This window comes from Pinus tabuliformis, chromosome 9 (assembly GCF_031772625.1).
Source record: "Pinus tabuliformis cultivar Carrire ecotype Pingquan chromosome 9, CPIR1, whole genome shotgun sequence".
Taxonomy (NCBI): domain Eukaryota; kingdom Viridiplantae; phylum Streptophyta; class Pinopsida; order Pinales; family Pinaceae; genus Pinus; species Pinus tabuliformis.
Window position 1 is genome coordinate 673659326 of NC_142307.1, and position 144179 is coordinate 673803504.

Below are 144179 nucleotides of genomic sequence, written 5' to 3' on the forward strand. Positions count from 1 at the left end.
GAGATGGCGGATCAGATGCGGGCTATGTATTCTTCAGTTTTTGTTGGTTGAGGCAAAGTATTTTTGGTATATGTACATATTCATGCATGGTTGTTATTGTAAATACAACAATGAGATGTGTTATAAAGCTCCAATAAGCAGTATGGTTTTCATGTTATCATGTTTGTCACGATGGTTTTTCTTTTGAGTAGATTTCTCACTGTAAATACTACAACGAGTTGGGTTATAAAGCTCCATGGGCAGTATATTTTGCTTTTTAGTGGTTTTGTTAGTTATAATGTCATAGAACACTAAGGATGGTGTTCACCTAAAGGGGAGGGATCTGTAACAACACCGTGTTAAAAGTTCATGTAATAAAATTTAATAACGGAAAAATAAGACCAAGGTCAAGGGACACTTATTCTAAGCTGAATATTGGGAAAAATATCCTAGTGGGCATCACCTTTTGTGTTTATGGTTAAGGGGAAATTAGAAAAGGCAATGGCAAAGGATTTGAAAAGGAAAAGAGACATTAATTGGCATTTTATTTATGAAAATAAAGGAAAATAGGATAAAAGGGAGGTGAAAGGTCATAGGTTGCATGTGAGGAGGAAATTGAAGGAAATTAAGGGGGGAATGAAGAAATTAGAGGCATCAATAATAAAAATACATCAGAGCATTAGTTGGTAGCCTTTTGTCAGTTCATTTTCAAAATTGGTTTCAGAAGAGGAGAAGAGCACCAAGAAGAGAATGAAACCAAGCAAGCAAAGGAAGTACAAGGAAAGCAAGGATCAAGTAAGGAAAGGTTTGATCAGGAGGCTTCAGTAGGAATACTTATAAGTAACAAATTGCATGTATGATTTCCTAGTTGGTTTTGGCATGCATGGCATATGCATGTGTCTATTTTGGTTTCTTTGTTGTCGGTGGCATGGATTTTTCCAAGTTTTTTACAGTGGTTTCATCCTTGCCTTGCCATTTTCGGATAGCCATGGTGTGATGGGATTCTTTCTCGGTTGAGCTATGGATTTTCATAAGATTTTGGATCCAGGTGAGGTGGTCCCAGGAAAATCCCAACGGTTGGGGGTGGAGATGGTTTTCTCCAGGAAGCCCTCAACAAATGGGTGGAGACTAAAAAATTCCTCAAGGGATGGTACAGGAATTCTGAGGCATCCATGTTGGGTTTAGTTTTGTGATCTTGGGACCGGTTTAGGTGAGATCATGGTATGATGAGGGTGGAGGTGGTTTAACCTCTGGATTCCCTTAGTTGTTTATGGATGGTTTTATCCCGTGATATCACATGTTCATGCTTGGGATATGGCACGAGGGTGATTGGTTGAAAGAAATATCTGGTTCAGCCCAATCTATGGTCAGCTAGTACGTCGAAGTCTCTGACTTGGTTGGATTTTACATATGGTCAACAAGGTTTAAGTTCCTCATTCTTTTGATAAGTAAATGTACTTTTTATTATGTGGCTTTAATGGTTGTTCTCTCATTGTTATTTATCTAGTTATATGTTGGTTGTAAGCATAGTTAATTGACATATTTAAGTATTGATCTTAAAATATTTCTATTAATGAAAGTCTGGATAATGAATCCAAGACCTAATTGGTGTTATGACAGTTATTTTGAGAAGGAATTTTTCCTTCTTGTTTATCCTCAAATATGTTTTCAGCTCATTATGTCCATATTTACATTCATGAACTATAGGTTGCATGTTCACCATGTGTTTGACGGAATGTCAGTCCTGATTGAGAGAGGCTTAGTCAAGTCTTGGTTCAATATTTGGTTCATAATATTTGTTTATATTTCATTTATCATTTCTATAAGTTTCACTAAGTTCTGGGTAGAGACCTGAGTCCTAGCCCTGAAAAAGTGGCTCAGAATTCAGGGTCGCTGGCATAGAACTGACTGGAAAAGCCCACATTCGCATGGAGGCAGGCTTATCAGTGTGACTGGAGGGCTGCAGTGGCTTTCATGCCTTGGAAAGGGAGCTATTAGGGCCCTAGGTCAGTGAAAAAGAGAGTTATCTCAAGGGTTGGACACCTGGAGGGGTTGGGTTGCTCCTGGAGGTCTTGTAGCACCTGAGGGAAGCTAGTAAGGTCTTAAGTTATTGACTCCATTTCCTTAAGGTCATATATGAGGTTGAGTCTTATCATAGTGACCCTAAGCTCATGTTTAACCCGAGAAAATTGGTGAAAGTGGGTAAATGTGGGATGGATTGTTACAGATAATAAGACTATGCTTCAGATCTTGAGTACCTTTGATGAAGATCTTGTGCTCAAAGTATCCTTTCTAATATGTGCACAGGTGTGGAGAAAATTTCGATACTGTGCCTAGGGTTTTTTGAGTAACACTTATGCACAGAATTTTGGATCATAGACAAAGGATTTGGCTCCTTTCTAGAGCTATGGTAGATGCTAATAAATAGGCCTTGAATGCCTTACAAAATTAGAACAATCCTCCCACAAAATTCTTAATAAAAACGTTGATTAATAATGACTATAAAGTACATACCAGAGATATGTAAGTTGCTTCAAAAATGTGAAGAATAGATGGATATTGCAGGCATTGTGGTTTCCCCTTTCAACTTTCTCTCCACTGTCAATAAATTTTGCCTTCTTTGGGCTATTAGCTAATCCTTTCATCCTTCAAAAATAAGCTACTAGTGCCCTTGCTCTTGTTATAGTAGGTTTGCAGCCAGATATAGTGATTAAGGGATAATAGAGGCTCCAAGAATCTTTGATCTACTATCAAATGATTGTGAACTTCATAGGGCTACTCTCTCACCTTTTCGATCCCTTGAAACATATCTTAAAAGATCTCCAAATGCTCTTGCTAACCTAGAAAATTTCTGCGACTTAATGTTTGCAATTAGGGCTTGAGAAATTGCCCGAACCTTCTTCTACTTGACTCCAAAATTCGGTATAGGGAACTCGATATTCTTGAGGTAAAATTAATTCCAAACTGATCTTCTTTCTGCCCATTGTTCAAGGCCCTAGCTCTGATACCATGTTGAGAAATATAGGGCAAAGAGTTAGATTATTTATTAACTTGATTTCTCTTTAATTCTTGACATTTTCTTGTGATTTATATTAGGATTTTATCATCATTATTTACTTGTGTTCATCATCAAGACAAATTCCAATAAGAAGATCAAAATGAAAACACAAGAACACCATATGTAGGCTGCTAGCTAGGGCTAAAACCTCTCCTAGAGAGGAAAACCCACAAAAATCTCTTCTTATAGAATTTTAATGAAGACTTCCAAGACATTGACCTAATACCAAACCTTCCAAGAGATGAGCCAGCCAAACCTTAAACCATAACTTTGTAAAGTATGGACTGAGGAAACCCTAGGACCTCTAACAATCTCGCACATGTGGGTAGGCATAGGAAGAAATTCACTCCTTCTACTCCCTCACTAGCCTCGTCAAAACTTCACTCCTCTTCTTGCTAGATCATACCTATTGTATCTTCTTCACTTGGGTCATATATATATATGGATGGATGTGTATTTCAAATGAGAGGAGGATCCCCTTTATATAGGATTCCTTGAGGGCAGATTAGACCGACTTGAGGAAGGTTTTCTGACACATCTCTTGGAGGCTTCTAGACACAACGAATTACAATATTTATTTTTCTTTATTGATACATGATCCCTCCAAGGGCTAGTACATCGTGACCTTGACTCTTTGACCTTTTACCATGACCCCTAGAGCAATCAATGGGTACTTTGACCTAGGACAATAAATTTATGGGAAAGAAACTCATTTCACAATAAATAATTTTCTTTCACAAATAATATTTCTTTTATTTTTCCTTTTCACAAATACATCAATAATTACGTCAAGTCATGACTCAAGTACAATTATGAAGACTGACACTAGTTACATTTCAACATGGAAGGTAGTAGGGGTGTTGCACAAACCAAATGGAAGAACCTTGTAAGAAAAGGTTCCCCATGGACATGTGAAGGTGGTCTTATCTTGATCCACATGGCTAATCTAGATTTGATTGTACCCACTGAAGCCACCCAGAAAGGAGAAGAATCATTTCCCTACAAGAACATCAAGAGCTTGATCAATAAAAGGAAAGGGAAAATGATCATTTCTACTGTAATAACCCAAAATTCAATTATATAACTAATTACATCAAATTATGTGATTAATAATTAACATACAACTATTCAATTATTTAGCATAGAATTTTCGAAACCATTAGTAGAGAGGACTTACATGTGGCAACGATATACCTTACTGGTGATTTTGGAGTTGTAACACTACCTAGATCCTGTTGACCCCAACAAATTTTTGGAGACGACTCTCCACCTAACCGTAGGCTCACTTGCACATAATCCTTCTACAGTTGGCCACTCTTGAGCCCTCAATCAAATACTACTGTTAGGGAATCCTTTGTCTCACAGCATTCTCCTCTAGAAAATATCAATGAATGCTTCTAATCTCCTTTTTTGTCCATTAAATAGAACAAACAATTCCAAAAATGGAAAGGGATCCGCATGCACACAATCCATGTGTCAACATGCCAACTTTTATTTCTTTGTTTTAAGTTTTACTTAATTCAACATTTTTTATTAATTAACTTGTATTTATTTTATTCCTTTGCTTTTGTTAACTTTACTTATTTTTACTATTTTTATAGTTTATTTTTATATATATTTATTTAGAACTTCATTTTATTATTTATTATTATTAATAATTACTATTATTATTATTTACTATTATTATCATGTATTCTTTATTTATTATTTATTTGTTATTCTTATATTTTATATTGTTTATTGTTTATTGTTTTATTTATTTATATATTAATATTACTTCATCTATTATTACTATTATTATCATTATTATTATAGCACATTACATACTCCCCCTCTTTAAGGAACTTCGTCCTGAAGTTAAGTTGAATCTTTAACTTTTTGTTTTATTTTATTTATTTATTTATTACTTCACATTTTCCCTACACCCTTTGCTAAACTAGTATACTAGCAGACATTAAGAGTTATCCAACACCAGAGAAATCCCAAGGAACCTCAATTCTTTTTTCCCAACTTTCGGAACCAAGCATAAAGCCTCATCGATCTGTACCATAGCCCCAAATATCACCCCAAGGCTCAGACCTCATCTACCCCAAGGCAGGCACCCATCTCAGTACTCCAATCATCTCAAAGGTTGGCCCAACTCCCTCCACACTCACTAAGATGGACAGCCCTAGGCATCGAAATCCTCACGCCCCCTCTAGACTTCGACATCCTAATCCAATATCAAGCACTTGACCTCCTCAAGATGGTCCCATAGCCTCTCAAGAGCTATACAAGACATAGGAACCACTAGCATATGTACTGTTGATTGAGTTTGTCCCCAACCCATATGGCGTTACATATTCTCCCTCGCAGGTATGGGCTACCATGAGATCGTCAAATAAACTGACCCTCTCAACCCATTTGTGGATTTCCTGTCAATCACCACATCTCAATATTCAACCAATGCATTAGTTATAATCATAACATCATGGACAATAATACATGTGTCACACCATGCGGATTTCCTGTCAATCGCCACATCTCAATATTCAACCAATGCATTAGTTATAATCATAACATCATGGACAATAATACATATGTTACACCATGCATGCCATAATATCCATCACGAGTATATAATATCATTATCATAACAAAATAAATAAATAAGCACCGCATATGCATCACATAATGAAACATCATCATAATGTTATACTTCAATTTCCATGTTAACATAAAAATAATTGAAACCATAACCTCATACACAATACCATAGTGTATCAATAAACTTAAATCAATTAGACATTAGTTCAAGGGAAAAAATAAAAAATAAAAATTATCCAAGAAATTTTATCTTATAAATTTCAATCACTCAACATAGTGTGACAAAGTTTTGACCAAATTTCAAATATTCTAACTAGTAGCTTAGTCCAAAAATACTTTCTTCTTGTAATTAAACAATATAATTCCCACATATACTATTTTTTACTAAAGCTACAGAGAAACATGTCCTTCCTTTTTCGTTTAGTGGTTAAGTGCATGGATTTATTCCATAAGCACTTTTTGGGAGTTTAAATATCTTTTCTTAATTCTTTGTGGACTCATAAGTGCATGCCTACTAACATAATTCCACTATCTTCATACTTTATTTATGAAAATAAACATGTATATGGGGTGTATTGAAGGGTTCCATCATTCCACCTAGATAGAATATGAGTGGTTTATGCTTCTTTGATACTTGGACATTTTTTATTGATTAAATTATCCTATTTAAGAGGTGACATACTCAAAGAAAGGTTGACCAAATAACTACTCCATATGAATTAAGCTATTCCTAACTCACTAAATATCGTGAACCCATTTTATAAAGTTTCATTACTCACATCTTTGTAATTCATAAAGTCACTACAAGTTGCAATTTCATTAATTTTCTTCTTTTATGGTGGTGTAAGTATTAGATCATCATCTTACATCATTTTTTTAATTGAAAAGGAACTACTGTAAACAATCTTAATAGTTTAACATGCATTTTGCGAGTACCTCTTGGGCAAAACTCGAAAATGACCAAATACACCTAATGCAATAAATTCATTATGGTTTTTCTTCTTTTATTTTTTTATTCCAAATCAATCTGTCTCTTCATCGTTTTTCCATGACCAATGCCTTCACACATTTTTATTTAATATTTTATTTAGTTTATTAAATATATATACCATTTAATATTTTATTTATTTTATTTTTATTATTATTATTATTTTAATTAAGTATCCACATCATTATATTAATATTCATATAAATTGTCAAGCACTCAACTAAGGCATAGTTGTTGGATATCTTGCAAACTTGTTTATTATTTGCTCTTGACAAAAAGTTGTTCAAAGCTCTTTACAATTTTCTATCTCCTCTTTACCCATTCAAATAATATGTCATATTTAAACTAAACAATACTTCCAGATTTTAGAATATATGTAATATACAACTCCACTAGATGACATGGTTTTAATCAATTACATGCATAGGTTCAAGCAACAACAAATGCCACAGTTGTTCATATTAAAACCAAGTTTCTTGTTCGATTGTGTGGCCATCTCACCATCTATTAAATTTTTGACATGTTGTTCAAACCAATAATGGGTTTCACATGTTATATATTTATTTGAATAAATAACAAAGTCAAATCAATGCCGTTAAAGGAAGATCCTATTTACAGTGTTGAATTATTAATTTATTCTCTCCAAAGACTTGTAATCGTAACCTTGTTCATTATCGTTATTGCATAATGAAATTTTGAACGTGTAATGATATTCTAATTAGTTGGTTGAAACAAAAAGGGGTTACAATTCCTTTATTTATATGTTGTCAGTGTAACTATAAAGGTTATTTAACCTTTGCCCATGGATAGAATACAAATTATTATAATCTATAAAACATGAAAACCCACTATATCGAAATTCATTGCATGGTTGTAAACATGTAACGTTCTAATATATATTATAATCCAGAAAAATTCTTCAACGAATCAAACTCTTGGAAATATATCACTTAATACATCAAGGTTAAGCAGGTTTAAATCAGCACCAAAGTTAGCATTGATTTCTGATTAAAGACATTGTGATATGATGGATCGATGGTTTTATAACATGAAATTGTTTCAGATGTTTAATATGCAAATCATTGAAATGTATATATACAAGTGATTCACTTTTAGACTGAATAGGAAAATATGAAAAATTAAGGATCCTCGTGTTTGTGAGACAAGGGACCTACCTTCGCGCAGTAATTTGATTGTTAAGTCTACAAAAGCATACATATTCGACCTCGTGTTTGTGAGACAGGGGACCTACCACCGCGCAGTAATTTGATTGTTAAGTCTACAAAGGCATACATACTCTACCCCTCTAGTTTTGAACTTCTAACCTCTTGGGAGGAAACACATGCTCTTAACCATTAGGCCCAATCAAGTTGTATATATTTATGTGAAGAAAAAAAAAAAAATATATATATATATATATATATATAATAAGGAAAGTGAAATTAATTTTATTAAATATTTTCTTACTCAAGATAAAACAATATATTAGGCTATTTCTCTAACTAATTAATTAACATCATAGACATCTTTAACAAGACTAAGAATTCAATTTAAATATACATTTTTAACTAAAACCAAACATGTGTGCCACGACTAGGTCTCAAGGGTTGTAACCTTGCTCTAATATCATATGTAACAATCAAAAATTCAAATATACAACTAAATACATCAATTTATGTGATTAATAATTAACACGCAACTATTAAACTATTTAGCATAGAATTTTTCGAAACCATTAGCAGAAAAGACTTACTTGTGGCAACAATATATTTATTGGTGATTTTGGAGTTGTAATACTACCTGGATCTTGTTGAACGCAACGAAGTTTTCGGGACAACTCTCCACCCACCCATAGGCTCAACTGGACCTAATCTTTCTACAGTTGGCCACCCTCGATCCCTCAATCAACTACTACTAGCAAGGAATCTTTTGTCTCACAACATTCTCCTCTAAAAAAATCAATGAATATTTCTCATCTCCCTTTTCATCCATTAAATAGAAGAAATGGTTCCAAAAAAGGAAATAGATTGGAAAAGGGAATCCTTTGTCTCACAACATTCTTCTCTAAAAAAAATCAATGAATATTTCTCATCTCCCTTTTCATCCATTAAATAGAAGAAATGGTTCCAAAAAAGGAAATAGATTGGAAAAGGATCCGCGTTCACAAAATCAATGTGTCAACATGCCAACTTTTATTTCTTTGTTTTAAGTTATACTTAATTCAATGTTTTTTCTTAATTCAACTTTTACTTATTTTATTCCTTTTTACTTTTACAAACTTTACTTGTTCTTACTATTTTTATAGTTCATTTTTATATATATTTATTTAGAACTTTAATTTATTATTTATTAATATTATTATTATTTACTATTATTATCGTGTATTCTTTATTTATTTTTTATTTTTTATTCTTACATTTTTTTATTATTTATTATTTTATTTATTTATATATTAATATTATTTCATATTAGTATTATTACTACTATGGGGCATTACATCTAGTGGCTTTGATGAGTTCCGTTCTCCATTTGTCATTCTTTTTAGGGACAATGACTAAGAGAGACACTCACTCACTATCCAACATTGGATAAATGAATCTTGCATCCAAAAATTTCTGCAATTCATCTTTTACACTGTTTTTTAATGAAGGGTTCATTCACATTTGTGGTTGGCGAATAGGTTTATAATCTTTCTTGATGTATATATTATGAATGCATACGGAAGGATGAACTCCCTTCATTCCTTTATAATCCCATGAAAATGCATTACAATGTTGTTTCAAGACAGAGAGTAGTTGGTCCTCTTGATCATTGGAAATAAAGGGGTTGATTTTTAAGGTTTTGGAAGGGTTGATTTCTATGGTTTCACATTATTTTGCTCAGAACCATCAGTTATCATATATTCCCATGAATTGTCTTGAGAATAGCTAGAAATCCTATAGATTGATATTTTAAACCATTAACATTCATGACACTAGGGTATTTATTTTGTAGAGATTTTCCAATCAGAATATATTCATCCAATTGTTCGTTGCCAATGGTGATTTCTAATGTACATATAGGGTAGGGTGATGATAGAAAAAGGTCTTCTTCTTCTTCTTCTTCTTCTTCTTCTTCTAACCAAATAGTAAAATCATGCTCAGTGAGGGGTTGAGCAGGTGGATATAATACAAACTCTTTCTTAGATTGTCCATTAGTGATAGTCATATTTCCAACCCTACAGTTGATGGAGGCATCAACAATGACCAACCAAGGTATTTCTAAGATAATAGGTTATCCATGAAACTTGGTCTTGGGCTAAAGGACAAGGAAATATGTGGAATACTCCCAAGAATCAATGGAGACCATAAAATCTTCATTGATTCCTTCCAATGCTACTGTAAATCTATCAGCAAATTGTAGCATTGTGGTGGTCTTCCTTAGGGATCCCTGGAGGTTGAGTTTTAGTATAGTCTCCTTATTTGTGACATTTAATGTGGCTGTCAAGTTAATGAGAGTGTTGGGAACTACAATATCATTGATGTGGACATCTACTACCAGGCTCCTAGGATCTAAGTACTTTGGGATGATGACTCTCCCAAGCATAAGATTAGCTAGTTGCCCTATGACATTGATAGTAGGGGCATCTCTTTTTCTCCTCCCTAGCCTTATAAGACATTCTTATTTGATGAACTTATTATAGATAGGAACATCCTTGATGGCTTGAAGGAGAGGGATCTTGACACACATATTTTTCAATTCTCCCAAAAGTTCAACTTCTTCGGGGTGTGTGCTTTGTGAGTGGTCAACCTTTCAGGATAGGGAGGCTTAGTTTGGGTGACTTGAGGTGTGATATATTCCTTCTCTTCTTCTAGATTTTTTTTTGGAGAAGGTGGGTGAGCATCCGGAAGGACCTTCCCATACCTAAGGTTGATCTCTTGAATCTCTACATCATAAGTTGGATAGGTAATTTCTCCACTGTAGATTGGTTGAGCCTGCTTATTGTTAGGATTTGGGTTCAGTTGGGTAGGCATATGAGGTTGTTTTGGAGGATTATTTTGGGGTACTTGTGATTGAGGAGGAGGATGCATCAAGATAGGTGGTTGGTTTTCTTGAGGTATCCTTCCTAAAGATGAATTACCCCATTAAGGAGGTTGGTGTGGATATGGTTGAAAAGGAGGAACAGAATTTTGGGGAGGATAAGGTCATGGAGTGGGCATAGATCAAGGTGAAGTGTTAGGAGGACACCAAGGTTTAAAATGTGCATTGTAATTTGTATTGAAAGGAGAGGGGTAGTTCATACCTTGTTGAAATTTCCTAGGGGCTTCTAGCCCATACCCCCTTCTAATCCTTGGTATACATCTTTCAAACATGGAAAATATGGACATTTATCAATAGAGTGATTTTATTCACATACAAAACATATTTCTATGACATCTAAAGGACAATCATCCTTAGGATGTCCTTTAGTGCATCTAGGAAAAAATATAGCTAATTCCATTTCTACTTCTTGTTTCCTCTTGATCTGTAGTGTATCCATCTACATAGCAAAGGTGTGTAATATATCGACTTTTAGGTCCTCCAGCATACCTCCTATCTCATTCTTAGTAACTGTGGAGGAGGAAGAGGGATTTACCAAGCCTTTGTTTGCTCTAGCCCATTTTCTAACAGCTCTAGAATGATTTTTTAATACCATTTTGATTTCCTCATTATTGAGTTGATATATGTCTCCATTAGCCAGAAGGTTGAGTGTTTCCATCAGTTCTTCTTTGACTCCCGTAGTAGGAATAATTTCAAGGAATCTAGATCTAGAGTGCAGTTGTGCACTCTTTTGTAACTCAACTAAAACCTTTCCTCAAAATATTCCAGAGACTCATCTACTCCTTGAGTCATTTTGAATATCTCGTCTCTGGCGCCTCTTGCTCTGCAATAATCTTGGTACTTAGTGTTGAAAGCTTGTTGCATCTACTCCCATGAAGCGATTTTATCCCTTTCTAGTCTCATGAACCAATTAAGGGTTGCGTCCTTAATATTGGAAGGGAAAATTTTGAGCTTTTGCTCATTATCTGTGTAGTAATAATTTTTGCAAACTATAGAAAACCAACATAAAAGTGTCAAGATATTCAGTAGTCAACCCATAGAATTGTGGAAGGACAGATGGATTGATGTTTTTCATCTTGGCTTCTCCATATGTTTATCTAATGGGAAATATGAATGCTTCAAGCTGCCTACTTTCACCCATGATGTTAGTGGGTTGTAAATGTATTTCTCCTTCTACAAGCTCCTTAAAGATCCTCGCTTGCTTACCTAGAAAGGCCTTAGTATCCCTCGTGGATAGGCTAGGAGACTCACAATCAGCTAAAAGAGGTTGGTTGCTTGTGGAAATGGGTGTTTTTTATAAGAAATTTCCTGATTTATCCCTAAATCTTTGAGGCATAAAAGGAAACAATAAAAATTGTCTATAAAAAAAAAAAAATTGACGTGAAAATGCAATGCAATTTTTCTATTTTTGAAAATGAACAATTCCTAATGCAAATTTTGTTGTTTTTGTAAAAACTGAAATAAAAGAAAGAGTATATCAACTATGGAATAAGATAGTACCTACTTTGACACCTCCCTAGTAATGGTGGCAAAAAGTGATGGCCCTCAGTATTACATCAACAATGTTGAACTCCCAAGGGTTTCAACTTTAAACCCGAGGTTCGTACAAACTTAAGAGGGACTGGAACTATGTTTGTAATATGTACTTATGATTTTCTTTTATATGGTTGAAAACACTAAGATGGGATCTAGTTACTTAGAGACCATATTAATTGCTTTATGCTACTGGAAAAATTTAGAATTACAGGAAATGAAAGTAAATAATCAAACTTGGGATAATTACAAGAAAGGGAGGTAAACCATATTAACTATGATGAAATAGAAGCATGTTTACTCTACTGAGCAATGAAAACGAACTCACAATTGAAATAAAGCATTTAAATAGCAAACCTTAATTCTGCAACAACAACAAAAATATAAGCAAACTAGGCCAAGGAATTTACTTGGTCTCTTTGCTTCTAATTTCCATATTCATAGTTCCACGGATGTTGTAACATATTAAGGAAGGTAAAACATGATTTGGATGCAAGTTTAAATGAGTTTGAGAAGAAAAATGCAAACTACTACAGGAGTCCCTGTTTTGCTACATAAGACAGTCCAGCGAACAGCGAAATGTGCTAAGGACATGGTTTAAAAGAATAGGGAGCCTAATGAAGGCTAAGGAATGATAAAGTACTCATATATTTGTCATCATGTCAATGGTATAAGGATTTATTCAGCAAATGGGTGGTTGTAGGGTCTCTTGGAGCTTTGCAAAAACAGGGGATTGTATAGTTGCAGCAAGAAATAAGGATAGACAACAAATAAATATTAGTAACTAAAGTGATTTCAAACACATTAAAAGAGATGCTAATTGAACAAGATAATTATTTCTAAATTTATCATCTAGTGCTCAAAGTACTATGCAAGAAAAGATTGTAAACAAACTAGTTAACTCTGCTTAAAAAAATTTACTTCAAAAATAATTGCATGAATGAAAATGTGCATAAAAGATAATAATACATAAGGGGTCTCGAGCACTTGGGGTGGGACCTAACCCAAGGAAGCTTATATCTGTGAAGGAAAACATTCTAGGAACCAGAAATGTCTTTCATTAATTTGAAAATTGCTTGTACATCAAAAGTTGCAAAACTAAAACTCCTAAAGCTTTCTATTGCTAATGCTTCCACTAACTTTGACTATCTGCTAGTTGCCTAATGGGCTACTTGAGCCTTCTATTTATAAATATGAGTGAGGGGAAATCTCCTTGAAAGGAGGATTTATTTCCTTCCAAAACTCCCAAAACACAGGATCATGTTCCCTCAGTCACCTCGTAGCTACAAGGAGTATTTAATGCTCCAAGCTAGCCGAGTTTGATCTTCCTATAGCAGGGGATAGGTCCCATAAATTTCTCCAACTAGATATCCTTGTGATCTATGCCAAACATTCTCAATATCCTACATCATAACCAAATTAGGCACATAAAGCATGATAAATCTCGTTAACCTTCCTAAGAACTCATTTAAGCTAAGAAAATGTTATAAAGTGCAAAGGGAAAGTCTAATACAACTTTTATATGCGTAGGAAAGATTAGATGGACCTTATATTTTACCTAATTGGGAGGCCCATCAGCATGTAAAATGGTTGTCAACTCTAAATCATGAGTGGCTTAATTCCCTTCATACTCCTTTAGCTTCCTTGATACCTAAAATACCACGTGCCCATTTTGGATAAGGATTCGTCCAAGCCCCTTCTTACATGCGGCAATGCACATGATGAAATCCTCGTTTCAAACATTTATCATTAGTATTAATGAACATGTTAATAATATTTTTAATGTTGAATGACCTCTTCACATTTATGATACCACTTAAATTTCATACCCTTATTTTGCAAAGAAGTGATAGAATGTGTTATTTTTGAAAACCCCTAAATAAATATTCTATAGTATCCTATAAAGGTGATGATGGATCTAACCTCTGTCATATTTTTGGGTGTTGGCCACTATTTGATTGCTTTGATTTTGTCTAGGTCTACTTCCACCCCTTCATCTAAGATGATATGACCAAAATAATGAATCTAACTTTGATAAAATGAACATTTAATCAAATTGGCATAAATTTGAAGTTCTTTAAGTATCTACAACGCCATCCTCAAATTTTGTTGATGCTTTTCCTCATGCACTAATGAGTTTTGCTTCAAGTTTCACTTCCCATCAATGTCTTCTTCTTAATCTAATTTTTCTTTCTAATTGTATTCATTTTCTTTATCATAAGGATTTTTATCCATGGCTATCAAGAGGAATTCTTCTTTTTCAATATCAGGACATATCTATCACCTTTTTCAGATGAGTTATTGTCCTCTCTAGAGTAAAAACTCTTCTTAGTATGTTTCCCTCTTTTTTGTCTATAAGGTTTTTTTATTATTATGTTCTTCACTCTCATTGTATTCCTTTTTGCATATGGACATTTAATAGAAAAATGTCCTACTTTACCACAATTAAAACATTTGAAGTGTAGCTTACCTTTGTACTATGTGGATCCTCTTTTTATCTTTCTCACAAATTGTGCTTCTTCTGTACTTTATTCATCGCTATAAAAATCACAGAATTTGTGTCCTTTTGTCTTCTTTGATTCTTTGAAAGTTTCTTCCTTCTATGTTGGCTTTACTTTTTTTTTCCACATTTCATATGCAATGAAAATCCTATGCAGCTCATTCATCATCGGTTTCTCCATATCCTTCATATCTTCAATGGTAGATACCTTGCCATCAAATATTAAGGGGAGTGACCTTAACACATTTTGCACACTCATTAGCTCTTCCACCTTCTCACCAATTCCTCTAATGATGTTGACATTTTCATCCACACAGAGGAAATAGGCTATAATATTTTCTTTTTCTTGCATTTTCAAACTCTTAAACTATCTTCTATGAATTTGGGGCTTTGCCTTCACCTTGGCATCGCTTTTATATATGTTTTGAAGTTTGTCCAAAATTTATTTTGTTGATTCACAAGGCAACTGTTGGGTCCCTATAATACTAGTGATTACCCCATTACTATTGTAGTTATACCCCTTATTTATATTGTTGTGCCCCTATTACCCCCATATTGTTATTTTTGTGCCCCATAGAATCCCTCTATTGTTATTTTTGTGGCTTTATATTATTATTGTTAGGTCGGCTGGATTATATTATGACTCCTTAGACTCCTATATATAGAAAGGAGGTTTTGTCATTTGTATCATCCAAGAATTGTTCATTTATGTAATGTAAAGGAGGTTGCCCCCTCAAAGAGGCTGAATTCTAAGGCGTTGATCTTTCTTTTCTATCTTTTCTTGAGCTGGTTTCATAACATTTGGTATTAGAGCTTTGGATTCTAGGGTTTCGCTGCTCCAAACAGGTCATCGTGGCATTTTCGCTATAACTTTTTTTCTGTGACGTTTCAGAAGTCACAAAAAAAACCATTTGAGAAGAAATCGTGTTGAACCTTGGGTCTGAATTTCAGAGCTTTTCGCGCGATATTTGCGGAGATATGATCTGAGGAAGTTGGTCTTTTTGCAGACTCCTGAATTACATTCAAAATAGGTGACCTGGGGAAAATCGTCATAACTTTCTCTCTGGGGATCGGATTGAAGTTTCGTAAGAAGGTACAGAAAGAGGACGGAATGTAGTTTCTTGTGGGTGTTTTTCAGATCCAAAGGTCGAAACAGTGACTCGCGGCACGTCGTACAAGTTAGCTCTACTGAACTAGTCTATAATCAAGTCACTGTGGGAGATTTTGCATAACTCTTCCTTGGAGAATCCAATTTGGGTCAGACTTGTGGCATTGGAAAGAGGACACAGAGAGCTACTATAGGTCACAAGTTCAGAACTAGATGATTGGAAAGTACAGAGATACATCAGAGGCAATATCGAGCTCCTACAAAGTGAAAAAAGGTGTGTAGATTTTTTTTAAATTTTTGCTTAAGCTTGGTTTGAAAATTTATTTTGAAGGAATTCAAAGGGCATAGTAGAGCATTATTATCGGTAACTTATGCCCCGAGGAAAGAAAATGCAAACACCTAGTAAGGAACCTGAAAGCTCTAGCATGACTCATGAAGAAGAGGAAGAAATGCTACATGATATATCAAAATTACAAGAACAAGTGCAACAAATGTCACGCTCACAAAAGTTAACAGATGCTAAGATAAATGGCGTGGAAGCTAAGATAAATGGCGTGGAAGATGAATGGCATGGAAGCTAAGATGGACAATTTGAAGATAGATTTGAACACAAATTAGAAGACAGGCATGGTAGATTTGAAGACAGATTTGACTAATTTTCTACAAGAAATACTTACTAATGGTGAAAAGGTAGTAAAGGAAACTCATGATGAGAACAAAAGAAATGTTAATCATGATTCCATAGATGCTAATGTTGGATCGAAGAATCACCACATTCCAAAAATCGATATGAGGAAGTTTGATGGCAAGGATCCCGCCACATGGATATTACAGATGGAGCAATTCTTCGATCTCAATAATGTGCAAAACACACAAAAGGTACGTATGGCAACTTTATATTTGGAACCAAATCAGTTTGTATGGTATCAATGGCTTTGTTCTCGTAAACAATTTATCACTTGGGCAATTTTTACGGAAGAATTGATAGCACATTATGAGGATACAAAAAGCAACACTTTTTTTAGCCAATTGATAAGTCTCAAACAAAAGGGTTCAATAATGGAGCACATTGAGGAGTTCCAAAAATTGAACATAAGGGTAAAAGATATTCCAGAAGAGCATAGGATTGATGTGTTCATAGGGTCTTTAAAGGATAATATCCAACATGATGTGTGCCTTTGGGAACCTGATTCATTAGAGAAGGCATTCAGGTTAGCAAGAAAAATGGAAAGCAAAATTATGGCAACTAGGAAGCATACCATTCACAACTATAAAGACGGAAGTGTTGTTGCCCATAGTCTTCCACAACCTACAAGGTTGACACCACAACAATTGGAAGAAAAAAGAGCAAAAGGGCTTTGTTACAATTGTGATAGCAAATACACAAAAGGTCATAAGTGTGCTGAGAAGAAATTATTCTACATAGATTGTGAAGAGGAAGAAGAAAAGGAGCAAGAAAGGTCAAAAGAAGAGGATATATTCCAGGAACAAAGCCTAGATGAAGAACAAATAAATCCGACCATATCTTGTAATGCATTGGCGGGAATTACCACTCCTCAAACCATCAAGATAGAAGGACAAATCAAGAAGAAAAAGGTAATAGTGTTGATTGATTCAGGAAGCACCCACAATTTTATTCATTGTAGGGTAGCAAAAGAATTGAATTGCTTCCTATATCCAGCACCAGAGTGTCAAGTGATGATTGCAAATGGAGGAACAATAAATTGTTCTGGAAAGTGCCATAATATCAAGCTATCCATGGGAGAATATGTATTGACTAGCCCAATGCTTTCCATTCCAATGGGAGGTGTTGATGTTGTACTAGGAGTCCAATGGCTACAATCCTTGGGTACAATAGCTTTTAATTTTCAAGAACTTTTCATGAAATTTTCTGTGGAAGGAAAGGAAGTTGAATTAAGGGGTATTGCAGGGAAACCAGGAAAGATAATCAGCTCTAATGGCATGACAAAGCTTCTAAAAAAGAGCAAAGAGGTGTAATTGCACAATTATGTTCGCTAGATGTTTCCACATTGGAATCATCTATTTCTCCAGATCTCCAAAAAGTCCTGGACAATCATTCCAAGGTATTTGAGACTCCCAAAGGTCTCCCACCTATGCGTGATCATGATCATGCTATTCATCTGATTCCAGGAAGTGTTCCTCCAAACATCAGGCCGTACAGATATCCATATGTCCAAAAAAGTGAAATTGAACGTATGGTTGCAGAAATGCTAGAGGCTGGTATAATTCAACCGAGTCAAAGTTCTTTCTCAGCTCCAGTAGTATTGGTGCACAAGAAGGATGGATCATGGCGCATGTGTCCAGATTATAGGGAGCTCAACAAGCTCACTATTAAAGATAAGTTCCCCATTCCTGTCATTGATGAATTACTGGATGAATTGCATGGATCAATTTACTTCACCAAGTTGGATCTTCGTTCGGGATATCATCAAATCAGAATGAAGATTGAAGACATTCCGAAAACGGCATTTAGAACTCATGAGGGTCATTATGAATTTTTGGTCATGCCTTTTGGCCTTACCAATGCACCTTCAACATTTCAAGGTTTGATGAATTCAATTTTCAAACCATTCCTTAGAAAATTTGTGTTAGTATTTTTTGATGATATACTAATCTACAGCAAGTCTTGGAAGGATCATGTTGAACATGTTGACAAGGTGCTACAACTATTGGAGGAGAAACAATTATATGCAAAAAGATCCAAATGTTTCTTTGGAGTCCAGGAGGTGGAATATTTGGGTCATATTGTATCTCATGAAGGAGTTAAGGTAGACCCTAGCAAAATTAAAGCCATTAAGGAATGGAAAATCCCCACATCCATAAAGCATCTGCGAGGATTTCTTGGGTTGACAGGGTATTATCGCAAGTTTGTTAAGAATTATGGGAGAATAGCAGCACCTCTAACAACATTATTGAAGAAAGATTCATTTTCATGGACTTCGGAAGCAACAAAGGCCTTTAAACATCTTAAAGAGGCAATGTGCCAAGCACCGGTCTTAGCTACACCGGACTTCACAAAAACCTTTATTGTGGAATGTGATGCTTCAGGAAATGGAATTGGTGCTGTTCTAATGCAAGATGAAAGACCCATTGCTTTTGAAAGTCGTCCAATCAAGGGAAAGTTTTTAAGCAAAGCTATTTATGAGAAGGAAATGTTGGCAATACTCCATGCACTTAAGAAATGGCGACCCTACCTAATGGGAAGACACTTCAAGGTAAAAACGGATCATGATAGCCTTAAATACTTTTTAGAACAAAGATTATCCTCTGAAGAGCAACAAAAGTGGGTCACAAAGATGTTGGGTTATGACTTTGAAATCATCTACAAAAAAGGGAAGCAAAATGTGGTGGCAGATGCACTCTCAAGAAAGGATGAGGATGTGGAAGCATTGTTGTGTGCCATTTCTATTATCCAACCAGATTGGATAAACGAAGCAAAGGAGGAATGGACGAATGACGAAGAAGTGTGGGCACTTATTCGAAAGCTACAACAAGATTCCAGTACTTCTGATACATTTAGCTGGAAAAATGATTCGTTATGGTACAAAGATCGCTTATACCTCTGTAAGAATTCCCAGCTAAAACAAAAGATTCTTATGGAATTGCACACTTCTCCCTTAGGAGGGCACTCAGGATTTTTAAAAACTTACCACAGGGTTAAGAAGGAATTTTTTTGGGATGGCCTTAAATCAGATATTCAAAAGTTTGTGGCGGAATGTTTGGTTTGCCAAAAAATAAAGTTGAAACAATTAAGACACCGGGTCTATTACAACCTTTATCCATTCCAAGCCAACGTTGGGAGGAGGTTTCAATGGATTTTATCACAGGTTTACCCAAGTCTGAGGGAAAGAGTGTCATCATGGTGGTAGTTGACAGACTTACCAAGTATGCACACTTTTGTGCATTATCACATCCATTTAAAGCCAGTACAGTTTCTACTGCATTTATGGAAACAGTTCAAAAGCTACATGGAAACCCAAAGATTATTGTAAGTGACAGAGATCCCATTTTCACTGGAAATTTTTGGACAGAATTATTTTCTTGTCTTGGTACTCAGTTAGCTCATAGCTCATCTTATCATCCTCAATCTGATGGGCAAACTGAGATAGTAAACAAATGTTTGGAAGGATATCTTCGTTGCTTTGTATCTGATAAACAGACACAATGGGTCAAATGGTTGCCTCTGGCTGAATGGTGGTATAACACTTCCTTCCATACAGCAACAAAAATGACCCCATTTATGGCACTTTATGGGTACCAACCACCATCAATCACATCATATTTAAGAGAAAATTCTAAGGTTCAGGCAGTGGAACATCACATCGAACATCAACAACAAGTCCTCCAACTCTTAAAGGATAACCTCGTGTTGGCACAAAATAGAATGAAACAACAAGCAGATCAACATCGCAGTGAAAGAAGTTTTGATGTAGGTGATTGGGTATTCTTACGGCTACAACCATATAAGCAAATGTCCCTAAAGCAAGCTAAGAAGGATAATAAATTATCACCAAAGTATTATGGTCCGTACAAGGTGTTGGAAAAGATTAGTACTATGGCATACAAATTGGAGCTTCCTGCAGCTTCTCGATTGCACCCAGTTTTCCATGTTTCATGTTTAAAGAAGGTTATAGGTGACAAGCTCCCAGTTCAAACAATATTGCCAGAACTTGACGAGGAAGGAAAAATTATATTGGAACCGAAAGCAGTCACAGAAACAAGAACGCGACATTTACGAAATCGATCAATTTCAGAGTATCTTATCAAGTGGAAGAACTTATCCGCTAAAGATTCCACATGGGAGGATGAGAATTTTATGCATAAGTATCCAGAACTGCTCAAGCGTTGAGGACAACACTTTTTTGAAGGAGAGGGGCATGTTGGGTCCCTATAATACTAGTGATTACCCCATTACTATTGTAGTTATACCCCTTATCTATATTGTTGTGCCCCTATTACCCCCATATTGTTATTTCTATGCCCCATAGAATCCCTCTATTGTTATTTTTGTGGCTTTATATTATTATTGTTAGGTCGGCTGGATTATATTGTGACTCCTTAGACTCCTATATATAGAAAGGAGGTTTTGTCATTTGTATCATCCAAGAATTGTTCATTTATGTAATGTAAAGGAGGTTGCCCCCTCGAAGAGGTTGAATTCTAAGGCGTTGATATTTATTTTCTATATTTTCTTGAGCTGGTTTCATAACAGCAACACCTTAACAAATTATAGATCTGATAAACCATTCAAGATAGCATTCATGGATTTTGCATTATGTTCACTAACATCCTTCCCAATTGTATCTATCGGAGGATTTTTTGGGCTTGTATATCTAGTCACGATTGATTGTCAAATATCAAAAACCTAAGAGCCATTAAATAATTCCACGTCCTTATACTCTAGAATGCATAGTTTTATTTGTCAAACAATGGGTCTCTATTTGAAGGGGAACCTTCTTTACTAGCCATGCCTACTCCTGAAATCTACCTTCCAACAGTTAGACTATTTTCGAAGAGACGTTCTTCGGTTCCAATTGTTAAGCACACACTTATACTGAGAGGGGGGGGATGAACTAGTATAAGACAATTTTTACTTATTCAACATTAGTGAACCATAATAAAACAATCATATATGAGATCTTCAATTGCAAAACATGGAACACAAGATTGACGTGGAAAACCTTTGGTGAGAATAACACAAAACTTATTTTTGTAATTTCTTTGCAGGGAATAACCTATTATTACAAATATTTTTAGGCACCAACCTACTGGAGACATCAATCCCCACTATTGTAAATATTTAAGAACCAACATACTTCATTGAGCTTGCTTGCTACTTTATCCTTCACCTAGTATGTTTGTTTATTTTATCATCACCATGTATTTTTCTCTGAAAACTTCTTGTTTTTGGCCTGTTTCCAAGAATGAACTTATACATCAAGCCACATATCCAATCTTTTCAAATATATTTCTAAAAAATTTACCCGAGGCATTTCTACATGTCTCCTTGGATCTTCGAAAAATTCACGATCTGAAATGTCCCAGAAAAGAAGTTACATCGAAAATTCCAAGATGGCCTTCTTGAAATTCATTTCAAGATCATTAAAAAGCCCTAACTTACGTAAGTCTGAAAATTTTACCACGGGTATTTAGATATCTCCCCAACATTTCCTCAAGATTTCACAATCTAAAACATCTCAAAAAATAAGTTACAGCAAAAATGCCAAACTAACATGTTTGGCATTGATTTTAGGACTACTAAGAAACCCTAAATTATACAAGGTATATCTCTAAAATTATAGTGAACCAAAGTCTAAAATTTTTACCGCGAGTACCTAAAAATATTACCTTTGTTTTGTCAAGATTTTACAATGTGAAACATCTTAGAAAATAAGTTATAGCAAAAATGCCAAAATTACTTGTTTGACATAGATTTCAGAACCATTTAAATACCCTAATTTCCATAAGGCATATTTCTAAAATTATATCAAACCAACATCTGATATTTTTACCATAGGTACATGAATATCTCACCTCTATCTCCTCAATATTTAATGGTCTGAAACATCCCAAAAGATAAGTTACAACAAAAATGTCAAGATGGATTGTTCACTCCACAAATCACATTTTTGCCCCACCTTTAAAACCTCAAGAGTATTCCCCAACTTTTCTTGCACACCTAAAATATTTACTTGCTTGGATACACTTCAAATGCACTTGTCTATCCTTTATATATAATGTTTATTCATTCACTTATGGGGCCAACTTGTAAAACTAGTTGGGTCGACTTTTACTCCTCACTCCGGATTTAGAAGCAGTGCCATATATTGTTAGAAAGGTCTCAAAATAAGATTTTCAATCATATATCTTTTGCTCTCATTTGAGCTAAGTTGTTAGAGTAAAAAGGCCTTCAAGAATAGGGTATCCAAACAATATTTCCATTAATTTCCATCTTGCAATCTTTATCTTGGACATTTGTAATCCTCTCGTCTTTGATATCAATGACCACAAATTTCCAAGATGATTACCTAGTGGTATTTTGACCAAACTCTTTTTCAATAACTCGCAATATTGTAAAAAGATTTTATCCCACATGCATTATGGGAAAAGCTCTCCTTTCACTCATTCATATATAATTGAGTTGAAGGAGGATCTATTGAGTGTTCAAGAGTGCAAATGTAATAAGTTCTAATGCTTATGTGGGGGTGTAGCCTTAAATTGGGAGTTTGTCTAAGAACAAAGGTGTTGCTTATGTTGATGTTTCTCCACACTAAGGCTTTACTGCATAATCCATGTCTCTCCCTTCATTTGTCTTGCATTATTTATTTATTGTTTTCTCGATGCCTTGATACAAGATTAGATCGTGTAGATATTTATCATGAGTTAATGCATATTTTCAAAATATAACATGGTATCAGAGCAGGTTATTGAGCTCTATCTACTTAAACAAGTTCAATATTGAATTTTTTGCATCAAACTTCAATAGATATGTGCTTTTTGGCCCCCCTCTCTTATAGATCTACATTCATATATGGAAAATTACATATGCCTTCATTGGATCTCCATGGAAAAATTACAAAATGCTCTCCTCCCCCTTTCTTCCTAGCAACCCAATATTTAACATAGCCTAATATCATTCTAGGGGTAGGGTTAAAGTTTCTACATGTCTCAACCCTTAATTAATGTTAAGGTTTTGGACCCTCTTGGATCTTCTTAAAAGTCCACAAGTCACTAACTCCATATATGTGAGTAATAAGTTCTAACATGACATCCATTCAATACCATGGTGGTCAACAAGGTAGGTCAACTTACGAGAGGCATAACTTCTATATACGAACTACGATTGATGTGACTATTGCACCATTAGAAAACTTACAATGTGTAAAACAACATCAAGTGAATAGGAGCTAATCGTGTCACGATTTGATCCCCAAAAAGTATCATTTGATGCCTTGAACAAGCTCTAGAAGTTTTTGGATCCCAAATCACCAAATTGAGACATGCGCCTAAAATGGAATTTGCAAGCCAATTTTTCCTCCTTGAAAACACCAATATATATTACAAATTATATAATGATCCATTCTAGATCATCCCCCCATTGTTTTTGGAGGTTTTCAGTCCCTAAAATATTTTAATGAATGAGGTGACAAAATTTTTCTTCCTACCTTCTTCATAAAGTATCGATTAGCCTTACCTGGGAGCTATCCTTTCAATCTTATCTGCCAAAGCTCATATTATCCCTATATAATAGTTTTGGGATTTATCTGCAAAATTATATCTGCTAGCAACTCTACCTAAGCTTCTAGTGTTGAGTGCTCTATGGCAGGTAGGACCTACTCCTCAATTTCCTAATCTAATATGGAAAACTCATAGAGTTTCATATTTCACACATTCACTACTTAGTAAATGGGCACATACGCATACTAGATAAAGTTTGTACACATTATCACCCACCTTCTCCAATACTTCAAAAGGGTCATACCATAGAATCTTGATCTTCTTACCAAAATTGTCAAAAAAATTGGCCTTCAAGCTAGAACCATGTGGCCTTACTTTGTTCAAACACAAACTAATTATGTCTCTAACCTTTAATGTTTTCTCAATTATGTTTTGATCACGTAGAGCCTTGTACTTTCTCTATGACTTATTCAATGTCTCATGTATTTGGAAATGGAGTTTGTCTAATCTTCTCGACAAATTTATTTGTTTTGATACATCTCTTGTGATGTCTTCCATCACTCCTTATTGTTGTCCCTATACAACATCCATGTTGATGGTGGAAAATACCCAAATACAAGTTTCAAAAGGGAACTTACCAATAGAAGTGTTGACTACTCGTGTTAAATATTAATTAAATATTCATTCCAAGTTTTTAAATGCTTCTAATTGTAACCACTCAAAACTTGACCCATGTTAACTATTTATGTCTACCCAATTCTCTTTGTGGATCGAAAAATGTAGATCTCTTTAATTTGCTATCCATCTTCTCCTAAAGTGCAGTCTAAAAGGCACTAAGAAATCTAATATCCCTTCATGAGATGGCACTCCTTAGCATCTCGAGGTGTGCCTAACCTCTTTCGAAGGACATGTTTGTTATTTTTTGTTCTTTGATGATATTTTTACAAGGCATAAGAATGTGCATCTTGTTAACTTGTCAACTATTAGATGTAGATAGTCATGTCCCTTCCTAATTGTAAGAAAAACACCCACAAAAAATCCATGGAGACATAATCCTAGAGTCTAGTTGGTACATGTAAGGGATGCTATAAACCTTGTTTTCTATTATTGGGATTAAAAATATAACAAAGCATAGATTAAACTACATTTTCTTACATTTTGGGCTAATACACATAACTTTATAAGTTAACAATTGTATTCCCAACACTAAAACGTCTTGCAACCTTGGAGGTGTGAACCTCTTTGAGAAGTTGCAACATTTCATATTTATAAACACACTTGTCTAACTTGATGATAGTCAACCTTACATCCCCTTTTTCTACTCAAATTCGGCCCTATAGCTACAAAAACACCTCTTTAAATGCATTTTTTTCGTGTGTACCTCTCTTTGTATGCACCATCGATAAAAGGATCCATATACATACAGATTCCCAAAGTTATAATCTTTTAACTAGGGCATTGCTAGAATTATTTTTTTTAAATTGATAGTAGCTTCAAACAATCAGTGTTAGAATTCACATTATTCATCATTAGAACATTCATTCATAAGCATGAAAGAGCAGTAGTACATCACAGTAGAAACACCGAGAAACCATGAGGCGAGAGACACGCCAGGGCAAAACCCGCAAGGAGAAAACCCAAAAATTCTTCCTTATGAGAAAGAGAGAGTTCACAACGAAATAAAAACCAATACCCAAGAGAAAGAAGAAATCCCAAAACCACCCTCCTAAAATTTGTCCTTCTTTCCTTCCACAAAACTCACTGGAGCAGACAGAAAATGTGTGATGCAAATTGCCCAAGTGAGGAGCTGACTGTCACAAATATATAGCCTTCTTAAGGGGTCAAATGGGAGCCTCAAAGGGGCAAGCCAACCTAAAATTATTATGAGATCGACTTGTAAATTTTGGAGTGAAATTATAAATTTCAATTTGCAATTTAATTTTCTTTTCTTCCTTTTATTTTCATATAGGTGGAAATGTCGACCATGGCTACAAACTTCAACAATATTGGATGTGGTTGGCCTTAAAAGCATCTTTGCCACCTTATTAACTATGTCCTTCTTATATTTGATAACTAGATTAAACCGCTTCAAAAACCCCATCCACTTGTAGTATCTAGTTTGTCAAAGCTTATTATAGACCTGTAAATTCTACAATAGCTAGTGATCAATGTGGGTAATGGTTTTCTAGCCCATTAAATAGTGTGTCCACCTTAATAGCTTGAGACAACGCATAGAGTTTCTTATCATAAATAAGGTGGTTCAAGACACCACATGAAACATTTTAGAATGGTAACATATAGCAAATTTTGATCTTACATTGTTTAGTGACCTTGAGCTCCATATCCTTACTCCAATCCAAGCTCGTTAACCAAATTTTTACCTAAGGTTGACATGTGAATCGGAATCAAATTGAGCATCCACCTCTATCTTCTCAACCTAGATCTTAATATGGAAGAGTTTAATCATCTCCTCTTCCTAATGAAGACTATTCAGATCCATCTCCTTCTACACTATAGTTCAAGCAATCTTTTCATTTGCATACAAGTTACTCTTTACTAGATTGCATGAATCAATGTCCAACAAGTTCTTCCTCTTGGCATCCTTCTTATTGGTCTTTGGATTCAACTCTAAATGTATCTTTCAACAAAATCTTTAGTGTGATTATCGATATTACAATGGTCGCATTGGTTGTTTAGATCCTTGCACTGAGGTGTAATTTTTGCAATCCTCTTGTGCTTTCATTTCCACTTCTTCCCTTCCTTCGAAGCATCTTAATGGTCTTTCTATTTGGAACCACATGGATGCCTTTCTAATTGCCTATATTCTTTATATACTATGCATGCACGCAGGTCTCATCAAGGGTCCTAAATTTGAAGAGCATCAATTGCTTCCCTAATAATCATGTAGACTCCATGAATACTTGAGTACATTTGAGCTTGTACAATATATAATGAACATAATCGTCATTTTCCTAATCCCAGTGGTGTACTCTTACACTCTTTGCCATTGACTTTTCCTAGAGTGATGCCGACAAATCCACTAATCCTCTACATGCCCAATAGGGTAGAATTGGAACTTGATGAGTGCTTTAAACCCCTCACACTTAGTCATTAGTAGATCACCCTCCAGCATAAAGTTGTCTTTGTGTGACTTCCCCGCCAAATTAGAGCATGGCCCTATAATTTCAATTAGACAAATGAAATATTTTGCTCTTCTTCTAGGTTATGATCACTAAAATAAACTTCTAACTATTAGAATTAATGATTCAACTAATAACAACAATTGCAGCTTGGTAAGGTTTAATGTCCACTTTAACTTGCCTTCTAAACAAAGGTTATGAAGAAATGATGACATTGTACTTGGTTTTATTAGTTTCAAAATTATCTCATCTCATCCCAAGAGTTGTTACTATTGGTGTCATTAATCATTATGAGACTCCATTTTTAAGAGAATTCATGGATCTCGCAACTTACCACAAAACCCCAAAGAAAATTGTTTTGATACCAATATGATCTATAAATTATCACGAATATTTCACTAGAACAGTTTGTCACAATAAATCCTACAATATTTTGAAATCTTTTATCATATTGTTTGATACCTTAAATCTTAATTTTAATATTAATAGCATGGTGATCACATTTATGGAAATATTGAAACCAAAAAGAAAGAAAGAAACATGTACACCGTATACACAAATGAACACAAGATGTAACCTAGGAAATTGATTACAAGAGAAAACCCAACTTGAAGGTAAAGTCTATGTTCTATTTGCTTTTAATACAAAGAAAGGAGGACTCCCTATAGAGTTGTCATGGGCACCATGCCTTGAATGGCTACTACATAATTTTCTACCTCCTCTAATATGTTTCAATATCTGACTCCTAGTTGCTCTACTCAACTATGGAACAACAACAATTCCAAAAGAATTGAACCTCTTCTCTCCCTAATAGCCCAATGTTTATCATAACCTAATAAGCTTATAGAAATTAAAAGTTCACATGCCTCAACCCTCCATTAATGTTTAGAGTTTTGCACCCTCTAAAATCTTCTCAAGTGTTCACAAGTGACTAGCATCATGTTAGTATCACGGGCTAACATACCATCCACTCACCATGGTGGTCAATAAGTTGAGTCAACTTGCAAGAGTCAAAACTTTTGCAAACTCCAATTGAGGTGAGTTTTGCCAATTGGAAACCTTACTAGTGTGGAACAACACAGAGAAGATTGAAGCTATGCTTCAAATGGGCTCTGAAAGTTTTTGAACCCCAAACCACAAAATTGAGGCCTACCCACAAATAGACCTCAGAAGCTAATTCCTCCATGTTTCCTCCCACTGAAGCAAAGGTAGGTGGAACATTATATAATTGTTCATTCTTAAACACTTGGGTAATCTCCATATTTTTTATTTCCAAATCCTTAATCATTGTTAGGTAACCTCATATATAATGACAAATAAATAAATATTTTATTTGCCAGACACCTGAAAACAAGTTGGCTCGTTCTCGAAACTTTAATTTAACAAGATGAAAAATAGTCCCCACCATCCCATTAGTGATTATAGTCAATAAATAAAGCATATAAGCGATCATTTGAAGCACCCAATTATTAGCAAGCATTTGCCGAAGTGTTTGAGGTCACCAAGCATCTACCAATACCCAACAAACAAAAGAAATGGATATAAGACCTTTCATTTCCTTCTTTCAAATCTATTATAGAGGAAAGCTCTTGAATTTAGCATTCATATTTTTCTATCTTAACCCAAACTCAAATCAGATATTGATATCTCATAGGAAAGCAAACCTATTTGCTTGTAAAATCTTCCAACTCGTTTTGAAACACCAAGACACCAAATGATTCCATCCACTCAGCCAAAGAAACGCTTACTACTACAATAACTAGATTATCATGATAAAACCTCCAACTTCATGAACCTTTGATTCCATCCACTCAGCGAAAGAAACGCTTACTACTACAATAACTAGATTGTCATGATAAAACCTCCAACTTCATGAACCTTCAATCAATGATACAGTGCTATCATGTTTCTTAAATTAGAATTCATAACGATTATGTATCTTAAATTAAAATACATGATTCAAATTCATAATGATTATGTATCTTAAATTAAAATACATCATTCAAGTCAATGTTATTTTTTTTAAATCAAATATTCTTCCTACTAGTGTTATTTTAAATTTAAAAAATAAAATTAATGCAATCCCATAAACTACAATGATGGTAAAGTAAAAATCGTATTTACCATAATACCTATAAATAAATAAGGAAATCCACCTTTTTTTTCTTTATTTATTTATATATATAAGTCAATTGTCAATTGCTACTGAGAGTGCAAGACAGCTTCACAAGTCAAATAGCTTATTGCTCTCATTATTAATTTGATCAAAGTTTTAAAAAATATTTTTTTCCATGTAAATGATTGTCTACTAATTCTTAATTAGTTCTCTAACATCTTGTACCATGTATCAACTGTTAAAAATATATCGTAGGCTCATTATCTTCAATAATATACATAATTATAAGCGACCACAATACATATAATCATTAGAAATCTTGTTCATAATTAAAATGCATTTCAACTTTGTGACCTTTGAAAGAAAACATACCTATTAATGAAATGGATTCATTGGCGTACAAAAGATTTAGTTTCAACGTATTATTCGAAAAAAAAATTCTCTATAATCTATCATTCATTGGAGCACAAAGGATTTAGCTTCAATGTAGAATTTAAAAGACTTTACATCTAGAATTTATGATTATTACTATCCAACAAATCAGTATCCAACCCATTTTTATAATATATATCAAAAAATCGCTATTTATTATCATCCCCTTTTATTGGAAAACAAGGTCTTCCAATCTGCAAAATTACACAAATAGTGGTGGCAAAGCTCCTCATATACGAGTCATCTGAATACAGATTACCATCAAATTTAAACTACAGAGATTGCTAAATCAAAAATAAGGCACAAATAAAATTTCTCGTAGAATTGAAGCCAAATGGAAAGTGAAAAATAAAATTAAGGAACCAATATTGTTAAGTATTTGGCTACTTCCTTCCAACATGTGTCGAATTCAGATCTTCCTAAATCAAACATGCTATTTTACATTCATAAATGTACTAAAGGATAAACAAATCCTCTGAAATCCAACAAGCCAAAACCCTTTTTACACTTTGTACTCATGTAAACATCCCACAAAAACCTCTCACCAGAAATTAAAATTTATACAAATCAATGAAGCCATAACTAATTTCATTCACTTTCTGCATGTATATCAGAATCGTGTGAATACCATAAGGTAGCCTGGTTTAATCATTCACCAACAGGTTTTAAAATAACTAAAAGAAAAGGCCACTAAAGGTCGATAATGTATACAAGTTTCAAAGTCGCTCAACGCCAACATCAAATGAAACTCAGGAAGGGCTAAAAAATTCCAGATGTGTCATAGCACAAGCTATTGAAATTGCAGATTCCAGAAATTTAATGCACCAAACTATGCAAAGAATGATTATGAAGGTTAAACGAACTATAAAAATGCAAAATACACCTGACTTCCATTGCAGAGAATTCATATCACATGCAAATATACTGGGGCAGTTAAACTATTTCTTAAGTTACACAATATGGGGAGAGGGGGACAAGCTTTTGAAACAGAAACAAGTTAGAAATGTGAAAGATAGCATTATGAATAAATGAGAAAGAATATTTAAATGACAAGCAATGGTCCACCAATGCTTATATTGGGATCTTAATCACAAGTATCACCCTTTGCCTCTTGTCTAGCCTTTGCCTCTACCCTGATCTGCTAGGGACATCAGTTACCAATTTTGATGAAATTGCATAATCATAGACTAAAAATATGGTAGAAAAACCATCACTTGCCTGATCAATGATTTTGGTTTGAGTGAAGGGTACATTTTTACTAAGGTCGTGACAGAGGAGTTCATCAATCAACACCACCAACATCAAGCCACATAATGGTATCAGTGCTCTTGATTAAAAGCCAATCCCATACACTCATACATGATAGAATCCGATGAAAATGCTGCGATCTGTTGGAAATATGGTAGCCATGGTCAGTGTTTTCATCATCAAAAGAAGAAGGAAGATTTTGAATTTGAATTTATACCTCCAAATTACTTAAGTTGGCTTCCTATTGTTCAAGTCGGTTGGGCCTCTAAGAGAGACCCATTCGACCCCCTTTGAAGTCTATAAAGAGGAGACCTCTTATCATTTGCACATGGATCTATTTCACAATGAGCTCTATTCCAGCGAAGAAAGGAAGGAGGCCAAAAATCAGGAGGGCTTGGCACATGATCTTGTTCTTGGTCACTGGTTTGGTTATTATCTTGATATTGGTGTTTATGATGTATTGATGAATCTTGAACTCTCTCTCTCATAAGGAATGATTTCTGGGTTTTACCCTTGTGGGTTTTGCCCTAGCCTCGGGCCTAATTTTTGTCTCTTGTCTCATGGTTATTTTCTACTGCTCTTTCATGTTTATTGGTTGAAATTTTCTTTTGTATAACTGCTTAATTATATTGGATGAATGCTATGTGAATTAATGCTAACTAACCAATGGAAGTAGTTTTATGTGGAAGAAAATTATTTCTAGCTTGTTTGCCCTAGAAAAATCAACACGGTCCTACCAATCCTAATATCCTGAAAATTGTTAGATGTTGGGATTTGAATGGGATGTGAAATTGTACTTTCTCCATATGAAGTTTAATGAGGTTGGAACCACTCAAACATTTTTAAACAACTAATGATAATATTAAAAAGGTTGAATTCTAAACCCAGCACCTGGCAACTAATTCCTGGCAGATTATCATAGATCTATTGAATAAAAGCACAACTAGGTTCTTAACAAAGTTATTCAGCGAAAGCATTCTCAATCACATGTGACACATAAATTCTGCCCAATCAACAATTCTTCATTAAAATAATAATCTGAACCTACTTGGGCTCCTGTGCTAGAATAATAGCCCCACTAAAGAATTTACAAATACAACATATCCTAGATCTGAGTTGATCAAGCCCTAGATCTATCCATACTCTACATGGCCAATTTGGATCTCCTATGTTGCATCGCTTCACTTTTCTCGGACCCAACACACTTGAGTATCACACTCACTTGAAAAACTCACTCAATGTTTTGTGCCACTGTATGGTGCATATTTCTCCTCTCCTTATCTTAGTTTTTATTATTTCTCATTGTGCTAAATCTCTAACCCTATTCTCCAAAGTAATGGATCACTGAAATTAGATCTTGCCTCACTTGAGACCAACAATTAGCTCAATAGTCAACACACATAATTATGTGTTTTTCCCAAGTTAGACTTAGGCAAGGTTACAAAAGCAACTTACTCAATACTTGAGCAAGTATCCCAAGGAGACTTTGGGCAACTTTTACACACTTAGGCACTTAGGCATGCGCAGAAGTTCCTTGCCAATCTACATAAACAACAACACTCCATCTTAGCGAGGGAGGTACTTCTGCCACCTAGACTTGGCTCCAATCCTAGCACTACATCCACTACCATGGCTACTCCCTTCTAACTAGAAGCCATCCTTGCCACCTAGTTCAAAATCATCCTTGAAGACCTAGTCCCTTTGGACTTGTTCCTAGAAGCTTCCTACACCTGAACCTTCTTGACAGACTTGGAAGGATTTGTTGACTAGTCTTCCCTACCTAAACCTGAAGGCTAACTCCCACTGAATTGCTCAAACTTCAGAGCTTCCTACTCCTTGTTCTCTATCATTGTTCTTCTACTTGCCATGGCTCGAATAAGCTAGCCCTTTAGCCTATACAAGTTGCCCTCTCCAATTCCAATGACGTGGCCATCGTTTAAGATAGATCCCATGAGATTAATCAATACCTATTCATCCTGGAATGCTACAACAAACCCCTTCTTCTCTATAATAGACATTGAAAGGAAACTTCACCTGAGTTTTGGCACCCATAACAAGTCCTTCACTTTTAACATGCCTCCTAACTCAAGCCGGAATGGCATTGTCCCAACTCCCTTCACTGCACGTTTGGTATCAAGTTTCAACACCATATTCCACATGCATCTCTGAGTCCCAATCTGTCAAGATGTCAAATAACTCTCATGCCCCTATCATATGACATGTGGCTCTACTATCTAGTAGCCATGCACTAGCTGGTATCGTGTTTGACATGCCAAACACTTGACCTTGGCCAAGTCCTTGACCTTGGCCAAGTCCTTCTACAGTTGTGAAACTGATTCCTCACTCCCACTCAAACCCTTTCCTTTTCTCCTCACTGTCTTACCAACAAGAGTCGGGTCCTCATCACCTTCCTACATGCTAACCCTAACCATTCACTACTCCCTCATCTCCTCCGTGATGCAATCATCCCATAGTCTATCAAATGAGGGTTGGTTCTAACAAGCACGAGTTCCTTTGACAAACAGATCCGATGTCTTTGGGAAGCCATTCAATGCCATGGTTATGTTCTTAACGAAACATTTGCAACGGAAACACACAAAAATAATCATCACATGTTGAACACCAAATATATCCTGGAAACCCCACTTAGAGGAAAACCAACAAACTTTGTTCTATTAAGAACTTGGGCTCCCATACAAAGGATAATGACCCATCAAAGAAAAGATACAAATAGTTGAACAGCGTCACTGCTACTCCCTAATTGTCCCTTACTCCCTTTCCTCAGGCCCCTGCACAACTTGACACACTAGAGTATCACACTCTTCCTCCTGAGGCTAGTGTTGTTGAATGGTATCTTCACCTCTCCCTTAGATCTCCTTTTATAACTTATTAATGACTAAAACCCTAACCCTATATTTCAATGGCCAAGGTTAGATCTTTCCATCTCAAGATCAACGGGTGTGACTTAAGTTTTAACCTCTCATTGGTATCACTTAAGTCACTATTAATCATCATATACAAAAGATAATTTATAAAATCACTTTACAAAGTTTATCTAGAGAGGCAATCTTTCACATGCTAAGACACCAAGCCTATGTGGAAGTCCTTTCGAGCTACACAATCCAACATCACGTTCACTAACTATGTGTCGTCAACCGAAGCTAATCATGAATTTGTGTGATCTTCATCGAGGAATTCATCACCAAGTCAGATCTAGTCATTTGTGTAGATCAGAGCTTGTCCCTCAACACCATTTTCCTGTTAATAGTCTTGCTCTAATATAGACCCACCAAAGCATCAAACATCTCCTTGGCTGACTTCTTCTCGGACAAGTGAGGGATCAAATGGTCCTTCACCGCATCCAAGAGTACCCTTTGTGCCTTTATCTCCCTCTTTGTTAGGGCAGCCTTCTCCTTGGCATCTATTGTCTCTCAGATCACATTCATAACAATCTCCCAAAGATCATTTTCCTTGAGAACCAAGGTGACCCTAGCCTTCCAAGGCAGGAAATTTGAGGCTCCATCCACCCTGTCTTGGAACCAAAGACCCACTATAGTCATCTCAATCGGTCTTACAAAAGATATGTGTTAAGTCCATCAAGCCCAATTGATTGAAGAAAATCTAACTGGTCCTTTAAGCACCCACGAAATTTATTTTGTCACCAAAACACCCAATTGGTTTGGTCTCCCTCTGAGGGCTGACCTCTGCCAATCACGCTGGCAACACTACCAGTATCCTTCGTTCCTTCTACCTGCTGCAAGTGTTGGTTACCCTGGTACTATCCTTTGTACGAATACTTTACTTTCTTTAAGTTACTTTAACTCAATAGCCAACATAATTAATTGTGTTTTTCCTAAGTTAGACACATGCTAAGTTACAAAAGTAACTTACTCAATATTTGAGTAATTATCCTAAGGAAACATGCAACGACTTTTGCACGCCCAGGTACACTTGGGCGTGTGCAGAAATGTCTGTGCGAGCTACAAACATCAACAAAAAATTCAAGTACACTTGGGCCTCTGCAAAAATACCTGCCCAAGCTACAAACATCAACAAAAAAACTTTAGTAAAAGAGCCCGCATTTTTTTCAAACCTAGTCAAAATATAAGTCAAACCAAGTCAAAATAGGTTGATTGAGTGTTGGAAACATGTCATATGAACACTAGTATGGCTCGAAAAAGAATTTTCAGCCATACAGAACACATTTCGCACACAGAAGACACACTAATATATAGAGAAATGCATTTCAGGGCCATACCATATGCATTTCCACGTTTCCATATAGAAACGTGCCTAGTATGGCACCTGAACTGCATTTCCTGCAATAGACTCTTTCCTGTTTCCAATGAAACTGGTTGCTTGGAAGTATTATAAAATTTACCTTGAACATTAGGCCATTCATTAAATATTATGTATTAGTAAATTAATGATACAAACTTTTTTGCATGCGATGGCATGGAGAGAGGCTGAGGATTGCGCACAACCCTAGCTGCTGCTGCAGCTTACAGGGCGAAGCAGCATTCGCTGCACCTCAGTGGCCCTTGCTGCTAAGGTCAGAACGGCAGGAATAGGAAGGTGAGATCGCAGCTTCAGCATTCGGCAGGCAACTACTGCCCCAGATCGTATTGGCCCTCAGCGGCCATCTGCTGCTAAGGTTTGAGCATTATGGATCCAACGGAGGATGAAGATCATCATCACACAGATCTCCAACAAGAATCAGAAGTAACAGAAAAAGCTTTTGCTTCCCTCATCTCTACAATGGGTCCAGCAAAGAACAAACCGTCAGTTTCAAAGTTTGTTAAAAGAATGGAAGAAATACCAGAAATATCTCTCCCTCCAGCACTCCCAAGAAAAGCAGCACTCTCCCTGGCAGAACGAGGATTAGTAGGGCAGTTTACTGGGTTGTGGCCATCACCCAAGACTGTGCAAAAGTGGGTAGAAAGAAACTAGGTTGCATCAATATCTGGGAAGATCTCAATCAGATTTTGTGGTAGAGGTTACTATACCTTCCACTTTGAAACCAAAGAGGACCGCGATCTGATATTCAGGAATGGTCCATATTTTATGGATACAAGGGGACTGTATCTGAACAGATGGACACCGGACTTTGATCCAGAAATGGATGTCCCAAATGCTGTCCCAGTATGGGTAAGATTGCCGCATCTTCCCCTCCACTGCTGGGGAGATGATTTAGTTAGAGCTATAGGAAACGCAGTCGAGAAATACATAGACAAATGTGAGCCTAAAGAAAACATGCATGCATGCGCCCGAATCTGTGTGGAAGTGGATCTAGGGAAAGGTCTACCAGAAGCTATCAAAATAAAAGTGGATCAGTGGACGCACATACAACAGCTGGACTACGAGCAAATCCCCTTCAAATGCAAGGTATGTCATGAATACGGTCATTTTGCAAATAGATGTACAAAAAATAAAGAAAATGAAAGTGAAAAGATTGAGAATCCAAAAAATAAATGGGAACAGGTCAAACGAAAGAAGATAGCCAACAAACAACCAGTTCAGCACTCCTCTCAGCCCACACAATCTGCTGAAGCTCAACTAAAAGCAAACTTAGTTAGCCATAACCCCTTTGATCCACTGCTCCCATCAGATCCCCCATCCCCTGAGCCCAAATCTAGATCTAGATCTCGATCTAGAACCCCGCGTTCCCCAACCCCCCAGCGATCCCCCCTCTCTCCCAAAGATTCAACTCACCTCTCTCCCCCACCCTCAATAGACAAGATATTAACCAGAAAACAAGCTAAAGAAACATTTCCAAATGCAGAAAACCAAAAAAAAGTTGGAAGAAAGACAAATAAAGAAATACGGGATGAAGCAGCAGCAAAAGAAATGGCCCTAAGAACACAACAACCTATGGATACTTATCTAGGGAAAAGTACAGGAAATATGGAGAAAAGCGAGCATAAAGGGAAAGGAGCCATGCACCACCCAACAAGTAAATAATGATAATAGTCTCCTGAAACTACAGAGGAATGGGGACACCCTTTAAAGAAAATGCAACAAGAGACATTTTGACAAAAGAGAACCCAGATATCCTTATGATCCAGGAGACAAAAGTAAACAACCAAGAATCGGAAAAACTTAAAAAAAAGTTCAGGCAATATGAAGGGGAAGCAATCCAGGCAACAGGAGCATCAAGAGGCATATGCACAATCTGGAAAAAAGGAATATGGGAACTAATGGGAAAAAAATAGGCCAGTACTGGATTTTAACAGATCTTAGGAGGATCAACACAGAAAAGAAATACAGGGTGATAAATATATAAGCAGTGTTCCACGGGGACGCGTCCCCCAGGGTGGGGTGCGCGCACCCCTCGCACCCCACGCACCCGGGACGGGGAGACTCTCGGGGATGCGTTTCCCCACGTCCCCCTTTTGGGGAGACTCGGGGAGACGCAAGGGGGTGCGTTTCCCCAATGTGGGAGACTCGACTCCCCGAAAGGGGTACTTCTGGGCGTCCCCCAAAAATGGGGTTCTTCTGGGCGTCCCCCCGAAAATGGGGTTCTTCTGGGCGTCCCCCCTTCATTTTTGTCTAATTACCCTTTATAAACCAACAAAAAAAAATTAAAAAAAATGAAAATTAATTTATTAAGAAAACATAAAAAATAAAAATAAACTAAATTAACAATTACAAATAAAAAATTACATGAACAAGTTAGGGTTAACTCCACTTTTCAAGTTTTCATTCTGCCGCCATTCATTATGCTCTTACCTCAACGCATTTTTTTCTTCCATCTGCTCTCACTGCGCCCACGAGAGCTTCAGCGCATCCTCACTCTTCTCCACGCAGCGACTTGCTGTTAGCACTTAGCAGTCGTTCCAAACTTGCAGTGGCATCCTCCCTCTTGCTCCACGCAGGCGGCAGGCGGCAGCATATCAACGATTCAGCGTAATCTTGAATATATTGAAGCTGGGCCTCTTCATTTGACTACCGAATAAGTTAGCAGTCGTTGCAAACTTGCAGTGGCATCCTCCCTCTTGCTCCACGCAGGCGGCAGGCGGCAGCATATCAACGATTTAGCGTAATCTTGAATATATTGAAGCTGGGCCTCTTCATTTGACTACCGAATTCAAACAAGAAAAACTCGTTTCTGAGGTGATTTTGTGAAGTAATTTCGTGGATTTTTTGCTATCTCTGAGGTGGTTTCGTTGGGCTTCTCTGGTCACAAGTCTTGCGCTTTTCTGGTCATAATTTCTGGTTTGTTTTTTGGAGCAGTATTTTCACTTTGGAACTGTTGTCATACTCTTATCGGACCTCAGTCTCAGCGTTGGGAAAAGGTCTGCTACAGCCTACAGACCTCAGTTCATCCCTGAGGCAAGGAGCAGATCTCTGCAACTTCGGTCCTGAGGCAAGAAGTAGACCACTATTATCCTCAGCCATGTGAAGACTTAGTGTTCAATTTAGAATCTAGAAGACTAGAATGATGAATGATAAATTCAGAATTTTCAATTTACAATTTAATTTTTAAATCAATGATTCAATGTAAATTATAGAATGATGTAAATTATAGATTGATGATTGATGAATGATGAATGATATGGATCAATGTACATTGTATTTGAATATTTGAGTTTCATATTGAATTTTATTATTGAATCTTATGGTATTGAATCTTGATGAATTAGCATTATTGAACAATGAATATGAACATAAAAATTTCAAAATTATATACATATATATAAATTTATAATATATAATTAAAAATTATATTATATATACCTCGACGTCTCCCCGTCTCCCCTAAATTTCCCTAAAATTGCAGGGTTCTCCCACACGTCCCCTTTGTGCGTCTCCCCGCACCTGCGTCTCCCCGTCCCGGAGACTTTGTGGAACATTGTATATATGCCCCCAACCACTATAAGAAGAAAGAACAGTGATGGGCAACAATAAAGGAAGTATTACAAGAAACTCAAGCTGGAAAAATAACTTTAGGAGAAGATTTAAATCTGGTTAGAAGCATAGAGGAAGAGTTTGGAGGAAACTATCAATCAGATCCATCCAGGAACTAGAAGAAATAATGGAACAGTATAGCCTTCTGGACATTCCTCCAAATAATGGAAAATATACCTAGAATAACAAGAGAGTGGGTAAAAGTAACATAAAAAAACACTAGACAGAATCCTGATCCAAGAAAACATAGCAGCAATGTACAGCTCTATCAAATCCAGAATCATTCACACCACAACTTCTGATCATAAACCGGTTGCAATAGCAATGGGCAAAATGGAAAACCAAGGCCCACTCTCGTTCAGGTACAGCTCAATCTGGGACAGCAGCACAGAAATCAGTGAATTAGTTAAAGTAGCATGGGCACCAAGAATATCAGGCTCACCACAGTACATATGGGAGACAAAATTAAAAAATGTAAGAACCAAGCTAAAGGAATGGGCAAGGTTAAATGAAAAAAAAAAAAGAGCTACAACAGAAAATGGACAGCATGCAGGCTGAAAAAGAATGTAAAGAAGAAAGCAAGCAAGACTACCTAAAACAGAAAGAAATATTCTTGGAGATATATAGGGAAAACAGGAAAGAGGAGGAAGAGGCCAGACTGAAATCTAGAAGCCTCTGGCTCAAGGCAGGGGACAAGAATACGTCTTTTTTTCACAACAGTATGAAAATCAAAAGAGCTAGAAACCAGATAGAAAAAATACAAGTGGAAAATCAAGAAATCAAAGGAGCAGAAGAAATAAAAAAAAGCAGCCCACAAGCACTTCAAAAACTTACTGTCAGCAACGGAGGAAACGGCGGAATATGAAGAAATTTTGCAGCATACAAAGAAGAAAATCAAAAAAGAACAAAACAAAGACATGTGCAAGGATCTCACAGAAGAAGAAATTGTGGAGGCCATTTGGAGCCTGCATCCGGACAAAGCGCCTAGGCCAAACGAATTCACAATAGCTTTCTACAGAAATCATTGGCATACAATCAGAAAGGATTTCTTAAGAATGGCAAAGAATGTTTAAAAAAAAATGGGAAGCCACACAAGATCTTCCTATCTTGCTTTGGTTCCAAAGGAAGCAAACCCCTCCACCTTCAATAGGTTCCGGCCCATTTCTCTGTGCAATTCCTCCTACAAGATAATAACAAAAATAGTGGCGAATAGAATAAAGAAAGTGTTGCACCAAATTATCTCAGAAAACCGAGGGTTTGTCCCAAACAGACAAATCATTGACAATGTCATAATAGTTCAGGAAGATGTCCATTCCAGTATCTTAAAGCAAGAAAAAGGTATGATAATCAAACTAGATATGGCAAACGTTTTCAATAGAGTCAACCACCCATATCTAATGGTTGTACTTCAGAAACTGGGCTTCTCAAAATAAATAATAGAAGTGATACAAGAATGCATATCCACTCCTTGGATCGCCCCCCTCATCAATGGAAGACCTAATGAATTTTTTCAAAGCACAAGAGGCCTCAGGCAAGGCTGCCCTCTATCACCATTTCTCTATATAATAATGGCAGAAACTCTCAGTAGAGCATTGGAAACTCAGAGGAAAGAAAGAACCATTACAAGACTGAGAATAGCAAAAGGAATAAAAACCATAAATCATTCCTTGTTTGCAAATGATACATCGCTGATGGGAGGAGCATCAACAATTATAGCAAGAAGATTCAAAAAAAATAATGGATGCATTTCTACAGGTGTCAGGTGAACTTTTAAATAACACAAAATGCAGGATCTATGGGTGGAACATTCCACCAAAAACTAGGCAAAGAATTTACCAAATCATGGAAATCCCAGCACAGGAAAATTGGAATCACTTCCTCTATCTGGGATTACCAATATCAAAAGAGAGCATGAAGGTAGAAATATGGACAAAACAAATTGGGAAAATGCAAGACAGGATAAAGAATTGGGGAATGATGTGGTTAAATATGGCTAGAAGGGTGATATTAATTAAGGCTCTCCTTGCTACATTACCAATATATCAATATGCTCTAATCATAGCACCAGCAAGTGCCCATAAGCTGATGGAATTAATTCTAAGAAGTTTTCTCTGGCAAGGGGGAAAGCAGGAAAACAAAAAGTTAAGTTTGGTGAGGTGAGAACAAGTAGTGATACCATATGAACAAGGAGGCCTGTCCATTCGGTTGCCTAGGCTCATGAATGTAGCCCTGGGAATGAAAATTGTTTGGAGACTCATAACAAGTAAGGAGAGCTGTTGGAAAAAAGCCCTCATAAATAAATATCTGAATGGTTCAAAGGATAAACTGTTGAGTGGAAACATCCCAATAAGACAAAGCACCCAAGTATGGAAGCTAGTTAAAAGAGTCATTCCAATAATGAGAAGTCACATTTCCAAAACTCTAGGGAATGGACAAAAAATATTGATTTGGGAAGACAGAATCATGGGAAAAGACCCACTATAGGATCACCCGAAAATGGATGGCATTCAAGAGTGGATGAGAGGGAAAGGCTTTAATACCTTACATTCAATCTCCCTGTGGAATCAGAAGGAATGGAAGGAATGGAAAAGGCCAGCAATCCCAGCAAACATGGAAGGACAATGGAACAAAATCAAGCAGCATCTAAAGGGGGCAGCACCAATTCATCGTGATGAGGAAGATAATTACCTTTGGGACCCAAGTAATGGGCAATATACAGTCAAAACTGGATATAAAATTCTCCAAGATCAAACCAATCAGCAAGATTGGGAACCATGGAAAATAGCATGGAAATCTGAAAGTTTGCCTAAGATAAAAATCTTCATTTGGACGCTATTAAAAGGAAAGATCCTGACTGGCGAAAACCTTAAAAAAAGAGGACTCCAAGGGCCATCAAGATGCCCATTATGCCAGCAGGCAGAAGAAACCATTCAACACTTATTTCAGGACTGTAAATTCTCAAGAGAATGTTGGGAGCAGCTCTTGAGCCCACTGGAAGTAAATATAGACTATGGTAAACCATTGCTGGAATTTCTCAAAATTCTAGAGAAAGCCTACCCATATGCAACAAAGAAGAAAGTCACAATTATGAGAATCTGGAAATGCATTCCAACAGTCCTATGCTGGCAAATTTGGCTGACTCGGAACAAGTGCATCTTTAAAAACCAAAATCCTAGAATTGGAAAAACATTATCAAAAACATGGGGATTAACTTCAGAAATATTCAATGAAAAAGGAACTGCTCCAACGGATTATAGTATCCTTCAACAAGAAGAAAGAGAATGGCTCAGCAAAGCCATAATAGACAACAAAGGTAAAAAGGGACAAAGAAAAGAAAGCTCAGGGAAAAACTGGAAACTGAGAATGACTGAAGAAGAAATTGAAAGTTGGAAAAGACTACAAAATAGATATTGTTTGCAATTTGATGGAGCCTCCAAGAATAATCCTGGAAAGGCAAGAGTAGGCGGGATAATTTTTTATCCAAGTGGGAAAAAAATTGTCACATATGAATGGGGATTGGGACAAATTTCAAATAATAAGGCCGAAGCTTATAGCGTGCTCATGGGGACAAAAATAATTAGAAAAAAAGGAATCCAAAATCCAGTAATCCTGGGAGATTCAACCATCATAATTGAAGCAATGATCCGAACCAAAAGTCCAAGCAACGAGTTTATGAGTAGAATTATCAAAAGAATAAGAAGAAATTTAGAAGACTCTGGTAATGTCACTTTCAAACATATACTAAGGCTTCACAATCAGCAGGCGGATTTCCATGCAAATCAAGCAGTGGAGATGAACGAAGGAAGAGTCTGGGAGAACAATGAAGAATACCACCACTCCGTGCCATAGGATCAATATGAATTTGAAAAGATTAAAGTATGGGGAAAAAGGGACAAAGCAAGATAAATCATGGAAAAAATAAAACAAAAACAAAAAAAAAGCAAATCAAAAAACACACAACCCAAAGAAATCTCAGAAAATCATGGACAGGTAGAGGAAAAAGCAAGGAAAAAAGGAAATGCAAATTATCACTGTCAAAAATTGTAATCCAAGTCACAAGGCTTATGAGAAAGCAACGCACAGCTCAGAAGAAAATCGAGCTAGAGAAGGAAAAAGCGCGCAAGTGACAATTCTCAAGTACAATGCATGGAGGGGCCGTTTCAATTATAAGTATGGAGGCAAAGCGTATGAGCATCATAGTTATAATAGAGAGCGGATAGGAGAGCGATTTGCATTCTGGAACCCCGTGACTGGCCCTCAATTCCTCTTAGCTCTTCCAGCCCAGCTCTCTCGAAGCTCAGCCAATCTCTAGTCAGCAAGAGCAGCTGCTCTCTGCGCGTTCCATATTCCCTTCTTCTCGCAGGCATCCACACGGTCTACAAGGCGCACTCAACTACAATCTCTCCCTCTAACCTACTTAACAAGCTCTCCACCCTCTATACCTCGTCCACATGCATACGCACTTCATCTGGCAATCTATTTATCTCCCAGCCCTATGGTTTTGTTTGACCAGACTCGGCCTATAAATTCTTGGCTCATCCGCATCTTGCTCCTCTTTGATCAGCGTTTGCCATCCATCATTCAGCTCCCATTGCAGAGTGGTTTATCATCTGCTACATATTACCTTCCTCTTCAAAATCGCAGGCCCTCTATCATACTATCTCCCTCAGCGGCAATCTCCACAGCTACACAAAAAGTTCAGAACAGAGGCCATCAAATCAGAGCAACGAAGGATCAAGGGAGCGCAGGCAGCTACAGCAAAGCAAGGGGAAACAACGGTCAGATGGAGTTTAACCCCATTAAGAAGGCAGCCAGGAATGACTCATGCCTAGCATGCAAAGGAAACAAGGCCATGATTCATTGGCTGGCGCAGTCTCTCAAAGATCTAAGAAGTGAAATGAGAATGGAGTATAGCTTTCAAAAGCAAAATATGGCAGTGCAACAACATGAGATAAAGGATCTGAAAACCAAGTGCAAGCATCTAGAGGAAGCAATAGAATACTACAAGAGCAACACTATGAGCAGTAAAGGAGAAAACTCAGTGAATAACAACATGATAGAAGCAGCCCAAGAATACTCAGTCAACAAGCCATAAACCCAATGAGAATTTATGTTATGTAAATTTGTTTTCTTAGTAGGTCAATACGTCCGGCAGTATTCTAGAATAGTTAAAAGAATCTATGAAGTTTGGAAATTAAGCACAAGAGAAGGGACTGCGCTCTCGTCTCATTGCTTTGTCTACTATTGCAATATAGCTGAATGTAATAGGAGCTTGCTCCACACCCTTTTTTGGTAATATATCATCTAACCGATCTTGTTAACAAACAAACAAAATTAATGATACAACAAGAAGTCAATTTTATCTGATTAACTACACTTCAAACTACTTTACTAATTCTGATCGGAAAAGGCTATCACAGAGGGAAAGGAAAAAGAAAGAACAGACTGTTCAGATAATCTTAAATCTCTTCACTAGTACCAAACTTTAAGAGGACCTTAAAAGGTGAGATCGTACAATTTATGTTAAAAATTGAAGGATAAAAATCTTCAAGGCCTAACAGAAATTGGAAGCCAAAAAAAAACGTTATGTTAAACATATACTTCTACAGCAGAAACTCAACCAATATCTGATCCCCTTCTTAAGATGATCTGTCACACTATAAACGAAACAAGATTTTTGAGTTTCATTGCACCTTTTGAAGTAGGATGCATATTAGTGTGCATCATAAATGTGGGAGAATAGAATGCTAAATCCATCATCACAACAAAACCATATCACATGAAGGAACGGCAAACTGGCCCCTTTGACAGGCCTAGACGTACTTCCATACCATGATGCATATCTGCAGGCACGAAAGTTTCCGAGTCCCGAGGATCTACAGGCAACAAATATCAGTATTTAGATTGTGTTGACCACTTTAGGAAATAAAAATAAAATCAAACTCAAGGTTTTCTTACAATATAGAATTCCACCTGATAGACAAGAAACAATAATCTGCTTCGCGTGTATACTCATGACACCGAGGAACGTTAAATTTTATCCACAACTTTTGAAAACAAACTTACTCCATTGCAATCTCTCTTGTCAATCTGAACTTACAGCTAAAGCAAAAGCATTTACAGCATGCAATGGTAACCACAAGTTTTCTGAGATATTAAACACTAGAGTATTTCAAGTCACTCACCATTCAAATAATCTTCGAAGGAGAACTCGTCTAAGGAACCGGTCAATGACTCGAGACCTATCATTGATGATGGCAACTCACCAGGAGGCCTTTGAAATCTGCACAAGTAAAAGTGCACACATGAATCCATGCATTCTCTCCAGCCTGGTTAAGAGAAGTTTTCAATTTAGATGCATGTGAATATTTAAAAAGTTAAGGAAGGTATCAGAAATTGTGAAAGTGATTGGAATACTGACTGCATCAAAATGATAACAAACTACATCTGCAAACATAACCACATATGTTTTGTCAATTCATTTTACACAATAGTGCAAGGCATGATCATTTGCAAATGAACAATATTTGGTGTATTAAGCTTCTGTGTATCCCTCAGATGCATAATTAGTTATTAGCTAATCCTTATCAATGACCAATAACACACACCTTAGCTCCAGAAACAAACTATTAAGCAATTCACAAGAAAATCATGCATACACTGTCCTATCACAAATATTTTTCAAAAAATTCCAGGCACAGAAAACTCAATCATGAACGAAGGTTGGCAATTTAAGCATAACATCACAACAACCTCACTAATCAACTACCTGAGGGAAAAATAAATTTATTATATAATCTATTGACTCTAAATTTTGTTGCCTTAAATGTTCAATTGACGTAAAGACATCAAAACTGCCAGGGCAATAATTTGGCAAGGGTCCAAAAAATGAAATTTAGAAAAAACTACAGAAAAACATCCAAAATTCAGCACAGGTCACCAAGCAATAAACAAATCAGTAGTTCTAAGAGTTTTATAAAAAATTAACTGGATTAAAATTAAACTCAAAACAAACATCTGATAATCGTATTGTCAAATAAATATTTGAAGAAAATCCTCCATTATCATATACAGAATGGACACTCATGTACATCACATTAACAATCAGTAGCTTCCAGGGGTCTAAAATCAAAATTCTCAAGTCCAAAAAGTGGAACATTAAAGTTTAAAGTTTAAACCACATATATAGAGGTATCAATACCCTCTAGCACACCCCTTTTATGGGATCTAGAAGTGTTTGTGAGGGTCCTAGCATCACATGCCTAGCGGAGACTCAAACTGGTTGTTCCAGCACCCAACTCTTGTGGTACACCAATTGCTCCTGTTGTGATTGTTGCTGCACTGGTTGGTCTTCAACCCGGTCCTCTCACTCTCTAGACAACTAGATCAATCCACCATAATAGGTCTTTCAGTCTCCACCACCCAGTAAAAATTGGGGTAAATCTCATCAAAGCAAAGGGGCCTCTACATCAACTGGTTTCTCACACAACCCAAAATTATAGTAAACAAACACCATATCATTAAGGCGTTGATATTCCAACATGTTGTGTTTCTTTGAGTGTAATTTTCAAATATAATGTAATAGTACTTGCAATATGAGATGCTGCAAGTCTACCTTAACACTGGAATTGCAAATTTGCAAAGCAGTGTTTGTCCATGTGTAGAAAAATAGGAATACACCAAAGACTAGGAGCAATGGAATATACAATTTAGTATATTGGAGTCATTTGATCTTAGTATTGGAGTGTTAATACCCCAACACATTGTTTTATACAATAAGGAGTCATTTTATCCTAGTATTGTTGTTAGTACTCCAATGCCCTTCCTTAACACGAAAATAGTATTTTCAACTACATACCCCACCTTAATTTTACAAAGATATGGCTCTACCACCATCAACCCAGGCACCCGGGAAACCAATCACAATGCCCACTGGTTTTTATCCTCATCTTTATATACTGGGGCTACATTAGTGATGCTCCATCACATTATCATATCCTTCATTTTGAAGCCAAAATTCCACCTAAGCAATCTTCCAACTTAATTGATTTGCATCTCAAAAACATTTAAGGTGTGGGAATTTAGTTGGATTCCCCTCAGCAAGCAGATCATTCCAACTATTGTACACTTTTTCCTGGAGACTCAAGCTACTAACAAAAGGTAGTGTTTGTTTGTTTCAAGAAATCGCAAGGTTAAACATCAACATATTTGCTCATTGTTTTCTTAAACTATTTTTTGGGATATTGATATTCTAGAATAAATTTGCACAATTTATAAACAATTTCCAAGGTTTTGTGCTAGGAGAGCAACTTAACAACTTCATCCTTAACATATGTGATTTAAATTCCCTTTTACATGTTATGCCTCCTCTCTCCACAAAAATATAATTTTCTACACCTGACAACTAATTTTATTTCCAGCTTTGAACTTTGATTCACAACAAAATTTAAAATTTTCCAATACCTCTTTCTGTAAGCTTAGGGAATGACTATTTCAAATCTTCTAAGCAAGAATTTTTTGTTCTTTTAAGCAATAGAAATAGTTGTTGCTAGAACACACACTCGCTTTTGCAATTTCCTCGAATGAAAGTTACATATTTACCTATGAATGAGTATGCTATGTTAAGCATATTCTCTCTTGTGGAAAAGAAATAGTGATGCAGGAGCATTAGAAGGAGGGGTCTTGGCTTTTGAGAAGATTTTATATTATTCTATGTAAATAAATTGTATTTTCCAAGTTGATATATTTTAAGAGTTTTAGCACTAGACGAGTCATAGTTTTAGAAAAGCTATGGATAGGTAAGATTTTGTCCATAAAGCAAAATCAAATCTACCTTGAAAAGCATGAGATATTTAAAGAATAAATCATGAGAGATTTAGGGAATAAAGCATGGAGTAATCTTAGGATCTAGGAAAAACTACTTTTCTTCTAAACATGAAGATCAATAGTACACAAGGACACAAGATGTAGGCTGCTAGTCAGGGCCAAAGTCTCTCCTAGAGAAGAAAACCCACAAAAATCTCTTCTTCTTATAGATTTTTTCAAATGACAAATTCCAAGACCTCGAGAATAAGACCAAGACCCTTCCAAGACCAAGTCAGACCTTCTGGAGGATGAGCTTCTTCTTGCCAAGTCAAACCAAGTCAAATCTCTTCCAATTGCAGAACTTCGACCCCCAGCTTCAGATTTCGGCCCTCACTGCAGGTCTGAAATTTTTGCCCCCTGCAATTTCGCACGTGGGTGAATTAGGGCTTCTAAGGCTGCCCCCATCCTTCGCTTGGGCTGCTTCCTCTTCAAAGGCTTGTAGGTGACCAAATCAGCTTCTTCTCTTCCAATTTTGACCCTTCCTTGATGACTTGAAAATTTGGTCTTGATGTTGCAGAAACCCTAGCTTTTCTTTGCACGTGTGAGAGAGAGAGAGTGTAAAAATCAGAAATTTCAACTTCCTTCTTCCTTCTAGTCCTTCACTTGCCTTTTTCTTTCTTGTTCTTGCTTCCTTGATGAATGAATGAGTGATTCTCCAAATGAGGTCGAATGGTCTCTTATATATAGCCTTTTTAGAAGGACGAATTGCCCTAATTAGGCCGACTTCTCCACTGCTAGGCCAACAATGACTCTATTGACTTCTTGACTCTATGACAAACCTTAGAAGCACACAATGGGTGCTTGACCTAAAATAAATTGACCTTGAGCATGAAACCCTTACTATAAAAAATAATAATAATAATTTTCTTTTATTTTTACAGTATAAAAGAATCATGAATACATATGAAGACCGAACCTAGTTACATATGTCAACGCATTCGAGATTTCGTGAATGTTTGTTAACATGAGATTAACTAAATCTGTACATGAATTCTGATTGGAAGACACCATCTGTGTGAGCGACTGTAAGGAGAATAAATAAGATTGGTAAGACTCGCTTAGAGCAGAGCTGGGCAGAATTCCCATTTGGAATTCCAGTTAGATCAATATTGAATTTGGGTAGAACCTACATAGGTTACAAATTTTGTAGAAGTCTCTATGACTTAGAAGCTGAGTTGCAGGAAAAGTCGATTTTCCCTGCATTAAATAGATTGCTGAAAGCTATTGGACTAGATTTCCCTATTTCAGGATTCTGCACCTATGTTCCATCCCTGCATCAATACCTTAAGGTTATGGCCTTTCTCTGCCAATTCTGTGTCTCATATCTATGGCTCCTCTACCCCTAATGGTATGTGCTTGTCTTTCTTGTCTGTAAACTCTAGTGTATTAGGGCATATAAACAATCCTGTGAATGGCTGCAATATATGTTCTATATTGTGAAGCGGTTTGAATCGTGTGTAATTAATTCTCCATGTCGCAAATGTGTGGCTATGCATTGAATATACGGTTACATGTCCTTTTCACTTGGGGTGCATCTTCTCTACACAAATCTTCATTTGTTCGGCCTATCACTGTGGGTTGTCTAATTTTTTTCCTCTAAATGCCAGGTCCGACTTCAACATATTTTCCTTGAAATATTTCCTCCTCCCTGTCTACATCATAAGTGCATTCAACATATTATTTTTGCATTTTCTAATTGTGTTTGAACAACCTCTGAGCTGCACTGCCTCCGATATCATTTCCTCTGGTTGAGTGTCACCTTCTTAAAGTACCTTCTTAGTTGCTTTCATGTTCAGAAAATACGTGAAATCCTTTCCAAAATATATATTTTAGAAAAAACATCAAAAATTTTGCCTTTTTTCAAACTAAAATAAACTTTAGAATGACTTAAAAATCCTTCTCTCCTCAAATGCTAGACCCACACAAACTTCCTGTTGATATCCCCACACACAAACGTTAATTTCAAGCTCAGGTTGATAAATACTCTATATTAAAAAAGTTAAAAACAAAGAATACACAAAGGCAAAGTGGGTTCTTCATAAGGCTGAAATGGTACTAAAATAATAGCACACCAAACCTCTTAACTTTGCCTTGTATGATTGATATTGTAAGCAACATTGGAAGCACATGCTTACGATTTTGCATCTTAATCCCCTTCCAATTAGATGAGGTTTGTAGCAGGTACAAGTCATTTCAAAATTTGTCTATTCCGAGGAGGATGGCTCTAAAGTACGAGAGGCACAGCCTAGAACTTGTGCACCCAAGCCAAAGAATAAGAAAGTTTAGGAGTTTGTGATATGTTTGTTGATGTTTGTAGCATCGAAAGGTCTTCTGCAGAGCCTAAGTGTAGAGCATGCAGGAAAAGGTTCTGTTTAGGTGATTGTTCAAGAGGAGCAAGTATTATGATTTTTTTCCTAAGTTTTGACTTGGGGAAAGCACATTAATTAATTTATTGATTAATGTTGGCTATTGGACTAAAGTTTCTAAGGATAAATAATCTAATTATTTAAGTGACTTAGATCTAATCTCCACCGTTGATCTAAGTGGGTTAGGATTTAATCCTAGCCCTCTATCACTTTGGAGATTACGGATTTAGTTCAAGTGAAATTATAAAGAGGACCTAAAGGGGGAGGACGGTGTAACGAATAAAATATATATTAATAATGTAAAATAATATAAATGATAATAAGCATAAATAATTATTAGTTTAGTAGTAATTAGTTTGAAGAGGCATGTCTAATTGAGACATGACTCTTCATGAAGAGACGCTTGGTATATAAGCAAGCCTCTCGTTCTCATTTGTAAATCATTCATTCCTATTCACACATTTAATATAATATTTATATCTTTAATAGATAATATGATATTCCAAGTCTTTTGGAGTAATTAATTTATAGAAGGAACTTTGTTCGCTTCATTTGGTATCAGAGCAGTTCGGTCCTCTAGGTTGCTTAACCGGTGCACAAAGCTCATTCTCCGATCCAAGTCTTTGGACTCTTCGTCAAATTTATTGTTGTTGCAGTTCAAGCATTCGCTAAATATTTGGGAGTTTCTCCTTTTCTCCGTTTTTCTAGGCCTTTGGCCATAAAAAAAATTAACCCAAAAAATATATAAGTAAATATATTAAAAAAAGAAGAAAAAAAAAAAAGTAAAAGAAAAAACAAAACGGATACAAAATCTCATACCAAGTATATTTAAAACTTTTTATGTGGAGAAGCCCATGGTTTTAAAAAACAACCCATGGTAATTGCCCATGGTATTTTAAAAAGTTAAGGAAAAAAAGAAAAACAAAAAACAAAAGGAATACGTTTTACTTTTTACGTCGAGAACATTTTAACAGAGGCTTTAAAAACAACCCATGGTAATGAAAAAACAGGGATACAAAAGCTCTTACGTGAAAGGTAAATATCACTTTTTACAAGAGGTTTTAAAAACAACCCATGGTATTTTAAAAGTTAAAGAAAAAAACAGGGATACAAAAGCTCTTACGTGAAAGGTAAATATTACTTTTTACAAGAGGTTTTAAAAACAACCTAAAGGTAAATATTACTTTTTACAAGAGGTTTTAAAAACAACGCATGGTAATAGCCCATGGCATTTTTAAAAGTTAAAGAAGAAAACAAGGATACAAAAGCTCTTACGTGAAAGATAAATAATACTTTTTACTTAAAAAGTATTGTGAACATCGTGACCCTGTCATTTAGGTGAAAGATAAATAATACTTTTTACTTAAAAAGTATTGTGAACATCGTGACCCTATCATTTGAAAAGACATGACCTTTATATTTAGTAAGTGTGGTGACATCATAAAAGTTTATATTAAGTATGACTTTTATATTAAGTGGGGTGACATTAAAAGTTATCAAGCGATTAATTAAGTATATAAAAAAAGGGACCAATTTATTATTTAAAAAAAGAAGTGAAACTATTATTATTATAAGATAATAAAGTTACTTTGAAAAGGGGTCTTAATATAAAGAAATACATACATATATAGAGGGCAACAATATAAAGGAGTATTTTTTTTAATAAAAGGGTATTCAAGTTTTAACAATCCACATTAAAGGAGAATATTTGAAAAAATATATATAGAAGAAATAAGTGATATTTTCTAATAAAAATAGCTCCAGTTGACATATTGTTTACGTAAAAACATCAAGGCAAAAATGGAGACTAGTAATGAAAGGTTTCCTGAAACCCGTAGTACATGTGTTTGCACACTATTTCAAATCAAAGGATCGCTCGCAGGAAGAGACATCATAATCTCTATCTGTCCTGCTGAAAGAAGTAATTATGTTAGTCCTAAATGTGCTAACCAATTAGTGATTCTAGAATCAAATATAGTTGAAACAAATATTTTTGGAAAACAATACGATATAAGCAATTTACACCTAAATATTGGAGATTATACTTTTACCTCAAAATTCACCGTGAAAACTTTACGTTTTTACGATAGTGACATTGTTTTGGGGTTATGGGAACTCTAGGTTCCTTTATTCTAAATACAAAGAAGAAGTTTTTAACATTTTCTTACAAGAAGAAGAAAATAACGCTCCAAGATTTTACACTAAAACCAAATTCAGTAACACCAGAAGATATCTCAAATATTTCAAAAGTAATGTCTCAAGAAGGTAAAAAGGTATTACAAAATATGCAAAAAGAAATTGACAAGATCAATGTTGACAAAAATGAAGAAGTTTCTCGATTTAAAAACCATAGCGAAAAATTATTGTTGCAAATTAAGAAACTTAAGAAGGATAAGAAGTCACTAGAAAACAAGGTACAACAACTTATCGAGAAAGAAGCATCAAATGTAGGAATTCAAGTTGATGACAAAACAACAAATACCGATCAAATGAATATGACAACTCAAGAAGACAAGTCAGTTAAAGTAAAACAGTGCGAACAACACATATGGATTTCCAATCAATTAATTAATCATGAGCAAGCTGAAGCTCAATAATAATACAGAGATATTTACAATAATAGAAACATCAAGTTTCTATGTAGAATATGGAAACAATCAGTTTCATCTAAGAAACTGCTAAAAGAATAAAAATAGCAACAGCTAAAAGAATGAGCATTAAATAGGAATATTCTAATACCCTCCCTTAACGCTAAATCTATTTACAACACCAATAGACCCTCTGAATTTTACAAATTTATCAGGAGCAAGAGGCTTGGTGAAAATGTCGGCGGGTTGCTCTGTTGTGGGAACATATTGCAACTGAACTGAGTCGTCTTCAACAAGCTGGCGAATGTAGTGGCAATAAGTTTCCACATGCTTTGTTCATTCATGAAAGACTGGATTCTTGGCAAGTTTGAGCACTCCCTGATTATCACAAAACAAAGAAGTAGGCCCTGTCTGGGAAACATGCATATCTGCCAGCATACGTCGAAGCCAAACTGCCTCACAGGATGCCTTAACTGCTCCCCGATACTCTGCTTCTGTTGAGGAGAGAGCCACTGCCTGTTGCTTCTTACTAGTCCAAGTAACAGCACCGGATCCTAGATTAAACACATACCCAGCTGTAGATTTACGGTCATCAACCGAACCGGCCCAGTCAGAATCAGTGTAACCACTGAGTATAGGATTGGAACTTCGAGTGTATAGGAGGCCATAATCAGAAGTGCCACGCACATATCGTAGCACACGCTTTGCTGCTTTCCAATGATCAGCTTTAGGAGCTGACATGAAGCGAGAAATGTAGCTTACTGCAAAACTGATGTCAGGTCTGGTAGCAGTAAGATAGATGAGACTGCCCACTAATTGCCTGAATAAAGTTTCATCCACAAGGGGAGAGGATGACTGTGCTGAAAGTTTGAGCCCTGGTTCCATAGGAGTCGTGGCCGGTTTGCAATCCTGCATTCTGAACCTGTCCACAAGATTTTTGGCATACTTGGACTGAGAGAGAAAGATCTGATTTTCAGTCTGCCAAACTTCAACCCCCAGACAGTAATGAAGAAGTCCCAAGTCTGTCATCTCAAAAGTTCTGCATAAATCTTGTTTGATCCCATGGATCAAATGTGTAGAGCTGCCAGTAATGATAAGGTCATCCACATAGACAACCACAAACAAGATATCATCACCAGTATGCTTGATGTACAGGTTTGCATCAGATGGGCTCCGCTGAAAACCCTGATCTGTCAGGTACTGATCAATTTTCATGTACCAAGCCCGAGGAGCTTGTTTCAATCCATAGATTGCTTTAGCTAACCGACACATTTTCTGTTCTTGACCAGCAACCTTGAATCCTGGAGGCTGCGTCATGTAGACTTCTTCTTGGAGATCACCATTTAGGAAAGCACTTTTTACATCCATCTGATGAACTTTCCAATTGAACTGAGCTGCTAGGGCAAGGACAAGCCTTATGGTACTCATCTTGGCGGTAGGAGCAAAAGTCTCCTCATAGTCGATGCCTTCCTTCTGTGAGAACCCTCGAGCCACAAGCCGAGCTTTATACTTGTCTATGGTTCCATCAGCTTTGTATTTCACTTTATACACCCATTTGCAGCCTATGGGCTTTTTCCCTGCAGGAAGATCAGAAAGTGTCCATGTGTGATTCTTCTGAAGACTCTGGAATTCGGCTTCCATAGCCTGTTCCCACTCAGATGTACCCTTAGCCTCTGAATAGGTTTGAGGCTCAAAAATATTGTGTAGGTTAGCCATAAGAGCAAAATTGACTGTAGACTGTTGTCTGTTCTTATGTCTAGAAGTTCTACCTTCAAGGAGCTCATCATCCCGGAGATCACCAATGGTTTTAGCCCACCATTTAGGCCGAAGAGTAGAAGAACCAATATCAGGAGTAGAGGAACCAATATCAGGAGGAGGTGGAGAAGACTCAAGAGCAATAGGGGCCGCAAGAGGAGGGTTATTTTCTGGAGGAAGCTCAGATAGAGTATTATCAAATACTGATGCTACATCATCCCTCCCATCAGGTGGACCGACCGGAAGAAGAACACTGTGAGGCTGATCCTCAGAACACTGCTCAGAAGAAGAAGACTGAAAGAATCCTCTGTCTTCATCAAATACTACATCCCCACTGAAGCTAAGACGACCAGTGGCTATATCTATCAGCCTATAGGCCTTGTGATGATCACTGTACCCTGTCATCATGAGTTTCTGGCTTTTGGAATCCAACTTAGAGCACTTAGCAGCTGGAATCCAAACATATGCAACTGAGCCAAATACTTTGGGATGACTGATCTTAGGCTTACGGCCAAACCAAACCTCTTCAGGAGTCTTCCCTGTAACAGCCTGAGTGGGTGATCGGTTAAGAAGGTAAACAGCAGTAAATACTGCTTCAGCCCAGAATCTGTTTGGAACACTCCTGTGTTGTAACATGGAACGAGCCATTTCAACAACCGTGCGGTTGCGACGCTCGACAACACTGTTCTGCTGAGGAGTGTAGGGTGTGGTTAACTGACGTTTGATGCCATGAATATCACAGAAGTTGGCAAAAGTTGAAGAACAAAATTCCCCCCCATTGTCAGTCCTAAGAGTCATGATGTTACAGCCAGACTCTTTTTCAACTAAGGTTTTAAACTTCTGAAAGGTACTAAGTGCATCAGATTTATTTTTTAGAAAATACACCCACATCTTTCTACTGAAATCATCTACAATAAGTAAGAAATATTTGCAAGCGGTGATAGAAGTTGTATTCATAGGACCACAAATATCAGCATGAAGTAACTGAAGTACCTTAGATGCTCGCCAAGATTCTCCATCCTTGAATGGAGACCGATGTTGCTTTCCCGCTTGACAGGCGCCGCATACCCCCAACTGCTGAGTCTGAATATCAGGTAATCCTGACACAAGTCCCTCCCGAGAGAGCTGAGAGAGATACTGCATATTTAGATGCCCATATCGCTGATGCCATAGAGTACTGATGGGAGAGACACGTGCTGCTAGAGCCACTTCTGGAGAGTCACCGGTGTCAAGTAGCCTATATAGACCATGGTCCTCTAGGCCAACAGCAATTGTTAGACTAGTCTCCCTGTCAATAATGGAGCACTTGTGCGCACTGAACACTACATCAAGCTGAGGAGAATTCCTCATAATCTGGCTGACAGACAGCAGATTAATTTCCATACCAGGAACATAGTATACATTCAAGAAGATGAGTGTGCGCCCACCAGACTGGATCTGAACGGTACCTCTGCCAACCACTGTGTATTTTTCACCTCCACCAAATACCACGGAATCACTAAAAGGTGAGAAGTCAATAAACCAGTCACGCCTGTGAGAGAAATGGCGTGATGCACCAGAGTCAATGTACCAAGCAGAAGACGGTACATGATCTGACGACCTTTTAGCCATAAAGGCGTAAAAGGCAGATTCTGTCTGCTCGGAATATTCCTGACTGCCTTCCAACATGAGATTGGTTAACGAAGCCATCTGCACGTTTCCCAAGATATGGAAAAATACAAAGAATCCTGCACGGATTTCAATGCGGATGCTGGCTGATCCAGACAAAAATTGACAGATGCTGATATAAATATGAAATGATTCCCAAAGGAAACTGATTTACTGTAAGAAGCACAATTTTCTTAAACAAACACTAGATAGGAAGAATCAACAAATTGGGCCCACAGGCATAGGCAGGAAACTCAAGACGGATATGAAGAGGCACGAAATTTCTGGAAAGTTAAAACCTCTGTTTTACTGTAATAACAATGCTGATTTACTTGAATGAACTTCTTCCCAAACTCTGCTGCTTAAGATAGTGCTTTGAACGACAGATTTGACTCAGAAAATATCGGCTTATTTAATGAAATTTTGCCAGAAAGCGTAAAGGATTCATAACTAAGACAAGAAAAAGACCCTGCTTTTGAATTTCTGCTATCCTTTTTTTTTTTTTGCTGCTGCCGTAAACAATGGAAAACCCAAGTTTGAATTCCTGCGTTCCCTGTACTCACGATGACTGCCGCTACTATACGGGAAATTCAAATATCAGTTCTTAGAAAAGCCGCTGATAGTAATGACTGCCGCTGAGTCCAAGCCGACAGTGCCAGACTATTCTGTTCAAAAGCTTCCAACACGCAGAATCACTGAAATCTGCGGTGATCCGAGAGCTTCCGGACTGGAATCAGGTACACAAAAATTTCAGAAGAAGAAGATCATGGCCCTACGGCAGTTTCCACCCTCGAGCAACGAATGCGAAATTGCTCCGTCACATACGATGCATCATCCTACTCGAGCATGTTGAAAATGGCATACCTATTGGATTGGTTGAAAAGGGTTTTATTGAACAATCTTGCGCAGCTGGTATTGGAGACTCTGAGGAAGGCGTCGGCAACAGGGTTATCAGTAGCCTTTGCCTACGGGACTCACCGATTCTTCTCCCCGGGACCCCTCTGCGATCACGGTAAACGTTTTCGTCGCCGCGATCTTGATCGGACAAATTTCGATTCCCCAAGACATGCAGAGATACTTGGATATCGATAATTCTGCGAAGGTTGATTTAGCGCTAAAAATCGATCGATTTACCCTTGGCAAAACAGAACTCCGCAGAGCGAAATCCAAAGAGAAACGATGATACGAGGGCAAGATCGATATATAAAAAAAAATTAATGCCCGACACGCCAAAAAAAAAACGATTATACGTGGGCGAGAAAATAATACCCGACACGCTTACGCCAATCAGAAGTCGTAAGTGCCCTTTTCAACACACAGGTGCCACGGCAAAAATTCTACGTTTGAACGATCTCGATCCCGTCAAATGAACGAAGCGGATGAAGCAAAAGGCTCTACGGAATTTCTCGATACCAGCCACCGTTTGATCGAAGAGAAGGTGAATACCAAGGTGAATATGGCTGCACGCCCTGTCCCTTCTTAAAAAACTGTGGAGATCTCACAAGACAGAGAACCGACTGCGATTTATCCAAACAGAATCGGCAATTTTGTTCTAAGCCAGATCCAAGAGTTTCTCAAAAAGAAATGCTTAGACATGAAGAAATGATAGTGCAGGAGAATAATCCATTTCTGTATCGAGATAGACGACTGTAAGCTTTTATCACAGTGAGCAAAGCCAAGGCTAAGACTCAGTGAAGGCTACCTGGCTTACAGAGGGCTCGACCTTAGAAAGGAATGAAAGAACTCAAGAGATTAGGATGCGAAGAGGATAGCTGATCAAGAAATCTACCCTGAGAGCAGTTTCGAAATGAACTACTGAATTTTTCAAACTATGAAAAATTATTTCGAAAAAAAATCCCTGTGCTCTGATACCATAAAACAGTGCGAACAACGCATATGGATTTCCAATCAATTAATTAATCATGAGCAAGCTGAAGCTCAATAATAATACAGAGATATTTACAATAATAGAAACATCAAGTTTCTATGTAGAATATGGAAACAATCAGTTTCATCTAAGAAACTGCTAAAAGAATAAAAATAGCAACAGCTAAAAGAATGAGCATTAAATAGGAATATTCTAATATAAAGAAACAACACAATTAGATGTTGCAGTTCAAACAATGAACGTCCCAAGTGAATGTTCCATAACCATCTCAACAACATCTTTGCCAGAAGAAAATATAAAAATTGGCACATGCCCAGTAAGGAGAAATCAAACCAAAAAAGTTCCATATCGGCATCTGAATCATGAGAACAGACGAATCAACCATGCTACGTATCGGGACTATTCAGACCAAAAACAAAAAATTGATGTTTCAGAGAATAATGACGTAAAATCAATCCAATCTTATGCTAACAAGTCGTTACAAAATTCCAGTGATCAAAATACTATATAGAGGATTAATCTCGGATGGTCTAATCCCTTCTCAGTGCGACAATTTTGTTGGTCACTAAGAAGATCATATCAACTTGTATCAACGAGGATGACTATTCCAAGAGAGAAAGACGTTCGAAGCTGAAAAAGAGATCAAGTCTTTTTTCATCGACAAGCTTTGAGGACAAAGCTCTTTGAGGAAGGAGGCAATGTAACGAATAAAATATATATTAATAATGTAAAATAATATAAATGATAATAAGCATAAATAATTATTAGTTAAGTAGTAATTAGGTTGAAGAGGCATGTCTAATTGAGACATGACTCTTCATGAAGAGACACTTGCTTGGTATATAAGCAAGCCTCTCGTTCTCATTTGTAAATCACTCATTCTTATTCACACATTTAATATAATATTTATATCTTTAATGGATAATTTGATATTCCAAGGCTTTTGGAGTAATTAATTTATAGACGGAACTTTGTTCGCTTCAGATGGAGACACAGTATTTTTGAGGAAGTGATTTTCTCATGAGTAAGAGGCTCGTTTGACTGATGAGTAAGACGAAGCGTGTGCAGCAGATTTTTGAAGGAGAATTTGTGTGAGGTCCAAGAATCTTGAAATGGGTCGAGACTTGAAGAAGAAGAAGAGGAGGGCAAAAAACCTGATTGTGCTGAGACTGCAAAAGAGGGCCGAGATTTCGAGCAGGTGGGCTGAAACTTAAAGGTTGAATTTCCTTGAACAGGCCAAGAATTCCAAAGCGCGAGCTGTAAAACTATGAGGGCCTAGTTTTTGCAGGTACAAGCCGAGATCTGTCCGTGCCAATTCATCTTCAAAAACAGCCATCTTTCATGGAGCAAATTCCAGGTTCTAATATTGCTATACTTTCTGCGTAATTTCTCTGGGTTTAGGCTCGACAATTTCCCAGATTTAATAGTAAGTGAAGGGAAATTTATTGGACAGTAATTTTGCTGTCTTGTGATTTCCTATTTACTTTCCGCCTGTATATTTTATTTCTGAAGTTGAGAACACCAATGTATTTATTTTTATGGTTACAGAAATAATTTGATCATAAATTATTTTCTGGGTAATAAAATAATTGTGAGAAAAATAAATAGATTTGTTGTTAAAAATTCAGACATGGTATCAAAGCACAAAAAGCTTTTTGGGATAGACCATACAGCATAAGGGTTTTACAGCAGCAAACTTATTTAACCAGCAGTAATTTTTTTCTGTGGTTTTTGGAGATCCAATTCTGGGGCTTGCAAGGATGGCCGTAACAAGTTTGAGATATGAAGAACGGTTGGAGGGGGCATCCAACTACAGTCTGTAGAAGGAGAGAATAACATTAGTAATATGGAGAATGGGATTTGGGAGTTTGTGAGTAGCACTCTCAATCCTTCGACTAATGCTGCAGAACTGGCCCTCTTCGACCAAAAAGATTTGAAGGCCAAACTAATTATCATGGATGGAGTAAGGACCATGTGATCCCTCGTCTTTCCATGAAGAATATGGACAAAGAAATGTGGCAGGCTTTGACCAAACCTTATCAGAGTAGCAATGCAAACAAAGAAATGGCGTTAAGGGAGAAGCTGAGAAACACCAATGTGACCAAGTCGGATAATGTTACGTCATATCCATAGTTTTAAAACCCGGACTCGGAACCTACTGAGGGTCAACTCGAACTCGATATCGACTCCGACTAGATGATTCCAATGACTCGGTCTATGTAAAAAGTACATTAAATATTTAATTTTAATGAAAAATCATATTTTTAAAGATTTTCATTCATGTTTACAAACTCAAAACATTAGAATAATAGAGAGAAGACAACACTTGATCAAAGCATGCTCATGAATATATCTATTATATCAAAATGGCACTGAGTGCATTGTATTATACGTGTAATATATAGAGATCAGAACAAAACACATAACCAATGCTGCTCCAAAGATCGTGTAAGAACCTCCTCAATGCTGCCCCAAAAACCAACTCCAACTACTGACAAACGCTCACATAAATGCAATGAGATAGTTGTGAGAAAATATGATGGGGTTGGGTCACCTTTATAGGCATGGCGCTACGAAATAGTTTAAACAAAAAAAAATTGGTTTCAAGTCCACCCAACCCGCCTTTTTTCCCTGTCGCCAAGACCAACCGGTTTAAGTCGAGCTCAGTCAGTTCGGCCGATCCATTATTGAACCGGTCGAATCGATGGCCAACTCAGCCAGTTCGATAACGGATCGGTCGTCGAACCAGATAATTGACCTAGTCAGTCTGGGTAAGGGTATGGCTCAATAAACCAAGCTGATTCTGAGTCAAACCGGCCTATTTTAAAACTATGGTCATATCTCACCATTTTCACACATGTTCGAGATAAGTTAGTTGCACTTGAAGAGAAGTGACAAATGAGGAGATGGTGAGGAATGCCTTGAACGGTGTTTTCCTAGGGCATGGGCATCCTTCGTCAAAGGGATCATAGCACGTGAAACTCTACCAGAGCATGAGAGGTTATGGGATGACTTCGTACAGGAGGATACTTGAGAGCAGTCAATTCAGGGGAGCCAGTCGGAGGGAGATGATGAGAACCTTGCTCTTTCCAATCACAAAAAGAAAGGAAAGGGGAAAAAGAACACAAGAGTAAGAGGTACCTCACGAGCTGGAGAGAAGGACATGAGCAAAATCAAATGCTTTGCATATCACAAATTTGGCCATTATACAAGTCAATGTTCGAACAAGAAGAAGGGCAAGAGGAGCAGTTTCAACAAATACAGCAGTGGGCAAGTTTGTCACTAGGTTCAAGAAGGAATTCTCACTAGTTCCTTGTCTTTCTGGAGCCATTACTAAAGGCATGTGATTTGTGGACAGTGTGGTTCTCTTCATATGATGGGATCACAAAATTTGTTCACAAGTATGTCAGAACTAGATAGAGAGCCACATGTGGAGCTTGGCAACAATGTTGGGTATGCAGTAGTGAGGATTGGTAGCATCCACTTTCAATTTTTGTCAAGGAAGACTATGGAGGTGACAGAGGTTTAATTTGTACTAGGGTTGACCAAGAATCTTCTCGCAGTCTCAACCATGGAGGACAAGAGATATGAGGTGTGCTTCCATGATGGATAGGTACTTGTCAAGTTGAGGGATTCCAGTTCGAGCACAGGGCGTTTGATTGGAAGAAGATAAGGGAACCTATATATGTTGGGGGTTCAGCCAATGCGAAAATTAGTGCATGACAGTGACAACTTGTGCAAGTTGTGGCACAACAAGATGGCACATTTGCATCACAGGGCTCTACCTATATCACAGAAGATTGTCACTAATCTTCCAAAGTTCAACATGCAACAGCAAGTTGTTTTGCAAAGGGTGTGGGTTGCGCAATCATGCCAAGACAACCTTCCCAGCATGGATTCTAGGTCCAAAGGGTTGTTGGATCTAGTGCATTCAAATGCATATGATCCTATGTCAGTAGGGTCCTTGAGTGGGTACAACTATTATGTGATCTTTATAGTTGATTGTTCCAGGAGGACATGGATCTAATTCATGAAGACTAAGGATGGCATCATTAGTTCACTTCGGAAGTTCAAAGCTATCAAAGAGAAACAGGCATGGAGAAGGTCGAAGTCCTTAGATCAAACAATGGGGGTGAGTATACATCTCATGAGTTTAAGGAATTCTACAAAGAGGCAAGTATAAAGGAGTTGACAATTCCTTACAGCCTGCAGCATAATGGGGTTGTTGAAAGGAAAAACAAGGCCATCGTCAAGGTCGCCAAAGCCATGATTCATGATCAGGATCTTCCTATGTTCCTATGGGTAGAAGCATGTAACACAATAATCTACATTCACAACAAAAGTCCTCATAAATCCTTAGGGCACAAGACTCATGAGGAGGTGTTGACAAGAGTAAAACCCATGTCCAATGTATACACATGTACCATCTAAGAAGAGGACCAAGTTGGAGCCCTCAAGATTAAAGGGAATTCTTTTAGTGTATGGTAAGGCTTCCTAGGCATACATGGTGTACATCCCATCACAAGGGAAGACTATGGTGAGCAAGGATGTGAGTTTTGAGGAGCACAGGGCCTTAAGGAAGTCACATGATTCAATACCAATGGTGGAAGATGATCAAGAGCGAGATGCTCCAAAGGTTGAGGAAAGGCCAGCAACAGTAGCAGGTACACAGCCATCATATCAGAAGGAGCAAGAGGCACCTTTTAGTTCTATCTGGAGGAGCCTGAGATGGCTAGAGCAAACTCTTAGGGATGTTGAAAACCATGTGGAGGCTCCTAGGAGAATGTTCAGAGAGAGCAAACCACTAAGACCGTTTCCTAGTTACAGGGCGGTCATGAGTGACATCATTGACTCTAAGCCCAATAGTTATGAGGAAGCAACAAATCAATAGGTTTGGAGAGATGTCATGTTGGAGTTGTATGCCTCCATCATGGAGAATGATGTGTGGGACATCGTTTCAAGGATAGAAGGGAAATCAATGATCAACTCTAGGTGGACATGTTGCAGAGGGAAACATTAAGAAGTACAAGGCTACATTTGTGGCGAGAGTGTTCTATGAGAAGTAGGGAGTGGACTATGGGAAGATATTTGCTCCAATCGCGATGTACACTTCTATCAAGATTGTGATATTTATTTCTTTTGAAATGGGGTGGAGGATAATTCATATGGATGTGAAGACAACCTTCCTCGACCAATTTCTTGAAGAAGAGGTGTACATCGAGCAACTACAAGGGTTTGAGGTGCATGGGAAAGAGTCTCATGTATGCAGGTTGAAGAAGGCATTGTATGGTATCAAACAGGCACCTAAAACATGCTACTCGAGGATTAATGGATATCTTCTAGGTATACACTTCACTAAGAGTGAGATGGATCACAAGTTGTACTACATACTTGTTGGAGATGATCCACTCATTCTAGTGCTATATGTGGATGACTTCTTTATTATAGGGTCGAAGAAGCTCATGAAGATGTGCAAGTAGGATCTTCCAACAAAATTTGAGATAGACATTGGCATGATGCATATCTTCAAGAATACATTGGGGCCAAGGCCACTAAGAAGAGAATGTACTCCACCTTTTAGTAGACTAATTAGTTTTTAATCTAATCTATTATGAGACAAAAGTAGAACAGGTTTCCCCACTGTTTAAAACTTTTAGGGATGCTCATTAATATGCATCTTTTAAAATCGGGATGTACGTTGGTCATAAATACCAGTGTTGTTAAAATCGCGATAAAATCGCGATTTTATCGTAAAAGCGCGATTTTTTCATTTAGCCGATTCAAATCGCGATTTTTATACATAAAAATCGCCACTTTTTTTTATAACGATTTTTATCGAAAAAATCGCGATTTTTTGAAAAAATCGGAAAAAAGCGGGAAAAAATCGTTAAAATCGGGAAAAAATCGTTAAAATCGGGAAAAAATCGTTAAAATCGGGAAAAAATCGGAAAAAAGCGGGAAAAAATCGTTTGGCACAAAAATATTCATTTTTTTTCAATTTTTTTCAATTTTTTTAAAAAAATGAATATTTTTGTGCCAAACGATTTTTTCCCGCTTTTTTCCGATTTTTTCCCGATTTTTTCCGCTTTTTTCCCGGCGCCGATTAAATCCCGATCGCGATGTGTGCAACACTGATTAATACAACTAAGCTTGTTTTTAGTCTGATCTATTTGAGACCAAAGTGGAACATGTTTGCACTATATTTGACAAGTTTTAGGGATTGTCATCATTGTGCACATTTTAAAATCAAAATGTAAGTTTGTCATAACAGGTATAGAGACTTCCCTTTACATAATATGCCTAAGCTTCTTCTGAACCTTACCTTGAATCTACAAATTTTCCTTTTATTTTATGTTGTGGAGGCCCAAGCTTCAAACATAACTCATGTTTATTAGGCACACAAGTTCTCACTATGCCTTGGGAGGACCATGCCAACCACTTGTGAGAATTCAATCATTATAGTAGCAAAGACCCCAGCATGCCCCAAGTCACTCTCTCTTAAAAACTTGAGGGGTGAGTAGTAAAATCCGATGAACTCACTTCCACTTGCCCTAAAGTGAAGACCAACCCTAGACACATGTTGATGATGATAGCTCGAATAGGTACTTCTGCATAGGCTAGATGTCAAACATGCAAGAGTGGTCCAAAAGCCTCTTTAGGTGCTTGCTCATGTTGAGTAAGAGACTTTTATGATCTCTTTTCCAACTCTAACTTAGGAAAACCACATTGATTATTAATTAAAGTTGGTCATTGGGCTAAAGTTTTCTAATGAAATGTAAATTAATTTACTTTAGTGAGTTAGATCTGATCTCTACCATTGATCTCAAGTGAGGCTCAAGATCTAATCCAAGCCATTCATCACTTAGAAGATCTACGGTTAGGGAGCTAGCTCAATCAAAAATTATAAAAGAAGCCTAAGTGAGAGGTGAAAGACGCGTCGAGTTGCTGGGAGAGCAACTTTCTCAAGGGAGTGAGAGACTTGAGACTGTAGAGAAGAGAAAGGTGTGCAGCGAGGAGATTCCATAAGAATTTGAAGAGGCTGAATTCTTGGAAAGGAGAGGCCGAGTTTTCTAGCTGGGGCTTCCACAGGGGTGAAAGGGGAATTTCTCTAGTGTTCAAGGGACCATACAGGGTAAAGAAGAGGAGGTCAATTTTACAGATTAAAGGAGCCAAATTTCGAAGGGCCGAAATTTCCAAGGGGCCGAATTTTTCAGGAGGCCAAAATTTCCAGTGGGCCAAAAAGTCCATGTTCAAATTTGTTGTATTTTCTGTGTATTCTGAGGGTCATTTTCCGTGTTAAGGGAGCCCTAATTTTCCTGAGTAATATAAAAGTGAAAAAGAAGTTGGAAGGCGAAATTTTTATTGCGTTCGTAACCAATTTTCTATTTAAATTTTCTTTAGTGTTTCCAAGCACCGGTATATCTGTTATTGGAAATGTATCTTATTTATGTAAGATGTGTGAGACAAAAGTAGGGCCATCAAAAACCAAATTCTCACAAAGATAAAGAAGTAACCAAAAAAGTAATGGAAAGAATTTTAATACCTGAAAATAGAGGATGCTTGCAATTTTTTAATACAGGTGCTTGAACAAAATTTGTATTGGTAAAAGGAAATGCAGAGTATACCTTATGAGAATGCTCAAGCAAAGTATGATGCAAAAAATCAGAAGGCTGTGATGCTAATCAAGCTCTCAGGAACTGACAAAATGTTCCCTTCAACATCATTTATTGAAAAATCAAAAATATTCAAGAGTTTGAGAACAATAGTAGGCAACCAATAGAAAGATGGAAGAAGATTGGGTATTCATAACATTGGAAAAGCCCACCTTCCCCCTATAGAAATTTTGTTGAAACATTGAACATTACATCTGATAATATAGATCCAACATTTGTGCAGATAAGCAATAAGCTTTTGGAAAAAGGCAGGTAGAGAAAAGCAATTTGGAAGCAGCAGTGGCCATGAAAAATCAAATGTAGCTTTGGCAGTGAAGTTTAAAAGCAAAGGGAAGCCAAGAAAGTATAAGGAGGGCAGAGAGACATCAGATTCAGGTAACTAGAAGCCCGCCAGGATTATTAAGTTTTTTTATTGTGGAAAGATAAGCCAGAAAACCAAATTTTATAGAAAAAGATTATGGAATTAAAAAGACAATCAAGGGGCCTACTCCAAAAATCAAACCAAAAAGACAGGCTAATGCAACTGAGCATAAAGACAGTTTTAAGTTTTTGTGGATACGAATAAAAACGTAAATAACAACAGAGATTATCAATATATTGATACCTGTCCACCCCCACATTTCTCTAACAGAATCAAATAGTATCTTGATTTTGTAGCAGATAACTCAAGTTCTAACTGATTCTTGGCAGTGTAGAAAAATCCAGGATTGCAAGTAAAGGAAATGTGAAGATACAGCTGCAGAGGAAATGACTTCCCTACTTGAATGTGTTATTTGTTTCCTGATTGGAGGAGAACCCCCATCTGTAAGTGAAATTATGAAACATGACCCTCATTTAACTGTGACTTTTAGCAACAGCAGGTGTTATATTGACAAAATACCAAAAACACAGTAGGCATGGGTTTTTAACAACAGGAACTGTTTAGATTGGTCAATAATGATTAGACCAAGGATCATGCCTTGGTGACCAAAAGTGCACAAGACATCAGCACTCTTTAGCATTTAAATCTGTGATATCTTTTATTCTTTACTAGCAAAAAATTGGTGGAAGATCATGTCTTGTGAGGAAAGAATGGAGAATGTCATTTGACAAAGGATAGAAGCAATATATTTCTTAGGATTGATAACAGTCAAGAGTTCTGTTCTCGTAGTTTTACTGATTTCTGTAATCAAGAAGGCATAGTGGAAATACTGTTAGATGGAGTTAGAGAAGGAAGGGTTTATGGGAATGAGGGGGGTGAATCAGTTTCCTTTAAACCAGTTAAGATCTCTAGTTAAACCAGAATACAAGATGTACAACAAAAGAAATAATTTTTATTAATGAAAATGATTAGGACTCCAATCCTCTTACAAACAATTAGGCTCCAACCTGTACAAGAAAATTTTAACTCCTTCAAGGCTCCAGCCTTGATCTCAACAAGGCTCCAACCTCTTATGAGGACTCAAATCCTCAAAGATAATCCAGGCTCCAACCTGGATTCCTACAAGGTTCCAACCTTGTATGAAGACTCCAATCCTCTAGGGCTCCAACCCTCTCTACTTGCTTCAATCCTTTAAGCTGGCTTCATTACTGCTTCAAGACTCCATCAAAACTTCAGATACTCCTGCAAAATGTCTCCAAGATAGGTCTACAAAATCCTCTCCAATCTGCCAATAAAAACTTCAGGTTTGCTTCAGCAAGACTTCCATGGCTGCTCCAACAAAAAACGTCCTCAAGTGCTGATCTTCAACTTTGCTCCAAGGATGACTACTCCAACAAAACAAGTCTTCAAGTGCTGGTCTTCAACTATGCTCCAAGGATAACTGCTGTTTGCAACAAAGGCTTGATGAATCCTCAATTAATGTCTTCATGAATGCTCTCTATTGTCAACTCAAAAGATGTTCGAAGTCTGCTATCGTTTTATCATTCATTAAAGGTGTCTCCTAGGCTTTTCATGTCTGATTTAAAGAATGTCCTTCGGTCTGCAAGGATTACTTAACTTCTGTCTCTGATCTGTCTTTAAGTATATTCAGGAATGCTTCAAAGGATTTCTTCAAAGGTCTTCAAAAGCGCCCCAAATTCTCTATTACAAAAAAACTAGTTTGAGCAGTAAAGGAAATTTAAATTTGATGACAATTTTTACTTCATAGTAACTCCAATTAGATTATAGTCAACCCAGACTTGACAGGCTTGATCACAGCCTTTCTTCACAAGAAAACTCGGACCATGTTACTAAGAACCTCTGCCTCTTTTCACAGAAATAAGTCACATAAATATGTTTCATACCTTCGCTCCTTTAAACCTTTGCTCTGTCACATATACACTTCAGAACTTTGCTCAGATATGTATTTCAGAAATCTGCTCAGTTATATATACTTTTGTGGTGGTCCCTTCCGAATTCGGTCTTCACTACCTTGACTGGGTTCCTTAGCTTGTCTTCACTTTCTCTCTTATACTTATCTCAGACCAGTGTTCCACGGGGACGCGTCCCACAAGGTCGGGTGCAATGGTGCATGCACCCCTTGCAACCCACACACCCAGGACGGGGAAGTTTGGGGTGCATTTCCCCACGCACACCTTTTGGGGAGTCGTGGGGAGATGCATGGGAGTGTGTTTCCCTAGTGTGGGCGACGCAACTCCCCAAAAGGGGTGCTTCTGGGCATCAAATAGCCTCAGCAAATTCATTCATCCAGCATACATCTCTTGCAGGGCCGAGTTAGATTGCACAAGAGAGCTGAATTAACCTGTATGAGTCTGTACAGTTGCACATACAGGGAGGCCGAGTTGGTTAGAAGTGCACAGATCAGTGTGTTGAGGAACTGCGAATTGAAGGGAAAATTTTCCCTCTGATTTGTAATAAGTATTTGAGATTTTTGCTAAGCAGAATAACAAAACACAGAAGTTGGCAGGTTTTCCCCGTTGGGGTTTCCTGGGTAATTTCTGGTGTATTGTTTTGTTGTGTGCTTATGCCTTCATGACTTTATTTTCCGCTGCTATTATTTGTTAGAATACTCGGCATGTTTAGTAAAAGTGTTTGGAGTTCAGTTTTTAGTTTCTTAGTCGCAGAAATTTTATTAAATTAGCAGGTGGGTATTATAAAGCTAAAACATGGTATTAGAGCGAGTCTCTGATTGAAGACCACAAAGCATAATATTTTCCTCAGGAGCAGGTGAAAAACACAAGAAAGGGGACGCAGTTCACTTTAGGGCTGCACAAGGGTTTCTGGTTGCGTGACCTAGGGATAATTTGCACTAGGGTTTTCACCTAGCAAGCTCTGCACAAGGGTTTCTAACTTTCTAAGCAGATCGAACAAGCAGGATGGCGTATTTCGGGCTGAGATTTAAGGATCGCCTTGATGGGGCCTCGAATTTCTGTTCTTGGAAGGAGAGGGTTGGTGTAGTTTTGGAGCTGGGAGTTTGTGGAGAGTCCACCAGTCGCACCAGCAGATCCTCAGCAATTGGCCCAGCAAAACAAAAAGGCCGCAAAGGCCAAAAGAATAATCCTTGAAGGAGTCAAGGATCACATCATACCTCACATTTCAGGGAAGAAGACAGCTCGGGCTATGTGGGCAGCTATCTTAGGGTTGTACCAAGGTACGAGTGAGGCTAGGAAGCTAGTACTCAGAGATAAACTCAGAAATATCAAGATGACTAAGTCTGAGTCCATGATCTCTTACCTGACGAGATTCACCCAAGTGAAGGACGAGTTAGCCGGGGTTGGGGAGACAATCTCAAACAGAGACCTTGTTAGTTTTGCACTATTGGGTTTTCCCAAGTCATGGGAAAATTTTACTAATGCTATTAGTGGCAGAGAAAACCTACCAAGATGGGAGAGGCTATGGAGTGATTGCGTCCAAGAGGAGATCCGAAAGGAAGCCAAATTTGGGTCTCATGCGAAGACCGAGGAATAGGAGAATTTTGCCCTAGCTGGCAAAGGCGGCAAGGCCAAGAGCAAGAAAAGTCCAAGAGAGGTAAAGTCCAGTTTAGGAGGAAAGAAGAAGAAAGATCTCAACAAAGTTAAGTGCTTCTCTTATCATCATTTTGGGCACTACTCAACCAAGTTTCCAAACAAGAAGAAGGGGTCCAAGAAGGATCACGTGGCAACATCAGCACAGGAGGAGCAGGAAGCTCTGCCAACTCCTCAGACTTTATTACAGCTAGTTGTTGGGCAGGCCTAGCAACATGCAAATGAGGTGAAAGCGCAAGAACAAAAGTAAAGTAGAGCTAGAGAGGCCCACTTAGCTAGTGACTCCCAGTGCAGGAAGAGGACGAGCCAAGTGGGTAGATCAGTTGATTAGGGAGGCTCAAGAGAGAGTTGGAGGCCAAAGAAAATAGCCACTCAGTTATACAAGGTACATGGCACTTATGACTGAGGTGATAGACTCAAAGCCTTCTTGCTATAAGGAGGTAGCTTCTCAGTAGGCATGGCGAGATGCCATGGTGGAGTATTCCTCTATCATGCAGAATGACATCTGGGAGATTGTGCCAAGACTAGTTTGCAAGTAAGTGGTTGGTTCACGTTGGTTATACAAGATTACGCATGCAACTAATGGGAGTGTGGAGAAGTGCAAGGCTAGATTTGTGGCCAAAGGTTTCTCTCAAATCAAAGGGATAGTCTATGATGAGACATTTGCACCAGTGGCATGATATTCATCCAGTGGACCATATTGGCTCTAGTAGTACAGATGCGGTGGAAGATCTACCAAATGGATGTGAAGACTACCTTCCTTAACAAAGTTGTTGAGGAAGAGATATATGTTGAGCAGCCTGAGGGATTTGAGATTTTCAGCAGAGACACACATGTTTGTAGGCTAAAGAGAGCTCTTCATGGGCTCAAGCAGCCATTGAGGACATGGTATGCCCAGATAGACAACTACCTTCTTGGATTGGGCTTCACCAAGAGTAAAGTTGACCCTAACCTGTACTATATTGTGGTTGAGGGTCAGCCTCTCATTCTTGTGTTATATGTTGATGATTTCATATTAACAGGGGACAAGGAGCTCATCCATAACTAAAAGAGAGATCTTGTTGGAGAGTTTGAGATGAATAATATAGGGTTTATGCACTATTTTCTTGGATTGGAGGTATGGTAGGGTGATGGGAAGATATTCTTGAAACAACGCAGGTACACGCAAGAGATTCCACATGCACGATTGCAGGCCCATGACCACGCCTCTAGTCACAAACTGAAGGAAGGTGGATGTTACCAGAGGTGAGCGAGTGGATGCCACTCTTTATAGGCAACTCATAGAGTCGTTGATGTATCTAGTGAACACACGACCAAACATTTCCTTTGCAATCAACCAGCTGTGCCATTTATGGTTGAGCCAACCAAAGTGCATTGGGTAGTTGCCAAGCACGTGTTGAAGTATCGCAAGGGCACAACAGATTATGGGTTGTTGTATAGGAAAGTTGATGGAGTGAGTCTTCAAGGATGCACAAATGCAGATTGGGCAACGAGTTCCACAGACAAGGAGAGCACATCAAGATGTACCTTCAGTATTGGTTCAGAAGGAGAGATTAGTGGCACTAAGCTCAGTTGAGGTCGAGTACATGGTTTTCAGCTTGGCAGCTTGCGAGGTCATATGGTTGAGTAAACTACTTGTTGGGTTGTTCAGCCAGAGGTTGGAGCCCATAGTCATAGTTGTGATTATCAGAGTTGCATCAAGCTCTCTGAAAATCCGATATTCCATGATTGCTCCAAGCATGTCGACATCCGTTACCACCATATCAAAGAATGTGAGGTAAAGTCAAACTCCAATACTTCCTACAAAGGAGAAGACAACAGATATCTTGAAGGCATTTGCAAGAGGTAAAATCATCGATTTCATAAACTAGGTGTAGAACATAACACCTTCCTCTCTAAGAGGAAGTGTTAGATGGAGTTAGAGAAGGAAGGTTTCTGCTAAATTTAGAGGTGCACTAAATTTGGTAGGGGGACCAAGTGAAGCTAAGGCGCAATTTTACTTTTTCTTAATTTTGACTTACGAAAATTCTAATTTTCCTATAGTCAAAAAATTAATTGATCTCAACCGTCCATTGAGATTTAATCTCAGCCATTTGTGGAAGATGGGAGACCAAATCGACTTTATAAGGAGGAAAAGGGCGCAGACTTGGCTCATGAGGCACTAGATGACTAGTGTGTTCAGCTCAGCAAAGAACGCTTTCCAAATCAGCGCACTAGGCAAGAAAGAGAGGCCGAATAGCCTCAATGAATTCCTTTAGCCAGTGTACATCTCTTCCAGGGCCGAGTTAGCTTGTGCAGGAGGGTCAAATTAGCTTGTACAAATCCGTATAGCTGCGAATGCAGGGAGGACGAGTTGGTTAGAAGTGCACAGATCAGTGTGTTGAGGGAGAGTGAATTGAAGGGAAAATTTTCCTTCTTATTTGTAATAAGTATTTGAGATTTTTTCTGAGCGGAATAATAAAACAAACAAGCTGGCAGGTTTTCCCCAGTTGGGGTTTACTTGGTAATTTCTGGTGTATTGTTTTATTGTGTGTTTGTATCTTCGTGAATTTATTTTGTTGGAATTCTCAGCATATTTAGTAAATGTGTTTGGAGTTCAGTTTTTAGTTTCTTCATCGCAACTTTTTTATTAAATTAGTAGCTAGGTATTAGGAAGCTAACAAATACAAAGACAATACACCAAATCCTGGACTATGCAACAAAATGGCATTGTAGAAAGATGGAATGGCCCTATTTTAGAGATAGCAAGGTGCATGTTAGCAAACAAAATTGTTCCTAATGAATATTGGGCAGAATGAGTACACATAATTGTCTATCTATACTCAATAAGTCTCCTTTGAAGGCAATCAAACTATGACTTGGTAAGTCATCTCAAGGTTTTTGGTTCAGTTGGTTATGCATGGATTCCTGATGACAAGTGCAACAAAGTGGATTTGAAATGCAAAAAAATTGTGTTTCAGGGGTATAGTGATTATCATAAGACATATATTGGTTGATATCAGCACTGACAAGCACTATTTTACCCAAGATGTAATGGTTGACAAAAATGCAGGTTTGTTATGCCTAAATCAGACCACAATTCAGGCCTGAAAATCACTGAAGATGGTTATGATATAGCTAAAAATTGTTATTATGAATGGGGCAGCTAAGTATGAGATAGAGCAAAATCCCTTGGGAGTGAAACCTAAGAAGATTTTGGTCATGTTCCACATGAAACCAATCCAAATCAGCGATGTATCGGAATTGATGAAGAATCAGTAAGAACTAAGAAGTGTCCAAAATGGTTCTATAAGACATTTGATGATGTCTGCTTAAATGAGATTCATCAGCCAGGAGAAAGGAGGTAAGAAATCTGAATTTTTAACCCTCAGGGTTTTGAAGAAGCTAGAGGGTGACGGAATGGGAGAAAGCCATACAAGTAGAACATGATGACCCAATGAAAATTCAGACTAGGATGTTGGAAGAATTGTCAGCTGGTAAAAAAAGACGACTGGTGGTAAATCAAGGTATAAGGTCAGGTATAAGGAGGGCAGGAGACTTCACAAGCATAAAGCAAGGTTGGCAACGAAGGGCTTGCGCACATTTTCACTAGAATATTTATCAAATAGATGCTAAAACTGTCCTCCTAGATAGTGATTTGGAGAAATAAGTTTATATGTGCCACCCTTGGGGATTTCAAGTTCCAGGACAGGAAGTTTCTGTAGGCACCTTGCTTAAGGCTCTGGAATCTGCACGGTGTGAAGCAGGCTCCTAGAAATTGACACATTAAAATTGAGAAACATTTTGAGAGAATGGTTTCAGAAGAATCCCTTTTGATTTTAATCTCTATATGATGGTGATTTGATGATTTGGGTGATAATATTTAGATGATATCATCATCAAGTATTGAGGTTGGAGCAATTACGAAGGTAAAATCTAAATTCTGTTCCTCCTTTAACATGACATTCTTAGGCCTCCTACATTATAGTTTAGGTCAGGCAGCCTGGCAGATGTGCTTTTGTTTCACAAACTAAATATGCAAAAGCTCTGTTAGACAGCTTCAGAATGGCTGATTATAAAATTTCATCTATACCTATCGAGAATCCGTTGAAACTTGAAACATTCAACCCAAACCAACGTAAAATCACAAATAAGTCTGGTGGGGAGTTTCATTAACCATACAGTAGCTGAGCCTCTCAGTTTTGCTGTCAACTACATATCCAAGTCCATGACAAATCCCAAAGCAGAATGCTGCAGAGCAATAAAATGGATTTTCAGATATGTCGAAGGCACAGTAGATTTTAGAATATTATATGGCAGCAGTGGATCTTCAGTTGCATGGCTATTCAGATTTTGATTGAGTAGAATCTGTGGACAAACAATAATCAACAACCAGTTATATCGTCAATCTTGGAACATGTGGATTAGCAACAAGCATGGTTTCTTTCGTCTACCAAGGCAGAATAGAGGGAAACAAGAATAGAAGGGACAAGTGAAGCAGCTTGGCTTAGGAGATTATTTGCAGATTTACATACTGGTCGTTAAACAAACTAGGCCAACAATATTTCATTCTAATAATCAAGATGTTTTAAAATTTGCAAGAAATCCAATCTTTCATGAACGCACCAAACATGTAGAGGTGCACTGACATTACATTCAGTAGCTTGCATAAGATGGAGAAGTTGAGTTGCAATATTATACCACACAAGAGAAGACTGCAGACATTTGTCAAATTTTGAGATAAGCTTGGTACATTTCCCAGAATGACCATTTAAAAGGGAATGATAGTGTGACTAATAACTATTTATTTTTTGCATTTAGGTCAATATTAACTTTATAAAGATGGTGATGATGATCCAAGTTAAGGTCCAAGCCTAGCAAGATGCCAAATAAAGTTATTTGCAAGTACTTTGTAATACTAACGACTGAAAAGTACGAACCTCTCTCTATCTCATTTCCCATGTACTTTGGATGTAAAGAAAAGTTGTGTTGGATGACTATGATGAAATACTTTTCATGCTCCTACCCACTATCTACATTTCTGCATATGTAAATCTGATATCTACACTATGGTCTACCTGTAGGCTGCACTGCAGATGGCATAACTTGGTTCATCAGTTCAGCTTTTGCAGTTAACAGAGGACATCCAAGCAGAGTTTGTGGCTATTATCATATCCGTTTAAGAAAAAAAATCTTATCATATAAATCGAACCCTTGTCTTAGAATGTCTGAATAGTCAATAAGCAACATAGAATTGAAAAGTGAACAACGGTGAACAAGACAGATGAAATAAGTCCAAGAAAAGAAAAACAACTAAAATCTATAGGGAACTAAACCATTAAGTGAAAGACAATGCAAAGAGAAACCAAGCTAAGGCAACTAAAACATTAAATCAAAGACAATGCAAAGAGAAACCAAGCTAAGGCAACTAAAACATTAAATCAAAGACAATGCAAAGAGAAACCAAGCTAAGGCAACTAAAACATTAAATCAAAGACAATGCAAAGAGAAACCAATAACCACTCACCATGAAAATGACAAATGCATCATATGTACAATGAAATATTATATTTGAACATTCATCAGAAACTGAATCGCAGGTACATTATGCATAGCAAGCATCGTCTAATTTCCATTTCTACATGCATATGATGCAGAGCAGAATAATACAATCTCTAGAAAGAGCAAAGGCTTTGCACAGACTCTTATCAAGATATGGCCACAATACTTGTAGAAATAAGCTCAAAAGGGTATCCCGTAAATGTTCACTAGAACTTTGGAACCACTTTTGGAATAATAGAACTGTTTGCATCATTATTTGTTAAATGCTAATCAATAATAAAATTCAGTTATGCATGTGACTATAATGCACCTCACATGACCTTACAATATCTTCTCCATGAAAGAGCAAAGGCTTTGCACAGACTCTTATCAAGATATGGCCACAATACTTGTAGAAATAAGCTCAAAAGGGTATCCCGTAAATGTTCACTAGAACTTTGGAACCACTTTTGGAATAATAGAACTGTTTGCATCATTATTTGTTAAATGCTAATCAATAATAAAATTCAGTTATGCATGTGACTATAATGCACCTCACATGACCTTACAATATCTTCTCCATGAAGCAAAATGACATTTAATTATGTATATGTAGATAGATAGATATACAAACTACAAACAAGGGGCCAAAAACTAAAGCTTTATATGCTCAAAAATCAAACTAAACAAAAAATCTAGAGAAATCACAATATTTTAGCTTCCTCACACAACTAACAGGGTATGGACTACAAAGTAGAAAATCAAGTTATAATAACTACCTTGAAAGAATCTGTTGTTCAATATCCATCTTCAAAGGAAAAGCAGACCCATATGTTTTTGCAAGAATATTACTCTTCATTTCTCTTTGCTGCTTCTTAGCCTAAATTCAGAATATAGCAAAACCAATGTTAGCACAAGCCTATGTCCAAGCAAACTTACAACTCACAAACCACTATCATACAAGATCCAGAATCATAAATTTCACTGCAGAATCAAACAAAGAAAGTAGTTAATATCATCTGTTTCTTGTATTAGTAAAAGTAAATCCCAGCGATATAGTACTATACAGCATTCATAAAGTGATATATTTTGTAATAATGATGAGATGAAACAAACTCACCATACAGTTTGACTGGTTTTAATTTTTTTAAATTACATCATAATGACAGATTTAGACTGAATTCAACTTTCTCGGGAACAGATTTCTACCATCAGTGTAATGTGTAAATCAATGCATGATTTAAGTAGCAGGTGCAGATCTTTGACAGATTCAGGGTAAAAATTTATGCAATGGTTACAAGGGCTCACTGATACAGAGCAAAGCTATGAAATTTTAAAAATATAACTTGCAAATTTGTAGGCACAAAATCTATACCTACTCAAAAATATAACAGTTTATCATAGTTTTCCCTTTCCTTTGAACTTTGAATTGCAAACATTTATCCATAACATTAAAAAATTCTATTAAACAAGTATCCAAACATTCTTTCAGGCCAAGTGACTGGCCTCCTTTTTCTCTTGACGACATAAAGAACAGTGGCAGACCTGAACTTTTTAACACCGATGTATTTTCCTAGACAAATATGATTATTTTTCTATAAGTTGAGCTTGTCAAAGAAAATGATAAACAAGAAAGAGATTTCATCTCTCATTAGCCATGTGGTGTTATATGGCTAGACCAACATGAAGATATAATTTTTCCCAAAATAAAAATACACGGTGTTATTTTGGAGATTTTTTTTTCCTTTTTATGGAAGAAATCTTCTGAATTCTTTACCCTGGAAAAGTTTCAAAGTTCACCAACAATGCTTAACTTGCATCAAAGTTTATCCTTGCCTCTTCTACCATATTACCATGATCGTTGAAAAATTCTTTAAAAACTGCACTGACACCAGCAATCAAAGTAAACATTTTTATGATAATTTTGGATAATACAAGCTACATTTTTTATGGATCTGCTGCATAGCAAGAATTTCAGTCTTCTTTCATCACTGCTTTCGGTTGAAACTAGAAAGTTTTCTTCGCTTCCAGACCCACCTTGCTTTCCTAGTTAAGTTGTTTCCTATGCCGTCTCACTATCTTCTTCCCTTGATCTGGCACTGCATTTCTCACTGCTGCCCACTGCCTCCTATGATTTTGGGTCTACTAAATTCTCTGTCGGCTGCTCCATCCTTTGCTGTTCAGTTCTTACACTCCTCAATTTCGAGATTTTTTGAGTGTGTTTTTGTTCTATTTTACCAGTAAGAGTGTTTAGGTCTAACAACATTTTAGACTTTGTTGTGAATCATGGTTCAGGAAGCTTAAGTTCTATGTGGGGCACCCCTCAATTTCGAGATATTTTTGAGTGTGTTTTTGTTCTATTTTACCAGTAACAGTGTTTAGGTCTAACAACATTTTAGACTTTGTTGTGAATCATGGTTCAGGAAGCTTAAGTTCTACGTGGGGCACCTGGATTTTCCAAAGGAGCTTGAAGGGTATCATCATCCCAAGAATGCAACTCACTGTCATACCTGTTTTCCTGCACCTGTATCTGGCAAACAACAAAGTGGCTACAAGAATCCGTTTTTCTCTCTTCAGAGCTTAGGCTGTGTCTTCCTATGTTTGTTAATCTTATTTACAAGTTGACAACTTGTAAGGATTGAACTAAGGACAACTGCAAGCAAAGTAGATTCGCATCTATATGACCATTACTGCCTCTTCTATTATATATTAAGCATGTACGTTAGTCTTTAAACATTTTTTATTGGATAAAACTACTGTTTAGGTAATGAGAAAGCTACAATATGCCAATGTGTGTGTTCGTGTGTTCTAATCTATTTTACCATAACTGCCTCTTATATTATATATTAAGCACATATGTTAGTCTTTAAACAATTTAATAGATAAAATGAGTGCTTAGGTCAAGAGAATGCTCCATTATATATATGCATAGTCTAACGAGGCTGCAAATTTGCCAGGAAAACAATGGAAATTCCAGCACGATTTTGGTAAAATTCTGCAACTTTTTTGGAAATCCCAGTTACAGCTGTCAAGCATCAAGATTTTGGGTGCCCCAGAGGTTTTTGATGGTGCTGAACCCATTTCCACCATCAAAAACAAGATTCAAGCACTCTTACCATCAGATTTTTTAGGAAAAAAATGGCCGGATTCCGGCAGACTTTGGCTCTCTGGGTAAATTTGCCGCCTCGGTGGACAACTCCTTATATATATATATATATAATATATATATATATATATAAAATATATATATATATATATATATATATATATATATATATAATATATATATATATATATATATATAATATATATATATATATATATATATATAATATATATATATATATATATATATATATAGATATATAATATATATATATATATATAATATATATATATATATATATATATATATATATATAATATATATATATACTTTGGCTCTCTGGGTAAATTTGCCGCCTCGGTGGACAACTCCTTATATATATATATATATATAATATATATATATATATATATATATGCACACACACAATGATAAATTGTCCTAACTCCTGAAGAAGTTTCTTCGAATGTTGCATGCAATGTTTTAAAACTCCGACTCCGACTCCGACTCGGCCGAGGGTCGACTCCGACTCCGACTCCGACTCGGCCGAGGGTCAGCCGGCTCGATTTCAATGACTCGGTCGTTGTAAAAAATACATTAAATATTTATTTTTTATAAAAACACATAATTTTAAAGATTTTCATTCATGTTTCCAGACGCAGCATTAGAATATAGATAGAAGACAACATATGATCAAAGTAGGCTCATGAATATATCCATTATATCAAAATGGCACCCATTGCACTGTTCAATACATACACGATGATGATATAGAGATCAAAACAAAAACACATAACCAAGGAGGCTATAAATGGCCTCTACAACAAAACTAGTACTACTGGCTACTGCTAGAGTTGCCAACTTCATCTGGCTCAGTGTTACTTGGGAGCGGGAGCCAAAGTGGGGAGCGAGAGTGAAAATGGGAGTGGGAGCAACATTTTCAGAAGCTCCTGGTTTGGGAGCGAATCCTGGAGGAGTTCGACAACCAATGTCGCTAACATCAAGGTACATAGAGGGATTGGTGCTCTTGATTAAATACGAGTCCCATACCCTAATACATGACAAAATTCAATGGAAACATTGCAAACCTGAAATCCTGAAAACTAATAAGTCTGCTGGATTTTGAATGAAATCTAAAATTCTACTTTCTCCATATGAAATCCAATGAGGCTGGAACCACTCTCAAACATCCTGAGTCATTTTATGGTAATGTTAAAAATTTAAGTAAAAGGATGAAAATGAAGATAAAGGAGAATGTCACTTTTACTTTAAGAATTTAACATTACCATGAAATTGGAATAGCATATCAATACTAGGAGAGGGGAATGGACCCCAAATAACATTTAACTAATTTATAAAACACCTTGGAGTCCCCACAAACCAGCTAACAGTTAATTTTTTTTTTTTTGGTTGTAAATATCAGTGTTGCACACATCGCGATCGGGATTTAATCGGCGCCGGGAAAAAAGCGGAAAAAATCGTTAAAATCGGGAAAAAATCGGAAAAAAGCGGGAAAAAATCGTTTGGCACAAATTGAAAAAAAATTGAAAAAAAATGAATATTTTTGTGCCAAACGATTTTTTCCCGCTTTTTTCCGATTTTTTCCCGATTTTTCCAATTTTTTCCCGATTTTTCCGATTTTTTCCCGATTTTTTCAAAAAATCGCGATTTTTTCGATAAAAATCGCTATAAAAAAAAGGGGCGATTTTTTCGATAAAAATCGCGCTTTGAATCGGCAAAATTAAAAAATCGCGATTTTACGATTTTATCGCGATTTTATCGCGATGTGTGCAACACTGGTAAATATGAAAAATCGCATTTTTTTGGGGTTACAGGGCACATTCATTGCCTCGGCCGAGTTATTGCGGAACCGGCTGGGTTGACCGAGTCATGACTGACTCGGCCGAGTCATGCAATAACTTGGTCGAGTCAGTGATGACCCGGCCTCCTGTTCCGTTTTTTCTGCCGGGTCACAAAATTTTCCAATGACTCGGATCAACTCGGCCGTTTCGGATTTGATTCGGCCGAATTTTAAAACACTGGTTGCATGTAATGAAACCATTTCCATATGCATTGCCTTCATATTTTTTAGCAGTTATGTCAACCATCTTATACAGAAGACATCTGTTGGGCACATCAAACTGACTGATGAGTTGAAATCCATGTGCAAATTAAAATGTGCAACCCCTTACCTTATTTACAGTGCCACTCAACATACTTCAGGAAAAAGTTAAAAACACCTGAAATTATTGAGTTACTCCGACAACAAAATGCACTGCAAAGTTTCTAAGGTTATCACTTCATAGAGAACCTCTGCAGGTTTTTTCAGTTTCAGTTTTGATGGGGCAGGTAAAAGAAACCCAGCATAATCTAGAGGAGGTGATTTGATTAGGGATCATTGAGGGAACATGGTTTTAACATATGTTATAGGAGTTAGCCTGCCAGCAGAAAATGAAGCAGAGATTGTTGCAATAGTTCAAAGTTGGAAAGTAGCTTGGCTAAAATTTGGCGGTGCTCTTTGTTGGGGGATACTCTTTTGATATTGAACTTCAAAATCCATACTCAATATTGGAATAATAGAAAAGAGAAGATCCAGGATATCTTGCAAGAAAGTAGGGATCCGGCTTCCATAATTATACAGACAAAATTTATTCATGCAAGGAAAAGGAATTGCTAAATTTCCTTCAAACTCAGTAACTGATTCGCAATTTTCTAAGTGTAAAACCAGAAATACAAACAACAGCTGTTCTGGAAACTTAAATTGCAATACACTGAGTTTTCTAACTTAGCACGTATAGCAAACTAACATATGTGCTTAATATATAATAGAACACAAGATATACACAGGTGACCCCAACTCTGGGGAAAACCTGCAAATTCTGTGTGTCTTTTATTATCTTCAGCAACTTCAGAAAATTACAACAAGGGGAAATTTCCCTTTCTCTACAGGAAAATACTCATCAGCTCCCAAGATAAAATCAATCTCCCTACTGCGCACTCGATCTGCTGTATGGCCACGCAGATCTACCTATCTGTGCACACATGCGAGCTGCAGATTTCTCTTCCTGCGCACACATGCGAGTGGAATAATTGTGCTGAGGCTGTAAGAGCAGCTCAGCCCTCACTCAATCTCTTTCTTGGTCGCTGAAGCTCGCTGAAACATTAGTGTCTCCCTTCGCTAATCCGACACACTGCTTGTGCTTAACTGACTAGCCGCTTACTCGCTCTCTCCTCTTATAATTTCAACCTAAGCCCCTCCTTCACTTTCAACGTCTAAGATTAAATCTTGAAGGACTGAGATTAAATGATAAGTTAACTTAGGATTTTTAAAGTTTTCCTCACTCAAACTTTAGGAGATAGTTGAATAAATTAATATTCTGCTGAAGTGGCTGTCTTGTGGAACCCTCTGCTAGCCTTAGCACAGAACCCTTACTTCTATACCTCAATCAACAGGAATAGATTTGTCCACAATCTGGGCAACAAAGGCAGTAAATTAGGGCCTGGAAATTGAAATTCCATACTTATCAGGAGGGACAAAAGACAAAGACCTGCTGGATCAGAGGCAAGAGACCTGAGGAGGCCTTTACTAGTAATTATTATCGTCAGTGGCTTATTATTCGAATCCTTACATGTGGTTTAGTTTCCTCAAGCACAATTTGTGGATTCGAGTTGCACAAGCAGGTTGAGGAGGTGAACCCACCCTAGTCACAAGTGACAAGGAGGTATTGCCAAGGTCTGAAAGAAGAGGTCAATAGAATGAGAAATAGGCGTCAAGGGGATTCAAGAGCAGGAAAGAAGCTAATGGCAAGCAGATGTGGGAGGGTGAAGTTAAGAGTTTAATGTCCCAGCACATTTAAGGTAATGGGAAACATCATAATCATTGCTAATGCAAACATTTGGCAACCTTCAAAAGCTTCTCATGATCTAAACAGTGGTTTTATCCAATAAAATTTGTTTAAAGACTAATAGAAAAGGAAGTAATCGTCAAATAGATGAGAATCTACTTTGCTTGCAGTTGTCCTTAGTTCAATCCTCATGAGTTGTCAACTTGTAAATAAGATTAACTAACAAAGGAAGACACAGCTTAAGCTCGTAATAGATGAAAAACAGATTCTTGCAGCCACTTTGTTGGTTGCCACATACAGGTGCAGGAAAACAGGTAAGACATGAATTGCATTCTTGGGATGATGATACCCTTCAAGCTTCTTTGGAAAATCCAGGTGCCCCACATAGAACTTAAGCTCCCTGAACCATGATTCACAACAAAGTCTAAAATGTCGATAGACCTAAACACTGTTACTGGTAAAATAAAACAAAAACACACTCAAAAAACACTTGAAATTGAGGACTGCAAGAACTGAACAGCAAAGGAGGGAGCAGCCAACAGTGAAAAAAGTAGACCCAAAAACATAGGAGGCTGTGGGCAGCAGAGAGAAATGCAGTGCAGATCAAGGGAAGAAGATAGTGAGACAGCGAAGGAAACAACTTAACTAAGAAAGCAAGGTGGGTTTGGAAGCGAAGAAAACTTTCTAGTTTCAACTGAAAGATTACAGCGATGAAAGAAGACTTAAATTCTTGATATGCCATGGTGATGATCACAACATGGTAATGATAATGCCATTGTTTGTCTATGTCACGTTTGTTTGATTTGTTAAGTTTATAAGTTACACAACAATTATAAAATTGTGTAATGAAATAAGGTCTTTGTAATTTGCTATATTGCATGGAATAGCCCCCACCCTTAGAGAACACATCTCCTCCATTCCCCCATCCTTGAAGACTTGGGGACTGCAAGGAGATGTCCCAAAAATGAAAGGAGGCACCCTCAGGGAAGTGGGAGACTTCCACTACATTCCCTAGAAATATCTATCAGAAAAGAGGGGGTCTAGGAGACATCCATCAACAGTTTTGTGGATCTCTAGTCACCCCCCATACAAAGCAGTGCCTGCGTGGCATTCAAACCATGCCAAATATCATCTACACAGGTCATGTTGGAATACTTTCAGAGTTTTAAGTTCGCATTTGTAATGGGGGATAATCACAACAATTGTTTTGACCCCCATGTTTTGTAAGTTCTTGTACCCTAATATCTACTCTTTTGGGGAGGGGCATTAATACCCATGCAAACAAGGTACTTCAGACCTATTATTTAGGAATTGCTACCTTTGTTGAGTTGCATCATAGTCCTATAATCTAGAAGCTCTATTTTGTCTTTTTATTATTTTTAATATTTTAATTTTTTAAATATTTTTTGTCATCATTTGCTCTATACCCTAGAAATTTGAGGGTCCTTTACAGTTACCCCTAAAAATCATCCCCTCATCCCCCCTCCACAAAACTCGGTGCAAGATATGTAATTTGTGTTGTGATTGTGCATTTCGTAAGTGCACTTGATAATCATTCACTATTAGGAGATGGTATTAGAAGACCTAAAGTCTTGCAGCCTCTTTGCCGCATTGTGATTTGTCTTGATGATGAAAGATTACTTGAGTGTTTGTTGGTTGGATGGAACGTTTCTTTGGTTTGTTCATGAACAGTGTGCTTAAACAGACCCAAAAAGATACTAGCATTATCGATACACAATCCACCAAATTGCAATGTCCCAGTTTTAAAACCTTGGAATACTGGGTATATGTTTAAATACTTTACTCCACACTATGAAATATCATGATTTGAATATTTTGAATAACACTGTTTATTTTATTTTGCAGATTAATAATATAAACACTAAACAGGACTGACTGAGACAAGAACACATAGAGGGGCTGTTATACCACCAACCTGTTGAGAAACCAAGATGCTTGGAGATTAGAATTGATTTCTCTTAACTTGAATATTACTTCTGAATGTTGGCTTCTTATTAAATTTATATTCTCTTCATCAAGCAATTACCAAAATGTACAAAACATGAAGATCACAAAAAGACAAAAGACCCAAAAAAATTAGGCTCCAAGCCAAGAAATCATTTTTTAATAGAATCAGATCAAAGTGAGATATCCAAGACCCAAGACCAAGTCCCAAAACTGCCACAAAGATCCAAGCCATCTCCAATAAGTCATAGTCAACAGAAGTCAACACTGGTCAAATCTCTGAAATCTGATCATCTCTTGAAATCTCATCACCTGAAATTTCTGGCCTGCAGTAGCACAGAATTTCGCCTCAAGAAAAACTCGCACATGTGAGCGGAACTAGGGCAGAAATAGCTGGTATTCTCTCTCCTTTGACTGTCTTTTCTATCCCTTGACTTCACTGGTTTTTCTTCTTATCTTGCCACATAAATCGATGTGATGGATGGCTGAATTGATTGGCTCCTAAAGTGGTCAAATTGTCTTATATTTATAGCTGTCCAGAAGATCGAAAAGATGCCCCTTAGGCCAACTAGTCAAGGAGGGCCGACTTGGTCTTTGTGGTAACATTTTTGACTTTTTGGCTCATATAAAATAATTTTTATTTTTAATAAGTAGTCCAAATGGGACTTTGACTCAATTACATTTCTTCGACTCATAATAAAAACTCCATTAACCCTGTAAGCATGAAAAACATGCTTTGACTAAAATAAAATAATAATAATGCATAAAATAAATGAATATAATAAATATATCAATAGTACATTTGAATTACATTATGAAGACCGACACTAGTTACATTTCCAACACAACCTAGTTCCATCTTAACCCTAGAAGGCTGGAACTAACAAGCACTACAAGGGGTCAAATCTCTCAAGGTTCAAATCTCTTTTTGAGAGTAAAACTTGAAGAAAGGTTTTCACCTAAGAGATTTGATCATTCTTGGTGCTTGATAAATCTAGGGTTGAGATGGATCTAGGTTGGTTTATATTGCATTACAAATTGCTATAATGTTTTTTCAATATTGAACAATTAATATTTGTTTTATTTTATTTTTCCTAAATTACGACCATGTAATAATAGTTCATTCTCATTCATTGAGAATGCATCATCTAAAAAGACACAACGTTCATGGATCCCCATGATCCTTAATAGGCTATCTCATGATAAACTATATGATTCAAGAATTGTTACCCAGGAGTTCCAACCCAATCCCAATTGGGAATTCCCTCCTATTGCAATTGAAAAAATTTATGATCTTCCTATGTTTCAATTTCGTACTGCAAGTCTATTTCGTTTTACCTCTGTCAATGTTCCAATTTCCTTATCTCAACCAGTATATCAAATCCCTTTGATCAAACAAGAAGACATTGAATGGGGATTAGCTCATGACTACAGCTATATGTACATCTCAGCCTGATCCAGTTTGGATTAAATTCTTTAGTCCATCTAGGACTTAATGTTTCATGTCTCACCTGTGTCATAGACTCTCGACACAAAAAATCCACAGATGCTTTATTGTCAGGATTTGAGGCCCCTCTCCACAATGGCCCTGTTTGGTCCTCAATTATACCGCGCTATCAAGTCTCTCTAACAGACCCTCATATTAATTAATTACTACAAGCATATATCCAATTTCCTAGCTTTAGTATGACCCATTGCTCTGAAATTGCCCAACTTCATAGCATTGTTTGTCTTCGCTTTGTATCTACAACTATGCCAGCTCTCAATACTAAATTTCTTAATTGTGCACAATCTGAAGTTATGGCGGTTGGCCCTGGAAATGCTCCACCCGTAACCCTTGGATTTTCAGAACTTACTCTTCCTGAGGAGTGGATACATACATACCAATCATTAAGTCAAAAATACCTTCTGGAAAGTGAACCTCAAAAATTACAAGTTGTTGAAACAGCTATTGGCCCAGTAATTAGATTACAACCTACTTCCTCTCAAAGTCCAGGACATGCTCCCGACTTGCTAAGATTAGGAAGATCACAATCCAGCAACTATGTTCCTACTCTTCATATAACTATTTCTAATTCTGATCCTAGAGCCCATATGCAGTCACATAGATTACTTCCTTCTTCTACCTGTAAATATCGTTCAGAAACATCTAAAGCTTCTTCTTCATCAAAAGCTACTCCTCATGCACAAACAAAAGCATATGAAGTTACCAAATCTCTTCCTTATACATCAAATGGTCATAATGGGCAGCCTTCAGACTGTCCAAAATGCATTCTGATGATAATCTCGACCAAAGAGATGAAGATGTTGTCTAGCGCCCTTTCTAGGGAAAAGGAGGGTGAAAGGAGAATATATTTTCAAGAGAGAAAACTTGGCCCTGGAAGAATGCATTTAGATGATAATCCTGACCAAAGAGATGAATATGTTGTCTAGTGCCCTTCCTAAGGAAAAGGAGGGTGAAAGAAGAATATATTTTCAAGAAAGAAAACATGGAACCGAGAATTCTACTCCAAAATTCGCAGATGGAGCATTAGTGTCAGATCTTGAATTTCTGCACTATAGAAAACCCTCAGAAGCAGAGTCATCTGAACTTATCAAGTGACGAAACTATAACAATAATAAACCTCTGTCTTGCACAAAATATTGATGATTTGGCACAAGATGTTATAAAGACTAGAGGAAAATATGGCTGAATTGCATCCTTTGGTCAGTTCTCTTAATGAGTTACAGAGAACATCATCAGCAGAGCATAGAAGACATCCAAGAAAAGTTAGATATCATTATGTCTATTTTGACCGACTTGAAGGCTTCTTTGCCAGATATAGAGACATCATCCCCAATAAATATTGGAGACTCTGAAAAACAAGTTTTCAAGTCTCCATTTATTACTAGTTCTTCTGATATAATTCAGAAGCAACTAAGCTATGGGCCAGTAGAAGTAGAAAAATAAAGAAAGCACTTAGTTTGGCTTATGAAAAATTTGAATTATTAAAGTCTAGAATTCATCAAATAAACACGGGAGGAAGATCTAGAATCTTTCAAGAAAAGGGAACATCAGGGATTTGAAAATTTTGAGGTTAAAATGCCAAGAAACACTGGTGAAGATAAGGGTTCTTAACCTTTTGAATTTGCCTGGAAAAAATGGTGTAAAATCAAATATGGCTCAAATTCCAGGGTTCTGTTAGGATATTCCGACACATAGGAAATAGTTAAGTACAACTTGGTCTAGTATAGAGTTAGGTAAAGTGTGTTTCTTTACTATGTACATTTTGTAACTTACAATCCGACGGTCACGATATGTAGTGATCCGACGGTTCATTCTCTCCTCGGTATTACCGACACTTGATCCGTGGCTTAACACCCGATTGGTCCATGATTTCTATTTAAAGCGCATGGAGGGTCATTTGTAGGGCAATCCGTCTATGAGAGAAGCATATGTAAATTTTCATTCTTTTATTAATAAATTGCCTGAAGTGGCCGCATTGGCTCAGGCCGTGGACTGTTTCCCTCTTTGAGGATTTTAACCACGTCAAAATACTGGTGTATTGATCTGTGATCTGTTTGTGAGCGGTGTCCTTTGGTGTTCTGTCAGAGGAACTTACCCTGTAAATTTCTACATGGTATCAGAGCTATTTGAGGGCCGCGTCCGTTGGTGATCCAAATCTGAAGCCGGTAGAACTGCATCCGACTGCCGTTTCCTAGATCTATTGTTTTTTACTGCTTTTGGGCCGAGAGGACTGCTCTGTTGTGTTGGGAGCATCTGTTCCAGTGAGGAACCCCTTTCGTTTCAAGCGAAAAGGTTTCCGGTAGCCCTAGCTGCATCATTTTTAAGATCTGGAGGTATACAGTGTTTATTTGCAGTTTACAGTTATTTTCTCTCTGTTTATTTCGATTTCGGTTTATTTAGCTTTTTTTATTACCGGATCTATACCTTTCATTTCTACGTATGCTCTTTGCCCTGCGACTCTGTGCGATCTGGGCAAATCAAAAACAGAAAGGAAGGATTTTTCTCATGCGTGTGCTCTTTTCCGCTGCGCCTTAGTGTGATCTCGAAAAATCATAAACATTGAGAAAAATATTTAGTTTCCGGCTAAAGCTAACTTCGAGCCGCAAGGTTCGTTTTTGAAAATATTTAGTTTCCAGCTAAAGCTAACTTCGAGCCGTAAGGTTCGGTTTTTTTTGTATTTCCGTGTTGGGTTTTGTGTTTTTTGTTTTGTAGGGAAAAAGAGCTTTCTCAAAGCAAGCACGCAACCCAAAGCATCAACCCCCCCCCCCCCCCTCTCTCTCAAACTTTTTGTATAACTCACTTGGTGCAAAGCTAATTTATGAGAGTAGAGGTCTTGGGATCAAGTCTCCATTTTGTGGGGGCAGACTTTTCATTTCCGCACATTCCTGCACTTCGTCGGCGACTTCATCAAATTTTTTTCAAAAAGCCATAACTTCTTCATCCGGAAGTCATTTTCAGAACCGTTTTTTTTTAAACGGCCTAATTTTTCGAGATCTTTCCATTGGTACACTTAGTTTCAGCATCTACAGCTTCAGTTTCTGTTAAAAATGGAAAGTCCATGCCAAGTCATTCTTGATAGCACTAACTACTTCCAATGGTGGTCCTACATTGTGGATTTACTTAGAAGTAAAGGTCTTTACAGAATAGCCACAGGTCAAGAGACCAAACCGAAATATGAAGATAAGGCAGCTAAATGGAAAAATAGGCAAGACCAAGCACGTGGGTTGATAGAGATGTCTATTTCTCCAGATCTTAGATTCCATATTGCATAACTTGATACTCCTGATGAAGCACTACAACAAATTACTGAAGTCTTTGGAATTAAAAATGAACTTAAAGCCCATCAACTTGAAAATGAATTGCTTACATTGGACCCCAATAATTTTTCTTGCATTGAAGATTTTTTGTCCAAGTTCAAGACCCTTAGACTTCTCTTGGAAGGTGTTAAGGTTAAGAAAGAAGATAGTAGCCTTATCTACTCCATTCTTACTAAGTTGGGACCAGCCTATTCTGTGTTTGTTTCCACCTTCCATTCTACAAGAGAAGCCTTCATTTCTCAAGGATAAACCTACAAGTCCCCTTCCTTTGATTCCCTTTCTGATTCTTTAATAAGAAAACAAGAAAAACTCTTACACCTTGGTCTTCTTCATCTTGGAAACTCTTCTAAGAAAGCGTTAGCCGCCCAGCAGCAACCAAATCCAAAGAATCCTAAGAAGTTGTATCCTAAAAAGAATGGTCCTAAACCAAACAAGGGTCCTAAGCAATTTCAGCCTCAAAATGAAAAATCATTTCAACAAAATGATAAGACAAATAAAAACAAAGGGAAGAAGACTAATAGACATTGCAACTTTTGTAATCGAGATGGCCACTTAGAATCCAAATGCTTTAAGAAGATGGAAGCCTTGGAAGCAGCAATGAAGAAGCATAACATCCATTTGGAGCAATCTTCAACTTCAACTTCATCTTCAGGAATGGCACTTTCTGCATGTGGTTGTCAAGCATCTCGGTCTGGCTATGCACTAAATGTATCTTCTTCTTCTCATTCTCATGAGTGGCTCATTGATTCTGGAGCTTCTTATCACATGGCCAAAAACAAAGCCATGTTTTCTTCTTTAAATGATTGTAACACCAAAAATATATATGTTGGTGATGATAGATCTCTTAGTGTTGTAGGGACTGGAACTGTTCATCTAGACAATGGTCAGTTTAATGATGTATTATGTGTTCCAACCTTATCCTGCAACCTTCTATCTGTATATCAGATAACCCATTCAGGTGAAGGTAAAATCGTTGAATTTTCACCTCACGATGTTGTAATTAAGGACCTAAGAGATCCTAGACAGATTTTAGCTACTGGCATTGTTGATGATTCTACAAGGTTGTATAAGTTTCACAACTTTGGGTCATCAAATCTTCCCTCAGTATTTGTTGCTCATAATGATGAAGTGAGCAAACTTTGGCATGAGCAATTTGGTCACTTAAACTATCGCTCTCTTCAGAATCTATGTAAAGAAAATATGGTGACAGGTCTTCCAATGGTATCTTGCAGAGATGGTGTTTGTTCCGGATGAGTACTCGGAAAACATCATCGGGACAGTTTTGAAAAACGTGCCTCTTGGCACGCCTCAGCCCCTTTACAGCTCGTGCATAGTGATTTATGTGGTCCACTTCCAGTTGCTTCATTCTCTGGCTACAAGTATTTCTTAACTTTCATTGATGATTTCTCCAAACGCACTTGGGTATACTTCTTAAAACTCAAGAGTGAAGTATTTAACATGTTCTTGGCCTTTAAGGCCTTTGTTGAAAAACAATCTGGACATCAAATTCTTAAGCTAAGATTTGATAATGGCAAAGAATATGTTAAAAACACATTCATCAACTTTTGCACTGAGAATGGAATTCAAATGCAACACACTGTTCCATATACTCCACAACAAAATGGTGTAGCTGAAAGGAAGAATCGCACCTTAAAGGAAATGGCTAATTGTATGCTTCAATCTAAAGGACTTAGTCTTAATTATTGGGCAGAAGCAATTAACTGTGCAAATTACATAATAAATCGCACTCCTACTAAGGTTTTAAAGAATATCACTCCAGAAGAAGCATGGAGCTCAATCAAACCAGATGTAAGTCACTTTCGTGTTTTTGGAAGTGAAGCATGGGCCCATATTCCAGATGAGAAACATAAAGCTTTAGAACCTAAGAGTGAAAAATGTATTTTTGTTGGATATTCTGAAGATGTCAAAGGATATAGACTTATTCTAGTTAAGTCCAAAAATGTTATCATTAGAAGAGATGTAAAGTTTGATGAAAATATATCGCACTGCGAGCCTAGTTCGGCGGATGTGCCACCTCTCCTTATCTCTTCTACTTTTGAAAATATTTCTTCTTCAGATGATGAAAGCGAGGATGAAAATCCTCCCCCACCTTCTCAGGATCCTCCTTCAACTCCTCAGCTTCCAAAATGGGTCCGTGCTACTCAGGATGCAGCAGGTGATCTTGCCGGTGATCCTACAGATCAGCGACGTACACGTTCTCAGTTCGAGAGAGCCTCTTCTTTACTGGCTCAAGCTTTAGTGAATTATGATCCTGACACCTTTGCAAAAGCTTCAGGCCATCCAGATTGGGAAGCAGCTATGAATGAAGAATATCATTCATTATTGGCAAATGATACATGGGATCTTGTTCCTCTACCAAAGGGACGAAAACTTGTTAGATGCAAATGAGTTTACAGAACCAAGTATGGACCAGATGGGAAAGTTGATAAACATAAAGCTCGTCTTGTTGCTAAGGGTTTTTCACAAGTTGAAGGCATTGACTACACTGAAACCTTCTCCCCTGTTGCCAAAATGAACTCTATCCGCCTTGTTCTTTCCCTTGTTGCTTCTTTCAAATGGGAAGTCCATCAGATGGATGTTAAATCCGCCTTCTTGCATGGGGACTTGCATGAAGAAATCTATATGGAACAACCTATTGGCTTTATACAAACAGACTCCAGCCTTGTATGTCGACTTAAAAAATCCCTTTATGGTCTCAAGCAAGCTCCTCGAGCTTGGTATGCCAAAATGGATAACTTTCTTTTAGAAAATGGCTTCTCTAGGTGTCATTCTGACAATACTGTCTACACCAAGAAAGTGGGCAAGTCTCTTATCATTCTTGTTCTTTATGTTGATGATCTTATCCTGACTGGTAGTGATCCCAACCTTATAAACCATGTGAAGTCTAGCCTTAAAAGGAGAGTTTGAAATGACAAACTTAGGACACTTACATTATTTTCTCGGTCTTCAAGTCTTGCAATCCAAGGAAGGTATTTCCCTTTCTCAGTCCAAGTATGCCTGTGATATTCTACGCCATGTTCACATGGAAGACTGTAAGCCAGCCCCTTCTCCCTTTCAGTCTGGAGTCAAACTTTCAGTCACTTGTACTTCTCCTGAAGTTGATGCTACCTTATACCGTCAACTTGTAGGAAAACTTTTGTATCTAACCCATACTCGTCCTGACCTTTCTTTTGCTGTTGGCCTTGTTGCTCGGTTTATGCAAAACCCACATGAAAGTCATTGGAAAGCAGCTAAAAGAATACTTCGTTATGTTCGAGGTACAATTCAGTTTGGGATTCATTACAGTGCCGAAGCATCTCCTCTATTGGTTGGTTTCACTGATTCCGATTGGGCTGGTGACCCTGATGATCGGAAGTCTACTGCAGGTTATGTGTTCACTCTTGGTTCAGGACCAATTACATGGGCTTGCAAGAAACAAGGTGCCATTTCTCTTTCTTCAGCAGAAGCAGAGTATTGTGGTGCCGTAGAAGCTAGTAAGGAAGCCTTGTGGCTTCATCAGATCCTGTCAGAGTTTGGCTTTCAGCAGCAGCATCCGACTACACTTTGGTGTGATAATCAAAGTGCCATTCAGCTATGCAAAGATCTAGTCCAACATCAGTGCAGCAAACACATTGAACTACACAAGCACTTCATCAGAAAGCTCATTCACGACCATGTTCTTGAAGTGCAATATTGTTCAACAGATGATCAAGTTGCAGACATCTTTACAAAGGCTCTCACAGAGGCGAAGTTCACTAAACTTCGATTTATGGTTGGAATTCAGGAAGTTGTCACTAAGGGGGGATAGGCTCTAGTGCCTCCTTCCTTCTCCTATTGTGTCATATTTGTAAATCCTTCAATCCTATCCCACGTTGTTCTTAAGGGGGGATGTTAGGATATTCCGACACATAGGAAATAGTTAAGTACAACTTGGTCTAGTATAGAGTTAGGTAAAGTGTGTTTCTTTACTATGTACAATTTGTAACTTACAATCTGACGGTCACGATATGTAGTGATCCGACGGTTCATTCTCTCCTCGGTATTACCGACACTTGATCTGTGGCTTAACACCCGATTGGTCCATGATTTCTATTTAAAGCGCATGGAGGGTCATTTGTAGAGTAATCCGTCTATGAGAGAAGCATATGTAAATTTTCATTCTTTTATTAATAAATTGCCTGAGTGGCCGCGTTGGCTCAGGCTGTGCACTGTTTCCCTCTTTGAGGGTTTTAACCACGTCAAAATATTGGTGTATTGATCTGTGATCTGTTTGTGAGCAGTGTCCTTTGGTGTTCTGTCTGAGGAACTTACCCTGTAAATTTCTACAGGTTCCCTATGATCCCTCTTATACTGACAATTATCCTGCCAGGAGCAAAGAAAATCAAGATCCTGCTTCTATAATTGATCTTAATTGCAAATCAAAATATGAAGTTTTGATGACTATTCAGACACTAAATGCATGGGTCATGACATAGAAGGCCCAATATAAGCAACGAATTTCATGGCAGGAATTAGCATTAAGAATTACTTAGGGATTCACAGGAGTAGTTAGAACTTAGAATATGGTGGGATTGTCTCCAACATGAAGATAAAATAGGCATTATGGAGTCTGAAAAACCAATGGAGGAACTATCTAAAGCATTAACGAAATAATTTTATGGGATTACTCCTCCCCCAACTGATCACTATGCTCAATTGTATGTCTTGACGACTTTGCAATTTCAGGTAGCCTTTTTTTATTGCACAGTGCAAAGTCTGCTATATAAGACTCTAGATCCCGATAATACCGCTTATCTTAGGCACACTATTTGGCAGCTATGCCAGGAAGGCTTCCTGATCTTGTCAAAGAAAATATGGAATTGAACAAAAGAAATATTGAAGATCTTTCTTTGGCAGAACTACAAGATCAAATTATACTTGCATTGCAAAAGGAATGTCTCAAAGGAAGGGTCCAAAAGAGTATAAAAAAACAGTTAGGATTTAATCCTGACATTTGCAACACTTATGCTAAGACTTACCAATTTGACTGTAATAAAGGAAAAGATAAAAGATATAAACAATCCTCTTATTGTACAGGCAAGAATTGTTCTTGCAACTGATGCAAATATTCTTATTCAACAAGATCTAAATTCTTTAGAAAGAAGAGATGACTATATCCAAATTTATTTTCAAGAATAGAAAGAGTCCATCCAAGACTTTTGTTTGTTTTATCTGCAAAAAGAAAGGTCATTGAGCTAGCAATTGTCCTCAGAAACAGAAGTCTAAGTACCAACAAAAACTCATGGATATTTTCCAATCTGCTTATGAAACAGAGGAATGGGAACAAGTGTCCCATTGCAATTTTGACGGTGAATATTTTTCAAACTCTGCATCCTCTTTTGACATTAAAACAGAATATATACAACATCAGTTCGGTCAAGTTACTCTTTTAAATGATTCTGCTTATTCTTGTTCAGCTCGTAGTTTTCTTTCAGATTGTTTGATATTCATTAATGTTTCTGCTTTAAAGCATTGATTACTCTCTCTTCAAAAAGCTCAAGCTTCACTTATTTCTGGTGATTTTACTCTTCGCCGCCAATATCAAGAACACATTAATCGGCTCACTAATCAACTCAGATCCCTATAGCAGCCCAGTGAAGTGGAATCTCTGGATTATTATGAAAGACATATGATTCCTGATCAGAGACCTGATTCTCTTCCTACGGCTACTTCAACAGGAACCAACTCAGACTACTAGGTATTATCAGAAATCTTCCTCAGAAAATGTTGAAGAATGGTAAGAAACTCAAATAAGGCAGACAGAAAATGAGATTAAAAATAAAAGAAATACACTCAAGCACCTAGTAAGATCTATTAAGAACGATATTGAAGAATTAAACAAACTAAGGGCACAATTAATAAAGGTATTGGCTAAACAAATACAGAGCCAATTAGAAAAGATTCCAAATAATGAAATATTCGATCAGGAGGATAACATAATCAGCACCCAGATGCCTGATATAAAAGGGTTTGATGACAAAGTCATAATTACTGTGGAGATTAAGGTGAAAAGCTATAAACAATATTGCTTATATGCACAAATTGATATGGGGGCCATGAATAGATGTGCTAAATATGGGGCAATACCAGAGTACTATTGGCAGCCAACACAAGTGCATTTTCAAGCAATCAATAAAGCAGTCATGCTAGTAACCGCATTTGCTCCTAATTTTCCAATTCTTTTGATTTGTGTTTCCACTTGTGTGAATCTGTGTTGTTTTGATGTTGGTTGTGATATTCTTTTGGGCCAAGACTTTGTTAGAAGACACAAACCCTTCATAATTGATCAAGAAATTGTTATCTTTCATATTCAAGGCAGGCCAGCAAGGCTTCAATACAAAAGTGGTATTACAGTAAGAATATTTGATAAGAAGCAAAATGTGATCGAAGGATCCCTAGAAAAATTGTCAAAGATAAATAAGATAGCAAGGCATGCAAAACTACATGGCCAGGAAGAGCTTGGAGATATTGCAGAAAAACTAAAGCAAGAATGCACATCTGACTACCCAGATGCATTTTGGTCTAGAGAAAAGTATTTTGTAGACCTCCATTCTAAAGAAGATTGTCATGGAAAGACTCAGTAAATTCAATGTCTCCACAAGAACTACAAACTTGCAAAGAGGAGATTGAAGAATTATTGAAAAAAAAAATAATTGAACCAAGTAGATGTCCTCATGAAGAATTATTGAAAAAAATAATAATTGAACCAAGTAGATGTCCTCGGGCTTGCCTTGCGTTCTACGTCAATAACATTCAAAACAGAAAAGAGGAAAGAAGAGATTAGTAATAAACTACAAAGCTCTTAATGATGCATTGCTCCCTATCAGATATCCTCTTCCCTCAAAAGAGTTATTATTTGCAAAAATTGGCCAGAACAATATATTTAGTAAGTTTGATCTAAAATGTGGATTTTGGTAGAGAGGTATAAATCCAAAGGACAGGCTTAAAACAGCTTTTGTAGTTCCTTTTGGCCAATACAAATGGTGTGTCATGCCCTTTGGTTTGAAGAATGCTCCATCTGAATTCCAGAAAAGAATTGAAGATATTTTTAGAGGTCTTCATTTTGTTATTGTATATATTAATGATCTATTAATTTGCTCTAAAGGCATAAAAGAACACAAGCACCACTTGCAGATTGTATATAGCAAAGTTTTCATCCATGGCTTAGCGTTATCTAAAATTGATTCTAAATTTGTTATTGGACTAACCAAGATAGAATATCTTGGTCTTATTGTTAATTTTAGATAACAATGGTATGTTCTACGCTTAAGAGCAATTTACTTCAATTTTCCTATTAGCCCAATATCAATTTCCAGATTAGTAATCACATTAACGTGACAGTAAATGCAGACAGAACATAAATAAAAACAGTAGAAGACCAGCCAAGACAAGAGGACACAAGATGTGGCGCATGCCAGGGACAAACCCCAATGTGAGTAAACCCTTTGATCAATACTTCTTATTATTCTTCAAAAGTTCAACAGAGAGAGAGAGAGTACAATATACAAAATTCACTTGCCCAATCAAAGTCAAATCTGTCCAGTCAAACTGGAGTCATAGGAAGCCCGAACCAGAAAGTAAACATTGGTCAATGTCGCAGAATTTCTCCTCCAAATCAGCTCAGTCAAACCCAGCCAACTCGGCCTCCAACAGCTGTCCAAATCAGCCCAAAACAGTCCCAAAATCAGTCAAACTCGGTCAACACAGAGTCAAAACTGTGGTCAATGCTGGTCAAACAGCTCTTAATGCCTTGATTTCTGTGCCCAAAAATGCGGCCTGCCCAAACAGAATATTCCCCAAGAAAAATGCAGTCAAACTCGGTCAACGCTGGTCAAACCCTCCTACAATTTGGTCAACGCACAAAACAGAAAATTGCAGGCTGTCCTTTGCAAGTGTGTGGAGTAAGGCTGCCCAGAAATCCATACACCCAATCAGATGAGAGAGAGAGATGTGTGAGAGATGAGTGTCCAAATGAAGTAGATGCTCCTTCTATTTATATGCAACGTTGAAGATGAATAGACGTGTCTTTTGGGCCTCTGAGCCTACATTAGATTGCTGGCCAACGTTGACAATTTGTCCATAAACGAAATAAATTCATAATTCCATTTATACATGTCAGAATGGGATGATCTTTAGATCAATCCTACACCTCTCGGAAAGAGGAATCCAATAAAAATATCAACGGCATCATATGAGATGTCCAAGGTGGAGTTTGGCCCTAATTGCCAAATTTAACACTCCCTCTCAACTAGGAAGAACTCAACCTGCCAAATCATCTGTCAATCTATACCATCTCTGACATACCTGTTATGCTCTGCTCCGCTGAACCATAAAGAAATAATGAAGAAGAAGTGATTGAGAATGTGTCATACCATTGTCCACTAACCCGACTCGAAGTCAGTCTCCAATAACCGAGTGTATCATACTACTCTCCATTGACCGAAAGTCGATCTCCATTGATCCGAGATCAATATCAAACATCCTAGCATAGGGAGTACAGTGGTACACAATGCATCCATCGGTAGTACTTCCCATGAGTCTTGGACTGCATGGGTAGGATGTACCAGCAAGAGAAGGCAAACCACTCATCCTACTCATATGCCATAGGAGAAGGTGAACCACTCACCCTATGGTCGCTCATCGCTCCAAGAAGTACCCCAAGCCCCCCGGAGCTCGAGGAACTTAGTATCCATCTCATACGGGACCCTCATAAGAGGGTCTCTCCACGACTCCAAGTCGTTCACGAAAAAGGTTAAGAATTTAACCTTCCCCAAGGGCTTTGTAAGAATATCTGCAACCTATTCATCAGTCCCAATATGACGGAGCCTTATTGCTCCCCATTGTACCATATCCCGAATAAAGTGGTACTTGATATCAATATGTTTGGAGCGGTCATGAAACACGGGATTCTCCGAAAGACGAATCCCACTTTGGTTGTCACAGAAGATCACGGTGGTATCCAGCACATGTCCAAACAACTCACTAAAGAGCTTCCTCAACCAAACAGCTTCATAGGAGGCCATACTAGCAGCAATATATTCGGCCTTAGTGGTGCTCAAAGCAACTGACTTCTGCTTCCTGCTCATCTAGGATATCGAAGCAAAACCTAGAGAGAAGTAACATCCTGATGTGCTTTTACATTCCACCACACTGCCAGCCCAATTAGCATCAGAATAACCATGGAGCCTCACATTCTCAGCAGTGTATCTCAATCCATAGGTGATTGTGCCTCGAAGATATCTCAAGAGATTCTTGGCAGCAATCCAGTGTATGTGATGAGGCTCGACCATAAACTGACTCAATGTATTCACTGTAAAGCATATGTCTGGACGAGAGTTCACCAAGAACATCAGGGCCCCCACGAGTTGACGATACTCGGGAGGATTTCCCATGTTGGGTGCAGCAACACTTCTGCATAACTTCTTGAGGTTAAGTTCCATCAAACTAGTCACGGACTTGCATTCCACCATCCCAAATCTTTCAAGTAGCTTCACAATGTATTTTCCTTGAGAAAGGAAAATCTCACCTGGCTTTTGCCAAACCTCCAACCCTAAAAATAATGCATCAGTCCTAGGTCCTTCATTTCAAGCTTGAAAGCCAACTCCCTCTTACATTGATGAATAAAAGGTTTTGCACCTGTCAGAAAGAGATCGTCCACATAAAGTACCAAGATGAAAGGTTTATCATTCTCAACCTTAAAGTAAAGGTTCAGATCCGCTTCACTTCTTGTAAAACCCAGCTTCATCAGATAGTTGTCGATCCTCTCATACCAAGCTCAGGGAGCTTGCTTCAACCCATAGAGGGCTTTCTTCAACTTGCATACACGTGTCTAACAATCTTGAACTTCGAAACCCTCAAGTTGTTCTACATAGACTTCCTCCTTAACTGAACCATGCAAGAAGGTGGTTTTAACATCCATCTGGTGTAGAATCCATCCTTGCAAGGCAGCAAGAGCTATAATCGAACACATGGTGGTATATCGGGCAACAGGTGCAAATATCTCATCGTAGTCCACACCTTCCTTTTGAGAGAAGCCTCGAGCAACAAACCTGGTCTTGAACTTTTCAGCACTTCCATCAGCTCCATGCTTGATCTTGTAGAGCCATTTCGAGGTGACAACGGATTTGTCCTTGGGTCTAGGGACCACATCCCAGACATTCTTCATAATTGACTCATACTCTTCGTTCATAGCATCCTTCCAAACTTGATGCTTCACAGCTTCTTCAAATGTGCAAGGCTCAGATTGAACAATGGTGCTCATGGCAGTTAAGCACCCTTGGTACTTATTTGACTTCTTACTTTCACAAAATGTCCCCTTTGGTGCAATATGTCTCTTAGCATCTTCAAGAGTTTCCCTAAGCCACGAGAGTCTCCTTTTTGAGGAGGAGGGCTCAAGAGGAGGTGAATCAATGGATTCATTGGTCCTTCAACATCAGGCATCGACTCATCCTGCGGTTCTCCCTGCTTTCCTGTATCTGCTTCTTTGTCCTTCCTTGAAATAGGAAGGTTACTACTCTTCCCAAGCGCAGCATCTTCATCAAAAGTGACATCATGACTTATCTTCACTTTTCTTTGACCAGGCACATAGATTCTATATGCCTTAGAAGTTTCACTGTAGCCCACAAATGTTCCTTTCTTCCTAGATGCATCCAATGTGCTTCTCTTTTCTTTCGGCACATGAAAATATAAGGGGCTACCAAAAATTCTAAAGGGACAAACATCAAGTTTCTTACTGGCAAAAACTTCTTCAGGAGTTTTGGAGTCCAACGCTTGATGAGGGCATCTATTTTGAACATACATGGCAGTGTTGGCAACTTCCACCCATAAGAACTTCAAAAGGCTTTGATCATGAAGCATGGCACGAGTGGCTTCTATAATAGAACGGTTCTTCCTTTCAGCAACACCATTTTGTTCAAGAGTATATGTGGTAGTAGTCTCCCTCTTAATGCCAGCTTCTCTACAATAGTCATTGAACTCATTTGATTCATATTCGATTCCATTATCGGTCCTCAATATTTTGATCTTCTTCCCTGTTTGATTTTCGACCAAAGCTTTGAAAGAACAGAACCATGAGAATACCTCATCCTTCTTCTTCAAGAAATATATCCAAGTTTTGTGAGAGAAATCATCCACAAAGATAGCATAATATAAATATCCTCCCAAAGATGTCACGAGCATCATACCAGATAGATCAAAATGAGCCAATTGCAATATGTCAGTAGTCTTGCTATCACTTGAGGGGAATGGCCCCCTTGTATGTTTTCCTTTGGCACATCCCTGACAAACACCTACATGTTGTCACCATCTTCCTTGCATCGAGTAGAGCCTTATAATGTAGATGTGCAAACGTCTGGTGCCATAATTTGGATTGAAGAGATGTGTCGCAAGACATGGCTCCCAACGGGCTTCCTCCAACTTGATATAGGCTATCAACCCTGAATCCAAGAGTAAATGCCTCTTTGAAATTTCTATTCCAAACACGTACCTTTCCATCAATGAATGCCACCTTGAATCCTTTGTCTTCCATCGTCGAGATAGATACCAAGTTCTTCTTTAGATCAGGTACATATAGTACTTCTTGTAGATGAATGGTGTTACCTTGATTCAATTGAAGAGTAACATTACCAACTCCCTTCACGGGATAGATGGCATTGTCCCCAGGAATGATTTCCAAATTTGTATCCTTTTCTATGAGATTTAAAAGAGCTTCCTTATGCCCAATGAAGTGCCTTGAGGCTCCACTATCAATCAACCAATTTCCCAAGGTGTCTAGAGGAGATGCAATAGAGAGGGCAGATATAAGATAAGATTATTTTTGCTTGTTATCAACAACATTAGATTCATCATACCTGGAGTTTCTTGATCTTTTAGGAGGTCGACCATTTCCATGTTGAGTAGCGGGAGCATTCTTTTTCACTTTGTTGTTGAATTTGTCATTCCTTTGATTGTTGTTGCCCGTGAAATTGTTGTGGTTGTGGTTGTCATCATCATGAAGTGTATCCCTTCTATTAGGACACTCCCTAGCATAGTGGCCAAACTTGTTACAAATGAAACATCTTCCCTTCTTTATGTCCTTCAACTTGTTCTTGAGGAAGAAAACTTGGTTTGCATTACTAACCTTGAACATGCCATCCAACCTGTCATAGATCTCCTTGGATGTGTTCAAATCAGAGATGTATGCAACCAAATGCTTGTTAATAAAGTCCCCGGTGATCTTCTTTGCTTTGACTTCACCTTTCTTGTACTTTGTCTTAGCAGCAACCAGTGCATTTGAAGGAGGTTCAATGATCTTTCCCTGCACATAGTCCATAACATCCTGCTCTTCCAAAGTCAAATCAAGAGACATCTTCCATGCATGATAATCAGAGTTATCATTGAGCTTGTCATCAGGCTTGAAGTAAGATGCGGAGGCCATTGACTCTTGTCCTTGTCCAACAAATCTCAGTGATTGCTCTTCTCAGTGATTGCTCTTTTCACTCTTGCTTGGGCTTTGTCTTCACCTCAACTCTGATTCCATGTTAATTTTAGATAACAATGGTATGTTCTATGCTTAAGAGCAATTTACTTCAATTTTCTTATTAGCCCAATATCAATTTCCAAATTAGCAATCACATTAACATGACAGTAAATGCAGATAGAACATAAATAAAAACAGTAGAAGACAAGCCAAGACAAGAGGACACAAGATGTGGCACATGCCAGGGACAAACCCCAATGTGGGGAAACCCTTTGATCAATTCTTCTTATTATTCTTCAAAAGTTTAGAAAAGGGAGAAAGTACAATATACAAAATTCACTTGCCCAATCAAAGTCAAATCTGTCCAGTCAAACTACAGTCACAGGAAGCCCTAACCAGAAAGTCAACGCTGGTCAACGTGGCAGAATTTCTCCTCCAAATCAACTCGGTCAAACCCAATTAACTCAGCCTCTAACAATAGTCCAAATCAGCCCAAAACAATCCCGAAAATATCAGTGAAACTTGGTCAATGCAGAGTCAAACCTACGATCAACGCTGGTCAAACAACTCTTAATGCCTCAATTTTTGTGGCCAAAAATACGGCCTGCCCAAACAGAATATTCCCCAAGAAAAACACAATCAAACTCGATCAACACTGGTCAAACCCTCCTGCAATTTGGTCAACGCCCAAAACAAAAAATTGCAGGTTGTCCTTCGCACGTGTGGGGAGAGAGGTTGCCCAGAAATCCGTACACCCAATCAGTTGAGAGAGAGAGATGTGTGAGAGATGAGTGTCCAAATGAGGTAGATGCTCCTTTTATTTATATGCAACGTTGAGGATAAATAGACGTGTCTTTTGGACTTCTAAGCCTACATTAGATTGTTGGTCGACCTTAACAATTTGTCCATAAACGAAATAAATTCATAATTCCATTTATACATGTCAGAATGAGATGATCTTTAGACCAATCCTACACCTCTCGAAAAGAGGAATCCAATAAAAATATCAATTGCGTCATATGAGTTGTCCAAAGTGGAGTTTGGCCCTTATTTTAACACTTATTTTATCACAAGGCAAGGTAGAACTCCAAGATCATGTTTTAAAAGCCTTGTAGGAATTTCTTGATCAGTTATTGAAAGGGAAGCAATTATAGAGGTTTCTTGGTTGTCTAAACTACATCACGCAGTTCTATGATAATGAAGCAAAAGATGTTAAATGTTTGCGACAGAGATTAAAGCCAGGAATTCCATGGACTAACAAAATGACAAAAGCAGTCCAAATTATTAAGCAAAAAGTCCAAAATCTTCCAAAGTTGCATCTTCCAAACTTAGATCTCCCATTTATTTTAGAGATAGATGCCTAAGAACAAGTATGGGCACGAGTTCTATTACAAAAACATACCAAGAGAGAAGAAATTTGTATGTACTCATGAGGTAATTTCAAAGATGCGAAAACAAAATTCCCTTCCTATCATAAAGAAATTCTTGCAGTAAAAAATAGTGTCAAGAGATTTTGACTTTTACTTAAACTAGTTCATTTTACTGTAAGAATAGATTTAAAACATATGAAGGGTATGCTCACAAATCGGAGCTTACTTGAGCAAGGCAATCATCGAGTATTAAAGTGGAGTTTATGACTAGATGGTTATGACTTTGATATTGCATTGCAAATGTTTTAACTAGAGAAGCAAGGAAATCTCAAGAAATCGAAGTTTTAACAAAAGAAGATTGGGTCAAATCATCTCCTATTGCTCCACCAAGATACAAATGGGTCATTATCTGCAATTCTTGTACACATTGTTTATGTTGGTCATGCTTTGTACAAACCCTTTATTGTCTGCCCTCACTAGTCCTTCATAAAATCCTTATTTATTGGGTCAATAAGCAAAATTATGATTGGTATTATTAATCCCTCGGGATAGTATGTAGTCATGCCCATAATCCCTATGTTCGTTATATCCTTATCCTTGACCCATACCTTAACCATATGGATTATTGTTCGTTATTCATATATGTAAAAAGATATACAAGTGTTCTGTGGTAGTTCAAGGAAAAAAAAAATTAACTGCTAGGGTTTCAATCCAACCTTTCCTTTAAGTAGTAAATTTTTAAATTACAAAATATAACTCAATCACAATATTGCCTTTAATATAAATAAATCATCCATAGTATTAATCAACCATTAACGAAATCCAGTTCGAAATCAAACAATGTATAAAATACCCAATTTAGAAACCCTAGTCTATATGTGAACCAAAAATTAATTCACACCCAACTGCTTAATACCTGAGTACTTGTCAGGTCCCACTACAACACTTGTGCGGAGTTGACTTTGCCTCCGATATGATGCTTCAAACTTCACATTGTTGCCACACAAATCACGTCATTTAACCTTCTAGTCCCACTACGCTTTTTTTTAAATTATCACTCGTTTCAGATCACTGCCCATTTCTAGCACTAAATCCTTGTGGAAACGATGATCACAGACGAAATTGCATCTGGTCTTTGCCAGCTCTAGAACAGGTGCCCGACCACGCGTTGTTACTACAACCACATAAAATGGGATGTTCTTCAGACTATGCGAATGTTCCTGAACATGAGATTTACTCCAGGGTAATACACAGAGTGGATTGATAAGATTATTCAAGGCTTCACCAATTCCACAATTCGGCTATCATTAGACTCCGAAAAATTTCCGCGGGTTGACTAACAAAAATCTGACCACAAAGAGATTAAATAGGTTGTTCGTCTAAACTTTCTTTACAAAGATCCAATGGATGCCCAGACTTTGAATTTAAAAAGGAACTCGACCAATTCCATGAAAAATAGAAGGCCCTGTTGTTCCAATGAAATGAAAACCTGAGCCAAAACAAATAGACATATAGGAAAATGCAAAGAGATTTATCAATTAGAGACGAATCTTGCACCACCGAAATTGATTGGAAGGAATGGGTCTTAAAACCCTCAGAGCCAATGCTCAAGAAACCAATAAGATGATCCACAATTGATGACCAAAATGGATCCAATCCTCCTTTATTTATAGGCTTTCTTGAGGGCTTCATCTTCATAGATGTTTGAGTAAATCTTACTCAAAACCCCCATTTCTGGGTTTTTTGCCCAGCTATCCCAAAACTTGCCCAACAACAGGTATTTTTGGGGTTTTCCCCTTTTGAGGAGGACTATAACCTACGAGGATGGATAGGCTAATGAGTCCTATTTGTCCTCAATTCGTTGATGACATTACAATTTCCCCTACCCGAAATTGATTACCCTCAAGCAATTGCAAGTTCATGGAATACATTGTGGATTCTACTATCACTTGGTAGCTCCAACTCATATGCCACCTCACCCACTATATGGATAACTTTATAAGGTCCATAAAATCTCAACTTCAATTTTTTCGCTCTGCTCTTCTTAAGTGTAGATTGTCTATAGGGCTGCAATCGCAAGAAAACAAGATCTCCTATCTCAAAACTACGCTTTGTTCTATGCTGGTCTATGTACAAACTCAGTTGATTTTGAGCAACCTATATGTTTTACTTGAGTACCCTGAGAATGCCCTGACTTTCTTGTATCCAGTCTTTGGTAGGAGGTGCTTTGTTGTCTCCAAAAATTTTGTCGATGAAGGATGGTGCATCATATCCATACAAAGCTTTGAAGGGAGTCGTCCCAATGGATAAGTGGTAGGTGGTGTTGTAGCAATGCTCCCCAAGGTACAATCACTTGATCCATGCCTTTTGCTCACCTATCACATAGTTGTATAGGTACCCTTCAATCCACTTATTCACAATTTTTGTATGACCGTCAATTTGAGGGTGATAGCTAGTGCTAGGGGTCAATTCAGTTCCCACTAGTCTGAAAAGCTCTTGCCAAAATGCGCCAAAAAATCTACTGTCACAATCACTGACTATATTCTTTGGCAGCACATGTAGTCTCTTTGAAAAACAATTATGCCACTTGTTTGGCCGAATAATCAACTGAGATGCTAAAGAATTGTGTGAATTTAGTCAGCCTGTCTACCACTGTGTAGATGTAGTCCTTCCCTTGCGCTTTGGGTAACCCTGTGATGAAATCCATCGAGATGCTCTCCCATTTTTGTTCTGGGATTGGTAGGGGTTGGAGAAGACCTGCAAGGTGTGTATGTCTCAACCTTAATATGTTGACATGTATTTCATCACATCTTCCTCAAGCCCTTTCCACAAGAATCGTTCTGGAATATGTCGATATGTTTTGAAGAATCTCTGATGCCCAGCCGAAGGAATATCATGTGTAGCCCTCAACCAGGTATATCTAGTCTTTATAATAAATGACTCCATTAATTATTTTGTACCTGTCATCCTGGATGATCTCGTCAATTACTGCACAAGCACACTGGTTCTTGGCCTACTCTACTATGAGGTGTGCCTTCCAATCTTCTATGAGTTCCATAAGGGCACATGTTGTTAGCTTCCTAGAAAGTGCATCGGCCACAACATTTCTCTTTCCCTTCACGTGCTCAATGTCAAAGTCATAAGCCTGGATTTTGCTTACTCATTTCTATTGCCGCTCATTAAGGTCCTTTTGCCCCAGAAAATGACATAGGTTGTTGTGGTATATTCTGAATATGAACTTGTTTCCAAATAAATATTGCTTGAACTTTGCCAAAGCATGCATGATAACGAACATCTCCTTGTCATATATGGAGTAAAGCTTCGCTGTGTCTTGAAGCTTCCGACTTTCAAATGTGAAAGGGTGACCCTTTTGCATTAACACAACCCCTATTCCTTCCCCTGACGCATCGCACTCCAATATGAATGGTTGACCAAAGTCAGGAAGAGCAAGACCATAAATGAGCTCATTATTTCTTTGAACTTGTTTAACGCCTTGTTAGATTCTTCTATCCACCTGAATGCTCCCTTTTGGTTAAGTCTATCAAAGATGCACTTAACTGAAAGAAACCCTTAACGAACCATTAGTAGAAGCTGCAAACCCAAAGAAACCACGTAATTCTATTAGGGTTTTGGGTGTGGACTAATCCAATATTGCCTTGTTTTTTTTCTTGATGAACCTGTACTCCCTTTGCACTGATTATGTGTCCTAAATAAAGAAATCTTCGTCAACCCAAATTCGCATTTTGACGCTTTGGCATAGAAAGACTGCTCAAAATTGTATACAAATGCCTCAAATGGTCATCCCATGTTTTTTGTTGTAAATGAGAAGGTCGTCAAAGAACACTAATAAAAACTTCCTTAGCTGCTTGTTGAAGATATTGCTCATACAGGATTGGAAATTAACGGGAGTGTTAGTTACCAAAAAGCATGACCAAAAATTCAAAATGTCCATAATCACATAGAAATGTTGTTTTCGGCACATCCTCTTCTCGAACTTAGATTTGATGGTACCCTGACCATAAATCAATTTTTGAAAAGTAAACTGCCCTGTGAAGTTCGTCAAGTAATTCATCAATCCTGGGGATAAGGTACCTGTTTTTGATAGTTTTGTTATTGAGTGCTTAATAATCAATGCACATTCTCCACATGCCATCCTTCTTTTTTACCAAGACCGCAGATGAGGCGAATGGACTCAAGCTAGGTCTGATCATAGATGTGGCCCATTTCTAACAACTCCTAGATGGTCTTCTCTATTTCATCCTTGAATTTCTTTGGGTGTCGGTAAGGTGTGGCGATCACAGGTTTAGCTCCATCTGCAACTATTACATCCAAGCCTTCGAACTCTTCAATGGGAAGTCCTCTTTTGGCCACCAGCGCTGCATCAATGAAATTGTGTGTGGCTCCTCCATCAATTAGTGTTGTGATGTGTTGTCCCTTAACAACTCCCTTGACCCTGAAGGTGTATTTGGGTGTACTGGAAAGGGTTGCAATCTTGACCTAGGGATGAGATTTCCTTTCTCCGTTGGCTCTTTCTTCACCTTTCACTTCTTCTGGTGGTTCTTCCATGGGCTTGCTAGGTTTTCCTTCTTTTGCTTCCTTTTGTGATGGCTCTTCTTCAGTACTTGGAGTGGCCTCTTCTTCTTCTTCATCGTCGGAAAGCACTTCAATGTAGTGAATCTTCCCCTTTCCTAAACAACAATGACCGAGTTCCCATGGTTCCCTACAAGTAAAACATAGCTTTTTCCTCCTGAGTTTGCTTCGAGTTTCCTCATCTAATCTATCTCTTTTGGGCCCATCACCTTGGAAAGGCTTCTTCTCCTTATCTTTTGGAGGTATAAAAGAACTGGACAGAGCCTTCACTTTAGCAGTTGCATTTCCCAAGTCTCGAGCCTTCTTGATGGCTTCTTGAAGACTAGTGGGACTGAATGCTTTGACCCATCCTTGTAGGGGCTCAGCTAATGCTTCCGTGAAAAGCATAACTAATTGCTCTTCAGATATATTTGTTACCATAACTGCAGTGCATTCAAATTCTGCAATAAACTCCTCATGTAACCTTGTTTGCTTAAGTAGTGTCAGATCTCTGAAGTGGATTTTTGGGTTCTTTCGATCAAATCTTTTTATGAGTCTTTGTGTAAAATATTCATAAGAAGTGATGTTAGCATGCCCCAGAGTGAATAGACCATGATAACACCATTCATGTGCTTCCCCTTATAGATGCAATGTGGTAAATTGGATTGCATCTGCTTCTGGCATAAGGTTGAGCCTGAAGTAGGTGTCCAATTTTTGCACCCAAGCTCTTGTTGTACATTTAGATGATCCATCAAATGAGGGAAGGGAAAGTTTACTCACCTTGCGTATAATATCGGAATTAGGTTGTCCCCTGGGTCTGATTCGAAATCTGAAATTACTGTATTCATTGAAGGTCATAGCAACTCACGTCTTTTCTTCTAGCGCTGCATATTCTCGAAAATAACCATCCAGCAATCTATTTGGTTCAACAACTTTTTGGTTTGTCGCGGCTTAATTATTCGTGAATTAAGGAAGCAACAGTCAGTGACTCCTTTTGTTGGTTTCCCTGGCGTTAGGAGGACCAGGGTTATGATTTCCACTCCCTTCCATGTTAGTTCTGTTGTTGCAAGCAACATTTTCATTACCTATGAGATGAGTCATCAATTGAGCAAGTTGTTGTTGACCCTGGGCCATGGTGTGCATCATCTGTTGTCCTTGTTGTTGCCCCTGTAATATTAAATTTGAGATTTTTTTCTATCCATGTATCAGTACATGTAAGAGATCCTTGGTACCTAGATCTCCTCGTTCCTCCTTACCCTCCATGGCTTCCTCGATTACCCTTATTTTTCCTGAATGCAACATTGCTCATATCTCCCGAAAACATGCATTAAACTCACAGGCTAGCAAGATTCCAGTGCTCTAATACTACTGTTGTAGTTCAAGGAATTTTTTTTACTGCTAGGGTTTCAATCCAACCTCTCCTTTAAACAATAAATTTTTAAATTACAAAATATAACTCAATCACAATATTGCCTTTCATATATATAAATCATCCATAGTATTAATCAGCCATCAACAGAAACCAGTTCGCAATTAAACAATGTTCATAAAATACCCAATTTAGAAACCATAGTCTATAATGCGAACCAAAAATTAATTCACACCCAACTACTTAAAACCAAAGTCGACTAATTGACTTGTTAGGTTCCATTTCTAGCGCTACGCCCCTGTGGAAAAGATGATCCTAAACGGAATTACATCTGGTCTTACCAACTCCAGAACGGCTGCCCGAACCACGCACTGTTACTACAGCCGCATAAAATGGGATGTTCTTCAGACTACATGACCGTTAAAAGTATTCCATAAACCTGGAAAAAAGAATAAGGGGAGGAAGAAGAAAAGAATTACTTAAGGAAAGTAATATGGACTCCAGTCACCCCCGATCGGGGTGTAGCAGGCAATGGCGGGTAGAGGTAAGAGAGGCAGGACAGATGGCAGGGGCGCTGGCAAGTGTACATGAGAACCGGGAAATACAGGACGACAGGAGCAGCCGGAAGTGGGAAGGCAATGATGACAAACAATAAATGGAAGGTAAGTGGGCACTTAGTTTGAGACCCACACGCGAAGGAAAGGGAGGCGGCCAGCGGAGCAAAGCAAGTGGAGGGTACCTTGGTAGTGAGGACGGGTAGGTGGGAGAGAAAATTAAAGGAAAAGGTGGCAAGGTTGATGGGCATTTGCATGCAGGAAGTGGAGGTTGAACGAGCAGTCGGAGTTGGCAAGCGCCAAGAGTTGGGGGACGTCAACCAGCATTCGGCCTTCGCTTGTAAAACCTGGTATGTGCCTCCAACCCTCCCCTGTGTCGGTAAGGAAATAATGATTTGGAATTTGAGAAGAATTTCGATCATAAGAAGAAAAGTAATGAGTTCTGTAGAATGCTAGTTATTTATTATGGTTTCCCCAGTTGAAAGAAGGAATGAAGCTTCTAGGATCCCTTGGGTTATTGGTCTGTCAACCTGGGGTGGGGTAGACCTGATAGCTATCCAGGGCAGGGGGGAAGGGAAAATTGAACCTCGTATGAAGGCAGAAAGGTCCTGGGGCAGAAGGAGACTATTGGGCCAAATTGACTCAGAAAGTAGAGTCATCCTGAGCATATTTCTCTATTATATATGTATGACAAATTTTTTATGGCATTTAAGGAAGGTTATCTGGATTGGGTGGGAGGGAAACAAAGGGAACTGCGAGAGGCCTGGTGCGAAACCAGACCCTAGTGCAACCTCTGGCCTACTTGACTGGGCGCACCCCCTCATATTAGGGTCAAAGCAAGACCTGGAATTGGCTAGGAGAAGCTAGGGAAGCAGTTGGCCCCTCAACTAGGGAGGGGAGAAAGCTCAAACCCGGATTTGGCTAAGCATCATCGAGGGGATTGCCTAGAGACAAACTTTAGATTTGTGGGATAGGATAAAGCAATTTCTTGCTCTCTGGGGCAGAGAAAACCAGGAGAGAAAGACCTCTGGGAGTCCTGATGGCAGGGTTGGTAGCATAGGATGCTTGAGGCTCAGGGAGGTCTTGAGGGATTCGGTCAAGGGGGAAAACCAATTGCCAAAGTGTAGCAACCCTGAAGATGGAGGAACTTTCCCTATCTTGCTAGCCTATGAGGGTAGAGAGGGGCACCTGGGAGTCATCTGGGGAACGAGCAGTAGAGATGGCATAGAGTGGAGGACAGAGATTGTACCAGAGCAGTCTCAACCTGAAATTGCGGGGAAGAATGTTGGGAATTTGGGAAGGAATAAGGCCAATTCTCAGACCATGAAACAAAGCATGAATGCAGGGAAATTTGTCAAAACAAAGACAAAAACTCAGATCATAAATTATTATTCGTATACTAAGGATAACTTCATTCTGGCTTATAATGTCTTAATTATGGTTTACATTATAGGTAGCATAAACGTCAGTGTTCAGAAAGCTTCGACGGAACGGAATTTGCATCAAGCCAATGCTCACCAGGCCCCAGCCCAAGAGTGCAGGAACGGTAGGAGCAATGAGAAGACAAAGATGGCTAAGGAAGGAAATGGAACAGAAGAACGGCAAAGACAAAGAAAAAAATGAAAGGCCCGGAGCCATCCGCAAGTAAACCGCCGAGGAAAAGAGGAAGGAAAACAGGAAAGTATGAAGAATCTCATCAATGCCTACTATGTAGGAACCTCGGTTGAAGTGAAAGCAGACATTTCTGAACGGGAAAGAGAGTTTGCTCCAGACTATGATGCAAAGTGAAGCACCTGGGTCGAGTGCGAAAGCCCCGGACCTAGTTGATTCCGCAGATGAATGAAGCAGTCCAGTTAGTCAAATTTTGTTTTTATGTCAGTTAGCATTTACTTTTTAAGCATGAAGTATATAGAAGATAAGATAGCCAATGTAGCCTGGATGATAAGAATTACTCTGTTTAAATTTTGGACAGCGTTTGATGCAGATAGGTGGCCAACAGACCTGGTTTCCTGCGGGTAGGTTGAGGCCACCAGCAGAATTTTGAAAACCAATGACCATATGTTTATGAAATATTAATAGAGCAGGGAGAACTACCAAGCTTACACAAAATAAAAAGATGGACTCCAGTCAAAGGAACAATCAAAAGACAGAAAGGAGCCAAAGGCACATCCTAGCAGTGTCAAAGCACAGGTCCGAGCCAAAGAATGTACCTATCTGTGTTAGCAGAAACAAAAATATGAAATGAAATAAGAAACAGGTTCAAAACAGCAAAGGAAATTCCCAAGATTATCAATAAGAATCGTTTTAGGGTTTTTCAATACACACAAATTTTAAAATTTTACACAATAATTTAAAATTTTAACTCTAAACGTTCATCACACAAAAAATTGCAAATCAGACAAATTTATAAAATTAAAAAGAAAACAGATTGAAATCATATTCATAATAAATCTGGCCCATCCTCAAGAGCATGATTCCCGAATCCTATTCACAACAGAAAGTTTGCAACAATGAAAATATCAAGATATTCACAGTTCAGTTTGTGAATGATAAATCAATCCACAAACAAACTAATGTCAGATTCCATCTCATCCGTCTATTGGGCAATAAGCAGCAAAGGCCGAATCTACATGACCCGTGTAAACACCCTTTATATGAAAGAATTTTTTTATATTCTCAAAAAATACAGTAAAGGCATCAACAGCTCAATTACATGCTTTGCTAAAGAAATGTGTAACCAGTTTCTGCTTGAATCAGTGGATCACAATAAATATTTTCAAGTATGGTTGCAAGTTTTGCGCAATCTACACAGTACTACTGACCCTAAAATCATTTTTATGAACCCTAATTTGTCTGGGAAATTTAGTTTTACAAAAAAAAAGACAAAATAAAGTTGGGCATAACTGATACGAGCTCAGCATTTCAAAAACAAACATTCCCTGAATACTATTCAGCATTTTCAAAAGCCTCGATATCAAAAACCGAAATATTTTTAGGAAATCTAATTTTATGGAATCCATGAAGATCGATGACTGTAATTTATTTAAAATTGGTAATGATACATGAAGCCGAGTTCTGTGTGGTGCATTATTTTCTAAACACGTTCCTTTAAAACAGCCTGTAAACATTAAAGTACCCGATGAATAGAAGGTGTTGGGTTATTTTCTACAAGAACCAGAGATTCGGATGTATACATACATTTTCCTGAATAACTTGAACTGGATGCGATATAAGAATGTCGCTCTTAACCCCCGAAAGTCCGTAGCGCAATGCATCGGTAATACCTCCTATTTCGTGTGTAAGAGATTGCTGTACTGGATCCATGGCTTCCTGGAATCTAACTCTAAACCTCCTACACGAACCGCCGCCTAGAATCGAACGCGAAACCTCTAATGGACGCTCTGCACAATTTTCCCTTCTCTCTCTTGTCGAAGTTCGGGGAGAATTGTTGCCCAAGAAATAAATACTATAATGAGAAAAATTATAAAGACACAACCTGACTTTAGCTTTTGTACTTTTTGCACTCCGATATTATTTTAAAAGAAAATTTAAAAATGCTTTACATTAAAAGTTTGCTAACTTATCCTTGAAGCCTGCATGTTCGTCGGGGTTTAACCCTCGTATGGTGGTATTGGTGTGTTTTAGATTTTATTAGACACTTTATTAGTTATATCGTTCATTTATATTAACTTTGAAGAAAGGATCTTATTGCTTCCTTCATTCATCAAAAGGTTAATGAACTTGTAAATTTTGTAGCCAATAAAAGAGTAAGGTTGTGGGCTGAGCTACCCTAGAATAAAGAAATTTGCACCAAGCATTGAGCCTAGCATGGAAAATAATTATTTAGATGGAGTGATAGATGGGCATGTTAGGACATTTAGCAACAGATGATAACATGTGATTGGGGATGACTTAAATCCCAGTTGTGTACAAAGGAATGGAGGATAAGAATATTTCATTGTGTATAGTTGATGGATGCAAAGGAATGGAGATAGTGAAAGGATAAGAATATTCATGAATCGTATTTTGTTTAAAGAGTTGTTCAAACATTAACAATGTAAAAATTATGAAAATAAAAGCAATTATGGCCTTGGTAGATATATGTTTTGCTAGGTTTATTGGGCTAATTTAGATCTATTCATTGTCTTTTTTAGTTTTAAATTACTACTGTCTTTTATGTTTTTTAGCAATAAACTATTGATGTGTCTTGTGTTTTTAATTATGTTGTATATTCTGCTAATAGGAGTGGACATGCTATGCCTCAAGGGTTAGTTAAGTTGGTCAAGTCCTCGTTGTTAAAGTGCATCTACTAGTGAGAGGTCACGGTTTAATTCGCTCAACACTCTCGAGGTCAGGCTTTGTGGTTGAGCCAACAGGAAGTGATCCTTTCAAGTAGATCTGTCTAGCACAATTATTTTGTGGATATAGCAGTCACCGATCTCAAGGGATTGTGGTTCCACATGAAAAAAAATAATAAATAAATAAATAAATCAACATGTTTATGATAGTTAATGACAACTTTGCAACAATGAAACAAATAACGATGATATTTTTTAATTATGTATCTCCTAGTTTCTTATGTGAGACAACAAATAAGTATAGTTGTACTCGTTTTTGTATGATATTAATATAAATATCTCCTAACTTAATAAAAGATATTATTTTTATTTATAAGTTATATTATTGTTTTCACATATTCCCTTTTCTATGTCTCGACGTGTCTGATGGAGGTTGTTCTTTATCCAAGAGATTGGACAAGATGGAGCAAGATATAGTGGAATATGGAGATAGTCCTTGCCAAGTACAAATCTTTAAATCGTGATTGGAATATGACATCGTAACTTTTCGGTCCAAGGTTTGAGGGACACATGGCAGCGATACTCCAGAGCTAGATGTAAGTGTAAATTACCCTAATCAATCCACACGGTTTCTCAAGGATGCAAATCCTTGTTTGGGTTTAGTGTTGGATATGCATCTAAATCTTGCAGTACAAGATTATGTATGAGGCCTTGAATGTGTGCATTAGAAAACCTTTCAACAACAAAAAACGACGTGTTTATGATAGCTAATGACAACTTTGCAATAATGAAACAAATAGCGATGATATTTTTTAATTATGTATCTCCTAGTTTCTTATGTGATACAACAAATAAGTATACTTGTACTCGTTTTTGTATGAGATTAATGTTGACACCTAATCATAGGGATTGGGTGAACAATTGTAAATAAGTGTAAATAAATAATAGAGGAAATGGAGAGTCATCGGGAGATGAAACTGAACAGTCTCTCCCTTGTATATAATAATAGACAGCCTAAATGAATAATACATTCTCATTTGAGGAGTTACCTCCTCGCCTGACATGGTATCAGAGCCAGCTCTATCTTTGGCATTACATTTTGCCCTTGTAACTCCCTCCTGGCCTATGTTCTGCCTATTCTGCAAAACTGACACCTTTGTCATGCTCCAGAGGCCTAAATAGTGCACTGTCATATGCGTTTCTATTCCTGACATGGTATCGTCTCCCACGCTCCTCCACTTTCATGCTCTGCCGCGTTTTTTCTCACCTCTCGCGTCCAAATCCCAGGAAATGCAATCTGAATATAACATTGGTGTGGTCTATAAGCGCTACTTTCCCATACCTCTCCTAGTTGCATATTACACTAATGCACAAAAAATACAGTTCTTCTTTGAACTTATTCTGGTTCACGCTTTGATTGACATTGAAATACCTCGATGGAGCCCTCTGGCGCAGTGGAAGCGTGATGGAGCCCTCTGGCGTTGGTGGAGAGATTACTTTCTGGAAGGTTATCGCTTGAGATTTGGCGTGACACGACTGTGGTTACATGTTGAGACCCACGAGCCCGTGACCTTATATTGAAGGTCGTTTTCTGCAAACATAGAGGTGGACTTTTAAATCTTCTACATGGAATATTGCTTCCTGTATTCATAAACATTGCTCCATATTACTCCATATTACGCTGACCTCTCCACGTTGTTCCATATATATATAACGCTGGTATATATAAGCATTGTTTTCATATATAATGTTGTTCCATATATATAACATGTTGTCTCCCAATTTATAAGCATTGTTTTCATATATAATGTTGTCTCCCCATATATAACATGTTGTCTCCCAACATATATACGTTGTTCCATATATGAAATACGTTGTCCCATATATACGTTGTTCCATATATATATATAACATTGGTATATATACAATGCTATTTGGCTTCCACACTGTCCACCTCCCCCAAATTCTCCCTTCCCCATATACCACCATCCCTAAATATTCCCTCCCCCATATATTACCTCCCCAAAATAATACCTTTGTTTTTAATATATCAGAGTGCAATTTTTAACCACTAGAAGTGCATTTTTTTATATATTGGCAACAGGGTACATTTTTTTTTTTAATGCATTCATTGATATCTATTGTGGGAGTGGTTCTCACCGGGAAGCAGAACTATCCAAAATGGTCATGGAAAATCAAACACACTCTCATTTTTAATGAGTTGTGGAAAGGAATGTGTGATGGAAACGGAGACAAAGAGCCAGAACAACCTACCTTAGACAAGGAATTCACCATTTGGGAAAATAAGAACAACAAGGCTTATGCATTGATTGCAGCATCAACAAATGAAGAGGTGAGTCACCATATTTCGCCATTTTCAAATGCTTTTGAAGCCTTACAAAAACTGAAGGAACTCTATGACTCACACTCTGCACTTGAAGTTGTTCCACTCGTGATTAAATTGTTCACCCTTGAATTACAACATGATCATCCTCTTGCTCTTGCATCAGAAGTAAAATCTATTATGCATGATATCAAAGTCACTAATGTTGAATTGGACATTCCTCTAATAGCTTTTCTCAAGGCACTTTATCCCACTTACTCAAATTATCTTGAGTCGTTGCAAGCAAATGGAAACCTCAAAGATATTACCTTTGACTCCCTTGTGAAAAAATTTGTTGAAAGAGAGAAAGCTTTTGGGAAGAAGACAACTCCTCATTATTCTGAAGAGGTTGTGTGCCTTGCACATAGAGAGAAGAATCTTGCTTAAGATTCTTCCAGAGGAAGAGGAAGAAATTTCAGAGGCAGGGTGGGCAGACACTCCCAAGGAGAAAAGTCAGATTTGCATTGCATACGCTGCAAAAGAGATGGATCACATGGTGCATCCACATGCAAGTTGCCTTGGGACAGAATTGAGCATGAAAGAAACCAACCCAAAGGTAAAACTAATGACAAAGAGAAAGGTAAAACACCTGGATCAGCTCACTATGTTGTGGCACACTATAATATTGGAGTAAATGAAGACTTATTTAATGCTTCACTTGCTTCTTGGAAAAATGATTGGTTGCTTGATTCAGGATCAACTTGCCACACGACTTTTAGAAGAGATTTTTTTGAAGAATTTACTGACAATGTTGATAGAGCAGTATACTTTGCAGACAAATCAAAACTCAAGCCATCGGGGCTTGGCACAATCAGGCTTAAATTGCCTGGTCTTCCAGACTTTCTTCTGCATCATGTTCTATATCTCCCACAGTTGAGGAGAAACTTGTTATCCTTGGTCCACATCCGCCAGCAAGGACACTCCATTCATATGTTTGATGGCAAGCTTGAGGTGAGAAAAGCATCATACCACTCACTTGTCATGACGGGGATAGAAGAAGAAAGGCTTCTCAAGGTTCAAGGTACCTCTGCTCGCGCACAAAATTGCTCATACAATTCTCATTATGAAGAAGGTACATTTCCATCAAGTTTATTATGGCATGCTAGATTTGGACACTTGAACTATGACAATGTCCGCTTGTTGAAGAAAAATGGTGTTACTGGTTTGCCTACAATTCCTAGGAAACTCAAGCAATGTGATGCTTGCATTCTAGGAAAGCATAGCAAACAGTGTTTTCATGATTCACATTCCAGAGCACATAGAAAACTTGAACTCATTCATTCAAATTTATGTGGTCCAATGCCTGTTCCTTCTGCAAATGGAAATAAATATATGATGACATTTATTGATGACTACACCAGAATGTGTTGGGTTTATTTATTGATGCTTTTCAGAATGATGACATTTTATGATGCTTTTCAAACATTCAAGAACTTTCATACATGGATTGAAAATGATGCACAATCTCATATTGGCTCTATTCGCACTGATAATGGAAAAGAATACACTTCAAATGAATTTGAAAACTATCTTCACCAACATGGGATCAAACATCAAACAATTGTGCCTTATAATCCCCAACATAACAGAGTAGCTGAAAGAATGAATAGGACAATATTAAATATGGTGTGCTCCATGATGTTTTTCAAAAATGTAAAATTGATGTTTTGGACTGATGCAGTTCTATGTGTTGTATATGTAAAGAATAGATGTCCATCTAATGCTATTATAAACAAGACTCCTTGTGAAATGTGGTATGGGCACATTCTTTCGGTAAAGCATCTTAGGGTCTTTGGTTCCACCTGTTATGCCTTGATATCAAAGGTACATAGAAACAAACTTGGTGTAAAAAGTCGTAAGTGTATCTTCCTGGGGTATTCAAACACCTCCAAAGCAGACGTCTATATGATGAAGTCAATAAAAAGTTTGTCGTATCTAGAGATGTAATCTTTCTTGAATCATCCAAAACTGACAATGTTATTGAGCGGCAACTTGATCGCTTGGATAGATTCGCAAATGCAAAATCATTTCAAGAATTTGATAATCAGATTCCACATCTTGAAGGGGGGATTCCTATACTAGATCAGCTTGTGGAATCTTCTTCTGAAGCACTTTCTCCCCCCATGAAACTCCAACAACGAATGATACTTTGAGTGATGTGATTGACAGAATTGGGAGACTCAATCTTGAATCAGTCCCAACTCAATCAACGGAGCAGCCTGGACCATCTCAGAAAGGTCTTCCAAAGTGGTTGACAAAGACATTTGAAAGTGTTCATCCCAATGAGGTTGAAAAGACAAGAACTAGAAATTCAACCCGGGAAAATGGAGGTGATGTAGATGACTCTGATTCACCTGTTGATATGGATGTTTCTTATGATTGTGAATTGAATTTGTCTACATATTTTGAACCAACTTCTTTCAAAGAAGCTGCTTCCCATGATGAATGGAAAGAAGCAATGCAAAAGGAGTATGATGCTTGATAAAGAATGACACTTGGAAGTTGTTTGATCCTCCATTGGGAACCAAACCAATTGGCTACAAGTGGGTCTACAAGAAAAAGTATAAATTTGATGGCTCACTTGATAAGCACAAAGTCAGGCTTGTGGCAAAAGATTTTGCACAAAAGGAAGGGGTTGATTATGAGGAGACTTTTGCCCCCACAACAAAATGGGCTACCATCCAAACACTCTTTGCCCTAGTAGCTCAGAACGGTTGGAAAGTCCATCAAATGGATGTAAAAACTACTTTCTTGAATGGAGATCTAAAAGAGAATGATTTTATGTCCCAGCCTAAAGGATATGTTGTAAAAGGACATGAACATAAAGTATGCAAACTTGTGAAATCCTTGTATGGCCTCAAACAAGCACTGCGAGCCTGGTATGAAAAACTAACTGAGCATCTTCTGAAACTCAATTGCAAACATTATGATCTTGATGATGTAACTTTGTTTGTCAAGAAGGTTGGCAAAACAATTGTATATCTTGTGGTATATGTAGATGATCTTTTGATGTTCTGGAAATGAGATCTTAGACTAATATTAAGGTATTACAGACTCATGTGCAGGATTTAGCCTATATTACTTAGTGCAACAGATCAATAAGATTGCGAATAATATAGACAATGAGCAGTTAGAGAAACATAATAGACAAACACACATAACACAACAAGTTTAATATGGAGATCACCCAAAACACTTGGGCTACGTCTCCTGGTCCAACCTTTAGTGGTGACCTCTATATTATGTCTTCAAGAGTAGAGTTTTACAAAAGTGAGCTCAATTTGAGTCTCAACGCAACAGATACAAAATAACAAGAGTTTACTTGAATCCCTCAAGTCTATCTGAGTACACAGACTCTCCCTCTCGCTCTTTGTCTCTGTTTTCTCTTTATCTTAGCACTGCTTGCCTTTGTCTCTACCATTTTGTGGCTTTTAAACCAATCGGTGTTGTCTGTTCATTTACTCTTCTGGGCTCTCTGGCTCCCGGCCTCTATCTGCTCAAATTCCCTCTGAGCGTTAAATAATCATTGTTAAACGTCTTTAGGTATTGTGGCCACCTATTTTGTAACGAAATGGACCATTGTCGCCTTTGAAATCCCCAGAATAGTCGTTCTCTGTTTACACAGAGAAATACACTAAAACATGGGAAAATCCGCCAAATTGTCGTTTATCGGACCTGAAATATCATTAATTACGCCTTATAACTCCATCGGGTCTGCCTTTATATTGTTATCGCATGTCCACCATTGATCTATATGATTGTTGATCCAACGGTTGCTATTCATTTCGGGTGGCTTATGCGCCCGGAGATTACCCACCCGAAAAGGGTGGTTTTCTCTCTCCGGCGCCTAGCCACGTGTCGGCCAGTGTATGGGCTTGGGCGGAGCCCGGCCAATACCACTTACTACGTAAGGCCTGCCCGAAATCCCACTCGTTTTAGAACTTAAAACACATATCGCTGCATATAAAAACCCTTTCGGGTCCGTTTTATCACTTAGTTCGCATTTCCTTCATTTTTTCGTTTATTTAACGAAAATGTGATTTTACATAGAAAAAGCCCTTTTTTTCAGAACTCAAATTATATTAAATTTCATCCATAATCTCTGTCGGGTCCGGCTATCGCAAGTCGCAAGTGTATTGGCCCCACTCCTTTATATTGCTCCGATGCGATATATCGTAATCGCATGTCGCATAGTCTTCGATCCTCCATAAGCCTTTCCCTTTGTGTTTTGTCGATGCAATATCGCGAGCTAACCTAGGCCGTCGATCTGCGCGCTTTATTGACGGTCCTCGTTGACTCGCGTTGATCGTTGTCGCAATGTTCATAGGGCCTCCTCCAATAACCTTCGCTTGCCATTGCCGACTGCGATATGTCAATCAGATCTGGGTCGTTAATCGGCCAGATCCTACAGCTCTTGTGCAAAGTTGTTTAAGCCACTGATAGTATGTTTTCATCATTTTCTTCATGTTTTTCTCTCCCGATAATGTTTTTCGCCATTTTGAAAGGTTCATCCATTGCGATAGTTTTTTTATTTTTTAAGACTTAGAGGGTTTCTAGGATCCATTTTGGATCATTTGATGACAGGGAACAATGAGAGCTACATTACATCCATAAAGAAGGAATTGAGGAAAGGTTTTGAATGAATGATTTGGGTTATGTTCATTACTATCTTGGTATTGAAGTAACTCAACATTTGAAGTCCATATTCCTTTCTCAAAAGAAGTACATTGGAGATCTATTGAAAAATTTTGGCATGACTGAATGCAATCCTCTGACTACTCCAATGGAACAAAACTTAAAGCTCACATCCATTGAAGGAAAATAATTTTAGGATGCAACAAAGTATAGACAGCTTGTAGGAAGTCTCAACTACCTGACTACTACTAGACCAAACATTTCGTTTGCTGTTGGAATCCTCTCTAGGTTTATGCAAAAGCCTTGTGAGGGACATTGGTCTGCTGCAAAAAGAGTTCTAAAGTACTTGAAGGGAACTCAAGACTTTGGAATCAAGTATGCACAGGTGGGCGACTTTAGCTTGATTGGATACTCTGATTCAGACTTTGATGGAGACAAAGAAACTGAGGTATCTACTTCGGGTTATGCTATGAGTCTTGGATCAGGGGTTGTCTCCTGGAGATCATGCAAACAATCAATTCCGACAGATTCCACAACAGAGGCAGAATATGTGGCAGCAGTTGAGGCAACAAAAGAAATTGTGTGCCTCAGGAAAATTTTGGAAGATTTGCAGGTAAAATAAGTACAATCGACTCCACTCATGATTGACAATACCTCGGAAATAAAGTTGGCCAAGAACCTAAAGTTCCATGATCGAACAAAACACATCAATACAAAATATCATCTGATTCGACATCATGTTGAGGCCAAAACAATCCATCTTCACCATTGTTTCACTAATGAGCAGATAGCAGACATCTTCACTAAAGCCCTTGGAAGAGAAAAGCTTGAAAGATTCAAAATGATGCTTGGACTCACCAACATCCCTTCAGATTAAGGGGGGGAATGTTGACACCTGATCATAGGGATTGGGTGAACAACTGTAAATAAGTGTAAATAAATAATAGAGGAAATGGAGAGTCATCGGGAGATGAAACTGAACAGTCTCTCCCTTGTATATAATAATAGAAAACCTAAATGAATAATACATTATCATTTGAGGAGTTACCTCCTGGCTTGACAATTAATATAAAATTCTCCTAACTTAATAAAATATATAATTTTTATTTATAAGTTATATTATTGTTTTCACAGATTCCGTTTTCTATGTCCGAATGTGTCTGTTGGAGGTTGTTCTTTCTCCAAGAGATTGGCAAGATGGAGCAAGATATAGTGGAATATGGAGATAATAATTGCCAAGTACAAATCTTTAAATCATGATTGGAATATGACATCGCAAGTTTTCGGTCCAAGGTTTGAGGGACACATGGTAGCGATACTCCAGAGCTAGATGTAAGTATAAATTACCCTAATCAATCCACACGGTATCTCAAGAATGCAAATCCTTGTTTGGGTTTAGTGTTGGATATGCGTCCAAATCTTGGAGTACAAGATTATGTTTGAGGCCTTGAATGTGTGCATTAAAAAACCTTACCAAAATAGCCTCCAGATCCTTCAAATGGAAACCAGGAAAAGGCAATCCATAAGACAACTCTCGACGTTGAATTCAAACAAAAGGAAAAAAAATGTGTCATAGGGATCACAAGGACAAAAAGAAGATGGTAGTCACCCTATACATGCAAATCAAGGAAGTCCTATATGTGTTAGGGGAAGCCATAGTTAGGAGGTTTTGTGATAAGTCAATTTGCCTATAATCGTTCAAAATTTGGTGGGAGTATCATTGCTTTCCTATTTTGGGTTATATGTTAGTATTTCGTGTTTTAACTAGGGCATGATTATGTTTTCCCATGCATTCTCCGTCAGTGATGGATATTCTTGTTGTTAACCTCATAATCCTAAAGTTTATTTAATTGTATAGTTATCCTATATTAATAAAGTTATTTTAGAATGTATATTTTTATAGAATAATAAAATCATTTCTAGAAGTATTATATTCCCTAAAGGATAGATAGGCCTTGTCACAACCTTGTGATATTAATCATCCATGAGTTGTTGATCAGGGAGATATGGCATGTTGAGATGAGGCTAGAGAGATTATATATATTCCACCCCTCTCACCTCTGATGTAAGGTTTTTTCTCTTGTAAATAAATATACATGTTTGAGGGCACTTTTGCAAAATTTATCATGGTATCGAAGCCAAGGTAAAGAAAGTTTAGTATGACGAGAGTATCATGGTACGGTGATGAGAAGATCGTGATGGATCAATGAAGAAAAAAACCCCAACACTTTAGCCTAGTTTCTTCATCAACAAAGGAAATTTCATCTAAAAAGTGCTTTATTATTTCAAGAAAATATTTTAAATTTGTAAATCAAGATGCGCTGTGATATAATCTAAATCTACAATATTTGAAAGTCTTCACAAACCTCTTTAGATCCAAAATTAAAATTGTAAATTTATTTTTTTATATTAAAAAAAAATATCTAATAAAAAAATTAAAACGTGGAACTTTGTATTGTATAATTGACCCGATCTTATCAATCCTACAATTATTATTATTTTCATCAGCTATTTTTTTTTTCCATCAAGGAGATCTTAAATGAATTTCTAGATAGTAGGTCTATTTTCTTTTATGGTGAAATCAATAAATTGGAAAGGAGGTATGCATTCTTTTCCGACACATATTCCTTATCAAATTGTGCATTCATTTTAAATCATACTTTTCAATAGTTGCTTGATGTTGTCTTGGGCCTGGCATATTTCTTTGTTAACTTGAGAATCTCATGCATCAAAGCTCTATTGCAATCTCATTGTGTAGTTGGAAACCTTAGCTCGAATCCCACACATTGAATCTCTACTATAGCCCCATTGCTCAAATTTGCAACCTTCACGTGATCGACACCAACTCTCAAGGCTCTACCACGAGCTTGGAAAACAAAAGTCTTCAAGTCTCGAACGGAAAAAGACTCGTTTGTTGCAAAAGAACACAAAAGGAAACATCCTAAACATATATGTTTCCATTTCATGCCATTTTGAAGCTACCAATTGCTACATGGCTAAGTATTTCATTAAAAAAATAAACAATAAAACCCAAGCATTATCGAATTAAATTCGTCAAAGGAAAATATGTAGGAATTTATCGTTTTCTAAAGTAAAACTACAATTTTTTTTTAATATTGTTGAAGTTTTAGTGAGTCAATGATCAAACTTTCTATAGAATCCATTTAGGGTTGAATTACTCTATCAACAACTTTTTTAGGTTATCATGGAGTTAATATCAAGTCTCTATAACGCTTATTTGTAGAATGTGTAATGTTTCTGGTGCATTGTATTTTTTAATTTCTTGATCATGGGCACTTAATAAATATTTCATCACGTTAAAACTAGTAAATTTATTTGTGGAATTAGAAAATTTGGAAAGACCCAAGAACTAAACAATTTGGCGTCGTCATATGCAAAATACATTAGTCTTCAATAATTTGTGGAAAGATACTTGTAATGGGGATAAAGCTCTAATCAAGCTCACTAATGATAGAGAATTAGCAAAATGGGAAGGAAGAGATTAAAAGGTGAATGCACTTTTGAGATATGCAATCACAGGTGAGCTATATATTGATATGGATTTGATCATTATATTGTTTGTCATCCATCTTGATGCTTTCAAAGTGGAAAAAGTGGAAGAATCAGTTCACGGGACCATTTTTACCGGTAGTACCCAGTTTAGCAAATTGGGGTCTGAAACCTTCCAGTAGCATTTTGAGGCATCAAACGACATTTTTTAAGGGTAAAACTTCTTTGTGCTTGTGCAACACTTTCTTTTACTATTCTACACACAAAGACCTTTCCAACAACATAAGAATTGCATTAGTCAAAGTATGTATGCAAAAGTTTTGCAACTCATAATTTGACATTCCTGTTTTCACCACCATAATTTGAGAGGATGTCGTAGAATCCCCCATTATTCATGGAAAAGGGGTTAGCCACGTGGTTATGATGAAGAAGACAATAGAAGAGTCCATATTGTAAATTTGGTTAAGAGTTGAGGTAGTCAAACCTAGACACTAGTAGGCTATCGAGTTATGTTATAATCAGACCACTAGGAAGAAAAGGGGTTACATTATTTCGAGTGCATTAGTTCCATATACGAGCAAAAATAGCCGAGAGGGATAGGAGATAGCACACATACAGAGGATTTGTGCTCTAGAGTAGCCCACGTACCATAAGCCATACTTCTTTGTACTCACAGCCATTTCTTATTCAGAGAAAGAGAGCAAAGTGGCCTCACCTTCCAGTTGGGTTTTCTCCTGAAAGGGCTTCCCAAGTCATATATTGTGTCAAATCATGGTTTGTAAGTTTTTATTTCATTATTTTCTATTTTCTACATAATTTTAATTTGCATGCATACGCAATTAACAGTAATCTACAGATCCATAAATCTAAAGAGAAATAAAACCCTAATAGTGTAGATTTCATATTTTTAAATTAACAGTAATTCACAAATCCATAAATATAAAGAGAAATAAAACCCAAATAATGTAGATTTCATTTAAATATAGTTTTATCAGATATGTTATGATGAATTATCCAGTGGAATATCCGTGACAATTTATGGATCATATTAGTATCAGAGCCAGGTTTACTTGGTTATATTGTGGAGATTTGCAGGGGATCTAGATTGGCTATGCCAAAAGTCATAAAACCCTAATCATGGGTGACAAGTTTGTGAATGACCCTCATGATCCTGCAGATGAGAGGTTTTCGTAGTTGGAAGCACAAGTTGCAAAGATAAATTGTAATATGGATCTCCTAATATCGGCCCTAAGCAATAAGTTTGGGATATTTGGAGAAGATGGGGGTTCTAATGTAGATAATATATCATAGGGGAGATCAGCAGATCGAGAAGACACATAGAATCAATTGAAGAAAGGACCCGAAAAAGATCAACCTAGTTCAAGTGTCATGAATCATTCACAATGCTTGTTAAAAGTGGGAACGAAGGTTGATATCAAGTCATACCATGGTGAGATCAATACTCTATAGCTAAATCATTGGTTACAATAATTAGAAGTTTATTTTAGTGTCCATCATGTTGAGGAAGAACAAAATATTTCATTTGCGCTATTGATAATAAAGGGCGATGCCCTCACTTGGTGGGAAAACTACATGGAGAACATGAGGTTGGAAGGAGAACCTCCAGTGACTAAGTGGGAGGATTTCAAAACCCTCATAAGGTCTTAATTTTACTCTATTGGGTATGTAGAGGACCAGTTGATCTGGTGAGAGTACTTTAGGCAAAAGCAAGGGAAAAGTGTACATGAGTACACCACGGAGTTCAGAAAGATGGCCATAGTGTTGTATATCTCCCCAAGGAACCCATATGTACTCTTGAAGTATTTGGGGGTTTACACAGTCATATGTGAAATCAAGTGATGTTGTTCAAGCCTAGATCGGTGGGCGAGGCTTGTGTACAATATAGTACCTGGAGAACATAGGACTGAGGAAAGGGCAGTTAAGTGGATCCAAACAGAAGCAGCAACATGACACTTCTAAGGAGGGGAATAAGAAGTGGAAAGGGGGAAAATATAAAAAAAAATTGGCAGCCATAACACACCAATGCAGAGATCCCAACAACCACTGTAACCATTGCAACATTGGCGACCATACAAAGGAGAAGTGTTAAAAGTTACATCTAAAGCTTAACCCGAAGAATAAAAAGAAAGACAATAAGAAGAAGAACCTCATGGCCACCAATTCGAGCAACCAAGTTTAAAGCACCTCGAACATGGATTAGAAGATTATATGTATGCCAATGCAAAAGAAGGTGAATCCAAGTAGCCTTTAGCAACAGGAATACAAAAAAATGACCAAACTCTTCCACATAAAGATACAGGTTAAGAAGACAAAGATTGATGCTTTGTTTGACTTAGGATCGTAGGAGAATCTCATTGTAGTAGAACTCGTAAAAAAATTGGGATTGGAAGCTCATGATCGTCCAATACCACATCCATTAGGATAGTTAAAAAATGATGTAGAGTTAAAGGTAACAAAACAATGCAAAATTAGATTTGCTACCAATGTTGATTTTATTGATGAAGTCGAACTAGATGTGGTTCCCCTTGATGTATGCAAAGTGGTTTTTGGATGTCCCTACATGTACATGCGAAATTCAATATTCATGTGGAAAGATAACCAATATTGGTTCGTCAAGGATGGAAAATAATTTAACATCACTGTGCATAAAGGAAAGTCAAAAATTTCAATGGTAAGTGCCAACCAAGCCAAGAAATTGATCAGTTCCAACAAGAAATGTGTTTTATTATATTTAGGAGAAAACCAATATGTAGAAGAGTCTATAAGAGGTCAGGCATCCCTCGAAGGGTGTACTAAGAACCATAAATAGCAACTAGAAGAGTTGCTACAAGCGTATAGGGATGTGTTTCGAGAGCTTAAAGGGTTACCACCCAATAGGGAAGTGGAGTACGAGACCCTGTTATTGATGGAATCCTCATTGCAAAATATTGGGTTGTATAGACAACCTATTATTGAAGCAAGTGAGGTGAAGAAACAATTGCAGTAACTACTGGAATAAGGTGTCATTTGATCGCGCACATCACCATGTGGGTCACCGATCATCATTGTTCCGAAGAAGGATGGGACTTGGCAGATGTGTATTGATTATAGGTCATTGAACAAAATCACGCTCAAGAACATGTACCCCCTACCTAGGATAGATGATCTGCTAGATCAATTGCAACACGTGAAGTACTTCACCAAGCTAGACTTAAATTTTGGATATCACTAGGTTCAAGTCAAAGAAGAAGATACCTAGAAAACTGCCTTCAAAACCAAGAAAGGTTTGTATGAGTGGTTAGTCATGTCATTTATACTATGCAATGCACTAGTTACATTTACGAGGTTAATGAATGATATATTGCACCTTTTTATAGATAATTTGTTATTGTCTATTTGGATGATATACTGGTATACAACGCTACCTAGGAGGAGCACATCTCATGTTTGACGTAGGTGTTAGATACATTAAAGAAGCACCAAGTGCTAACATATCTTAAGAAGTGTGAGTTTGCATAGCAGTCCTTGGTGTATCTAGGGTATGTGATAGGTGAAGGAAAGTTGAATATAGATCTTGCCAGGATGGAGGCCATCATGAAATGGTTGATTCCTACTAAGAGTTGAAGTTAATCTTGCCAAGATGGAGGCCATCGTGAAATGGTTGATGCATACTGATGTTTAAGAGGTTAGGAGTTTCGATGGGGCAACACAATACCTAAGGAAGTTCATAGCCTTGTTTTCAACAATAGCAGTGCCACTCCACGCCATAATAACAAGTGGCAAGAGTTTATAGTGGGGAAAGGGTTAATAGAGGGCCTTTGAGGAGTTAAAGAAGAAGATTAGTCAAAGCACCAATTCTAGCTACCAAACTTACAACAACCCTTCGAAATGGAGACAAATGTGAGTTGGTATGTTATGGGAGCGGTCTTAATGTAGGGAGGAAAGCTTGTATGCTACTATTCTAAAATGTTTCATGGGGCATACCTTAACTACCCTGCCCTAATGCATATCTTAACTAGCTTTATGCCCTGGTGCAAGTTGTGAAGAAGTGGAAGCACTGTTTGATAGGAAAGGAGACAATGATCCACACAAATCACCAACACTACAATACCTACAGGCCCAAAGCAAGTTACAACAGACCAAGTATTACAATTGGATGGGGTATCCATAATAATTTCATTTAGTGATTAAGTACAAGAAGGGAAGCAAAAACAAGTTGGCTGACATGCTTTCAAGATCACCCACATTAAAGCTCCCAACTTTGGGAACCCCAATACACATGGATCCATTCACCCATGATGCATACATAGAGTCATATTTAGAGGGTGAGGACTTCACAAAGGTGTTTCAACAGATGCAGTATCAGAGACACGTGCACAATGGCGACAAAACCATTGACTTCCATCTCCAAGATGGGTTACTCTACAAGATGGATAAGTTATGTGTTCCTAAAGGTGAGTGATTGTGGCTTATTAGAGAGGCTCACACTTCCAAGGTTGCAAGGCACTTTGGTGTAAGGAAGACAATCACCAACTTGCAGAGGTGTGTGTATCGACCCAAGATGCAAGAACATATAGCTAGTTTCATAAGAGGATGCATGCTTTGTTGTATCGATAAGCCCAGTACCAAGAAATAGGGTATATATCATCCCTTACCTGTACCCACTCATCCTTGGGAAAGGATTTCCATAGACTTTGTGAGAGGTTTACCAACAACTAGGAAGGGACATGACTACTTGTCCATGGTAGTTGATAGCTTCAAAGAGATATGTGTTTTAATGCCCTGTAAAAAGACCATCAATGGGCAAGAAGCAACAAACTTATTCTTTGGACATGTCTAGGTGCACTTTGGGATACCAAGGAGCATCATTTTAAACAAGGACACGAGATTTCTCAGAGCATTTTGGACTAGATTGTGGGAGGATATGGATACCAAGCTGAAGAGGTCTACAACATTCCATCCACAAACAGATGGGTTGACAAAAGTAACCAACAGGACTTCGGTGCAACTTTTTTAGGGTTATAATAAAAAACATTTAAAGGTCTGGGATGAAAATTTGGTATATATACAACACTCTTATAACATAGCATTCCATCCACACTTCTACTGGTAAGTCCCCATTTGAAACTTGTTTTTGATATTTGTCGCCTTCACCTTTGGATATTCCATATGGGAAACTAGGAGGAGTGAGGGAGTATCTTACAGGGGATGCCTTAAGGGTTTAAAAAGTTGCAGGGAAAATCAGGCAGATCCATATATAAGTACAAGATAAATTACATAAGTCACAGGAAAAATATAAGGCCAGGCATGATCAACACAAAATAGGGAAATCGCTCAAGGAGGGAGATAAAGTAGGGCCACAATTGAATAAGGATAGGCTACAAGGTTCTAGTAAGAAAATCAAGGCTCTAAGATATGTTCCCTTTGAGATACTGGAAAAGGTGGGCGATAATGCTTATCAACTTATTTTACTACCATACATGTGCATTTACTTAGTTGTGAGTGTAGAGAATCTGAAACTTTATGAGCCTTCCATGCTAGATCAGGAAGAGGAATAGGTCCTACCTTCTATGGAGGATTTGGCACGAGATGCTTAGTCAGAGTTGACAAAAGATATAGTTTTAAAGAAGAGGTCTAGAACTACAAGACAAGGGTAGCATGACCTTTGGCATATTGGGTTGAAATGACAATTTCCAGGAAAAGCTAAATGGTACACTCGCGAGAAGTTGGAGGAAAATTTTCCTTACCTCATTCAATAGAAGCTTTTGGGGACAAAAATACTCCCAAAATGGGGAGGTGTGATCCGAATTGGATCATTATATTGTTTTTCATAAATATCGATGCTTTCAGAGTGGAAAAAGTGGAGGAATCAACTCATAGGACCATTTTTATCAGTGGGGCATAGTTTGGAAAATTGGGGTCTGAAACCTTTCGGGAGCATTTTGAGGCATCAAATGATGTTTTTTGGGGGAAAACTTGGTCGCTTTGGCAAATCACCTCTTTTCTTATTCTACACACAAAGACCTTTCCAATGATGTAAGAATCATGTCAATCGGAGTTCATATGCAAAAGTTTTGCCACTCAAAAGTCCACCTTCCTGTTTTCACCACCATAATTCTAGAGGATGCCACATCAGCCCCCGCTATTCATGGAAAAGGGGCTAGCCACGTGATTACAATGAAGAGGACTCTATAAGAATCCATATTGTAACTCTAGTTAAGAGTTGAGGTAGTAAAACCTAGCCACTAGTAGGCTATCGAGTTGTGCTATAAACAAGCCACTAAGAGGAAAAGGGGTTCCATTTTTTCTAGTGCATTTGTTCCATAGATGAGTAAAAATAACCGAGAGGGATAGGAGATAGAGCACATACACAAGAGTTTTGCATTGTACTAGCCCATGTGTCACAAGCCATACTTTTTTGTACTCACAACCATTTTCTATTCAAAGAAAGAGAGCAAAGCAACCTCGTCTTCCAACTGGGTTTTCTCCTAAAAGAGTTTCTCAGGCCATATCTTGTGTCAAATCGTGGTTTGTGAGTTTTTATTTCATTGTTCTTTATTCTCTGCATAATTTATTTTGCATGCATACACAATTAATGGTAATCTACAAATCCATAAATCCAAAGAGATATAAAACCTTAATAATGTAGATTTCAGATTTTTAAATATAATTTTATCATATTTGTTGTGATGAACAATCCAGTGGAATATCCATGACAATTTACAGATCATATATACATATTGGAACCGTATATAATATTTGAATTGCATGGAAAACTTTTAAAATTACCTTCGATACTTGGTATGAAGCAAAAAGGGTTGAGCTTCATACTAAAATACTTCATCAAACTATTGCTAAAGGGGGATATGTTTTCAAGTACATCTCTCATAAAAATACTCGACAATAACTCCTGGAGTGTGGATTTAAAGATTTCAAAGAAATTTTTATGATCTCCATCCTGATGGAAGTTTTTCCACCTTCCCAATGAATTTTTTTGGAAACATTGCAAATTGTTGATAAATTGGAGAACCAAACTTTTGATTCCTTTGGTGACTTGTTGGTCCAACATGATAAGACATATGGTAAAAAGAAATTAGGGCAATATCTTCTCTTTACCAATAGAACAAAGGGAGAGAGTTCAAGAGGGAGAAGCTTGTCCAATGAAAATACAAGAGGAAGATGTACTTATAATGAAAGTGCTAGAGAAAGAGGTACTTGTAATGAAAGTACATGAGGAAAAGGCTTGTTCACTGAGAGTTACATAGAAAGAGAAATAAATCAAGACTTTGGCCATGGTCATGCAATAATATAAGGAGAGGAAGGAATGATCAAAATTAACAATATTTTAGGAGATGCCAACAAAATATTCAAAAAGGTGAAGAGATGTCTCAACTTATATGCAAAAGATGTCTTCAGATTGGACATATGGCAACATATTGTAGAACAAAAAACAAGAGTTTGTTGAAAAATAAACATACTTTCAGACAACATGTTAAGTCCAATGCTCCAACATTGGCTCAAGATGAAGAATATGAGGAGGATGATTATGTATTGACAACAAATCAGAAGAATGAATGTGCATATTCAGTGGCCACCAACAAAGTGGCAAGAAAATAATTTGAAGATGATTGGATACCTAATACAAAAGCTACTCAACCTATGCACTATCATTTTTGTTTTTGTTTTGAACATATCAAGACATGGAACTCAATGTAGTTTATTAGGTGGATGACACAATGCAAACACCTCGAGGAAAATTATAATTCTGCTTTTCTCTTATAGGAATCGAAAAAACATTACTTTCAAGTGTATGGTATGTTTCAACATTCAATAAAAAATCAGTTGTCCTTGGTCCTCATTAGACAATGAGGTCATCAAATTATCATGGAAGATAGATGGATCATTAATCAATTCAATTAAACAAAATTTCAAAACAACAACAAAGAGTTACGAAGATGGAAAGCTTCCAAGGTTGCAAGGAACAACCATTCTTCACAAACAAGATTTGGAAGGATTAGTGGATTTATCTCCTAGCTTTCTAAGATTATGGAATTATAAATTTGGCCACTTGAATCTTGAAAACCTTCGTAAACTTAAAGTGGATGAGATGGTTAAAGGATTGCCTCATTTCAAAAAGGAGATTGTTAAGTGTGAAGCTTCTATTATTGGAAAACAAAAGAGGGATCCTTTCCCCACAAGTACATGGCGAGCAAACAAATGTTCTATGTAATCCTCCCTAGGTGGATGCAAATACTTCATTCTTTTCATATATGATTTTACAAGGATGAATTGGGTATATTTTCTAAAGGAAAAATCATAAGCCTTTGGCAAATTCATACAATTTTAGTGATTTGTTGAAAATGCCACCAAGGAAAATATTGCCACATTAAACAGATAATGGGCACGAATTCACTTCAAATGATTTAAAGGATCCTTGCAACACGAATTAAATAAAAAGGAAGTTGATCAATTCTTATACTCCACAATGTAATGGATTCATGGGAAGAATGAATAGAACTTCGATGAGAATGATGAAATCTATGTTGCACTTCAAGGTGTTAAGCATAAAGTATTGGGCAGAAGTAGTTCATACAATGGTTTATCAAAGGAATCGATCTCCCACATCAACCTTAGATTCAATAACTCTATATGAAGCTTGCCATGGTACTAACCCTTCAACAAATCATATTTGAGTTTTTGGCTCCACTTGCTATGCCTTAGTTCATAACAAAAAAAAAAAAAGGTTAAGCTAAAAAATCGCAATATAAAATGCATTCTTCTTGGTTATTTAGATGAAAAGAAAGGACACATGTTGTTATCTAATAGGAAATTTATTATTAGTTAGGGTGTTGTCTTTGATGAGACAACAAGTCAAATAGTGCAAGATCTTGATAATCTCCTTAGTCAATTGAAGAAGAAGGTACAAAAAGAAAATATTCAAAGAAAATTACACTGAATTGAAAAATAATTAGCCCTCGGTATGAATATTTGTGAGGCAGGTAAATATTTTTTGGATAATAATTTTTTAGGATAGGTTAGATCTATTGCAATAACTTCACCACAAGGACAACATAGCAAACCAAAAGGCTCACCCAACTACTAAAATATGTTTAAGAAGATGAAGAAAACAAAATAGGGGGTAGAATTTCAGCTCAATTGAATATTCCATTAATCACTCATGATTCCATTGAACCAACTAAAAAACAAACTAGACCTAGTAGAAAACATATGGGTAGAGAAAATGTCATGTGGGTTGAATCCTTCACATTCTTGGACTTGCCTTATTTTGAATTTATCAAAATAAGAGGCGATTTCATCGAAGTGAGACACAATTTTGATACTAAAATCCCCAATTTTAGTAAGGGTCATGATAAATTGTTTTTTTTCTCTTTTTGTTGAAGAAATGGACCTAAAATTTGTACTACAAACAAACTTATATTATTAAGAACTTATCACATACATAATAAGGGAGAAGGGTAGGCTTCCCCTCAAACCCAGATAACATGATATATAAGGATTTATATTGATAATGAAAAACACCTTTCTCAATAAGGAAGGTTTGAGCTTCATGAGAAACTATATTTGTTATAGTACTAACAATTATTGTCTTGAATTCTATGAGAAAAGAGTTTTGCACTTGGTAAAAATGAAAAAGAGCCTTCTACTTCCACAATCTCGGGTACCATAATTGAACAAGGTCTTCACCAAAGTCAACGTTTTGTGCCTAGGGTAAATCCATAAATATAATACAGTTGACTAAAGCATGGACTAAATAAGAGGTCATAAAGAGCCTCTTCATTTTTTGAAGATTTCCTGGTTGGTTAGAAATTATGTTTGAGATAACATAAGCCTAGTAAAAAATAACTTCGCCATACACCTAATGGTGAAGAATATAAAGGGCATATTTCATGGCATATGTTATGGAGTCCTTATTAGTAATTCTTTCAAATGGCTCCGCAAACTCTTTGTATGTGTCTGCCAATGAGCTCATATCAATTAGAGCAGAGACTATTGAATTAGTAGGTTGTTTTTTGAGAAAGTTTCTTAATAGTTTGGCTTGTCCCCCTTGAGTTATAAAAGCATTTGCTTCAAATGGATTGAAAATTCAGTATCGAGTGGGGAGTCATGATAACTTTCTAAAAAGAATTGGAGTGAGGTAACAAGATTTTTACCAACTTCAAGGTGTACGAGACTTCACTTAATTTCAATGTGCACCAAGAAACTAAATATTTGAAATCAAATACTTCAAGCATACAACTTGCTCTTACTCTTCCAGAAACCCAAACCCTTTTAAAACTCAACTTCTTTGGTGTCAATCCTGAGTACCATCTGTAGGCCATGGACAATTGGAAGTTATGGTCCTCTCATCCAAGTGTGTTGATAGTATCTCCACAATAGGGGTGTGTTCTTCTACTTGCCATCTATTATTTTACAAGTCTCAATACAATTGGAAATCAATTACATTAATATACTATTTAACAAGGAAATTAGTATTGAGTGTTATTATTAACCATCGATATTGCACGTTGAATAATGTGGTTAATAAATACCGACTACCTCATTGATGTAACATATGGACAAGTTTTTCATGAGAATTGTGTTGTATTCAACGTCGATATAAACCTTAATGCTTGAAGGATGCATGAGCACTGAGCTTTTAATTATCCTCAGAGGTGGTGCTTTATATCGAATGCCAACTCAACAAAGTAAGTATGGATACTTTGACAGTGCAATGCAAGTGACATAGGGTGCAAAATGGTAAATGCATAAATGTGAGATGTGGGGTTGCAGGTTGGGTGGTACAAGGAAGTTATATATGAGGAATTTTGCAACCCGCATTTTGTAGAAATGGCTAGGTTGATGTCATTGATGGCAAAGGAGCAACAACAAGGCAAAGAAGCATCAAAGATGTGATGGCAAAGGAGCAACAAGGTATGTTGCAGTGATGTTTGACAATAAGAGGTTAGGTTGCACGTTGTTAATGCTTGATGAGAATGCAATACAAAGGTGTGATGGCAAAGGAGCAATAAGAGTAGTAAGATATGTCTATTATGTTTTGATGGCTTGGCGGAACAAAGGAGCAACAAATACCATGGCACAGTTGGTGCATGCACAATTGTGTAAAGAGGTGCATTGAGTTATGCTTACATATATGTTGTGATGATGAATGATGCATGCATATGTTGATGTAGGTATTAGAGACGAAGGAGAACAACTTGTTGGAGCTTGATTTCACATGGGTGCCATTGAGGACATGGTTTTATTGGAGCTATTGCATTAATATTGGACTATATTAATGCATGTTATTTTAATATGTTGAAATTTATGTTGAAGAATATGAATGCATGTCATTTGAATATGATGAAATTATTTTTATGTATTTTAATATTTAAGAGTCTAAATAGTTTTGGAATTGAAGAGACACCTTTGGAACATAAAGAGACAAGTTTTTCCATTTCAGATTTGGAATACTAACAGGTATCAAAGTTCAGTTATAAAATATTGTGAGGTTGGAGAGCTGAATGGTCAGAGAGTTAGAGAATGTGAGAGATGAGTGAGGTGTTCTTCATTAATTACCTTGCACATATATAGAGTTGATGTGAAGTAGATTTGAGGAGGAGAAGACGAAGAAACAATAATGGAGGTATGCATATTTATAGACTAGGTAACCAACACATTATTGTTTCTTATCTGTATCAAGGGATTATAGTCTCCTTTCACTACAACAAATCCATGTGATTAACTCCCTTATTTGCTTCCAATGACCGTTTTAGTGTATTTTTCCCCATTTGTTTGAAACATCTGGTGCTATTTATTGGGATGGCACAATTTTCGGTGTTGCTTTCACCGGCCAAAACATTTAGGCGCTAATTCAGGAAATAATATCATAAATATCAACGGAAGCACCACTATAAATAGCAATGGAAATAGTGCAAGAATTGAGCACCAGAAGTAGCATCATAAATAGCGCCTGAAATAACGCCATCATTTTTCCCAGAAAGAGCGCCAGTGATAACGCCAAATTTAGCTCCTTTTTTTCCACCTACATTACCCCCTTGGTTAGCTCCCTTTTTAGCCCTAGAATTGGCGTTAGATGTGCCTAAATAATTAATTAATTGAGGTGTTGGGGGTTAAGTTGATAGGGGCTTTGAGGATTATGGGGTTTAGCGATTTAGGGTACATGGATTAAGGGCTAAGGGATTAAGGGTTAGGGTTTAAGGGATTAAGGGTAAAGAGCTAAGGGATTTGGTGCTTATGGGTTATATAGTTTAATAGCTAATGGTTGGGTTGTTTCAAGTTTGGATGGTCTGTCGAAGCTTGTTGTTGCAAGATTACATTTCAATTCCTTTACTAATTTGGATTAATTAAGGTTCTGGGAAATGTTTTTGTTACACATATAGTTCCTTAAGCACGTGTTGTCCCTAATCAGACCGAATCTAGGAAATCCAATTATTATTCCAATTAATACATACCTCACCCTGTCATAACACTGCATGATTAGACCGTTATGATACCATTACATTTTACAATTAAACAGATGTAACCGTTGCTCAGTGTTTCGGAAGAAAACACATACTGAGCAATATCTTCATGCCAATTCCCATCATTATCTCGCGCAGAAATTAGGTGTTCTTAACACCCTTGCTACTCGTGCCCTTAGGATTTTTGATAATAAGAGCTTTGATCAGGAGAAATCCCATCTCGTTAATGTCTTTATGGAGAATGGCTATAGTAGGCGCCTTGGTCAAAAGGCTTTCCTTAAAGCCTCCAAGAATTTTGTTATTAAAAAAGAACCTAAAGAGCATCTCCTAGGTGTCCATCTTCCCTATGTCCAGGGAACCACAGACAAGATTGCTCGGATTCTTAAGAAGTATAATATTCCCTCAACCTTTAGGCCCCTCAACACCATTCGTAAATCCCTCTGATCGGTGAAGGATCCTGTCGACCCTATGGACATGAAGGGTGTCTACATGATTCCTTGTTCTTGTGGGACCCCTTATATCGGGGAAACAAGACGCTCCATCCATCAAAGGATCAACGAACATGCAGCTGACCTAAGGCACGGGAGAACCAAGTCTTCAGCGTTAGCAGAACATGCGGAAAAGACCAAGCATCAGGTTTGTATTGAGGAGGCCAAGGTTATTGCCAAGGTCGCGCATTTCCATCACCGTAAATTCAGGGAAGCCATTGAAATTGAAAGGAGGCCAAACAATCTCAATAGGGATGACGGCTGGAAAATCAGTAGTTGCTGGATCCCTGCCCTGTCGTCCTAGTCTTGCCTTCCCCTCCCTCGCCCCCTCCCTTGTTTGACCTTTTCTAGCTTTCTAGGTTTCCCCGTATTTTTCCCCTTTTTATCCCGCTTCCTTCTCCTTCCTCCTGGGTTTCTCCTTTGGTTAATCTTTGGTTATGTTCTTGACCTCTTGTTTTTATTTTTTGACTCTCGTTCTAATATTTTTATTATTAATATCTTATCAATTATATCTTAATATTATCATCCCTTGTTCTATTAGCTGGCTTCTCTTATATATATATTATTTTTTTCTTTTACTTATTTATTTATTTTTATTTAATTTAATTTTTATTTATTTATTTATTTTTAGTTTTTTAGCTAACAATTAAATATTTTGAACTAGCAATTGAAAATAATTTATTAATTCTATTTTAATAATTTTTATTATTTCCCAAAAAAATAATATTACCCTTTTACCAGATTGACTATATATTTCACTTTTAAATGTCTAATATATTAAAAAGAATTAAAAATTAATAACGAGATAATATTTTTAAATGTTATAGATCCCCATTTACTTAACCTTTTGAACTTAAATAAGTAAATTAATTTAATTACCAATATAATTTATAAATGAAATAATATAAAATACAAATATATTATATATTATAATATATAAATTATTGAATTTTAAAAATAAATATAAAATAATACAAGATTCAATTATTTAAATGTATTTTTTAATAGAATGAGTCACGTTGACTAGATATTATATTACTATTGACCCATAATTTACATTGGAATATTATTATAATTTAGTCGTTAATGGTCACACCTAGCTGTTTGGAAGATCTACTCTCCCTATTTAACTCGCAGCTATGATCTGACTCCTCAACTTGTCCTAACGATGAACCACACTAGTTGGTTCGAAATGCGTCGACAAAGGTTTTCTACATGTGATTTACGCTGAAACTCTTCTTAAAAGTAATCGTTGTTGTTAGTAATAATACTCCATCATTATTACTTCTTTTTTTCTTTATTATTTGTGTTGTTACATCTTAAGGTCAGTGCAATCATTTGAAAAATCCTTTTCATTTAAAAGTTCTGGATTGGTAATGAGGAGTAACCTTCGTAATTCCAACACCTTGACATTCTCCCCTAAGCAAGAATCTATGTGCACTTAAACAAATCTATAATAGGTTCCTAACATTGTTGAGTAGTGTGCTTGTGAGCAGCTATGGGTGGAGCAACGGTTAAACATGAACCTGACTCTGTTAATGTGCTGTTACAACATCCGGAAGCATTGGAATTTTTTCGAAGGGCTAGATGGCTGAGTTATTTTGAAAAATTATAGGGTTTCAGTGAATTGGTCACTTTATAATTTTCCCAAGCCTTAGTTGAACAACACTCTATGGTCAGGGGCTTCAGAATTGTTGTTATAGAAGAAGTTATCGCAAAAGTGACAGGGCTGCCTAGGACAGGAGAATGGTGGTTCTCAAGGAAAGTGGCCAATCCTAAAGCTAAGGCCATATTCTTACAAGAGGGAGAAGAATTGATGCCCAAGCACAAGGGTTTTGATAGAACATCTCTTCCTCACCCTTGGGAAGATGTAGCCCTCTTCATCCAAAAATTCATTACCTGTGAGGGTTGTTTTGGGATTATTTTCAATTATCACTTTCAATTGTTGGCACACTTGAGGATAGGGTGGTTGATTAATTTACCATACTACTTGCTGAAGTCATTACAGCACATGACAGAGGCTGTGAAAGGGGCAAAACATCCAAAAAATTGCATCACTAACCATGTGCTCATTAAATTAATAATCGTGTAGTCATTACAGAGACAAGGGAGCTCATGGCATGCTTTGATAGTGAGACCTTGTGCTGGTGTGAATGAGGAGCATGAAGAGAGTGTTGAAGCAACCCCTAGCGTTGAAACTACACCAAGTATTGAAGTAACACCCAACACTGAAAATACACTTGTTACTGAAACTGTTACATCTTCCAAGAGAAATACAACCAAAAGCTCTAAGCGGAGTAGGGCTGATACACCTCCTATGATTGTTCAATGAAACCCTACAAGTTGGAGTTCCATTAGAACAACCCCTAGTTCATTCTCACGAGGAAAGGAGACGTGGATAAAAAAATCTATGGTGGTGTCTCGTGACTCATCAAAGGAAAGCTGAGGTGGGTGCCCAATTGTAGAGGAAGTGTTGCAACAACAACTGTGCCTAAAAATGGAGCTGAGGAAGTGAAGACACCTGAAGGGACCAGGCCGGGAGTATCAATGAAGGTAATAATGCAGAAAAGGAAAGTGAAAAAGCCAATTGGTGGAAGAACCCCTGGGAAAAGGGTGCGAATATTTGTTATACCAGAAGAGAATAAAAAACCTACTACTACAACTGAGGGGGAATGTGTTGATACAACTAGACCTGATGGGTTTAAGGAGAAACAAGACAAAGAAAAGTGGGAGAAGTCTGCAAAGGAAGGCCCCTTTACATCTAAAATCCCGACTGTTTCACCGGAGCCTGAACAAGAACCAAAGAAACAACAAGAGACAGAAGGACCAGTAACAAAAGAGCAGACAGAAGAACAAGAGGTTGTTACTTCACTAGGTACGAAAAAATTTGACCCTCTTGTTCAAATGGAAAATGCGAGGAAGGAAAATGAGGAGTTAAAGAAACAACTTGCCTTGGTTAAAGAACAACTTCATTTTAAGAATGAAACTGGATTGGATATGTTGGCAGAGGCTGTAGAAATGACATCATCTTCTGTCTTAATTTTTTTAAAGGGTTGCCAACAAATCCTTGAGGAGGCTAAAATCATGGAGATTGTTATTGTTTCAGTTGGAGTACAAGTGGGGGAACAAGACAAATAATTTCAACCTGCTATTCCATAATAACCTGTTAATGACGTTCTTGTTACATAAGAACCAACAAGAAGAAGAAAAACAATATGTTAATCCACACGAACATGTTTATGATGTTGTTGTTACACAAGAACTAGTAGTTGAAATAGAGTAGACTGAAAATAAAAAAAAGATTGTTGTACCGCAAGAACTTATTGATGATGATGTTGTTACACAAGAATCAACAGTTGAGATAGAGTAGCAGGAGGAGAAAAGGGATCAAAAGGAGAATGCTGAAACAACTCACATTAAATTTGAAGGTTTGATGTGGGTACTAAAGCAGTTGGAAAAATTAGCACTCTTTCCCAAAGATGAAGTCATATTCCTAAAGCAGCGTGAGGAAATTGTTAATAAGCTTAAGAAGGAGTGGGCTGAAAAAAAAAGAATTGCAGAATTTGTGGAAATTCAGAAGGAGAGGAATCAAGTAATGAAATAGGTGAAGGAACTACAAGGAGAGGTTAAGTTGTTACAGCAAGAAAATTAGCTTGTTTATGAGATAATTAATGGCTTATTGTGTGGTAGGCTTCCTTCTCCTTTTTATCCTTTATATTTGCAAGAAAAACATTATCTCTTCCAATTAACAACCCTGAAGCAAAATTGACCATATAAGACAAGGGAGATACACGACTTCTTGAAAACATTTCAAAGTGTTAATTTCTTAGAACAACATTTGTTGTGTGAGCTATACCTGCATGATCTCGCTTTCTTTGGGGATGAATCATTCAATATGACACCCTATGTGGGAGATGTACAACTCAAGGATTTTGTTTCTTTTATGCAAAATCAGATAGGTTGGAAATTTTCCCATGATACTGTAACAACTAATGAAGAATGGGTAGAACTATTTATTAGAGGAGAACCTAGTTTAACTGAAGTTGTTGCACACAAATATAATAAAATATGGCGGTTTCTAGCCACTAAGACATTGTTGATGACCATCGAGAATCAGTTCTATGAAGATGCCAGAGAAATATACAAGGAATGAGAACTGGTGCCTTAGAAGGAAGCAAGTTGAGATGGGATCTTTCTCGACAAGAATTGAAGAAGGGAGACCCCTATTGTTATCAGAATTTTGAGCAAGCACTTTCTAGAGTTCATCAGTATGTTGATTGTATTAGGAGGAGTGGTGCAGGCTGGATAGGACTTAGATTCAAGTTCCCTCTTGTTTGGTTACTCACCTATCTGTATCAACATCCATATAATACCACTGATAAGTTTTGGGAGGCATAATTGACTATTTCTCGAAGATACAGGGCCAGAGATGAAGACATGGTAGGAAAATACAGACTCTTACAACTTCACTCTCAACATGTCAGGCATCAATGACATGAGTTTGCATGAGCACACACAGAAGCTTAAGTTAGGGGGAGATGTTGGGTCACGGAATTGTCATATTTTTCCTACTTATTTTCATATTTCTTTTATCCCTTTTTGAACAACAAGACTATATCTTATTACTGTAACAACCCTTATTCACCTAAGTATGTCCCTTTCCACTTGTCACTTTCTTAATCCAATTCTACTTATTTTTTTCCCAGGGAGAAAAATCGTAATTTCCATTACTTTGTTGAAAATTACATGCTGTAGATGCCCATAGGCATATGCAAATACTGTGACCGTAGTCAGCTGTTTGTAGTTACAAAATTGTAAAATAGATAGACCCAGTTGGGTGTGCTGTACATATATAAATAATTACATATTCAAAAAATCACCAGTAGTGATCGTTGTTCTGTTGCCAAAAGTTTGCTAATTACAAGATAAGAAAGTAACTGTGAAAGAGACAAGTATATGCTGCTGATATTAGGGCCTGTCTGCCCTCCGAAGTTCCTGATCTATGTATGGTCTGTGGAAGTACTGGTAGGTCCTCTCCGGTGTGTGCTCTGTGATCAGCCATTCTCCTCGAGGACGATGCATTGCCTCTTTCGATAGCTTGTCCGCACTTTCATTACGCTCCCTGTAGATATGAGTGCATGAAATGTGATCAAAATGTGTTTTAAGAAAAACAATTTCATCCATAATAGTTCTGAGAGTATATGCATGGCATAAAGTTGTGTTGTTAAACCAATTTATGACTATTTTGGAGTCCCCAAATATTTGTAAGTATCTGCATTGTTTGAGGATGGTAAAATGTAACAAGTGTCGAAGAGTAATCAGCTCTGCATAATTATTTGTACCCTCTCCCAAACCCATGCATATGTGAAAAAAATGGGTGTCTGATAGATGAAAGATTATGCCTCCCCCACATCCCTGAGCTTGTGCAGCCCCATCAAAATATGCCCAGGGGTGGGCTTTGTCAATCTGTTCCTGTGTGATGATCCGGGTTCTATTGACAAATTCCTCGGCTGGGAGTTCCTCATAGCCCGAGCAGATTTTTGGAGGTATTAGGGCCCAGTTTATGTTTCGGTCTCGAAAGATGATATTGTTGTGGCCCATCCATATGTGCCAAGTGACCAATAGCGGCAGATTTTTAGATTTTGGTTCAGTTGCAGCTTCCCACCAACTGTCCCAGGCATTTGGGATATCAACGCCACTCCAGGTTTGCTTAATATTTAGAGTACGCAGTACTTGTGTCCAGAGTATTTGGGAAGTAGGGCAGGTGAGGAATAAGTGTTGATTTGTTTCCTCCTCCTCATGGCATAGAACACACCAAGTCGGACCTGAGAAAGCCCTTTTTCTGAGATTAGCTCTTGTGGGGGTTTTATCCATTATGATATTCCACATTAATAATTTTGTGCGTGGGGGTGCTTTTAACTTCCAAAGTTGACTCCACCAGCTCATCAATCTGTTCGGTTTGTGCTCAGCATGAATGAGATCGTACCCTTGCTTGGAGGAGTAATGACCATTTTTAGTTAAACCCCAAATCAATTCATCCTCTTCTTCATTGAGGCAAACATGGGATTCTGATAGAGCTTGCAGAAAAATTCTCCACTGTCTTTCCCAATGGTTCGGGATATTCCAAGCCTCTCCTGTGTGCCATGCTTGCTGAAGAATGGTTGTATTACGATGGTCTCCTAGTTGTGATATGTACAGGGCTCCATTGTGGTTGAGGTGTGTGATCAATTCTTGTGGTAGTTGATAAACATTCCCACTACCAATCCAAGGATCAATCCCGATATGCACTGATGCCCCATTTCCAATCCTCCAGATAAGTCCTCTTTTGATGATGCAGGGTGTTTAATATGGCCCTCCAAATGACTGAAATGCCTTTTCTGTTCCATGTAGGTCGCCTTATCCAATCAAGAATAGAGTTGGGCCAAATGTATTTATGGGTGACCACCTCCGACCAAAGACTCTTGTGTTTCAGAAGTAACCAACCTTGCTTTGCAGCCAGTGCTTGTGCAAAAGCCGGGAGATGCTTTAAGCCCCATCCTCCCCATTTTTTGGGGGTCGTAATTCTGCTCCATTTGACCCACGCATAAGGCTTTCCATCCTTTTGTCCCTTCCACAGGAAATGGTTGCAAACTCGTTGGATCCTATGTAGAATCCCCAAGGGAATCCAGGCCAAGGACATCCAAAAGACTGGGGTTGCTTCTATTACTGCTTTTATGAGTACCAGTCTTCCTGCCCTGGATAGAAGGCGATGACACCAAATATTTATTCTTTTCTCCACCTTTGTGATCAACCAGGTCCAATCTGCTATTTTGTAGCCATCAGCTTTTATCCTGAAGCCCAGATACTTCAGTCCATCCTATAGATCCAGTATTTGATAGGGGAAATTTTGTAGGGCGAGATGAATTTCTTGTTGGGTACATTCAGAGAAAGATACAATAGACTTTTCCCTATTGATTTCCATTCCTGTAGCAGCACTGAAGAGTTTTAATGACTCCCTAAGAGTAATGATATCCTGTATACCCCCATTGAGAAAGATGAGGATATCATCAACAAAAAGTAGATGGGTCAATAGGAAGTGATCAGTAATCATAAGTCCCCTGAGTCTCCTAGCTCTCTTCTCTATTGCTATCAGTTTACTCATGCCTTCCATAACTAGAAGGAAC

General features: G+C 37.5%; 1 protein-coding gene across 1 annotated transcript; it reads right to left on the minus strand.

Annotated features, from left to right (window-relative positions):
- Positions 1-44329: 44329 nt before the first annotated feature.
- On the minus strand, positions 44330-112700 carry LOC149150451 (cyclin-B1-2-like). The gene is made up of 4 exons (XM_089440814.1): positions 112419-112700; positions 75902-76002; positions 45061-45158; positions 44330-44751 (listed from the first exon to the last, which is right to left on the minus strand). The coding sequence occupies exons 1-4, from the start codon at positions 112542-112544 to the stop codon at positions 44651-44653; spliced, it is 426 nt and encodes a 141-aa protein (XP_089296940.1). The 5' UTR covers positions 112545-112700; the 3' UTR covers positions 44330-44650.
- Positions 112701-144179: the final 31479 nt, after the last annotated feature.

Coding starts and splice junctions, on each gene's coding strand:
- LOC149150451 (XM_089440814.1), bottom strand. CDS start 112,544: ATGGATCCAGTACAGCAATCTCTTACACACGAAATAGGAGGTATTACC. Junction 45,159..75,901: donor GAACAACAGATTCTTTCAAG/GTAGTTATTATA, acceptor TTACTTGTGCAG/ATTTCAAAGGCCTCCTGGTG. Junction 44,752..45,060: donor CTTCGAAGATTATTTGAATG/GTGAGTGACTTG, acceptor TGTTGCCTGTAG/ATCCTCGGGACTCGGAAACT.